General features: G+C 47.5%; 1 protein-coding gene across 1 annotated transcript; it reads right to left on the bottom strand.

Annotated features, from left to right (window-relative positions):
• Positions 1–3,327: 3,327 nt before the first annotated feature.
• Positions 3,328–6,176, bottom strand: LOC137433605 (ras-related protein Rap-1b-like). The gene has a single exon (XM_068125910.2). It carries the CDS (start codon positions 6,026–6,028, stop codon positions 5,357–5,359), a length of 672 nt encoding a protein of 223 aa, XP_067982011.1. The 5' UTR covers positions 6,029–6,176; the 3' UTR covers positions 3,328–5,356.
• Between the last annotated feature and the right edge of the window lie 138,003 nt (positions 6,177–144,179).

The raw sequence follows: 144,179 nt of genomic DNA, 5'->3' as shown, positions 1-144,179 counted from the left end.
ATTGGAATTACTCTTTCGAATTACCCATTAGAATTACCCTTTTTTAGAATTACCCATTGGCATTATCCTTTAGAACCCTTTAGAATTACCCTTTAGAATTACCCTTTAGAATTACCCTTTAGAATTACCCTTTAGAATTACCCTTTAGAATTACCCTTTAGAATTACCCTTTAGATTTACCCTTTAGAACCCATTAGAATTACCCTTTAGAACCCTTTAATATTACCCATTAGAACCCATTGGAATTACCCTTTATAATTACCCTTTAGAACACATTATAATTAAACATGGTGGTTTAGAAAGATTCTTCTTCATTTTGACGGATAGAAGAAAGGACTTAGTCAAATATTGAAGCAGCTTCACAAGTTAAAATATATATCCTTACCTATATGTCATGGACTGGTATGTTTTTTTTATTTGTTTGTCGCGCTATTCCTCCGACAGTTCTGGCCCGATTACATCCAGACTTGCTATGTGGGATGAGCATGGCCCCAATTAGTGTATGGGAGTGTTTTTATCTTCATAGGTGGTCTTGGAAGGGGGTGAGGGGATGGGGTGTGACGCAGATTCTTGATGTAAATGTGCATTCTGTGCACACTCCAGGTGGAAGAAGGTATTACAAGTCACCACCCTTTGCAGTATTCCTGTCTTCACGTTTTCTAGTATCTTGAGGTATTTTGAATTATGCAGTGTGAGTTCGTTTATGAGCGTTATTTTGAATTCCACATTTGAATAAAGATTGGAGTTGGGGAGGGATGCAAGTACTCCTATATGGGAAGTGGCAGGGAGGTACTTACTCCCATCTGGGGAGTGGGAGCAAGGCATGTACTCCTATTTGGGGAGTGGGAGCTAGGCATGTACTCCTATCTGGGGAGTGGGAAGAGGAACATGCTCCTATCTAGGGAGTTGGAGGGAGGCACGTACTCCTATCTGGGGAGTTGGAGGGAGGCACGTACTCCTATCTGGGGAGTGGGAGCTAGGCACGTACTCCTATCTGGGGAGTGGGAGCTGGGCACGTACTCCTATCTGGGGAGTGGGAGAGAGGCACATACTCCTATCTCGGGAGTTGGAGGGAGGCACATACTCCTGTCTGGGGAGTTGGAGGGAGGCACGTACTCCTATCTGGGCAGTGGGAGAGAGGCACATACTCCTATCTAGGGAGTGGGAGGGAGGTACATAGTCCTATCTAGGGAGTGGGAGGGAGGTACATACTCCTAACTCGGGAGTTGGAGGGAGGCACATACTCCTGTCTGGGGAGTGGGAGAGAGGCACATATGCCTATCTAGGGAGTGGGAGGGAGGTACTTACTCCCATCTGGGGAGTGGGAGCAAGGCATGTACTCCTATTTGGGGAGTGGGAGCTAGGCATGTACTCCTATCTGGGGAGTGGGAAGAGGCACATGCTCCTATCTAGGGAGTTTGACGGAGGCACGTACTCCTATCTGGGGAGTTGGAGGGAGGCACGTACTCCTATCTGGGGAGTGGGAGCTAGGCACGTACTCCTATCTGGGGAGTGGGAGCTGGGCACGTACTCCTATCTGGGGAGTGGGAGAGAGGCACATACTCCTATCTGGGGAGTTGGAGGGAGGTACATTCTCATATCTAGGGAGTTGGAGGGAGGCACATACTCCCATCTGGGGAGTGTAAGACAGGCACATACTCCTATCTGGGGAGTGGGAGGGAGGCACGTACTCCTGTCCTATTTGGGGAGTGGGAGCTAGGCATGTACTCCTATCTGGGGAGTGGGAAGAGGCACATGCTCCTATCTAGGGAGTTTGACGGAGGCACGTACTCCTATCTGGGGAGTTGGAGGGAGGCACGTACTCCTATCTGGGGAGTGGGAGCTAGGCACGTACTCCTATCTGGGGAGTGGGAGCTGGGCACGTACTCCTATCTGGGGAGTGGGAGAGAGGCACATACTCCTATCTGGGGAGTTGGAGGGAGGTACATTCTCATATCTAGGGAGTTGGAGGGAGGCACATACTCCCATCTGGGGAGTGTGAGAGAGGTACATTCTCCTATCTGGGGAGTGGGAGGGAGGCACGTACTCCTGTCCTATTTGGGGAGTGGGAGCTAGGCACGCACTATATTGGGATGGAAGGCACTTAATTGGACTCTTCGATAGAATTATAGAAGCATCTTGAACGTTGGAACAATGTGGCAAAAAAGCTTTTTTGAGCGGGAATTCTCAGGGGTTGGGGGGAGGGGTCCAGTCTATGTCTCGCTTTGTAAATGTGAATTATAAAACACTAGGGCATGCCCGTATGTGGGTGCCCGTTCCTTGCCAAAAAAAAAAAAAAACGCTACCCGTACGCTCTACCCCGCCCGTACGCCCGTACGCCCGTAAACAAAAAAAACAACGCTCTTCGCTTCCGCCCTTCGCTCTGACTGAATTGGGAGAAATAATGCGCATAAGAAATCGAGAAATTATTCTTTTCTCCGGAAGAAATCGAATTACGAACCGTAATGGCGCACGCGCTCGGCTCGGCTCGCTCTCACATCGGCCACGCCTACGCAACAAAGCGTTCTGTGATTGGCTGCCGGAAGTGAAGTCTTCACTGTCCGGAAGGTCGCAAATCGCAGTTACGATGAATCGCAAATTAGTTTTAATTAGTTTTAAAACATAGTTTAACGGCAACATAGTTTTCCAACGTGAAATAAATGAATACGCTCTCAAATGTGCCGTCCGAGGCAGAGTCTGTTCGCCACGTTCGGCACACGTGATAGCTCGCTGCTCTCTGATTGGTTGAATCGTTTTTTGGACATAGCTCGGTAACTACTTCTCCGATTAATATGAAACCTTGAAAAGGCACATCCTCGGGTCCCCAGCAATATACCTGGCAAGTTTAAAGTATATCGGACCGGTAGTTGTCGAGAAACAGCGGTCACAGACAAACATACATACATACATACATACAAACATACAAACATACAAACATACACACAGAGATTACTGGAATTATAGATAGATAACAACTTGTTAAAAACCCCATAAAACCTGCTCGTGTACTGTACTTTACTGCAAAATGAAAGATGAAGGAAAAGTTAGCATTTGTTCAACTCGTCTCAATAACTATTTGAACGCCACACCTGTTTGTTTTTTAAAGATCATTACGTGTGTTATGAAAATTTCCAACTTGTGGTTATACCTGCCTTCCCTGGGGCTACATTCTAAAAGTCAGAATTAAGTTTGAAATCAAAGGCAACTCCCTTTCTATAAATACTTTTGTTTACCTTTTACAGCAAAACTGTGATTGACATTTAAGGAGATTTTTCATATCACAAAAGATAAATAAATAAATAAATAAAAGAGAAAAATATTCAGACGAACAATGTGAATAATTTAATAAATTGTGGAACCAATTACAAAAAACATTGGAATAAATGACATCAATAATAAAGATGGCTGAGCATGATGGAACAAAGTGTGCACATTGTCACATCCTGACAACTTACAACATCGTACACGACTATCTCTACTGTGATATATATATGAAACGTACACGATCTAGAATTGCACACAAAGTAAGAAGTATGCCAGAAAAATAGCTGCAAACAGGTTGAACCACAAAGTGTTAATATTAATCCCGAAGTAAACTTTTGTAGGAAACTAATGATGTTCGACCAAGCGTAATGGTTGGACTCCAACACACTCCAACCATTAATGGCGTAATGGTTGGAGTGTCCGAGTCTGGCAGGTCGGTGGTTCAAATGGCAGCCGCATCGTATCAAACACCTTGATAATGGTACGTGTTGCTTCTTTGCTTGATGCTCACATTCAATGTAGATAGAGCACGGACAAACATTCAAAGGTTGGCAACCATTGCTTCAGGCTTGATGGTCCTAATGGGCTCCTCCTGCGTTGAAGTTAAAGGAACTTTTACTCAGGAGGAGGCCATTGGGACCATCATGCCTGTGCTACACCAACTCCAAGTTAAATAAATCTGTCAGGCGAGATATTTACTTTCACTGGGGAGGAAGATACGATGGAGGTGTTGTATATGCATATAATTAATTGATATATGTGGGAAAGTTACACGCCCAGACCAGGAATCGAACCCATCCCTCTGGTGAACCACACCAGGGCTCTGCCATTTTTTATATTTTCCCACATTTGTCAATTAATTATTTATAATTCTGTTCATTTATAAAATATGCATGTTGTATAATATTTAAACTGAAAGTTTTATTATTATTATTATTATTATTAATATTATTATTACAGCAATTTTTTTTCGGCCAAGAGAGGAGGGATGCGACAGAAGCAGTTATCTGTTGAGGAATACACAAACATAGCACACATTCACCTTTTGGTGAGACCTTCTCACAGACGTCACAATCACTACCCATGTATACTATCCGCCATCCATATGCAAGCTCGCTAACAGTCCAAACCAATATCGATGTACCCCTCTATCTGCATTGCTTCTCGGTGCCTGTCTAATTCTAATTTAATCTTTGTGGCTATTTTTGCTCCCATTATCTTTCCAGGGAGACCATTCCATCCATTAACTACCATCTTGGTGAAAGACCCTTACCTTACTACCATCTTAACTGTCCTCTTCCTTTACTCAAAGGCGATGGCTCCTGGTCCAGCCACTATTCATTCTTCTGTAAAACTTTTCTTTATTTTTTTGTTACTGTAGTCTTAATTATCTTGAACATCTTTATCAAATCCCCTTATAATTACCTTTCTAATTTAGGCCGATATAGTCCTGCCTTCTTGTGAGGGATCCAGGTCAGAGAAGCAAATTATCCCGGCAAGCCAAATATACTTTCTACAAATACACGAGCTGTGCAACATTATTGGTCCACATAGTCCAGACCAGAGAAGGTCAACATTATTGGTCCACATAGTCTAGACCAGAGAAGGTCAACATTATTGGTCCACATAGTCTAGACCAGAGAAGGTCAACATTATTGGTCCACTTAGACTAGACCAGAGAAGGTAAACATTATTGGTCCACATAGTCTAGACCAGAGAAGGTCAACATTATTGGTCCACTTAGACTAGACCAGAGAAGGTCAACATTATTGGTCCACATAGTCTAGACCAGAGAAGGTCAACATTATTGGTCCACATGGTCTAGACCATAGAAGGTCAACATTATTGGTCCATATAGTCTAGACAAGAGAAGGTCAACCTTATTGGTCCACATCGTCTGGACCAGAGCAGGTCATCCTTTTTGGTCCACATAGTCTGGACCAGAGAAGGTTAGTACTATTGGTCCATATGGTCAAGACCAGAGAAGGTCAACCCTATTGACCAGAGAGTTGAATTATTTTCCAGCATTTTTGCCCGTGTTTTCCGATGGTGGTGAAAGTCCAGATCATGGTGTGGATGGTGCAGCTCATGGTTATGAGATGTTGCAGCTGTTCTTCTTGTTGAAAGAATGGTGACCTGTGACTTGCAACTCTGGGACAGTTATCCGACGCCTGTTCGGCGTGGTTTCCATCTCCCGGCACGGCAGGTTGAACCATGTGAGCATCACCTGAAACGCCTTGAAAACATTATGGTTCTCCTTCGCCGAGGTCTCCAGCAGGTACGCTGACCAGCAGTCCTCCACCGTCTCAATGACTCTCTCTCTGCGGACCTTGCGATAATGAGGATCCAGGTCCAACTTGTTCCCGATCACAATCATCGGAGGCGCTGGCCCTTGTTTCACCTCAATAACCTCGTCTCGCAACCGCTGTAGCACCTCAAACGATGCCGGATCGTCAATTGAGTAAACGAGCGCAAACGCATCTGCTTGCTCGATGGACAGGCGACGCATCGCAGGGAACTCGAAGCTCCCACTCGTGTCCATGATTTCCAGCTGGACTAATCTCCCGTTTACTTCATATTCAACGGTCGAGGCCTCATCCAGTGTGTGGTTGTGTTTCGTGTCGAACGAACCGTTCACGAACCGCTGGATCAGGGACGTTTTCCCAACGTTTTGTGCTCCCAAAAATGTGAGACGCACCCGCCTTGAAATTCCAACTTGTGGTGCCATCGACACGCGTCGTGTCTCCTTTGTCGGCCACACCATGTCTCTTCTCCAAAGTGCCCGGATCTCATGTGTCGTCGGTGCAAAAGACAGATGCGTCGATCTACCTGCCTCGGAATCTCCTTCAGAGACTGAGCCTCAGACAGCTGCACCGGTAGATGTAAACGTCGCTCGTAATGCATTCACTGCAATTCTGCCCTTAAATACTCAACCTGCCGGATTTCTCTAATCTCTGCAATACCCCGAGGGTAAAAATCACAAACAGTATACATATATTTCCCTGATCACGTAATGGAAATGTGTTATGAGTCATCAAGGTTTGAAATATGCAGAAGATGTTTTTCTACTTCTTCAATTTATATTATCCTTCTTTTGTATTATCAATTTTACTCCAGGTAACTTTAGTTTGTTAAGCGGAAAAAAAAAAAATGTCTGCCTGTTACTTGCCAGAAAAGATTCCGGCAAGTATGTATGTTGGTTGGTTGGTTTGTCTGTCTGTTTGTGCGCAGTACTACGTCTTCATCGATGCACATAGCATCGCCGTACTTTACACACATTTGTCTTGCTCTGGAATAGACTGTGCCCAATTTTTAACTCTCTAGGCCCAAGGCCTCCATTATGACGTCATAATTCGATAATTCGACAAGTACAAAATTTCATCCAATCAAGATGCAATTTCTTGAGCGCCAAGTCGGCATAAAACGGTGGAGAAAAAAAAAATTAAGACGTAATTGGTCACGTGGTTCGGCCACCATCTTGGAAAAACCGAAAAACTTTGCACCTCTATATCTCCGAAAGTGCTGAATAGAAAAAATTGAGACATGGCTCATTGTAAAGAACTCTCCATGGGGAATAAAATATGTTGATGTTATTATCGGTGCCTCCATTATGACATCATAATTCGACAAGGATAAAACTTCATCCGATTAAGATGAAATTTCTTGAGCATAATCGAGGAATAAATTCGTTTAGAAAAGAAATAATTATGACGTCTTCAGTCACGTGGTTTGGCCGCCATTTTGGCCAAAATGGCCAATAAAAAAGTACATTCCGGCATGTCCTCGGTCTCTGACCGATTTTTCATCTGTTTGTTTGTCCGTTTGTGAACAGGATATCTCAAAACGTTGTGGGTGGATGCAGACTGAATTTGCTGCAGAAGTTGGGTATATAACAAGACGAAATTATTAGATTTTGGTGAAGATCCAGATCTGGAAACAGGAATTTTAAAGTGATTTTTCACCATTGAGTTAAAGGGCAAAAAACGATATTTAGCAGGATATCTCAAAAAGTTATGGATGGATTTGGACAAAATTTGATGAGCATGTTGGGTGTATGATAAGGACGAAATGATTAGATTTTAGTGAAGATCTGAATGTGAATACGATTGAAAAAAAAATTAAAATTGATTTTTCACCATTGAGTAAAATGCCATAAACTATAAAATGCCTCACCACATACAAGGCTCTCATCCGCAGCTCAATGGAATACTGTTCCCCCCTCGGTGCTCCTGCCTCACACCTAGCTCGGCTTCACGCTGTTGAAACCAAAGCTTTCAAAATCATTGGAATCTCCTGCGATGAAGCTAACTCAGAGGGACTTTTACTCACCGCAGGCAGGTTGGTGGTCTTTCTGTCTTCTACCGACTCCTCTCCGGCCTTGCTCCCCCAGCTCTCTCTGTGATCTGTCCCCTATATATTCCTACAGGTCGCACAAGATCTGCCAGCAAGCCTCTTATGGTTAAACTGCCAAAATCTAGGTTCTCTGCTCACCTTCACTCTTTCATTCCTCTTTTCTCCCGCCTCTGGAACAAACTCCATCACGCTCTTCAATCCCATTTCTCCCTCTAGATCTTTAAAACAGCTGTTCGCCACCATCTCTTATCTTTCCCCATCCAAAACCTTGATCTTTTCGACCCCCGCTAATTCACCCCAGATCCACTTTTTTTGAAATTCCAACTTCTTTCCTGGAAGTCCTTGCAGTGTCCATATGTTTTATACCTCTCCCACAGATCTCTCGATGTCCCTGCTCTCAAATGTTGTGTTTGTGTCGTTCCCCCTCTTTCCCCATCTTGTCTACCGCTCCCCTTATTATATGTTTTATGTGGCGGTTTTTGACTTTTTGTGTGATGAATGTCAGCCTTCACGAGCCTCGATCTTGTATACAAAAAATATATAATTAAAAAAAAACAAAACGATATATCACACTGTTGTCAAAAAGGTTGGACGAGTTATGACAAAACTTGGTGAAGGAGTTGTTTAGGTGACGAGAACAAGCCGATTCGATTTTGGTGCAGGTCCGAGTCCAGATCTGGCGCATTGGTGGGATACAAAACGTAAACTGTTCAGCCTGGCGGAGGTATGCTCTCTACCGATTGCTGTTCTTGTTTGTCCATGCTCTATCCTTTTTAAATGCTGATTGTCAAGGAAGGAAGCAGCGCGTACCCTTTTTAAAGTCTTAAGGTATGACTTCATGTTTGTACTTGCTTTCTGTTCTAAATTCATCCTTAGCATCATCTCCCTCAAAACCTATCTGTTTCACAAGTCTTTCAAAGTCTAAGTCCTGTTTTCCCTTTGGTTTGAGGTGGGGCAGAGATCGAGAGTATGTCTGTGTACATGTGCGGGAGAAGGAGAAGGAGAAGGAGGGGGGAGGAGGGGAGAGTACACATCTGTGGGTTTTGAATGGGGAGGGAGAGGAATGGGGCAAGAGTGAAGGTGTGTCTGTGTGTGTGTGTGTATGTTTGTGTATGTGTGTTCGGTGTGTGTGCGTTTGCATGATAATGTAAAGCGCCATGAGGGTCGTTAACTCTGCTAGACGGGGCTATATAAGACTCCTTTATTATTATTATTATTATTAGCTCGTCTTCACGCTGTTAAAACCAAAGCGTTCAGAATCATTGGAATCTCCCCGGATGAAGCTAACTCCAAGGGCCTTTCACTCACTCACCGCAGGCAGGTTGGTGGTCTTTCCGTCTTCTACCGACTCCTCTCTGGCCTTGCCCCCCCAGCTCTCTCTGGGCTCTGTCCCGCAAATATTCCTACAGGTCGCACAAGATCTGCCTGCAACCCTCTTATGTATGGTCCTCCATTGTTTTTGTTTGTGAAATAAATGTTAGCTCTTTCACGAGCCTCGATTCAGTATACAAAAAAAAAGAAGAAAAAAAAAAAGGTTAAACTGCCAAAATCAAGACTCTCTGCTCACCTTCACTCCTTCATTCCTCTTTTCTTCCGCCTCTGGAACAAACTCCCTCACTCTCTTCAATCCCAATCCACCCTCCAGGTCTTTAAAACAGCTGTTCACCACCATCTCTTATCTTCCCCCATCCAAAACCTTGATCTTTTCTACCCCCGCTAATTTCACCCCAATGCCACTTTTTTGAAATACCAACTTCTGTCCTGGAAGTCCTTGGTGTCCTTGTGTTTTATACTTCTCCCACCCCCCCCCCCTTCCCACACCTCCTCCCTCCGGGCCCTCTCCCTCCCACACATCTCCCTGCTCTCAAATGTTGTGTTTGTGTGCTTCCCCTTCTCTCCCCATCTTGTCATCCGCTCCTTCTTTTTATATGTTTTGTTTGTCTGGTTGATTTGTTTGTGAAGTATATGTTAGCTGGAGGATGCGCGATGTCGCATCTGTCATCGTCTGTGCATGCGCAAGATTGGAGGTCATGTCTCTTCAAAGTTGTCCATGCGCGCACGCTTTCGAAGTTAAGTAATTTTTCACAATTGTGTTTTTGTCGAAACTGTATTCTTCTTTCGGTGTATGCACCTATTGGTGTGTCTTTAATAGGATTCTCGGTGTTGGCTTTTCATACCTGTGTACAGAATCGTCGGTTAGTTCGTGTCGCATATTCTGAGGCCTAGTGTAGTACTAGTAGGCTACCGTGTCCGACCTTGGCTTGAGGCTTTGTTTTTGTCTCAGCGGTTCTTCGATCGCGCTGCAATTACTTTCGGTCTCTGTTTTTCCCGGTCTTTTCACCCCATACTTCCTTGTTTTAAAATCTCCTCAAAAAAAAAAGCCAAAAAAATATTTACTTCTCTGTTCTTATCCGTTTGTTCGTTCTTATTTGTTCGTTCGTTCTTCGACCACGTTGTTCGTGATCACGTGATCACGTTGTTAAAAAATGTTTAATCTGTCCCCTGAAAAACTGTATTCTGTCGTATTCTATAACACCTTTTTCTTCTTCTTCTATAAAAGGATGTTTTCGACTTGCTCACCAAATCTATTCATTCCAAAAAAAAATTCCATCTCTTATAGTGCATCTTTCATTCATTCCCTAAACTCTCCAGCACTCCACCCATCCTTCAGCGTCCTCAAACGTATTTTTGACTCGAATGTCTCAAGAAACTCATTTTGCAATAAATGTTCGTTTCCCATTAATCGTACACTTTTCAAAATCCAATCTCACCCCTCCCCTCCAAATCTTCCCCATCACCCCTTCCCTCCAAATCTTCCCCATCACCCCTCCCCTTCAAAACTTCCCCATCACCCCTCCACTCCAAATCTATCCCCTTGCCCCTCCCCTCCAAATCTTCCCCATCACTCATCTCTTTCAAATCTTCCCCCTTGCCTCCAAATCTTCCCCATCACCCATCCCTTTCAAATCTTTCCCATTGCCCCTCCCCTCCAAATCTTCCCCATCACCCCTTCCCTCCAAAACTTCCCCACCACCCCTCCCCTCCAAAACTTCCCCATCACCCCTCCCCTCCAAATCTTCCCCATCACCCCTCCCCTCTAAATCTACCCCCTTGCCCCTCTCCTCCAAAGCATCCCCATCACCCATCTCTTTCAAATCTTCCCCCTTGCCCCTCCCCTCCAAATCTTCCCCATCACCCATCCCTTTCAAATCTCACCCCTTTCCCCTTCCCTCCTAAACTCCCCCCACACCCCTCCCGTCCTAGACTCCCCTCTCACCCCTCCTCCTCAAAGCGTCCTCCCCACTTCTTCCCCCTTCCAACTTTCACCGTCATCTCCCTCAACCTTCTGCCTCACTCTTCCCCCTCCTCAAATAACACCTCACTGCGCCTCACCCAATCACCATCAAACCTTTTGTCCGCCCCATTCTTTCCTTTCTCCAAGCTATTCTGAAATCTCTGACACACCTTCAACAGCTCTCCCTACCTCTTCCTCCTCTTCCACATCTTACCCTACCGCTCCCCCCCCCCCTGTTCTGTATCCGATGCCCCCCCTTCCTCTTCTTTAACAGTATGGACCTCAAACATCCGGGGCCTTCGCTCAAACTTGACTGATCTCTCCATACAGGTTGCTCCTGACAAACCAGACGTGATCTGCTTAACAGAAACTTTCCTCCTTCATGATGTCTCTGATTCCTTGGTATCTCTCGCAGGTTACTCCCTCCTCCGGTATGATAGACCTGAGCCTCGTCCTGGAGGTGGGGTTGCTATCTTTATAAAAAACTCTCTTACTCACTCGCCCTGCACTGCCCTCTGTCCACCTCACCCCCAGGAATACCTTTGGCTACGGCTTCTCCTTCGCTCCCACCTTTTGTTCATATGTGTGTTGTACCGTCCAGCAAACAGTGATGACTCCATCTACATCTCGCTGTCTGATAATATGGACCAACTTCTATCCACCCATCCCAACTCTCTTTTCCTCATATGTGGTGATTTCAACTGTCACAATGCCAGTTGGCTGGGTGTGGGTACCTCTCTCACCAGCCATGGCTCTTCAGCAAAGGACTTCTGTGACTCACTGGGACTGACACAATCTGTCAATTTCCCGACCCGGATCTCAGTCAACGGAGCATCTTCTCTTCTGGACTTGGTTATGATGAACTTCCCTGAAAATGTCTGCTGCTCTTCTTCTGCTCCAATCGGCTCATCTGATCATGTGCTTGTTAAAGTGGAAATCTCTCTGACCATTCTCAGAGAGCCTCCTCAGCGTCGACGAGTCTGGCATTTCACTCAGGCCAACTGGTACGGTTTTCAAGCAGCCATCATTCATCTGGAATGGTCTCCCATCTCCACCGCCTCTGACATAAACTCATCCTGGGAATTCTTCCAAAGTAAATTGCTCTCTCTCATGCACAGATTTATCCCATCTCGACTTCAGTTGTCATACCCTTCCTCCTGTCCATGGTACACGGAATCTTGTGGTGAGGCTAATGCCCAGAAACAACTTGCTTTCGTCTCCTGGAAAGCAAATCCAACGGAAGGAAATCTCATTTCCTTTCACAAAGCCCGAAACAAGTGTGTGTTCATCCACCCTCAGGAGAGCCAGGAAACAATATCTCTCCGTTCTCAGGACCGAACTCTCTTATCTGTCTCCCTCTTCCAAATCCTGGTGGCGTCTGGTCAAATCTGTTTTTGGTGTTTGTTCCCCCTCCATCCCCTCCCTCACCTCAACTGGCCACACGGCTGACTCCGCACGTGAAAAACCTGAATGCCTCAACTCTGTGTTTGCCTCTAAATATTGTGTCCCAAACCCATCCCTCTCTGTACCCACCATACCCAGTCGTACCCAGCTGCTCCTGGACCCTGTTATCCTTTTCTCCTGACAAGGTGGGAAAGTTTCTGTCAACCCTCGACTCTGATTCTGCAACTGGACCTGACGGCATCAGCCCACGGGTCCTAAAATACTGTTCTTCCGCTCTTTCACTCCCTCTCTGTGTTCTCTTCACCCTCTCTTTTGCTCAAGGTCATCTTCCATCTGCTTGGAAATCTGCCAAGATCACCGCTTTGCATTAAAAAGGTGCAAAAACAGATCCCAGCAACTACAGACCAATCAGCCTTCTCCCAATTATCAGCAAAGTCATGGAATCCATCATTGCTTCAGATATGAAATCTCTCCTCTTCTCCAATGGCTTGATCTCTGATCATCAATTTGCTTTCAGACCTGGTCACTCTACTCTGACAATGCTGCTTCTGCTTTCTCAACAATGGATGGAGGTCCTCAATGCCAAACAGGAAATTAGAGCAGTCTCCCTTGACATATCACGTGCCTTCGATACGGTCTGGCACCCCGCTCTGCAGACCTGGACAAAATCACAGACTGGGCAAACAAGTGGAACATCTCTTTCAATCCTGACAAATCTCACACTCTTACGATGTCTCTCCGAAAAGACCGACTGGACAACCCTCCCATCCACTTTCTGAATAATCCTCTCCAAGAAGTTCTGTCACTCAAGCTTTTGGGTCTCACTATCTGCCATGTTCTTTCCTGGGAAAACCACATTTCAAATCTGGCCTCCAAAGCCAGTCGCCGACTGGGCATCCTCCGTCGTGCGAAGTCCTTCCTTGGCACACCTGAGCTCCTCACCACATACAAGGCTTTCTTCCGCAGCTCAATGGAATACTGCTCTCCCCTCTGGGCTGGTGCTCCTGCCTTACACCTAGCTCGTCTTCACGCTGTTGAAACCAAAGCATTCAGAATCATTGGAATCTCCCGCGATGAAGCTAACTCCAAGGTCCTCTCACTCACTCAACGCAGGCAGGTTGGTGTTCTTTCCGTCTTCCACCGACTCCTCTCTGGCCTTGCCCCCCCAGCTCTCTCTGGGCTCTGTCCCCCAAATATTCCTTCAGGTCGCACAAGATCTGCCTGCAACCCTCTTATGGTTAAACTGCCAAAATCAAGACTCTCTGCTCACCTTCACTCCTTCATTCCTCTTTTCTCCCGCCTCTGGAACAAACTCCCTCACTCTCTTCAATCCCACTCCACCCTCCAGGTCTTTAAAACAGCTGTTCACCACCATCTCTTATCTTCCCCCATCCAAAACCTTGATCTTTTCTACCCCCGCTAATTTCACCCCAATTCCACTTTTTTGAAATACCAACTTCTGTCCTGGAAGTCCTTGGTGTCCTTGTGTTTTATACTTCTCCCCCCCCCCCCCCCTTCCCACACCTCCTCCCCCCAAGCCCTCTCCCTTCCACACATCTCCCTGCTCTCAAATGTTCTGTTTGTGTGCTTCCCCTTCTCTCCCCATCTTGTCCTCCGCTTCCTCTTTTTATATATTTTGTTTGTCTGGTTGATTTGTTTGTGAAGTAAATGTTAGCTCTTTCACGAGCCTCGATTCAGTATACAAAAAAAAAAAAAATCCTCAGCTTTTATTTTGTCAAAGTAAAGGGTCATGCAAATACATTTAAACATGCAAATAAATTAAAAGATTTCACAAAATGACGTAAGCATCATCTTGCTTTGGTGGAAAATGCAGTGACATTGTACCTGGGGCATTTCATAAAACCAAATACGTGACTATTTGGGGTATTTTGTAAGGATAGAACCCAGGCCTCGCCTCAACCTCACACGTAGTTTGAGATTAGTTGATAGAAAAATTCCTCTGTTGCTAAGTTCAGTGATTTGCAAATTCCATTGAACAAATTTTTCCATTCAAAAATTCCATATAAATACCAATTATGGGTATTTACCAATTATAAATACCAATACCATATAAATACCAATTAGAAATACCATATAAAACCATATAAATACCATATATAAACCATATAAATACCATATAAATACCAATTATAAATACCAATCTGATTTGATTTGTAAATACGAACTGCCGTCAATACGCGACTTTCGGACATTCGAAATGACGTATGGATGCAAAATGAGTCTTTTGCGTATGGATGCGTATGGATGTCTTTTGCACATGCAGTGTGTGTGTGTGTGTGTGTGTGTGTGTGTGTGTGTGTGTGTGTGTGTGTGTGTGTGTGTGTGTGTGTGTGTGTGTGTGTGTGTGTGTGTGTGTGTGTTTCGTCACTTCTGTTGTGGTGGTTTGCATCCACTGTAAATATTTCTGATTCCCTGTACTATTATTGTGTTCAAAAGGTTTATTGTCCATGAACTGTTTTCAAAAGGTAAAAAAGGTTAATGTTACAAGAAATAGGAAACCGGATCGGGAACTGGAAGACGAAGACGAAGAGGAAGAAGAGGGGAAAAAGAGGCGGAGCGAGTGAAGTCGGAGAAGAAGCGAGTCGCTTCAAGGTCCGGGGCGAACGTTGTTGAACGAAAGTCGCTAGTGAACTTTCGGGGTTCCCATGAAAGGGATGCCTATGACAGCGTGGTTAGTGCTGTGACAGATTAACCTGCGTGTCAGGTTTTGCTATCAATTCAGGAGAGAATCATCGCCGTGCTGTTGTGCCACGAGACCGGGCCGTCGGCCATTTTGACTCGCGCAGGACTTGTGCTTCGCTCGCGGTTTCGTTTCTTTTCGACAATTCTCACCGCATTCAGACGTCGATCTGGGGCATGTGTGTGACGCGGATTTTTGAAGGCTAATTCGTCCATACCCGAGGGTGTGATCTCTCAGTCGCCTGTGCGGCGCCTTTGGATTTCCCAGTCGCCTTAAGGGCGCCTTTGTACAGCTTCGGCTGTGTGACTGCCCTTGCCCATCCGCACAGGATTCTGGTCTCGATTGCATATGGTTCCAGCGATCGCTGGAGCGAATCAACTTCGTCTTGAAGCTGGGAATAAGAGACATTGGGGAATGTTCTTGTAACACTCACTTGGAGCACAGTGAGTTATATATTACAAAACTGATGGTACCATCATAGGGTATATTGATTGTACTTTTGAATACTATTGTTGTTGTACTGTTATTCTTGTGTGATCTTAATAGAATATTTGCTTGTGAGTAACAATTGGGGTGGCTTCTCCATTGATCTTTGACACACAGAATAACACATTTTTCTGCCGTGACTCCTCTCGGGGCTCGGAGGTACACCGTGACCAGGGGGTCGGGGAGGAGCACGTAACAGAATTTGGGGGCTCGTCCAATTGACTTGGGGGCTCGAAATTGGGTCTTCGTCTGGGATAAAATTCCCTAATAACATTCGTCCGGGATATAATTCCCTAACATTCCCAGAATTCCCAATTTTCGAATTTTGCTAACATTCCCAAATTTTTCCAAAAAATTGGAAATTTTTGTGTGAAGTTTAACACGTGCTAACTAATAGTCACCATGGTGTTTGACGCAGAAATGTTTGCGGCATCCCCTAATGAGGCACAGTTCCAAGCGTTAAAAAGATCGGAACTCTTGAGATTGGCCAAACATTTTAACTTGGAGGTCCTAGCTCATATGAAGAAAGCAGAGATGCAGACATTGGTGGTAGAATCTCTGGTGGGACAGGAAACATGGACAGAGGTAGCCTTGGATTGCTTACCCGAGGAAAAAGAAGATGTGGAGCTCCGGAAAATGGAGATGCAACTGCAGGAAAGGTTAAAAGAGTTGGAATGGAAAGCCGAGGAGAGAGAGCAGCGGAAAGGAGAGCTGAAAGAGAACTCTTGGAAAGAAGAGTAGAACAGGAACGAGAACGCGAGGAAAAAAGGGTAGAATAGGAACAAGAAGCCGAGGAGAGAAGAGCAGAGGAAAGGAGAGCTGAAGAAGAAAGAAGAGCAGAGGAAAGGAGAGTTGAAAGGGAACTCGTGGAAAAAAGAGTAGAACAGGAACGAGATCTCGAGGAGAAACGAGCAGAGGAAAGAAGAGCCGAAAGGGAGTTAAAGGAATGTGACATGGAGTGTCAGAGGGAAATTAAACTCAAGGAACTGGAATTAATGAGAGAATGGGGAGAGTTAGCATCCATGCTGGCTGGTTCGACAACTAGTCAGAACACCTGGGATGTTGGTAAGCATGTGAGGCTGGTTCCACCCTTCAATGAAAAGGAGGTAGCCAAGTTTTTTTTACACTTTGAGAAAGTGGCTCAAATGCTAAAATGGCCTGTGGGGTCCTGGACTATGTTAGTGCAAAGTGTTTTGGTGGGTAAAGCTCAAGATATATTTCCGGCTTTACCGATTGACAAATGTGTAGATTATGAGAAAGTGAAGAAAGCCATTCTCAAAGCCTATGAATTGGTCCCTGAAGCTTACCAGCAAAAATGCCGGAATGCCAGGAAGAGGGAGAGTGAGACACATGTGGAGATTGCCAGAATGAAGGAAACCATGTTTGATCGGTGGTGTGATTCGAAGGGGGTTGGGAAAGACTTCAACCTGTTGCGACAATTGATCTTGGTGGAGGAATTCAAACAGTGTGTCCACGCAGACATTAAAGTACATCTGGAGGAAAAGAAAGTACCAGAGTTGTATGAGGCAGCAACCGTGGCAGATGACTATGCCTTGACACACAGGATGGAGTTCCACAAACCTAACTTCCCGCCTAGAGTTCGCCAGGGGAGTTATGGTACATCCGGTGCGGAGGACGAATATTCATGGGGGCGGCCTCGAGATGGCTATGAGGACAACTTTGACACCGTGACTTTTAGGAATCAGAAGACTACAGTTCCAAGACAGACTTATCTTCCGGGGGGCTTGAGGCAGACCACGAGTTTTTCCTCCAGGCCTACTTGCGCTTTTTGCAAGAAATCTGGACACTTGATGTCCCAATGTTATGCCCTGGAAAGGAAAAATCAGGAGCGGAGTCGGACTAGTACAACTCCGAATGCATTGGCAAATGCGAGAAATCGTCCTTGGAGGACTGTGCCTTGTGAAGGTTCCCATGCCAAAGTTACGGCATCACAGAACGACCTTGTTCAAGAGGGTTACAAACCTTTTATTTCAGAGGGGTTTGTGTCACTGGATGGAGACTTGACTAACCAGAGACCTGTTAGGGTATTGAGGGACACAAAAGCACATCAATCTTTGATGCTTGATGGCATTTTGCCATTGTCAGCGAAGACGGCAACTGGTGTTAGTGTTCTTTTACAGGGGGTTGGTGGCTGTGTTAAAGCCCCACTTCATGTCATCCATTTGAAGTCTGATTTGGTGTCAGGACCGGTCACCGTAGGGTTACAAGCCACTCTACCTGTAGAGGGAATATCTTTTGTTATCGGGAATGATTTGGCTGGTGGTCGAGTTTCTGGTAATCCAATGTTTGTTGAGAAGCCTAGTATGGAAAATAACGCTGCACCGTTAGAGCAGGAGATTCTGGGTATCTTTCCATCCTGTACCGCGACTCGTGCTATGGGTAGGAAGCGCTCTGAAGAGAAGAGGAAGGTACTGACGTCACGCTTTGCACAGACACTTCTTGTCAAGTCCCCTGAAACTAAGTGTCAGCACACACAAGTCAGGGATGGAGGCAATATTGGCAAGCTCTTTGTAGGTGGACTGAACATCAACACAAGGGAAGATGTTCTGGACTCTGTCTTCGGCAAATATGGACCACTCTTGGAAGTGCTGCTGGTAAAAGACAGGGAGACGCAAAAGTCAAGAGGGTTTGGCTTTGTCACGTTTGAAAACACAAAGGACGCCAAAGATGCAGAAAAGGATTTGAATGGCAAGGATTTGGATGGTCGGACCATAACAGTAGAGAAGGCAGGCCATGGGTATCGAGGGGGCTGCAGAGGAGGAAAACGTGGAGGTAGATTCAAGGGTGGCTATGGCTCCCGGGGTGGAAGTAGTAGTTTTGGTGGTGGCCACAGTCGAGATTACTATGGAGGCTCCCATAGTTACGGCAGCTCCCGAAGGGATGATTATCAGGGTAGTGGCCGAGAAGGAGACCGCTATTCCCGTGACTACAGCGACAAGCGCTCCAACCGTGATTATTATGAAAGTTAGGAAGAGTTTGAAGCACTGAATGCTGTGGAGCCGCCGAGCCAAGATTCCTACATGGATTAACCGTGAACTCCACGTTCATAAAGGCGTCCATCCATGTCTTGAATACTTCCAGGCCTCACCACCAACCACCATGAAACCTGGCTCTCAGCCCGGCCTCCATAAAAAGTGCTGTAGATTTGCTTGACTTTGGATTTTTGATCACAAACAACCCCTTAACCTTCATTCAAAAAATGAAAAATAAAAATCAGAGGTTGAGGAGATGGAGTTTGGCTTTGCAGGAGCTAAACTTGGAAATTGAGCATGTAAAGGGCAGGGACAATGTCGTTGCTGATGCTTTGTCCAGAGTGAACAAAGTATGGAAATCTCTGTAGGTGTAGGTTGTTTGAAGTTATTATTATTTTTTTTTGGGAAATATTGATTATCGTTGCTCACGGGAATTGATGATTTGGGTGTAGGTTTACTTTTGTTTGTGGGGAGAGTTTTGCCTACAAAGAAAGTTTTCACGATGTTCAAACTTTCTTGAGGGGGGGAATTGTTACGGATTCGTCACTTCTGTTGTGGTGGTTTGCATCCACTGTAAATATTTCTGATTCCATCTATATAATAATAGCGTAAGGACTCGACTTTGTTATCCCTTTTATGCCGCACCCAGTGACCCGATGCCCACAGCCCTAATGGATTTACGATCTACGAACCGCGCTCTTTGTTTATCACGTACAACCATACTCGAAAAATCTGAATTAGCTGACGTTGGGGCCCAAAAGCATCCGATTAACTGCCGATACGACGCCATCTTACGACGCCATCGTATTGGCGTCTGCTGGGCGAAGGCGAAGCAAGCCGTCCACTGATTGGACAGGCGAAGGCGAAAGCAAGCCGTCCACTGAGTGGACAATCCAGAGCATGCATTTGTGCCGGTGTCGACGATTGTTGTTCATATACGCACTCTTCGTTCTCATCTTTCTTCCTAACTCTTACTCGGACAAGCAAATCCCCTATGCCATCCATAATGGTACACTCTATCCATACACCACATCCTCCCTTCCGTGGATGTTCCACGGGTTTCGGCTAGTGTACTATTATTGTGTTCAAAAGGTTTATTGTCCATGAACTGTTTTCAAAAGGTAAAAAAAGTTAATGCTACAAGAAACAGGAAACCGGATCGGGAACCGGAAGACGAAGACGAAGAGGAAGAAGAGGGGAAAAAGAGGCGGAGCGAGTGAAGTCGGAAAAGAAGCGAGTCGCTTCAAGGTCCGGGGCGAATGTTGTTGAACGAAAGTCGCTAGTGAACTTTCGGGGTTCCCATGAAAGGGATTCCTATGACAACGTGGTTAGCGCTGTGACAGATTAACCTGCGTGCCAGGTTTTGCTATCGATTCAGGAGAGAATCATCGCCGTGCTGTTGCGCCACGAGCCAGGGCCGTCGGCCATTTTGACTCACGCAGGACTTGTGCTTCGCTCGCGGTTTCGTTTCTTTTCGAGAATTTTCACCGCATTCAGACGTCGATCTGGGCCGTGTGTGTGACGTGGATTTTTGAAGGCTAATTCGTCCATACCCGAGGGTGTGATCTCTGTCGCCTGTAGGGCGCCTTTGGGTTTCCCAGTCGCCTTGAGGGCGCCTTTGTACAGCTTCGGCTGTGTGACTGCCCTTGCCATCCGCACGGGATTCTTGTCTCAATTGGACATCGTTCTTGCGATCGCTGGAGCGGAACAACTTTGTCTTGAAGCCGGGAATAAGAGACATTGGGGAATGTTATTGTTACACTCACTTGCAGCACAGTGAGTTATATATTACAAAACTGATGGTACCATCACAGGGCATATTGATTGTACTTTTGAATACTATTGTTGTTGTATTGTTATTCTTGTGTAATCTTAATACAATATTGTTTTGTGAGTAACAATTGGAGTGGCTTCTCCATTGATCTTTGACACACAGAATAACACATTTTTCTGCCGTGACCCCTCTCGGGGCTTGGAGGTACACCGTGACCAGGGGGTCGGGGAGGAGCACGTAACCGAAATTGGGGGCTCGTCCAATTGACTCAGGGGCTCGAAATTGGGTCTTCGTCTGGGCCTAAATTCCCCAATAACATTCGTCCGGGATATAATTCCCCAACATTCCCAGAATTCCCAAATTTGGAATTTTGCCAACATTCCCAAATTTTTCAAAAAACAAACAAACATCCAACGGGAGATTCGGAAAAAAATAAAAAAAATAAAAACCCCATAAAAAACCATTTTTTCGGGGGAAATTATTAAGGAAGTGTACTAAGCTGTTTTACTTGCAATTTTCAAAGTGCCCTCCCTCATGATCGATGCACAATTGCAGCCGAGCAGGCACAGAGTGGCACACACGTTTGCAGAGTTCAATATCAATTTCCCCAAACTTTGCTGTGATTTGAGCCTTCAATTCCTGAATGGTACGAGCCTTTTCACGATAAACAATGTCTTTCATGAGCCCCCAAAGAAAGAAATCTGGAGGTGTAAGCGTTATATTATAATGTGTAAGCTTAAGCGTTATAAGGAGCATTATAAGTAAGCGTCTGGGAAGTGTAAGGTCTAAATGGCGAGATAAACATGTCATTCATTTATTTATTCCTTCTTGCACACTGTAATACAAATGTCAAACAAACAATCAACTGACAGAAACATATATATATATATATATATATATATATATATATATATATATATATATATATATATATATATATATATACAAACAGAAATCGGGCGCTACTTTTGACTAGCACTGTATATACAGTCACGTGAAAAAGTAAGTACACCCCATGAAAAACTTTGACTTTTTCAACATATTTCAACATACAGCTATTTGATCTTCATTTCAACAATATCGATAGATAGAGGTGATATAATATAACAAATATCATGAAACATTTACATTTTGTAGTCCATTGTATAATTTAAATAAACATAAATGCAAATTTCGCATGTGGAAAAAGTACGTACACCCCTACATTTGTCACTACTTCAAATACCTAAAATTAGAATCAGGTGCACCAGCTCAGGTGCAAATGATTAGATCATCATTAGGATCTTGGAGGAACCTGTCTTATTTAAACCTCAGACATTTAGTTTGGTTTGCTCTCTGTTGTTGAAGTGTGCGGCATCACCATGCCTAGATCAAAAGAGCTCTCTGAGGCCTTCAAAAAGAAGGTTATAGATGCCTACGAGTCTGGGAAGGGATTTAAAAAGATCTCCAAACAATTTGAAATCAATCATTCGACTGTCTGGAAGATCATCTACAAGTGGAGAAGATTCCAAACAACTGCCAAATTGTTCAGGCCAGGCCGCCCCAGCAAGTGCAGCCCGAGAGCAGACCGCAAGATGCTGAAAGAAGACTCTAAGAACCCCAGAATGTTATCACGGGACCTACAGGTAGCTCTTGCCACTGTTGATGTCAAAGTGCACGAGTCTACCATTAGAAAGAGGCTGCACAAATTTGATCTACATGGGAGGTGTGCCAGGAGGAAACCTTTGCTGCCCAGAAAGAACATCAGGGCAAAACTAAAGTTTGCCAATGAACACCTTGGCAAAGACAAGCACTTCTGGAACAATGTGCTCTGGACAGATGAGTCAAAGGTAGAGCTATTTGGCCACAGTACCAAAAGACATGTTTGGCGAAAACCAAAGACAGCATTTGACCACAAGAACCTGATACCAACTGTAAAGCATGGTGGTGGCAATATTATGGTTTGGGACAGCTTTTCTGCATCAGGGCCTGGTCAGCTCACCATCATAGAATCCACTATGAATTCTTCATTGTACCAGAGGGTGCTTGAGGATAATGTGAGGCCATCTGTCAGAAAGTTGAAGCTCAACCGAAGGTGGACCTTGCAACATGACAATGACCCTAAACATACCAGTAAATCCACCAAGGAATGGCTGAAAAGAAAGAAATGGAGGGTTCTGGAATGGCCAAGTCAAAGCCCGGATCGAAATCCCATCGAGATGTTGTGGAGGGATTTGAAACGAGCTGTGCATGCAAGAAACCCCTCAAACATTGCACAGCTGAAAGAATTCTGCATGGAGGAGTGGGCAAAAATTTCTCCCAGTCGATGTCAGAGACGTAGACAGTTATAAGAAACGCCTAATTCAGGTTGTTTCTGCCAAAGGGGGCAATACCACCTATTAGAGCGAAGGGTGTACTTACTTTTTCCACATGCGAAATTTTTTATTTATGTTTATTTACATTATACAATGGACTACAAAATGAAAATGTTTCATGATATTTGTTATATTATATCACCTTTATCTATCAATATTGTTGAAATGAAGATCAAATAGCTGTATGTTGAAATATGTTGAAAAAGTCAAAAATGTACATGGGGTGTACTTACCTTTTCACGTGACTGTGTATAATATATATATATATTGTTACGGTTTTCGCCGCCCTTCCTGCCCTTACCAAGGGGAGATTAAGCCCCTGTTCTTCTTGGGTCGGCGCCACCGAGAGACTTGAAACGCCCCTCCCGGGCAAACGCAAGGTAGGGTTTCCGGACAATTCTCGCACGTACCTAAATACCTGCGCCGCCGCGGAAGCAGGGAATCGAGCCTCACACGAGCCACGCGTAATTTGAGTACACAGAGCGGATTGCGTACCACGTGGTCCGTGCAGATCTCTGGTATTGGAACCCGATTAGAGCGGTTCTATTCGTACCACGCTTAGTCGATAGATGGAAGGGACGAGACGGTCGAATAAAGGAAGAACACAGGTTTAATTACTATTATGTACAATGATCGGTAGAAGCACAGAGACACAGAGCAGCCTTATACAGTCTTATGTTAACCCCAGACACGGGCCCGATCACACTCCAGGGGGAAATTAAGGTATGATGTTGTTCACTCCCTGCCTTGGTCGTCCAGGAATGGCCCTGCCCGGCGTGTCTCTCCCCGGTCACAGCACGTCCCGCGATGAAGGCAAGCAGGCGGTGGGAGGGATCCTTGCAGCGCGTCTCTCGAACAAAGGGCAGATCAGGCAGGCGGGAGGCAGATGTACGCGTCTCTCGCCAGGCTTGGCGGTTTTCCACAGCGCGTTTAATTACCGGCGCAATCTCACTCGCGTAACCCAATAGAGGCTCTGCCTCAAGCTCAACCGAGCGTCCAATTTGTAAGAGCGCTTATAGCTTGATTCATGCGCATCTTCTCTCAGAACTCGTAACTTGCTCACAAGCGCCTTTCCCACCAGAACTTGCAAGCTCACCACTCCACAGAACTCAACTCTCACAGAACCTAGACTTGTTCAAGTGCCTCTGCCCATAACTGGGGTGGGGGCTTCGCGCAACGGGTTATATTGCCAACCCCCTTAGCCCTCTCGAATGTTCTAACCACGCCTTGTGACACAGTGCCGCAGTCACTCCCTTCGAGCCCTGATTGGCGGCTCGCTCTTACCGTCTGCTTCTCCTCTGCCCTCCTTCGGCCTTGCCTCGATTTGCCAGGCCTGCCTCGTGTTAATTTGCGCCAAAAGTCAAAGGCGGCATAAGGCAATGAAGGGACCTAACTCTCATTATTCTACTCAACACAAGACTAACACAGGAAAAGGGCTATGCTTACATTTACTAAGAAATAACTGAACTATCGCGAGGCTACATGTTGTAGTGTGACTAACTATGAGGGGGAAAATTAACCTTTATTAGTACAAACTCAAAACCGCAACAATATATATATGGCGGTTTGTTGACTTAGGACTTGAGACTGAGAAAGGATCAACTGATATATTTATTGGATTCGTCAAACACAGACTGTGGAGAGAAATATGTCGAATGAAGCTCACAAATGACCAACTTTACAACAGAAGGCTCTAAAAAAGTTCGATCAGGGCTTCATTATATATAGGGGTTGGGTCTAGCATTCAGGAAGAGACAAAGGGTGGATTCATCTGCCCCACCAGTGGTCCTTTCCTGTTATTCAGTTAGTTAAAGGAAGTTCAGAAAAAGTACAGGAAGATAGGGAGAGGACGACCATAAATATGTCGACATAAAGGAAATTGGTAAGGTTGTGGGATGTGGGAGTCAGCTTGCAACCAAGGCCATGAAAAGGGGAACAGGTGGATTTCAACTGGGAAAGGGAATTATGTCATCACAAGGCATGAGCTTAATGCCTTAAAAGGATATAACAGGTTTCCAAAGGATATGAGGATATAGCAATCAAGCAAAATGAAACATATAATTGGTTATACTTGTTAGTTAATCAAACATCATTAAGACAAAGGGAGAGGGGGATCTCAAGTCCCCCCATACCGCCCTTTTGGATTCAAGATACAACGTTTTCTACGAGCCAATCAAAGGCCTTTATTCAGTCAAGGTAGGGAGACAGTAAATGGAAAGATACTACGCGAATGCTGTCCAAGTGAGCATTCCCCGCACCCAAAGCGCCCCGCATCGCACCCAGAAGGACGATTCGCGTGTGTATGCGAGTAGCCATGGAGACATGGAGATCCAGTGGCGTGTCCGATCCACAACGAAGACGTCTGGCTCGACCGGGGTCCACACCCGAGAGGCCTCCGACCCACCCTTGGACCACGAAGGTGCAGCCGGAATTCCCCCCTAGCAAAGGGCTCGCCCAAGCAATCTCAGGCACAATCCTTGCAGATCCTCGGCGCTAATCGATGTCTATGTCCATGAGGCCTCGTAGGTGCTGTTGTTCTGGGGAATACACAACAACATCAGTATCTGGTGGCATAGACTTTTGGCCAGGACGGCCAGCAGACAAAGCCTTACAATCCAAAAGAAAGAGAGAGACTTCCTTTAGGTAGTTGTTTACGGCTGAGTGCGTCAGGCGCCTCCTGGCAAGCGGGCCCGGCAATGCACTTGGGTCCGGTGTTGTCGAAATCCAGAGTTGGGTCAGTAATGGTTGAACTGCTGTGAGCTCGTGAGACATAAGTAACATAAGAATCACTAGGCGGTGTCCGCGAGGACCAAATCAAATCCACATCCGAATCCAAATCCAACTTTACAGTATAATCAAAATCATTATCTGTATATTCAATATTGGCAGTAAAATCAACAACAGAAGAACAATCTTCAGAAGCGGAGATCACATCATCACTGTCCCATGGCTCGTTCAGGTCGCTGTCCCCGGGTTCGTTGTCCGCAGTCAAGTCGACAGCCGGAGGCCCAGGTGGATCAATGGTCAGATTGCCGGTCAGCACCATGGTTTTCTCTGGTGTCTTCTGCATTGTCCATCCTGAAAACCACTTTCTCACACACGCAAGGACTAAAGCCTTGATTAGTACTCCACAAATCACAATTCTGAGGATTATTGCCAAGGCGGTCAATATCCACTTTACTATTGTACCCGTCCATCCCTTAAACCAGTCAGTGAGCCACTGGTGGGAGGCTTCTCGATCCATTCGATCCTCTGTCAATCTGTGTGCACTTTCCCTTAACCTTATAATAGCAGCACTGACCCCCTTAGGTGGGTCAGGAATGTACGTACAACACTTAACTTTAATTATCCCACATACCCCCCCTCGTTCTGCCAGTAACATATCTAAAGCAACCCTGTTTTGCATAACCATTGTGCGCAGGTGGACAACCGTGTCCAACATTTCGTCGTGTGCTGTAGCGGTGTCGTTGGCCACCCTTTCTAAGAGTAGCCCAATCTTGTCAATGCGTTAACTATTCATGACCGTTCCTGCCCATGGAAAGAAGAAGCTAACGCCTTTCTCCCAATCGGCGCCGTGTAAGGTGGTGGTGTCATCATCATTCCAATAGGTTCCCCTCCGTGCTCTTATGGGTGCCGTGGTACCATGCAAGTGTTGTCGCAATTCCATTTCTGGAAAGACTGATCCTAGGTAGCATGTCCCTTCCCAGTTATCAGGTAAATACGGGTAAGCTTTATCTCCGCACACAAACATGGTCCCGTGCGGTGCCACTAAATGGGTGGACATACAAGTGAGAAGGCCTGGGATGGTGTTTGTCCCGTTTTCCCCTCTCTATGCCAACTGGAGGTGTGTGAGGTTATGTAATGGCGAGCTTGTAATATTCACTAGCAGCCTGTGTTTCCCTTTCCCAGGGTCCGCAGGGAGGGTGTTCTTACACATGGATCTGCCCACCAGTACTTGGCCCTTTCCCTCTAAGCAGAGGGCCCCCTGCGCCGGTTTGACTCAAACCGGCGCAGGACGTTCCTCAACGTGCTGGGACTGGATGGGGGGGGGGGGGGGGGGTAGTACTGAAAGACTCGTTTGCACGCGGTCCCGTCAGAGCCTTGGCTTGTCAGGGTTGTACTGATGCATTTGGTGTCTAGTGGCTGCGAGCACAAATCATTGTGTGATAGGGGTAGCACTACCATTGGTCTTCCAGCAGTGCTGGTGCGGGGAAGGTGCATTCACATCCAACATCATGTCCTATTCTGTGCTATGGCCATGTGTCGTGCTACCTTCCAGTATGTGTTTTCCTCTGGCTCCTTCCTTACTTCCTGGGCAGGAGGGGGTTTAATGACGTATGCGGCGCAACTAGGCTGGAATTGGTGTTTGGTTCCTTTCTTCTTCTTACCCCTTTTGATCAGCGTGTGGGGGGGCCATATTCCACATTCCAGTATTATTGTTGTGTCTGGGCCAACGAGGACATGCGTCAGTAGGAGGGTAGTATTGTCGATGCCCGTGCCCCATTGATATCCTGCGACGGCGCGACTGTTCACGACCCCAGTATATGTTCCGTTTTCCACTTTCCTAATTTTAGTTAGGACAATGCGTGGTGTTGTCATACGTGCCTGTGGTGTCCTATTGTGTACCACTATGGCTTCCATCCATCTTACAGATAACCACTTAAAGTTTGTCTCCAATTCACAACAATTTACCGCTATCCCCTGTCCCCGGGGAGCCGTTATGTATTTGACCGGGTAAATGGGAAATATTGTGAAGTTGTCGGGTCCTGGGTATTTAGGGAGGTCCTTTCTCAGTGGTTTAAAGTTCAAAAGCCTATCTTTGGCAGGATTTATCAGGCAGCTACCCAGGATTCCCATCATCATGACCATCGTTGCCGCCCTAGGGAGACTGTAGTACCCTGAAAGGTGCATTGTCTTAGGCAGTGTGGGGTGGGGTGTGGTGTCTGGTGTGACCTGTGGTGCGGGAATGGACAACTTACAATGGGTGGCGTGGATCCACGAAGGTTTACCCTCGCAGAAGACTGCCGTTGGTGTGGTCAGGAGCACCTGGAATGGTCCCTTCCACCTTGGCTCCAAAGCGGCCTTTATCACCGAACATGCAGATGTGAGGAAACCTCTCATCTTCCAAATTGCTCCTTTGTCGTGGACTACCCCGTGTGCGTAGGCCGAATCTGTGTAAATGTTGACGGCAAGGCCTTCTGCCAAGCTGCATGCTCTGGTTAAGGCGCACAGCTCCGCCTGCTGGGCAGAAAATGTAGGTGGGAGACGCCCGCTTTCTACCGTCTCGTTATCTGTACATACCGCGTACCCGGATAGCAGAAAGCCATCCCATGCACGTCTAGCTGATCCATCGACATAATATATACAACCAGGGTTGTCCAGGGGAACGTCCTTCAAATCCGGCCACACCCGCACCGTGGAGACTAGCTGCACGACATCGGTGCACACATGGGGTTCACCCTCCTCTGGGGTGGGCATTAGTGAGGCTGGGTTGAGTGTCGTGCATCGTTCAATCGTGACGTTGGCCGCGGTGATGAGTGCGGCTTCGTATTGCATTAATCTGGTGGTAGACAAATGTTGTGTATTTCGCTGTAGTAACAGCGAAGTGAAGCGATGCGGCACCCGTAACGTCACCACGTGCCCCATTACAATTTCCGCTGTTCTTTCTATTGCGTACCTGGCCGCTGCCACGGCTTGCAGGCACACTGGAAATCCTTGTTCGACCGGGTCTAACTTTTTACTGAAGTAGGCCACCGGTCGCTCCTTTTCCCCATGAGTCTATGTCAATATGGACTGGGCGAAACCCCCCACTGCGTGAGTATAAAGGGTAAATGGTTTCGCGTAATCTGGGATTCCTAATGATGGTGCCGTGACCAATGCCTTTTTTAAACCCTCGAAACATCGCATCAAATTGTCCGTCCATTCCAAATTGTGCGGGGCACCTGATTTAGTAGCCTCGTACAGTGGTTTAGCCAGCAGCGCAAAATCAAATATCCAAGTGCGGCAGTAACCCGTCATACCTAGGAAGTGCCGCATTTGCCGTTGCGTGCGCAGGCGCGGTATCTCCATGATAGCGGTCACCTGTCCGGCATCCAATTCCCGTTTTCCATGCGAAATGGCGTGACCCAAGTAAGTTACGACCTTCCGCACGAATTGGAGCTTAGGCCTTCCTACTTTGTGACCCTTGACCGCCAAGGCCTTTAACAGGGTCATAGAGTCCTCTTCGCAGGCTTCCTTAGAAGGGGAACAAATCAACAAATCGTCAATGTATTGCAACAACACTGATCCTCCCTTCAGTTCCACATCCGCTAGGTCGCGGTGCAACGCCCGGGAGAACAGAGTTGGGCTGTCTGAAAATCCCTGGAGTAACACTGTCCAAGTATACTGCCGTCCTCTATGGGTGAAAGCGAACAAGTATTGTGATTCAGGCACAATGGGCACAGAGAAAAATGCAGAACAAAGGTCAATAACCGTGAAATGTGTTGCGTCTGGTGGAATTTACATCATGAGGGCCTCCGCATTTGGTACTACTGGGTGTATGCCTTGTATTACCTTGTTCACCTCCCTTAGATCCTGTACAAATCTCCATTTATTTTTCATTGGCTTCTTTACTGGCAGAATCGGTGTGTTGCATGGGCTGTTAGTTTCCACGATTTTCTACTGCTTCACCAGGGATTGGATCACTGGCGCTATGCCCACATCGGCCTCGGGTCGTAGCTTATATTGTTTCACGTTTAGCAAGCGCATCCCCGGTTGCACTGATATTACCAGAGGTTCGGCGGCTCGTATTCGCCCGACCTCGTCGTCCCATTGAGACCACAATTCGGCCGGCACCTCCGCCAGGAGGTCGTCAGATTCACCCGGGCTCGCAAGCACCGCTCGCATGACATAGTTGCCCTTAGGGGGCAGGTCTGCCTCCTCGAACACTCTGTCCCTCTGTTGTTTCTTTATTTCAATCAAGTACTCTTCGCCGCTGTCGAGATGTCTCACAGTCCAGTGGCCCTCCTTATACCAATAACCATGAAACGGAGTTTCTCATAACTGCCCCACCATCCAGCCTATACTTTCCGACGGCCACCCTTTGGCAGTAGTGAGGGTAACGTGGGCGGCCACTCCTGAGGGGTATTGGGTCAACGCATGCTGATCCGCGGATAGGGCTACCTCAATACCTATCCCCTCGCGGCCGATCCATATTCGTGACAAGTGCAGGGGCGTGCGTTTGCCCAGCGCGTCTTTAACCTTCTCTCGGTAGTCTTAGTCCTCGCCCTTTGCGTCATAATAAGCCGTGCAGTGGGGCGGATCGTCTTTAACTGCTCTATTGAAATTTGGTGCAGTTGTAGCCAATCCCGCACGCCTGGATTCTCTATGCACACGGTATCTATGACATGTGTCCAAGTAGCTAGAGCCCCTTCGTCCAAGCGCCACCAATACGCGGTGGGGCCTGGGCGAGACAATGCCGTCATTAACAAGTCGCGTTTGGATTCCGCGACATCTACAAAGACTCCCTGCTCTGTACATGAAATTTGACAGCCCAAACGGCAAAGTAAATCCCGTCCCAACAAATTCGTCGGGGCTGTAGTAGTCATTAAGAAAGCATGTTTGGCCTCTAGCGGGCCGCATACTACTCGCACCTCCTCTGAAATGGGAAGCGCTTGGGGTAAACCTGAAACGCCCATTATTTGAACGTTTTTCCTTGTGGGGCGCAAGGATGGCAATTGCCCCTCATTAATAGTACTGCGGGTCGCCCCTGTAACAATAAGGAAATCTAACTGTTGTCCGTCCATATCCAAAGTCAGGGTCTGTTCCTCTGTTGGCGTCATAGTCAAGAGGGGACACTCTTTGGGCGGCTCGCTGGCATCCCGTCAATAGGCCACTTGATTGCCCTGGGGCGGGAACCCCTTACGGACATTTGGGCAGTCGCGTTTCCAGTGTCCCATTTGTCCGCAAAGGAAGCACGACCCTTGCGGAATCGGCGGAGCGGAGGGTACAGGTCGTCCACCTGTGCCACGCCATCCACCCTGCCGTCGTTTTGGCGGCGTCCACTGTGGCTGGTTTACTTGTTCCCATTGTGTCTGGCCTGGGTCCCATTAGTTCCATTCTGTGTCCAGTAATTTGGAGGCCCATAGTTTTGGGAAGGGGGTTCTTGTGGATGCCAATTCTGGGGAGGGGGCCCTTGTACGGTCCAAATTTGGGGGTTTTGAGGAGGAGGGGGAGGAGGGGGTAGTGTCCATTGTTGTCTTATCTCGTCCATGACGACTCGTCCATGGTCCTGGTCGGTACATGCGTCACAGTCGTTGCCTTCACGGTGGACCCACTCTCCGTTGGGGGGCTGGCCCCTATATATGGGCCATTCGTCATAGGGATCCACCTCGGGTTTCTGGTACTGAGCGCATATGTGGCTCTGGTTCCGACTTCCCTTCTTATTTTGATTAAGTTGAGCCCGTTTTTCCTGGACGAACATTTGCAGTATTTCCTCCTTAATGTCCCTTTTCTCCTCCAAGGAGGAGCCCGGGCATTGTTCCAACTTGTCGCATAAATCGTTGGTTCCCATTCCCTTCCAGCCGAAAAGGACGGACTGTACCTGTTTCTTTAAGGCCGGCCGAAGCCCCTTTATCAGATATTGGTTTACCAATGGTTGGGGTAATTCTGCCAGCTGCATCGGGCCCAGTCCTCCCCAGCGCGTGATGGCCCTTTCCATTCTTTCCCGATAATCTCCAACTGATTCTCCTGCCTTTTGTTTTATGGCCCCGATCTTTCCCCAATCCGGACCTCCCGCCGGCACCAGCGCCAGCTCAATGGACTCTAGCAACCGGACCTTCAGATCCTCCCATGCGCCTGGTGCTATCTGGTTCGGTCCTATCGCCCTTGGATCTGCCATCGGCCACGCTGCTCTTTGCTTAGCCTTGTCCCATACCTTGGGTGGGAGCACAGATGCTCCCATGTGGGTTATGTCTCGATAGTCGCAATTGCCATGCGTGCAATTGATCCAATTTGTCATGGTTGGTACTATCTGTCGTGGGTCATCGATAAGCAAGGTTTGAATCCTTTCCCGCATTACCGTTAAAGCGGGTTCTTTCCATGGTACCCTTTCTCGGACCCCATTATCTTGAGCATCGACTCCGATAACTTGTAAGGGGCACAATTCCCCCCCCCCCCCCCCTGTTATTTCCTGATATTCCTTCAATGAGGGGTACAGACTCCACTGTGAACCTATCCGGGGCAGGAAACCCGCGATGTTGGTCCCGTCATCCGTCCCGTCAGCCCCTCGTTGTGCAAACGGATTGCCCGGGCTCAGATCGTTCTGAGGGGTGACAAATTTGGTGCCGTAATATGGCCCCTGAGGTAGCTGGGGTGCGAAGGGGACGGGGTTGCAGGAAGGGGGTGGCGGGGGCGCGGGAAGGGAAGGTGGTGCCTAGAACCCCGGGACAGGGCTCTGGTCTAGGGAGGGTAGGGGTTAGGTATCTACCTCCCCTACCGCTGGGCCTGGAATTTCAACGAGCGGCATCAGTCGCTCGTTGGCTTGCCTATCTATTTCCTTGATCGCCTTATCCTGCAATTTGTTTGCCTGCTTCCTCAGGCCTTTGAGCTTTGATACTTCGCCTGCCAGGCTAGCCTGTCTCGACCTTGCCTGTCGCTTCAACGCCTCCTCCTTCCACCAACCGAAGACTTTCCAATAGTCAGGCGGAAAATGTTTCTTTTCCTGTTCTAGCTTATGTAATGCCCGTACAGCACTTCCAATTTCTCCAGCGCGAAAGACCCTTCTTCAGGCCGTGGTTCACCTAGGTCCTTGGTTAGCTTGGCCCATCCTTTACCTGGCCTTACTGCGGCATACTGATGCCTTCTAAACATAAAATGTGCCGGGGTATTTCTGAGAGGCTCGCCCGCCTTCCCAGGTTTATTACCCATCCTTAGTTTTCTTTGGCCGACCTTGGAGAGTTCTTGGTTTACCGGCGTTGCCTTATTCCCGAGAGGCTCTCCCGCCTACACGGATTTATGGCCGCCCAGCCTCACTCCTCCCTTTGTGTGCTAACCGTACCTTACTTTCCAGGCGTCCAACGCCCCTTATAGCTCTTCTAACCTTACTCATGATTCCAATTTATTCCCTATCCTCGGGTGCCCTCAAGGGAAACTTCCCCGTCCCGTAACGTTACCCTGACGAATCTATAAACAGTCAGTTGCTCCGGTCCGTACTTGAACCCAAGACCCAAGCGGTCCGTACTTAAATTTGGTTCATGAATCAGCCTCGAGCAGGGAACGGAACAAACGGCACCCGAGCAAGAGAGCGGGTTCCAATTTGGACTGACCCCCAGTCTATAAAGGAAAAACAAAAGAAAACAAAGCTCACCTGACCCGGACCAATTGCCAGCTGGCCTCTCCACTCACTCGCCTGGAACCGCGTCCCGGACTGCCGGACTGATCCCACCGCTGCCACCAGTTGTCGGTTTGTTGACTTAGGACTTGAGACTGAGAAAGGATCAACTGATATATTTATTGGATTCGTCAAACACAGACTGTGTAGAGCAATATGTCGAATGAAGCTCACAAATGACCAACTTTACAACAGAAGGCTCTAAAAAAGTTTGATCAGGGCTTCATTATATATAGGGGTTGGGTCTAGCATTCAGGAAGAGACAAAGGGTGGATTCATTTGCCCCACCAGTGGTCCTTTCCTGTTATTCAGTTAGTTAAAGGAAGTTCAGAAAAAGTACAGGAAGATAGGGAGAGGACGACCATAAATATGTCGACATAAAGGAAATTGGCAAGGTTGTGGGAGTCAGCTTGCAACCAAGGCCATGAAAAGGGGAACAGGTGGATTTCAACTGGGAAAGGGAATTATGTCATCACAAGGCATGAGCTTAATGCCTTAAAAGGATATAACAGGTTTCCAAAGGATATGAGGATATAGCAATCAAGCAAAATGAAACATATAATATTGGTTATACTTGTTAGTTAATCAAACATCATTAAGACAAAGGGGGAGGGGGATCTCAAGTCCCCACATATATATATCTTTGTGTGTGTGTATTATATGTGTGTATGTGTATATGTGGGTGTATATGTGTGTGTGGGTATATATGTATATATTTATATATATATATATATATATATATATATATGTATATATATATATATAATATATGTATGTATGTATGTATGTATGTATATGTATGTATATATGTATATATATGTGTATATATGTATGTATATATGGATGTGTATATATGTATGTATATATGTATGTATATATATATGTGTATATATGTGTATATATATATATGTGTATATATATATATATGTGTATATATATATATGTGTATATATATATATATGTATATATGTATATATGTGTATATATATATATATATATATATATATATATATATATATATATATATATATATATATATATATATATATATATATATATATATATATACATCTTGAGCTAAAGAAGCACACTGACCCTATGACATGACGCTGATGTCATGCACATAAATTAACCAACACATCACCGACAAACTAGGAGACAATTTTCGTCTCATCAGAACACGGATTCTTTTACTTCATGTGCTTTTGTATAAACTCCAGGCATGCTGTCATGTGCCTTTTTCTCAGGAGTGGCTTCTGTCTGGCCACTCTCCCATAAAGCCGAGATTTGTGAAGTATTGCAGAGACTGTTGTTCTTCCGGCAGGTTCTCCCATCTCAACCATGGAACTCGAGTTCTGTCAGAGAAGTTATTGTGTTCTTGGTCACCTTCTTGCCCAGTTGCTCAGTTTGGTTGGACGGTCATCTATAGAAATTATCTGGGTAGTTCCATATTCTGTCCATTTTCAATTTATGGAGATCGCTGTGCTCTTGGGCACTTTCAACACTGGAAATTGTTTTATACCCTTCCCCAGATCTATGCCTCCTCACAATTCTATCTGCAGACATTTCCTTGGTCTTCATGGTGGAGTTTCTGCTCTGACAAGCACTGTCAACTGTCGGACCTTATTTAGAAAGGCAAGGGCAAGGGTGTGTGTGGCTGTGGCAAGGGTGCCCGGAGGGCGTGAATGGTGTTGGTGTCCTGTTTTCTGAGGAGTTTGTAGACAGTGTGGTGAGTGTGACTAGAGTGAGTGATAGGTTGATGATGGTGAAAATGATGATTGGAAAGATCTTGGTGAACGTCATCTCGGGATATGCTCCGCAGGTTGGTCGGAGCGATGAAGAGAAGGACAAGTTCTGGTGTGCGATAGAGAAGCTGATGGAAAACGTGAAAGATGAGGAAGTTGTTGTGGTAGGAGGAGACCTAAATGGACATGTGGGAAACACCCCCACTCCTCCTAGGAAGGAGTATGGATGGTTTTGAAGGGGTTCATGGGGGTTACGGATATGGTGTGAGAAATGGAGAAGGTGAAAGGATTTTGGAGTTTGCTGATGGAGCTGATTTGTTGATTTGTAATACTCAGTTCCAGAAAGAGGATAATAAGCTTGTTACATACACGTCAGGTGGGTCGACGACAACCGTTGACTACCTGCTGGTGCGTAGGCGAGATAGGGGGCACCTCCGGGACACAAAGGTGATCCCGGGGGAGGAGGCTGTTTCACAGCACCACTTGGTTGTCTGCGACATAAGGGTGAAAGGTGCGATGAGAGCTCGGCAGGTGAAGTACCAACCGAGAATGAAGGTGTGGAGGTTGAAAGAGGTGACAGTAAGGGAAGGGAGACATTAAAAGAGAGGCTGAGTAGGGTAGAGGATGATGTGGTTGAGCTTGAAAGTGGTTGGATGTCAATGAAAGCTAGTCTGTTGGGAGCCGTTGGTGAGGTATGTGGATGGACAAAAGGACCACCGAGGCCCTCGGAAACATAGTGGTGGGATGATGAAGTTGGAAAGAGGATTGACGAGAAGAGGAAGAAGTTCAAGGATTGGCAGAAGGCTAAGGGTACGGGAGCAGAAACAGCAGAGCATGAAAGTTATCAGGCAGCCAAGAAGGCTGCAAAGAAAGAGGTAGCAAAGGCGCAGGAGGCATGTAGGAAAATGTTCGGAGAACGCTTGGATTTGGAAGAGGGTCAGAGAGCAGTATTCAGGATTGCAAAGCAGATAGCGAAAGAGAGGTGTGATGTGATGGGGGTGAGTTGTTGAAGGATGAAGTGGGACAAATCGTTGTGGACCCAGATGGAATTAAAGGAAGATGGAAAAGATATATGGAAATGCTGTTGAATACAGAGAATGAATGGGATGGCAACATAGAGAGTAACCCAGTTTTAGGACCGGCAGAGAAGATAACTGAGAAGGAGGTTGAGGAAGCGATATAAGCAATGAAGAGTAGAAAAGCGGGAGGGCCGACAGGAGTTGTGGGAGATATGTTGAAGGCAGCAGGAAATTGGGGTGTGAAGAGAATGACAGAGATCTGTAATCTGGCGGTGAAAGAAGGCCGCATTCCAGTGGATTGGGAACTGAGTACCCTCGTCCCTCTATACAAGGGGAAAGGTCACCCTCCAGAGTGTGGCTCGTACCGAGTGATAAAGTTATTGGAGCATGGAATGAAGGTATTAGAAAGGGTGTTGGCGAGGAGGATAAGGAAGAAAGTGAAGATCGACGAAATGCAGTTTGGATTTATGCCAGGAAGAGGAACGAGAGAGAACGACGAAATGCCAGGAAGAGGAACGACAGACGCGCTTTTCATTGTGAGGCAGTTGCAGGAGAAGTACATGGAGAAGAGGAAGAAGTTGTTTCTTGGGTTTGTTGATCTGGAGAAAGCATTCGATAGGGTTCCACGCAAAGTATTGACATGGGCAATGAGGAAGTTAGGAGTGGAGGAATGGTTGATCAGAGTAGTGATGGCAATGTACAGCTGTGAGGACGAAGGACGGGAACAGTGGTGAGTTTGAGGTGAAGGTGGGAGTGCATCAGGGGTCGGTACTAAGTCCACTACTATTTGTAGCTGTGATGGAGGTGCTAGCTCAGAACGTAAAGGAGGGTTTACCGTGGGAGTTGTTGTATGAAGATGATCTGGTGTTGATTGCGGAAAGTATGGATGTACTGAAGGAAAGGATGAACAAGTGGAAGGAATGTATGGAGACAAAGGGTCTGAAGGTGAATATCGGAAAGACGAAGGTGATGGCAAGTGGTAAAGCATGTGGTGAGGTGGAAAGAACTGGGAAGTGGCCCTGTGCTGTGTGCAGGAAGGGTGTCGGAGTGAACTCCATTCAATGTACAATGTGCGCTGAGTGGGTTCATCAAAAATGTAGTGGTCTGAGAGGGTCAGTAACCACTAACCAGTGTGGCAGCTACATTCAAATGTAAGGTGTGCACAGAGGGAGCTGCAGATGGAGGAAATGTTGAGTTGGATCTTGGAGATGGCGTGAAGCTGGAAGGTGTGAAAACATTTTGCTACCTCGGAGACATGCTGAATGGAGAAGGTGGATCAGACTCGGCAAGGGTTGTTAGAGTGAGATGTGCATGGAAGAAGTTTCGCGAACTGAGTGGCGTGCTGATGAGGAGGGGTGCGTCGTTGAAGCTGAAGGGAAAGGTGTATGCTGCATGTGTGAGAAGTGTTATGATTTATGGGAGCGAGACATGGGTAATGAACGTAGAGCAGCAACGAAGGTTGGAAAGGGTGGAAATGCGAATGGTTCGATGGATGTGTGGAGTATCGTTGAGAGAGAGGAAGACAAATGATGAATTGCGAAAAATGATGGGAATAGAGCCTGTGATTGATGTTGTGAAGAGGAACAGGTTGAGATGGTTTGGTCATGCGTTGAGGAAGGATGAAAGTTACTGGTTGAGAAGAGTGATGGAAATGAATGTAGAAGGAAGTAGAGGACGGGGAAGACCGAGAAAGACTTGGCTAAAGATGGTGGAAGAAGAAATGCGGGCAAGGGGGTTAACAAGGAGAGATGCAGAAAATAGGGCAAGATGGAGAAGAATGTCATGGGGACCGCAAGGCTAACCCCCGCTCTAGCAGGGAAAATGGCCTTAAAATGCATGTTGTTTGTTGTTGTTGGACCTTATTTAGAAGGGTGTGTTTATTTCTAAATCATGTCCAATCAATTGAATTGGCCACAGGTGGACACCAATCAAGTTGTGGAGACCTCTCAAGGATAACAATGAAAAGAAATTGGATGTATCTGAGCTCAATTTGGAGTGTCGTCACAAAGGGGTTGAATACTTATTGACTCGAGACATTTCAGCTTTTCATTGTACACCGCTCCTTTCATATTCCATCTGCAGGTGCTGCATAACGTCATCATTGGGCACTGAAGGGGGCCGGCGATGACGCGTGCTGAAAGGGAGTACTCAGTTTTCATTCCTTTTCCTTTCTTGTTTTCTTTCTTCCTTATTTTATTTCGTGTTTGTTGAGTCATGTTGGGTGATATTTCAGCCATCCTTTGAGCTAGGAAGCTGAAATTTCGGCACAATAGTGAGCAAGTACTTTGGCAAAAATAGTATTTTTGATTAATCAATCAATTGATTAGTTACTTAATTATTATCGATTAATTAAGTACTTATTTATTTCATTTCTTGTCTGGGCAATATCTCGGGCACCTTTTGAGCTAGGAAGCTGATATTTGGACACGACAATGACCAAGTGATTTGGCTGTGAACGGTATTTTTGATTTATTGATTAATCAATTCATCGATTAATTATTTGATTAATTGATTATTTTTAAAGTTACAGATTCAAATGAAACGGTGGTGGTTTAGATATTCTATTAGCCAATTGATTAATGATTTAATTATTTTACGATTATTATTTATTTATTTTCGTTATTAATCACTTATTTATTTTGTTTCTCATCTGGGCAATATCTCAGGCACCTTTTAAGCTAGGAAGCTGATATTTGGACATGACAGTGACAAAGTGATGTGGCTATAAAGGACATTTTTGATTTATTGATAATCGATTAATGGATTAATTGTTTGTTGATTCATCAATTAATCAAACAATTTTTATTTTTTTTCAATTAATGACTTATTTAATTAATTTTCAAACAGTTACACCTTCAGATGAAACACTGGTGGTTGAGGTATGATATTAGCCAATTGATTAAGAAATTATTTTACGATTACTATTTATTGATTTTTATTATGCAATTAACCAATCAATTATTTATTGTACACCTTTCCTTACCAATACCGTCTCTATGTGCTGCATGGCAGTATCGCCGGGCGCCTAGGGCGCCCTGACAATGCCACGCTGGAGGATGTTATTTATTTATTTGGCATGGGGGCGTTGTACTTTGAATGTATCTGTACTTGTTTTTAATTACTTTGTAAAAAAACTCGAAAAATAATTCCACGTTGACATTATGGGGTATTATGTGTAGATCAGCGACAACACAATCAATATAACCTTAATCCATCTTAAATTCAGGCTGTAACACAACAAAATGTGAAACACAACAAAATGTCACACAACAAAAAAATGTGAAAAACGTAAAGGGGTGTGAATGCTTTCTGAAGGCACTGTATGTGCTCTCTACCGAGTGTCGTTCTAGTTATTTTTCTGTTTTACTTTCTTTCATCCTAAGGTTACAAGTGGCCTATTACAAAAATATATCGGAGGAAAATATAATTCCATTCAATAAAGGATAATTACTTATGTGCTTTCAAAACTCTATTTTTCTTTCTTATTATACTTCTTCATGTCACACGATTCAATTTTTTGATGTTGCGCATCTAATTTGCAAATTAATTATCCACAAAAAATACAGTAAATCAAATTTCCGAGTTTTCGTCATATCTTTGGAATGCATCATTCAAACTTGTTCAGATTTGGAGTATACGTCTACAGTATGTATTTAAAGGCCTATATATCATGAACCAACCAACATGTATGGAGATACCATATTTAAAAGGCCATTTCGGACCTACCTAATGACATGAAATTGCAAATGGAGTGAACCAAAACTACATTTCACCTCTTAGCTTTGACAGTTAATATGAGCATAAATGTTTTTATACGTTATCTGGTCATTTTGTTGTTCAAAATGAGAGTGCCATTGGTTTTCGAAAAGCTTATAATCTTAGGTAATCTAACATGACTTCGCTATTTTATCTACCGGGTGAGTCAGAAAAAAGTACAATGCCTTTTTAAAATATGTTCCCAAAATAAAAGCAAAACAATCTTCAAGAGTTGAATTTTCTTACAGTTCCAAAAGAATGCATATTGCTTCTTCAAAAGCACCATACTATTTGAATATTTAAGACAAAATCATTGGTTATGTCACTGTAGACTAAGAAAAAGGTTATACTTTTGACTCACCCGGTATGTATCCTTAAAATGAAGGTAAACACGCAGGTTCATGTTTCTGCAACTAAGAACAATTGAACCAGGTATTGTATCAGCTACGCCTAATCCAAAACGGAGCTAAAATATTCCTGCAAGAATATATTGACTAATGTAAAGGGGCAGTCTAAAAGTGGCCATGGAACATAACAAAATTAAAACTAATTTACCTCTTGTCCTAGTTATCAACATCATCCTCGTCAGATTCTTGGCCGTCTGTGAGTGACTGTGCATTCTGTAGAGCCATTGCAGGCTGGTGTACGGGTGGAGAACGGGTGGAGCTGCTCCGTCACCGGGGGAGGTCAACACCCATGAACGGACAGACAGACTCACCGAAGCAGAATCTAATAGATGTAATAAAAAGCAATTGTAAGTGAAAAAAATTGAGAGAGCTTGATTGAGTTGATTGAGTGCTCTGATTGAAAGCAAGTCTCTGGCTGCTTGGCAAAGGTGATACGAGGTGGTTTGCCATTGCCTTTCCAGTAATTAGACAGGGCAGGAATTTGTACTTGATTCAGGATGCCGCTGATAGTTCGCCTACTCTTGGTGAAGGACAACGCTGGATCTTTAACATTCACCAACTAATGATGGCATGCAGAACACCCGGCTTAACGTCCATCTGAGGGTTGGCACACCCACTGATGAATCATCCTGCCTGTGATGCACCAGAATAACAGCACCTATATCCCGTGTAGCCCGGCCAAGCCCTCTCTCTTCCACAGATTTCCTGATTTCCCTGTTCCCGACTGTTGTTGTGCTTTCCTCTCTCTCTCCCCCTCTTGTCTCCAACTCTCTTTATTATACACTACATGGCCAAACGTATGTGGACACCCGAACATCACACCCTTATGTGCTCGTCGAACATCTTATTTCAAAATCGTGAGCATTAATATGGAGTTCCCCCCCCCCCCCCCCCTCTCCCTTTGCTGCGATAACAGCCTCCACTCTTCTGGGAAGGTTTCCACTAGATGTTGGAACATTGCTGTGGGGATTTGCCTCCATTCAGTCACAAGAGCATTCGTGAGGTCGGGCACTGATGTTGGGCGATTAGGCCTGGCTCGCAGTTGGTGTTCCAATTCATCCAAAAGGTGTTCAATGGGGTTGAGGTCAGGGCTCTGTGCAGGCCAGTCAAGTTCTTTCACACCGATCTCGACAAACCATTTCTGTGTAGACTTCGCTTTGTGCACGGAAGTAATTGTCATGCTGAAACAGGAAATGGCCTTCCCCAAACTGTTGCCACAAAGTTGGAAGCACACAATCATCTAGAATGTCATTGTATGCTGTTGTGTAAATATTTCCCTTCACTGTGGAACTAAGGGGCCTAGCCCAACCATGAAAAACATCCCCAGACCATTATTCCTCCTCCACCAAACTTTACAGTTGGCACTATGCATTCGGGCAGGTAGCGATTTCCTGGCATCCGTCAAACCCAGATTCGTCCGTCGGACTGCTAGATGGTGCAGAGTGATTCATCACTCCAGAGAATGCATTTCCACTGCTCCAGAGTCCAATGGCAGCGAGCTTTACACCACTCCAGCCGACGCTTGGCATTGCACATGGTGATCTTCGGCTTGTGTGCGGCTGCTCGGCCATGGAAACCCATTTCATGAAGCTCCCGACCAACAGTTGTGCTGACGTTGCTTTCAGAGGCAGTTTGGAACTCGGCAGTGAGTGTTGCAACCGAGAACAGACAATTGTTACACGCTACATGCTTCAGCACTCGGTGGTCCCATTCTGTGAGCTTGTGTGGCCTACAACTTTGCGGCTGAGCTGGTTCTCCGAGACATTTCCACTTCACAATAACAGCACTTACAGTTGACTGGGGCAGCTCTGGCAGGGCAGAAATTTGATGAACTGACTTCTTGGAAAGGTGGCAACCTATGACGGTGCCACGATGAAAGTCACTGAGCTCTTCAGCACGGCCCATTCTACTGCCAATGTTTGTCTATGGAGATTGCATGGCTGTGTGATTGATTACATATGCCTGTCAGCAATGGGATTTGGCTGAAACAGCCGAATCCACTAATTAAAAGGGGTGTCCGCATACTTTTGGCCATGTAGTGTATGTTCTATGTGTTAGTTCTCACATGAGCCTTGACGTGGCATCCAAAAAAAACTTTCATTTGAATATGTAACTTTTTGAAAATTAAGTAATTCATCGAAAAATTATATAATTAATCAGTCAATTGTTTAATCAATAAATCAAAAATACCCTTTGCAGCCAAATCACGTGGTCATTGTCGTTTCCAAATATCAGCTTCCTACCTTAAAAGGTGTCTGAGATATTGCCCAGGTGAGAGAGAAAAAAAATACGTACTGAATAAATCTATAATAATGAAGTAATTCATCAATTAGTGATTAATAAAAAAATAAAAAAATACAGTTTTTGCCAAAGCACTTGTTCATTATTGTGCCTAAATTTCAGCTTTCTCGCTCAAAGGATGGCTGAGATATCGACCGGACAAAAAAAAAACAAACAAAAAAAAACAACAAACAAACAAACACCTTTAGAGGCCATTTTTCCCCGCAAAGCGGGGGTTGGCCTTTTTCGGGAACCGTGGTTGTTGTTTTTCGGTCCCCTATTTGAAGCAATGTTTTACGGCCGGATGCCCTTCCTGACGCCAACCCTTTTTGCCGCCTTTAACGACAAACAGGGAATTACCAGTGAACTGGTACTCAATTAGCCGACCTCGGAAGGATGACAGGCTGAGTCAACCCCCCTGGCGTTAATTCAGCGATCGACCGGGATTCGAACCCAGGATCCTTGGATCCTAAGCCGGCACCCTAGCCGCTAGCCCAACACCAGGGATTATATATAGATAGTCGAGATATCGACCGGACAAACAAGAGAATTTTGACATTTGACCTTGAACTTTGACCTGTGGAGTCAAAAACATTGACAGCCTCACTTTTGTCCTTTGGAATTCTCTGGTAAAGATAGACGAAGATAGCTGAAAGCGTTCATGAGTTCTCGTGCTCACACACAAACAAACGAGACAGACCGTCATATGACGAAAACGTTCAATTTTCGTCATATCAATCAGACAGACAGGGGTGAAAACACAATGTCCATCCACCTTCGGTGGCCCAGGTAATAATGTGGACTCATTTCCCAGGGCAGGACTGGCAGGATAGCCTCGCAATATGTGCATTCTCATCTGGGCTGTCTGGCCTGGGTTTTAATCCTGATCCAGCTGTGAACTGTCATCCTGGTGTTTTGTAGGCAGGGTGATTCATCAATGTATGTGCCATCTCTCGGATGGACGTTAGGCCGGGCGACCCACCTACTGGCATTAGTTGGTGCACGTTAAAGATCCCATGGTGTCCTCTGAAAAGTTGGTGAGTTATCAGCACCCTGGCCAAATTCAAACATCCTGCTCTAACCTACAGTGCTACAGATGCACTGCATCAGCGGCTCTTCAGTGTCACAATTTCGTCAGCGTTACATCATTAACATGTTTCGTTCTAAAAATGCTTCAGAAAAATAAATTAAAAAACCAATTATTTGCATGTAAATAAGCCATTTTGGCTACAAAAATCAAATGCAAAATTGAACAGGTGAACCATTGTGTTACAATGTGACATCATAGTGTGGCAAAAGTAGCAGATGTTTTTGACCTGTTGCCTTCATGACTGATCACACACACAGACTGTGAGCGCCATCATGTGGACGTGTTTAAAAATATTTTTTTTAAAAGAATGTCTACGTACCATATCGATCGACAACTTGAAAAACTGAGAACCTGTTGTGGCTAGGACCAAGCAAAGGTGGACCTGGGAAGTCAGAGGACACAAATGGAGATTTTGGGTACTTAACTAGGTTGTGCCCACCTGCCCAAATGTGGGAATATTTGTGATTTGGACGAAACTTGGTGGACAGGATGTGTGTGTGACTAGGAAGAATCGATTCAATTTTGGTGAAGATCTGGATCCGGATCCGGCTAGTATAATTTTTAAAGTGATTCTTCACCATTGGGAGATAGGGCCAAAAACGATACGTAGCAGGACATCTCAAAAAGATGTGGATGGATGATTTTGATTAAGTGCGATTCTGTATTGTGATTTTCTGGTCTACTCTAGGATACAAAACGTAAACTGTTCACCTGGCGGAGGTATGCTCTCTACTGAGTGCCATTCTAGTTTATTATTTACTTCTAAGTGGGGTGGATAGCCCAAGAGGATGGTGCAAATGTAGCACACTTAACTTTGAGCTGTTAATGGTGGAGTTTGATTCCAGGCCCCGACTATAAACTGGCAGATGCTTCGCATGCAGGGAATTATATCACCAGGTATGGAGTGTAATGTCCTTCTGATGGAATGTAGGCTAGGGACACGTCTCTTAGCACTGGGTGATGGACCGTAAACTAGGGGCACGTCTCCTAGCACTGGATGGTGGACTGCAGGCTAGGGACATGTCTCCTAGCACTGGATGATGGACCGTAAATATCCCACTGTAGCGGTTACCGGAAGCATGACACAATCACTTTGCACCGGCCGATGACGTAACCGGCGGGCGGTTACTTGCCCGGACTCGCCCGGACGTGTCCGGACTTGCCTTGCCCGGGCGGACTCTCGATTTGCATACCACGCCCCGTTGAGAGGCGTGGCTGACATCTGCATACCACGCCCTGCCTGAGAGGCGTGGCTTTTGTGTGGTGAACTTTTGATATAAATTGTCGCCCGTGTTAACGGGCTATTCAGTGCTTTTGAGTTCTTTCGAGTTGAGCTAGAATAAATAGCTCAGTGAAACTTCGTTCCTGGTGTCGTCCTTTTTGTCCGGCTTTATCGTGCGAGCATAGCTCCACAATTGGTGACCCCTTTTCGAGAACACGGCGATGGAGTCATCTGTAGCTTTGAAGCTCCCTGGCTTCTGGGAATCACACGCAGCCGTATGGTTCGCCCAGGCAGATTCTCTCTTCGCCCTGCGGAACATCACGGAGGACACGATGCGCTACCACCATGTGGTCTCCACGCTCAATGCCTCCACTGCTGCCCTGGTCCTGAGCTTCCTACAGAACCTGCCGAACACCGACAAATACGGCGCGCTCAAAGGCCTACTCCTCAGTGCGTTTGGACTCACGGAGACCGAACGCGCGCGACAACTGCTCGACCTCCCGGAGCTGGGTGAGGCCCGTCCATCCGAGCACCTGGACCACATGCTGGCTCTACTCGGCGACCACAGCCCGGATTTCCTCTTCCGTGAGCTGTTCCTCTGGCAGCTACCCGGGCAGGTACGGTTAGCTTTGGCTAACTCGCCCATCACGGACCCTCGCGCCCTGGCCAAGGAGGCCGATAAAGTTTTCTCGGCCAGGCGACACGTCGGAGCGGCCCCCTGGAACCCTGGGCCGACCGAGGCAACACCCGCGCCACGACTGGCGCAACCACCGGCCAAGTCAGCGCCACTGGCGGCAGCGGCCGCCGCGACGCCCCGTCGACCGAACCCGACGCGACTGCCGGAGCCTCCACCAGAGCGGACCATGTGCTACTACCACGCCAGGTTCGGGCAGAAGGCCAGAACGTGCTGCCCACCGTGCACTTTCGGCACGTCGGGAAACGACCAGGCCGGCGCTCGCTGCCTGCCATGAGCGTCGGCCATTCAGGCAGCCTTCTGTTTATCACGGACACAGCGCCCGGGCGGCGTTTTTTGTGCGACACCGGTGCTCAGCTGAGTGTGATACCCGCCTCGGTGCAGGACAAACAGGCCGCGCTTTGCGGCTCCGCCTTGGTCGCCGCAAACGGCTCCTCCATCCGCACCTTCGGTTCACGCAGCGTCGCACTCTGCTTCGGGGGCCAGTGCTTCAGGTGGGACTTCATCATGGCGAACGTGCCCACGGCCTTGCTGGGTGCAGATTTTCTGTGCGCGCATGGGCTTTTGGTGGACGTCAAACGGCGTCGGCTCATCAACGCGGAGACCTTCAGCTCGCTCGCTTGCTCATGAGCGGCTCCGCACCAACCAAGCTAGACTGCGCGCTCCCAGCCGTGGACGATTTCACCCGCCTGCTCGCCGAGTTTCCCGCCCTCACGCAGCCGACGTTTTCGGCCGTCGCCGTCAAACACGGCATCGAACACCACATCCTGACCACAGCTCCACCGGTCTACGCCAGGGCTCGTCGCCTCGACCCGACCAAACTCGACGTGGCGAAGGCGGAATTCGACGTGCTGGAGCGATTGGGCATTATGCGGCGCTCGAATAGCGCATGGGCCTCGCCCCTGCACATCGTGCCCAAACCGGGTGGCGGATGGCGACCATGCGGCGATTACCGCCGCCTCAACGACACCATCACCCCCGACCGGTACCCGATACCACACATACAGGACCTTTCCGCCCATTTGGCGGGGCGTGTGATCTTTTCCAAGGTCGACCTCATTCGGGGCTACCACCAGGTACCTGTCCGGCCGGCCGACGTGCCGAAGACGGCGGTAATTACACCTTTTGGCCTCTTCGAGTTCCTTCGCATGCCGTTCGGCCTTAAGAACGCGGCCCAGGCCTTCCAGTGGCTGATGCACAGCGTGCTGCGTGACCTCACCTTCCTTTTCGTCTACTTAGACGACATTCTCGTCGCCAGCACTTCCCGGGCGGAGCACCTCATCCACCTGCGCACGCTTTTTGAGTACCTCGGCCAGCACGGCCTCATCATCAATCGGGCGAAATGCCAGTTTGGCGTAACGGCCGTCGACTTCCTGGTGCACCACATCACGAAGCGCGGGGCCGTCCCGCTGCCTACCAAGTTGGAGGCAGTCACAAGTTTCCCGCGCCCCCGCTCCATCAAGGCCCTACAGGAATTTTTGGGGATGGTAAATTTCTACCACAGGTTCGTGCCTCGTGCCGCCCAACTCATGCGCCCCCTGTACGAAGCCCTCCGGGGCAAGCCAGCCAAGCACGACGTCGCCTGGACCAAAGAGATGGACGAGGCATTCACGGGCGCTAAGCTGGCCCTCGCCAATGCGACCATGCTGGCGCACCCGGTGCTCGACGCACCCATCGCCCTCACCACGGACGCTTTCGACTACGTGGTGGGCGCCGTGCATGAACAGTGGGTGAACGGAGCTTGGCAACCGCTGCTCTACTTCAGCCGGCAGCTTCGCCCTAACGATCGCAAGTATAGCGCTTTCGACCGCGAGCTCCTCAGCCTTTACCTGGCCGTTCGCCACTTCCGCCATCTTTTAGAGGGCCGCCGGTTCACGGCGTTTGTGGACCACAAACCCCTGGTCTTCGCCATGGCCAAGGTTGCAGAGCCGTGGTCGGCCCGCCAGCAGCGCCACCTCTCCGCCGTGTCCGAATTTACGACAGACATCCGGCACGACGCGGGCAAGGACAACACTGTGGCCGATTGCCTCTCCCGGTCCGGCGCGAACGCTGTCCGCCTCGGTGTGGACTTCGCCCGCATGACGGCCGACCAGACCGCCGACCCCACGGTGCTAGCCCTCCGGACAGTGGACACAGGCCTGCGGTTGGCCGACGTCCCCTTCGAGGACACAGGCACAGTTCTCCTGTGCGACGTTTCCCTGGGCCAACCTCGCCCCATCGTGCCCACCGGATGGCAGCGGCACATTTTTGACGCCCTCCACGGCCTTTCCCATCCGGGCCGGAAAGCGTCGCAGAAGCTCGTGGCAGCAAAGTTTGTCTGGCACGGGCTCCGTAAGGACGTCCGCGACTGGGCCAACCAACGCCTGTGTCACCTGCCAGTGCGTGAAGGTCCACCGGCACACCCAGGCCCCGTTGGCACCATTCGACGTGCCCACGCGGCACTTCGACCATGTCAATGTGGACCTGGTGGGACCCCTTCCCTCCTCGCGGGGCTTCACCCACCTCCTCACGATGGTGGACAGGACCACCAGGTGGCCGGAGGCCGTCCCGTTGGCATCAACAACATCCGCCGATGTGGGGCAGGCCTTCATTGGCACCTGGATTGTCCGTTTCGGCGCCCCCTCGGACATCTCCTCCGACAGAGGCCCGCAATTCACCTCCGAGCTTTGGGGCGCAGTCGCACAGGCCTTGGGGGTCAAGCTCCACCGCACCACGTCCTACCACCCCCAAGCCAACGGCTTGTGCGAGCGGTTCCACCGCTCGATGAAGGCCGCTCTCAGGGCCAGCCTCCAGGACGACGGTTGGGCCGACAGGCTCCCGTGGGTCCTATTGGGCCTCCGAACAGCCCCTAAAGAGGACCTCCAGGCTTCCACCGCCAAGCTGGTCTACGGCCAGCCACTGCGCGTGCCGGGCGAGTTCATCCCTGACGCCACTGGCCCCTGGTCCGCGGCTCGCCAATGCTCGGTCCTCCAGGAGGCCACCAGGAGATTTGCCCCCATGCCCACTAGGGTGGAGTGAAAATAGCCAAAAATTTATTTGTTTTGAATTTTAACTAGCTAGATATGCCAAAAGGTGCCATTACATCTATAGAGCACTGTGTTAAAATTGTATTAAAATTGAACAATATTTTGATCTCCCTCAGTAACTTTTTATTTTACTATACTATGCAACATAGTAAAACAGCTCATAGATGCATTCAAATCATAGGTCTATTATAGTTTGTCTCAGAATGTTACAGTCACACAGTTACAATGTGAAGTGTGTGAAGTCACGCTTCGATTCAAACGATAGCATCATCTGTCGCGAGGCGACACGGACACGGATGAAGCCGTCTCGCCTTTTCTTGCCACACACAGCTTGAGCGGCCTCGGTCACGAGTTTCACAGTCCTTTCCACAGCCTGTGTGTGGCAAGGGAATTTAGGGAAGAGGACAGTTGGGGTGACATCCATCGTGATAATTTCCTTCAGCTCAGGGTCTGACATGCCTCGGATCACAGGAGGCTCCGTGATCGTGAGATGGTGCACGCTCCCCAGTCAATTAGGTCGAAGTACTCCACTGCGTCAAAGTTAAGTTTAGCGGGGACCTTGAACCGTCGTATCTGTCCAGTAGGCTGTCTGTCTTTTGCTCTGGCTTTCATCACTCGCCGCAAGCCCCATTCTCGTATTTGAGGTCGATGGTCAGTTATGGCCAGGAGTATATTTTCCGGATGTGCAAAGTACGCGTTGTGGTGCATAACAGGGTCAACGATCTTCTTGTGTTTAGCGCTAAGGTATCGTGACTTGATGATCATCTGGTGGATGTGCCTGGCTCCATCTTTGCACGACGAGTGGACTTTGATGGAAAACCACATTGGAGCATACACTCGAATGATATATGTCACCATGGTTTTCAACTTCTCGGGTGGTGTCTTGACGCTGACGTACAGTCAGAGTATTCTATTAGCTGTTGTAAGCCACCGAGAGTGATTCAGGCATCCAGGGTTTCGTAGGGCCAGATTGATGCTGCATTCACCTTCGGTAATGCCATTGCACATTTCCAAGAGATATCGCTGGTCTGTATTCCAGTCTCTCGGGTCCACATTCGGCAATGCCTGACTCAGTTTCACTGGCGTAAACGATGTTACAGGCTGTTCATTACACGTTGATAGACGTTTTCCGATGGGTCCTGAGAATCCACGCGGGCCTGTAGTTGTGCCGTCGAGTTCCTCGAACAGATGCCGCAGCGGAGGTTCATTGGCATAAATAAGACATACCAGCCACTGCAGTGGAAGATTGAATGTTTCTTCCAGTTGTCGTATAACACCTCCTGTATGTCCCGTATTCACGTTAGTGCCGTCACACCCAACAACATTGATGTCCTCTGTCTTCACATTCTGTTCCTTCAGACTAGCGACTAAAGACTCTGCAATGCTTTTGCTGGATCCTGATGATGGAGTTGTGTGGCTGAAGTACGATGAACCGGGTTCTGCGATGATGCTGACGTGTTCTTCTTTGACTGTTGTTCCGTGATTCTTGTTGTCAGTGCCGTGAACCTGAGTCATGGTGTTATCCTTCCTGCCATCAAAATATAGTCCCTCTATGACGGTGCAGACATCACTTTGAAGTTCTTCTCGAGTTTTGCTACGTTCTCTGCGGATCTTGCTGCGATCAATTATTTTAGAACGGTCTTTTGGTGAAACTACGCCGAGATCGTGTAGAACTGATGTAGCTAATATAGCAGCTGATCTGTCAGAGACGCCAGTTCGGTCGCAGGCTTTAGCGAGTGAAGGTAGTGAGATCGTCATTTGTTGCTGTTGTCGAACCGGTTTTGGTGTGCTCTGGAGATTAACTGATTCAGAAATATACTCATCGTCAGTCGCGCTATCCGCGTAGTCTTCTTCGATTTCGTCATACGTAGAAGCAATCTGACTTTTGGCATCTTCGTAGTGAGTTTTCATTCGTTTGAGATTGGTCTCTTCTCTTTCCGCTTTCCTCTTCAATCTTGATGTCTCTTCTTGATCTATTCCGCCAATTACCATGTTCCTCGGTCCTCTCTGGTCTTGAAGGAACTCTCGCTCTTTTTGCGGCACTTTATGTTCTTTCAAGCAGTTACAGTTAGACACCATGTCAGAACATTTACATTTGCTAAGATCAAACAGATTGTTAGATTTGTCGAGAAAGTCTGTGAGTCGTTGTTTGTATGTGGCTTGATCCTTTCTTCCCTTGTAGACTTTTAGGATTGAATTGTACTTGTCATGGAAAGATCTGAGTTTTTCAATCGCTTGCGCGTGCGATACCGTTGGAAGAGAGGCCGTTTCCCATACCTCTTGAATTTCATAGCACAGTTTGTGGGATATGTCACCAAATGAAGGGTATTTGCCATTCTCCGTCCTAAGCTGTTGCCGAGATGGAAGGTATCCTTTCATGACATCAGCGTACGTTGGGAGAACGTTAGTTTGGATGTTTCGTGGAGCTCCAAATATCACGCATGTAACTTGATCTCTTGTGACCGCCATCATTCTGAAAACAAACAAAAACAACTTATTACAGGCTTAACTTAGGATTCCCCAGACAGACAGACAGCACAAACAACACTAACTCACACACGAATTGAAGGGGGGGTGGCAGGAGTGCAGCAATCGCCCAAGTGCAGCAAATCATCTCATCTGGCATAAATAGTCCCAGCCAGTGCTAATATAAACGGGGTGCGTATCACTACGCAGCTCACCAAACCACCCCCGTCGGTGACGCTCTTCAGCCCTGGTTGGCTGGCTGAGGGCTTTGTGGCCACGCCTTTGATGACGCGGGGGCGGGCCACACCCTGTTCTGGCGCCCCGCCCCCTTCTTCTCCAAGTCACCTCGTGGTCAATGGCGGATCAAAGCATGTATCACGAAATGCGATACATGTCGAAATGCGATAATATGCCAAAATTTCATTCAGATTGAGGGCGATGAAGGAGTGGTCAGAAATAATTATAATTTTGCAGGATTGTTTCTATGGTCATTTGGCACATTTCCCATATACTAGCTTATAAAAAATTTTAAAATGATATTTTTACTCCACCCTAATGCCCACGTCCCACCACGGCTGCCCCCAACCCCACATCCCCCCAGCACTTCGCACAGCGGAGTACGTTTTTATCCGGAACGACGCACACCGAGGACCGCTCCGGCCGCCATACGATGAACCTTTCCGGGTCCTGAAGAGGGACCACAAGTCGTTCATCATTGACATCGGCGGTAAACCAGACCGCATCTCCGTGGACCGCCTCAAGCCGGCCCATTTGGACCTCGACCAACCTCCACAGTTGGCCCTTCCTCCACGACGGGGCCGTCCCCCGTCAACCAAGCCCCCCGCCCGACCATCCACCGCCACGCCACCTACCACCCCCACACGAATCGCCAGGGGTCGTTTCGGCCGGGTCATCAAGACCCCCCTCAAACTGACTTTCCTGGTGCAAGTTAATTCTGGGGGGGCGCATGTAGCGGTTACCGGAAGCATGACACAATCACCTTGCACCGGCCGATGATGTAACCGGCGGGCGGTTACTTGCCCCGACTCGCCCGGACTTGCCTTGCCCAGGCGGACTCTCGATTTGCATACCACGCCCCGTTGAGAGGCGTGGCTGACTTATTTGCATACCACGCCCCGCCTGAGAGGCATGGCTTTTGTGTGGTGAACTTTTGATATAAATTGCCGCCCGTGTTAACGGGCTATTCAGTGCTTTTGAGTTCTTTCGAGTTGAGCTAGAATAAATAGCTCAGTGAAACTTCGTTCATGGTGTCGTCCTTTTTGTCCGGCTTTATCGTGCGAGCATAGCTCCACACCACTGTCTTTTTCTTGAATACAGAATCTAGGCTCATGGAAGAGCTCGAATAGATCAGGATGCAACAAAACAAAGGAATAGAGAGAGAGAGAGAGAGAGGGGAGAAACACCAACAGCAGGTTGAAGGATGAAATAGAGGGAGACTTGGACAAATAATGGGTGTGGTGAGGAGAGGAGGTCGAGGGGAGGATGCATGGAGTATACATGATAAATAGAGAAGCACACCTTCAGGAAGGAAGAACTAGAAATTTGAAAGGAGGTGAGCCTGGGGTGAGGAGTTGTGGGGGGTGGTTAACAGGGGTAGAAAAGATCATGTTTTTGGATGGGAGATGATCTGAGATGGTGGTGAACCATCATTAAGTGTGTGTCATCATCATCATTGTGTCATTGTGTCAGAGAGAGACACATCATTGTGTCATCATCATTAACCTGTCATTAAGACCTGGAGGGAAAAATGAGATTGAAGAGAATGTGGAAGTAGTTTCTACAGACAGGAAAAGAAGCAACAAATGAGTGGAGGTGGGCAGTGATTCTGGATTTTCAGAGTTTCACCAGAAGGGGGATGTTGGTGGACCGTGTGTGCCCTGCAGAAACCTGGGGAGGGGAGCATGAAAATTGCAGAGGGTGCAAGACCAGAAAGTAGGCGATAGAAGACACAGTGAGACCACCGAACTTTCTGCGAGAGGAAAATCATAAGCCCATAGACTCAGCTTCATCGTGGGAGGTTACAATGATCTTGAAGGCCTTGGTTTCCACGGTGTCAAGCTGAGCAAGATGTGAGGCAGGGGAACCAGCGGAGAGGGGAGAGCAGTACTCAATAAAGCTGCAGATGAAGGCATTGAAGGTGGATAAGAGTTCAAGTGTGCCAAGGAAGGACTTTGTATGACACAGGATGCCCAGTCGGCGACAGTCTTTGGAGACCAACTTAGAAATGTGGTTTGCCTAATAAAGATCATGGCTGATCATGAGACCCAAGAGTTTAAGTGATTTAATTTCTTCAAAAGGATTGTTAAGAAAGTACATGGGAGGGGTTGCCAAATGTTCCTTTTGGAGAGAGAGAGAATGAGAGAGTGAAATTTGGCACAGTTAAAAGATATATTCCAAGTGTTGGACTCGCTCCTGCTTCTCTCAAGGTGTGCAGAGAGGGAAGAGGCTTCTGCATTCCTATGAGAGACACACAGACACACACAGACAGACACACAGACACAGACAGACAGAGACACACAGACAGACACACAGACAGACACACACAGACAGACAGACACACACAGACAGACAGACACACAAAGAGAGACACACACAGAGAGAGACACACAGAGAGAGACGCACAGAGAGGGACACACAGAGAAGGACACACAGAGAGGGACACACAGAGAGGGACACACAGAGAGGGACACACAGAGAGGGACACACAGAGAGGGACACACAGAGAGAGGGACACACAGAGAGAGGGACACACAGAGAGAGGGACACACAGAGAGAGGGACACACAGAGAGAGACGCACAGAGAGAGACGCACAGAGAGGGACGCACAGAGAGGGACGCACAGAGAGGGACGCACAGAGAGGGACGCACAGAGAGGGACGCACAGAGAGGGACGCACAGAGAGGGACGCACAGAGAGGGACGCACAGAGAGGGACGCACAGAGAGGGACGCACAGAGAGGGACGCACAGAGAGGGACGCACAGAGAGGGACGCACAGAGAGGGACGCACAGAGAGGGACGCACAGAGAGGGACGCACAGAGAGGGACGCACAGAGAGGGACGCACAGAGAGGGACGCACAGAGAGGGACGCACAGAGAGGGACGCACAGAGAGGGACGCACAGAGAGGGACGCACAGAGAGGGACGCACAGAGAGGGACGCACAGAGAGGGACGCACAGAGAGGGACGCACAGAGAGAGACGCACAGAGAGAGACGCACAGAGAGAGACGCACAGAGAGAGACGCACAGAGAGAGACGCACAGAGAGAGACGCACAGAGAGAGACGCACAGAGAGAGACGCACAGAGAGAGACGCACAGAGAGAGACGCACAGAGAGAGACGCACAGAGAGAGACGCACAGAGAGGGACGCACAGAGAGGGACGCACAGAGAGGGACGCACAGAGAGGGACGCACAGAGAGGGACGCACAGAGAGGGACGCACAGAGAGGGACGCACAGAGAGGGACGCACAGAGAGGGACGCACAGAGAGGGACGCACAGAGAGGGACGCACAGAGAGGGACGCACAGAGAGGGACGCACAGAGAGGGACGCACAGAGAGGGACGCACAGAGAGGGACGCACAGAGAGGGACGCACAGAGAGGGACGCACAGAGAGGGACGCACAGAGAGGGACGCACAGAGAGGGACGCACAGAGAGGGACGCACAGAGAGGGACGCACAGAGAGGGACGCACAGAGAGGGACGCACAGAGAGGGACGCACAGAGAGAGACGCACAGAGAGAGACGCACAGAGAGAGACGCACAGAGAGAGACGCACAGAGAGAGACGCACAGAGAGAGACGCACAGAGAGAGACGCACAGAGAGAGACGCACAGAGAGAGACGCACAGAGAGAGACGCACAGAGAGAGACGCACAGAGAGAGACGCACAGAGAGAGACGCACAGAGAGAGACGCACAGAGAGAGACGCACAGAGAGAGACGCACAGAGAGAGACGCACAGAGAGAGACGCACAGAGAGAGACGCACAGAGAGAGACGCACAGAGAGAGACGCACAGAGAGAGACGCACAGAGAGAGACGCACAGAGAGAGACGCACAGAGAGAGACGCACAGAGAGAGACGCACAGAGAGAGACGCACAGAGAGAGACGCACAGAGAGAGACGCACAGAGAGAGAGACGCACAGAGAGAGACGCACAGAGAGAGAGACGCACAGAGAGAGAGAGACGCACAGAGAGAGAGAGACGCACAGAGAGAGAGAGAGACGCACAGAGAGAGAGAGACGCACAGAGAGAGAGAGACGCACAGAGAGAGAGAGACGCACAGAGAGAGAGAGACGCACAGAGAGAGAGAGACGCACAGAGAGAGAGAGACGCACAGAGAGAGAGAGACGCACAGAGAGAGAGAGACGCACAGAGAGAGAGACGCACAGAGAGAGAGACGCACAGAGAGAGAGACGCACAGAGAGAGAGACGCACAGAGAGAGAGAGACGCACAGAGAGAGAGAGACGCACAGAGAGAGACGCACAGAGAGAGACGCACAGAGAGAGACGCACAGAGAGAGACGCACAGAGAGAGACGCACAGAGAGAGACGCACAGAGAGAGACGCACAGAGAGAGACGCACAGAGAGAGACGCACAGAGAGAGACGCACAGAGAGAGACGCACAGAGAGAGACGCACAGAGAGAGACGCACAGAGAGAGACGCACAGAGAGAGACGCACAGAGAGAGACGCACAGAGAGAGACGCACAGAGAGAGACGCACAGAGAGAGACGCACAGAGAGAGACGCACAGAGAGAGACGCACAGAGAGAGACGCACAGAGAGAGACGCACAGAGAGAGACGCACAGAGAGAGACGCACAGAGAGAGACGCACAGAGAGAGACGCACAGAGAGAGACACACAGAGAGAGACACACAGAGACACACAACATATGGCTGAATCATCAGCAAAGAGATTGGCAGAATTTTGCAGATCATTGATGAAGATGAACAAGCATTCTGAGTATTGCGCTGCAATACATGTCCCCGACCGGCAGTCTGTTGTCCGGAAAACTGTTGGGGAAATTACCAAGGGTTATTTACCCACAGGTTCTGAATCGTTCGCAATCACTAATTACCTCAGGATGGGCTCACCTGTGATTTGCACTCGGGACTTCGATTTATACACCTTGCAGACAGGTCAGCAGAAGCACGAGAAAATAAGTTGTTGATAAAGAACCTTTCGAGTCGCTAAATATCAGTAATTTATTATATTTTCCGGTTCACGATCAATGATCGATGTGTGTATATATATATATATGTTGCTCGGCTTGGCTCCGCCCCTCCCGAAAGCATGCGCTGTGTCGCGCTGTTGATGTTCGCGAGACGAGACTGAGGACGCGCGGTGCGGATTGAGGAGAACTCCAGAATAAACAAGAAATATCCATTTTTTTATATTTTCGTTTAATTAACGATATCTGCCAAACCACGCGCCCTATCGCAAATTCCAAAAGGACATTTTAGTAGACTGACATGCTGAACAGATCTGTGAAGTTTCCCCTTGATTGGATTAAAAATGAGGGAGGAGCTCTGTTTTAAAGGTTCATGCTTAAAAACGTCATAACTCTGAAACCATGTGACGCATAACGTCATGCTCGCTGACTTTTTTTGTCCGTCATGGGTATGCGATTCTGCCTGCAAAGTTTGGCCTCGATCTGTTCAGCCATTGCAGAGAAAAAGGGGTTTTCGTGTTTTCACGAAAAACAATATGGCGGCCGAACCACGTGACCTGTGACGTCCTAATTACCATTAAAATATTCTACAGACCGAGTCCCTCCTATGGTGAAAATCTTATCTCAATTGGTCCTATTATTGCAGAGAAAATCTTTTTTTAAAGGAAATTAAAACTTAAAATGGCACTGAGTTAAGGATCATCAGAATTTTCAGAATTCCCAAAGTTCAAAGTGTCATAACTTTGTTAAAAATGATCGAAACGTCATGAAGTTCGAACTGGATCTGTAACTTATCATGAGGAAGCCATGTGCCAAGTTTGAAATCTTTAGCTTGAAGCGTTTAGAAAAAAAGTCCGGAAAACTGCTCTTTGCGTGACGGACTGACGGACTGACGGACGGAGGGACGGCGTGCAAACCTATAGTCCCCTCCGGTGTATACCGGTAGGGGACTAATAACAGGAGCCCAAGGCTCTAAAAAAGGAAGGAGGAAGCCCTTTTATTTGTTTTCAAAATGGGCGCTATGTACATGCCAAGCCATTTTAAACTCCTCAATAAAAAAAACACAAATCGTGTACCCGATACGCCAGTTTTTTTTTAACCTCCGCTCCCTAGCTCCTAGCTCCCCCCCAAAAATGACATTAGTCATGTTCCAGACATGTCCGTTTTCTACCCCCAAACAAATATCATGACGTGGGTCAAATACCCGACACGTCACTGACACAGTCACTCGGCCTATTAAAAATACAATCCTCAGTTCCAAACAAATATAAATGCATGGGAAAATACAAAAAACTACATTCGTTATGCAATTTACGAGATTTAAATCCAATCATATTTTGCATAATCTTAATCGGAAGCGTGCACAGAATTTTTGCTGCAGCGGCTGCTGGTATACTTGTATAGAGATCGCAGGACATGTGGAGAGATCAGTATTGCTCGCATATCATGCATACGATATGCCAGGACAGTGAACGGAAAGTGGCAGTACAGCTCTCTGCGCTGCGGGTCAGTAAAAGCTATTAAAAACTGAGTATCGACTTTGGGAAAATGATCGATTCAAAGAATAGGGCAAGAGGCATACCCGTTCAACCTTTCTTCTTCTTTCTCAGATCCGCTTTCACCTAACCTTCAAAAATAAACAAGACTGAAAGTATAACTGCGGCCTAGCCGGGCTTGAAAAATTATTTTAAGCCACAAACACGTAATGATTAGCTTTTTAAACAGTTGCTAATGCTGCTTATATGATTAAACAAAGAAATTTGGAGGAATCCCGACATCCGTGAGGTAAGTTTTACTTACAAAACTGAGGGAAGATCTACTGTAATCTACAGTGCATTCAGAAAGTATTCGGAACCCTTCACTTTTTTCACATTTTGTTAAGTTGCAGCCTTATGCTGAAATCGTTTAAATTCATTTTTCCCCTCATCAATCTACACTCAATACCCCATAATGACAAAGAGAAAACAGGATTTTAGAAAGTTTTGCAAATTTATTAAAAAGAAAAAATTGAAATATCACATTGACAAAAGTATTCATACCCTTTACTCAGCACTTAGTTGAAGCACCTTTGGCAGCGATTACAGCCTTGGGTCTTCTTGGGTATGACGCGATAAGCTTTGCACACCTGGATTTGGGGATTTTCTGCCATTCTTCTCTGCAGATCCTCTCAAGCTCTGTCGGGTTGGATGGGGACCGTTGGTGGACAGCCATTTTCAGGTCTCTCCAGAGATGTTCGATTGGGTTAAAGTCAGGGCTCTGGCTGGGCCACTCAAGGACCTTCACAGAGTTGTCCCGAAGCCACTCCTGCGTTGTCTTTGCTGTGTGCTTAGGGTCATTGTCCTGTTGGAAGGTGAACCTTCGGCCCAGTTGGAGGTCCTGAGCGCTCTCTTTCAGGTTTTCATTAAGGATATCTCTGTACTTTGCTACGTTCATTGTTCCCTCAACACTGACCAGTCCCCCAGTCCCTGCTACTGAAAAACACCCCCACAGCATGATGCTGCCACCACCATGCTTCACCGTTGGGATGGTATTGGGCAGGTGATTAGCGGTGCCTGGTTTCCTCCAGACATGACGCTTAGAATTGAGGCCAAACAGTTCAATCTTGGTTTCATCAGACCACAGAATCTTGTTTCACACGGTCTGAGAGTCCTTTAGGTGCTTTTTTTGCAAACTCCAAGCAGACTTTCATGTGTCTTTCACTGAGGAGAGGCTTCCGTCTGGCCACTCTGCCATAAAGCCCAGATCGGTGGAGTGTTGCAGTGATGGTTGTCCTTCTGGAAGTTTCTCCCATCTCCACACAGGATCTCTGGAGCTCAGCCAGAGTGGCCATCGGGTTCTTGGTCACCTCTCTTACCAAGGCCCTTCTCCCCTGATTGCTCAGTTTGGCCGGGCGGCCAGCTCTAGGAAGAGTCCTGGTTGTTCCAAACTTCTTCCATTTAAGAATTATGGAGGCCACTGTGCTTTTGGGAACCTTCAATGCAGCAGAATTTTTTTTGTAGGTTTCCCCAGATCTGTGCCTCGACACAATCTTGTCTTTGAGTTCTGCAGGCAGTTCCTTCGACCTCATGGCTTGGTTTTTGCTCTGATATGCATTGGCAGCTGTGAGACCTTATATAGACAGGTGTGTGCCTTTCCAAATCATGTCCAATCAAGTGAATTTACCACAGGTGGACTCCAACCAAGGTGTAGAAACATCTCAAAGATGATCAAGAGAAATGGGAGGCACTTGAGCTAAATTTCAAGTGTCATAGCAAAGGGTATGAATACATATGTCAATGTGATATTTCAGTTTTTTCTTTTCAATAAATTTGCAAAACTTTCTAAAATCCTATTTTCTCTTTGTCATTATGGGGTATTGAGTGTAGATTGATGAGGGAAAAAATGAATTTAAACGATTTCAGCATAAGAATGAATGAATGAATGAATGAATGAATGAATGCATAAGGCTGCAACATAACAAAATGTGAAAAAAGTGAAGGGGTCTGAATACTTTCTGAATGCACTTTATATACGCCACAATGGTTGGGTTAATAACATGCTATCAAAAAACCGAGGCGAATTCCTTACTTCCGTGGTTGTTAGTACCATACACAGCTTATCATTGATTCATGAACCATAAACCGTTTCAAACCATGAACTTTCTATTCATGACATTGGTATTAAAGTGTTATGGTCATATTTACTATATTATTTTTATTACTATTACGAAAACGATACTACTGAAACGATACTCAACTGTATTAAGAAACCTGGGCTTAATTTGTCCGAAGGTGAGGCATGAAGCCTAAGGCCTATACATACCATATTGTTGCAAGAGCCGTAACGCCGATGCTTTCGATATTTGATGGTCATTTTTACAATCCGTTTGTTTGTGTTTCACACTGAATGAAAAACGTAAAGGTAGAGCATGGCGATTGTAATAGATGACAGGTTCGATGATATGTTCGACCTGAACAAAATTGGAATCAAAATGCCGGAGTGTGGAGATTGGAGAGTCAGCCACCGTCCGTAATGACATCAGACGTAATCACATCACCCTGTCATGTGACCAGATCCTCGGCTCTGATTGGTATACGTTTGAGGGGACATATTGACGGACAAACACTGTTCTAGACGCCTTTGCCCTAAACAATATAATCAAAGAAAATGAAAAGGCTGCCTTTCCTTCTGTACTACCAAATTGCTTATACACCTTCCTTTCCTTCGCTCTGCTCTCCTGGCTTGTCAATCTATTCTTCTGCATTTCAGGAATTTCCCAGACAGTTCATGGTTTTGCTTTAAAATGTTTAAACTCCCCCTTGCTGCCATGTTGTATTCATTTGTATATTATAACTCGCTTTTTTCTTCCTGTTCAAAAGGCTGCAATCAATTTGCTCATTAAATCTTTCCATCACAAAAAACAATTCAATCTCGTACAGTTCTGAATGCACATAAAGAAAGTTGTTTCAGGGCAACTGCCTCACCACCAGATTCCATGTACCATGGACGGGAGGAAGGGTATGGCAACTGAAGACGGGATGGGATAAATCTGTGCATGAGAGAGATCAGTTTACTTTGGAAGAATTCCCAGGATGAGTTGATGTCAGAGGCAGTAGAGATGGGAGACCAGTCCAGATGATTTATGGCTGCTTGAAGACCGTGCCAGTTGGCCTGAGTGAAATGCCAGACTCGTCGACGCCGAGGAGGCTCTCTGAGAATGGCCAGGGAGATGTCCACTTTAACAAGCATATGGTCAGATGAACCGATTGGAGCAGAAGAAGAGCAGCAGACATTTGCAGGGAAGTTTGTCATAACCAAGTCTAGAAGAGAAGATGCTCCATTGACTGAGATCCGAGTCTGGAAATTGACAGATTTTGTCAGTTCCAATGAGTCACAGAGGTCCTTTGCTGAGATGCCATGGCTGGTGAGAGAGATACCCACACCCAGCCAGCTGGCATGATGACAGTTGAAATCACCACATATGAGGAAGAGAGAGTTGGGATGAGTTGATTGAAGTTGGTCCATGTTATCAGACAGCGAGATGTAGATGGAGTCATCACTATTTGCTGGACTGTTCAACATACAAATGAACAAAAGGTGGGAGCGAAGGGGAAGAGGTAGCCAGAGGTGCTCCTGGGGTGAGGTGGAGAGAGGGCAGTGCAGGGAGAATGAGGAAAAGAGTTTTTGATAAAGATAGCAACCCCACCTCCAAGACGAGGCTCAGGTCTATCATACTGGATGAGGGAGTAACCAGGGAGAGATATTAATGAATCAAGAGACATCCTGAAGGAGGAAATTTTCTGTTAAGCAGATTAAGTCTGGTTTGTCAGAAGTAACCTGCATGGAGAGATCAATCAGATTTGAGCGAAGGCCCTGGATGTTTGAGGTCCATACCGTTACGAAGAGGAAGGGGGAGCATCGGATACAGGACAGGTGAGTGGAGGGGTAGGGTAAGATGTGGAAGAGGAGGAGGAGGTCGGGAAAGCTGTTGATAGTGTGTCAGAGATTTCAGAAGACCTAGGAGAAAGGGAAGGAGGAGGAGGACAAAAGGTTTGATGGTGATTGGATGAGGCACAGTGAGGTGTTGTTTGAGGGGGGGAGCAGAGTAAGGAATAAGGTTGGAGGAGATGGAGGTAAGAGTTGGAAGGGAGAGGAAGCACGGAGGACGCTTTGTGGAGGAGGGGTGAGAGGGGAGAATTGGAGAAAAAAGGAGGGTGGGGAGATTTGAACGGGAGGGGGGAGTTTGGGAGGGGAGGTGCAATGGTGGAGTTTAGGAGGGGAACAGTGAGGGGGGAGTTTCAGAGGGAAGGGGCAAGGTGGGAGATTTGAAAGGGATGGGTAATAGGGGAGATTAGGAGGGGAGGGATGAGTTTAGATTTTAGAAAGTGTTGGCCGATCAATGGAAAAACGAACATTTATTGCAAAATGAGTTTCTTGTGATTTTCAAGTCAGAGATCCTTTTTAAAACGTTGGAGGAGAGGTGGAATGCAGGTGAGTTTAGGGAATGTAGGAAGGAAGAACTGAAAGAGATTGAATTTTTATTTGAAATGAAGAGATTTGGTGAGCAAATCGAAAACAATCTGGGGAAATTCTCTAAATAGGGCATGAAGGATTCCTAAGGGGGATAAACGATTCCAGCACATGTTCAGAAGCAGGAAAAGAAGAATAGGAGATTGACAGCCAGGAGAGCAGAGAACGAAGGAACAGGGAGGTGTATCAGCAAATGTGTTTTTACGGGAGGAGAGGCCTACTTTTAAAATTCTTAGTTCATATGTTTTTTTGAAAGTTAGGTGAAAGTGGATCATCGGAAGAAGGATAAAGTTGAAGAAGTATGGTTGATAACTGGAATTGGAAAGGTGTCGGCTGGAGAGGATTGAGTTTTGAAGGAAGGAGAGGAAAAAAAACGGGTGGCGCGAAACACGTGGTCGCAGAACGAATGAACACTGGGAGAGAAGGGAAAAAAATTTGGGGGGGTTTTTTGTAATTTTTTTTTTTTTTTGTATTAAGACTTTAAATAAAGGGTAAGATGTTCGGAGAAGTATGGGGTGAAAAAAAGATTGAAAAAACAGTGAGAGAACGAAAGTAAATGGACCGCAAACGACCGCCAAGAGGAGACAATAAAGCCTCGAGGCCTGGAAAAGCAGGTCTGAAAAACGCGGCGGGAACCAACCTCGATTATACACTGGTATGCACGATTCACACCGAGATATAACTAGAAACACACAGTAGGCACTCACTTCGTAAAATAAAAATACAGTTTTGACAAAAATACAAATGGGAAAATTTCTTAACTATCTTCTAACCTCGGTTGGGATAGGTACATTTCTGGTATTGCTAAGAGTGCTTCCAATTAAGTTGGTTGTCTTTATCGAGCACAGATGTATTTACCTCCTGAGGCCATTTTGTACCTGTATTAGGCAACTATACGTCCCCTCATGGAGTACTGTTATCACATTTGGGCTGAGCACTGGCCTGCCACTTATCTTTACTTGATAGACTCCAGAAACGCATAGTCAACCTGGTTGGTGTGGAGATGGGTTTAACTCTTCAACCACTCTCTCACCGTAGGTCGATTGCCACTCTTGGTTTGTTCTACAGATATTTTCATGGCAAATATTCTGTTGGACTTTCTAACTTTGTTCCTCCCATACGAGTGTTTGGACGCAAGACTCGGTTTGCCATCTCCGCTCACCCATACACTACAGCTGATCCAAAGTGCAGAACGAAAGGCTATGCAGATAGTTTTATCCCTCGTGCTGTCTCACTCTGGAATTCACTGCCTGTAACATGCTTCCCATTGTCCTTCGATTTACTCTGCTTTAAGAGGAATGTCAATTCATACTTCCTACATCTTTGAGGTTTAATCGCATTTTACCCGACCTCTGCTATTTTCAGTGTCTTGGATATTTTCTTGTTATTAGTCCTCTACCGGTGTACACCGGAGGGGACTATAGGTTTGCACTCCGTCCCTCCGTCTGTCAGTCTGTCCGTCTGTCAGTCCGTCATGCAAAGAACAGTTTTCCGGACTTTATTTTCTAAACTCTTAAGGCTAATGATTTCAAACTTGGGACATGGTTTCCTCATGATAAGTTACAGATCAATTTCGAACTTCACGACGTTTCGATCATTTTTGACAAAGTTATGGCACTTTGAACTTTGGTAATTTCCCCAACAGTTTTCCGGACTATAATTTGGAGTGCGGTAAGGCAAAGCTGTTTATATTCCTTGTGTACAATATGCTGTAATCGTGGACTGTTCTTTAAAATGCTTTCCTAGAATAAGCATCAAGTCAAAAACGTTTTCACTGAATTTTGTTTCCATTAACACAATTCTTCATATCAGGCAAGAATACATTGAATTCACATAGTTTACCAATAAATCAACAATACATCTAGGGAGGTTGGAGTGTCACTTTACCATAATGCTTCTGTGCATATAATCTGCGTGAATACTTCTTTAAATATGTATCTGATACTCTGCCCTCTTAGCAGTATATACAGTACGCGTCAGAAGTAACCTAGCTTCCACGGTCCACGGATAACCCGGTCAAGATAACCCGGTCTCACATCATCCTCGCCCACATTCAACCGTGCATAAATTTGCATATTTAATGAGGTTCCCAGTCACATAATATGTGTACACCGGAGGGGACTATATAGGTTTGCACTCCGTCCCTCTGTCTGTCAGTCTGTCAGTCTGTCAGTCCGTCACGCAAAGAACAGTTTTCCGGACTTTTTTTTCTAAACTCTTAATGCTAATGATTTCAAACTTGGTACATGGTTTCCTCATGATAAGTTACAGAAAAAAACGTTTTTTGAAAGAAACGGCAAGATTGGAGGTCACGTTTTTTCGAAGCTGCCCCGTGCGCTCACGTTTGCGAAGTTAAGTAATTTTTCACAATTGTGTTTTTGTCGAGACTGTATCTATCTTTCGGTGTGTGTGTGAAGAATCAGCTCTTCGTTTGCAAAAGAAGTCCACAATAGCCTGGAATGGCGCAGCTTTATTAAAGAACCAACTTATACAGATCCGGAGGAGGCCAAGACATCTATAGCAAGAGCCAGTCTCATGCCACGTCAAGCCTTCCTGAAAACGCATTGATTCTCATTCACTTATATACGAATACGATTTATCAGAAAATCTCCGAGAGAACGAAGCGACTGGCGAGAGTCCCTCCCACCGTTATCATTCGGGGGAGTCAGCCTTTCCTTATCATTTGGACCAATTGTTTCTCTGGGCTCCGAGAAAACAGAACTGTAACTCACAAAGAGAAGAGTGTATGCTTAGCCAAACAAACCCATATATTTTATGGGTTTGTGTACATGAGTAATCCAAAGCATGTTTATACAGAGTCATGCGTTGCTGAGATTAAAACAAAATATATATGGTTAACGATCATGTCATTCTACTAGCATTACGCAAAAACAAGCGCATGTGGGCGTGGTTTTACGACCAGCCTCGAAAAAAGCACACGTATACAATTTGTTCAGCATGACCTCAGCGAGCCTTTTCTCATCCAAAACTAAAACGAAGCAAAAACCCTTTATTAACTTTATGAAATAGCATTTTTAGACAACGTTTAAATCATAACACATTAGCACCCAACGTCTATAACTGAACTTTAGGCAATAACAAATCTACTACTTGACATTCCTTCCTCTTGTCTCGTCGAGACAAAGTATCTTAAGAGACAACGTGCCACATCGGGCTTTATTGAAAAATAATTGCGTAATGCGGGTATTAAAAAAATAATTGTGTAATGCGGGTATCTCCCAAGGGCATATCGTGCGCCCAAAGCGCCTCGCCCGTGCATTTGGCGAACGTGTCGTGTGGTGCGTGCTCGGAGCCTGAGGGCTCAGAACATGAAAGTCCATTAACGTTTCGGATCCACAACGAAGGTGTCTGGTCCAGATGAGGTTCTGCTCCGCCAGAGGGCCCATCACCTCCCCTGCGGAACTTGCTCCCCCCACCCTTTGCAGACCCAGTCCTTGCAGATCTTCGAGGTTAATCAACGATCATGCCCATGAGGTCCCTCACGTGCTGCTGTTCTGGGGAATACATAATATTGTCAGTATCTCGTGTCTCAATTTCCTGGTCAGGGTACAGAGCGTAAAAATCCGAATCCGAATCCGAATCACTTGAAGCAAAGAGATCCGAAACATGTGGGTCAAAGAGATCCGAAACATTTGGATCAAAGAGATCCGAAACATTTGAAGAAAAGAGAGGGACTTCCTTTATGTCAAAGTCTCCCATGGGCGCCTGGTCGGCTTGCGGGTCTAGGACATCCGCGTCGGGTCCCTCAACCGCCAGACCCAGTGTCGCAATCAGATCCATAGTTGGGTCGGAAGGGGGCGTGCAGCTGTCAGCTTGTAATACATAAGCAGCGTTAGCCAGTACACGCAAGGGGTTTATAGCACAAGTATCACAGTCATCACATACACCGTTACAGGCAGCAGCCAGTTCCCACATGGGATCCACACAAGTATCACAGTCGTCACAAAATTCAATACAATTTTCTGGAGCGCTGGTCGCAACTGCCTTGTTGAAGGACCCGTTCAGGTCGACGGCCTCTGTGGTCAGAACCATAGTCGTTGTCGGCGGCTTCTTCACTTTCCATCCTGTAAAGTACTTTCTCATACAGAGGAGGACTAGAGATTTCATTAGTGCCCCCCAAATTACTACCCCGATTATCACAGCCAGTGCGGTCAATAACCACTTCACTATGGTGCCCGTCCATCCCTGGAACCAGTCAGTGAGCCAGCTAAATGTATAAGAATTTTCGCGTGCGATCCGATCGATCGTCAGGGCGTGGCTAGTTTCCCTTAGTCTCACTTCTGCATCACCATTGTACGCATGTGAATTACCGTGTCCAATAGTATGTCATGAGCCGTAGCGGTGTCGTTTGCCACCTTTTCTAGGGCCAAAGCCAATTTGTCTATCCGGAAACTATCCATGACTGTGCCCGCTCCTGGGAAGAAGAAACCAAACACCTTTTCCCATAGACTCCCTTGTAGTTTAGTGGTTCCATCTTCGTTCATGACTGACCTCTTATAACGCCTGTCCAAGGACTTTGGGTCTAGCTCATCCAGTATCTCAATGTCAGGAAGGACTGAACCCAGATAACATGTGCCCCCCCAATTATTTGGTAAATAGGGGTAAGCCTTGTCGCCGCATATAAACATTGTCCCATGGGGTGGGACCAGGTGGGTGGATAAGCACTGGAGTCCCTTTACCACCCCATTAATCCTACTAACCCCCCTAGAGAATGTTATAGCCGTTATGTTGTGGTTGCGTTTATCTTGCAGTACTATTCGTAATGTAATCCCCGAGCTCCCTTGTCCCAGCTTCCCGGGGAGAGTGTAGGCGCATTCTGATTCTCCCATACGCAAGTGGCCGGAACCCTGGAGGCAGACCTTCCCTTTCTGTGGTTTGACCCAGACGGGGGCAGGCCTCTCGGCCACATGGGCAATCATTGACGGGCGATAATTAAATTGTCGATTGCAACTCTTGCCGTTGTCAACCCCTTCTCTTTCCAGCGTGGTGACTAAACATGGGGAATCGATAGGTTGTGAGCAGAGGTCATTGAGGGACAGAGGTAGCACTATCATGTGTATTCCTGTGGTGCCTGCTTGGGGAAAGCGCATGCACGACCAGCAGTGTGTCCTATTTTGAATTGTTGCCACTTCCCTGGCCACTTTCCAATATGTGTTTTCCCCCCTCTTTGGGGCCTTATCCTGGGGTTGTGGCGCGAGTATGTATTCGATGCATGGTATGTAGTTCCTTTCGCCACCGGCCGCGCCAGGGGTCCAGACGCTGCACCGGACCTGCATAGTCATGCCTTTCTCTAGGCGCGTGCGTGTTTGTAGCTTAAAATCAGGGGTTCCCCATTGGTATCCTGGTTGGGCCAAGGTCTTAATGCTAGCTTGCCCGTCTTCCCGGAACTCTCGTTGCTTTTGTAGTATCATGCCAACGCGTCCAGGCCCTGCCGACAGTGCTAGCCAATTTATGTTCACCCAATTTGTGTGCAGGGCTTTCTGTTCGAAACATGGTAGTGATACTCTTTGTCCCCATGTTACGGTGAGGTGTCGGGTTTCGTTTTCGCATCTATTGGAATCGGAGTTTCCCCTAGCTGCTGTCGCCATCAATAGTATTATACCTATGATTAGGCCCATCCTTACTGTGGTTTCTGTGGTGTAGTGTCTGGTGCTTGTATGGCCAACTTACAGTGCGTGGCGTGGATCCACGAAGTCTTGCCCTCGCAAAAGACTGCCGTTGGTGTAGTCAGCAACACCTGGACTGGTCCCTTCCACCTTGGTTCCAAGGCGTTCTTGCAGGTGAAGTGCTCCACGAACACCTGGTCTTTTTCCTCTGGTGGAACACCTGGTCCACAAGTCTCCTGGGAGCGCCTGGTCTACAGGTCTCCAATTCATAGATTCAATTCATTCAATTCATAGTTTCATAGAACACCTTTTCTCCAATTTCCTAATCCACTTTTTTTCAAGTGGATCCAATTTTATCCAATATTCAATTTTTAAATTCAATCCCATTTAATCCAGTCCAATTCAAATTAAATTCAATCCTTCTCTCAGCATCCCATTACCTGTTTCCAACATCAATAAAAATAAAATTATAAAATTAATAAAAAATCAATCATCTCAACTCTCAAATCGAATCAAAAAAATAAAAATAAACGAAAATTACTTCAGCGAGAGTTTCAACTAGAATTACCACAAACCAACCACCTTTAACCTCCATTAACACAAACAAACCACCATTAACCTCCATTAACACAAACAAACCACCATTAACCTCCATTAACCTCCCCCTATTATTTATTTATTTTCACGAATAAACAAATAATAGAAATAACCTGGTCTACTTCCAATTTCAATTCTGGTCAGTTCTGGTGTCTGGTCACACACAATGTTTTCCTCACCCACTGTGATTCGCTCAAAATAGATTCTCACTGTTATGTCTGAAATTCGTCTCATGAAAACCCATTCAAGAGTCCGGTGTGACAGACAGCCAAACACATAGACACGCCGAAGACCCCAGGGTACCCATCAAACTAGCTTGTCCCCAGATCAACAACACAGCGAAACATGTAATTTTACTAAAATAATCACTTACTCATAACTAGCTGGATAACTAGCATAACTAGCTCAACACCTGGAACTCATAACTAATACTCATACCACTAATTACTCATAATAACTCATAATTACTTCTGTAATTACTCATACCAATACTTACTTAAAATAATGTAATATCCCAATCTTCACCCTTTATGCAAATCGAAGCACCCCGGACGACCCACAACCAATATCAACCACTGTAGCCGCCTTCCCCTCCAGGCAGCCACACACAGCCACATACATCTCCATCCACGTCACACAAGACAACAGCCAACGAGTGTGTCCACCACACAGAAACCTTTGGCAATGCAACAACCGAACACCCAGACAACCAACAACAAAACCCAATCCATCTCCATGGCTCATCAAGCAGTTCCAACTTAATCCAGCTTCACATACCGATTTCCCCAACAACTCGTGAAACTTCACCCCCATTTTGGAAAAACCCTGGACTAAACCCTGACACCCTAAATAACTTCAGACCCATCTCCAATCTACCCTTTCTGTCAAAAGTTTGGAACGTGCTGTGGCCACTCAACTCAAACATCACCACTCTGCCAATAACCTGTATGAAACATCCCAATCCGGATTCTGCTCCAGCCACAGTACTGAAACTGTTCTCCTCAAAATCACCAGCGACCTTTTCTCTCCTCTGATGCCGGCAACCTCAACATTTTCATCCTCCTCACCTCAACGCCTCTTTTGACATCATCTATCACGCCATCCTCCTCACCCTGTTTAGACCAGCTTGTGCCTATTAAACCCAAATCAGTTCACTCCCAAGCCCCACAAGGACCACCTACAGCACTGCAAAGATGTCCTCTACTCCACCTACTACCCTCAAATTATCCACTCTGGCTCCGGAATCCCAAAAGCACTCTTTTCTACAATAAACAAACTAAATAAACAAACTTTACAACGTGAACAAACTCCTCAGCGCCCTGGATACCGCCACCTGTCATTCAGAGTAGACAACAGCATCTCCTTTCTGGCTTTCAGCATCTCCTTTCTCCTTTCTGGCATCCAAATAAAATTCTGGCTTCAAATCAACTTCCTCGAACTTAACTATGATAAATCTAAATTAATCTTCGTTTGCCCACAACCACTCATAACTTTGCCCCCCAAAAAACAAGTCACATTCTTTGTATATTGCCAACATTGTTCATCGTTTAAGTATCATCCAGAACTAAATTTTTATAAACCATCAACTTGTAGATGCATTTATTTATATCCCATTAACCCAAGAACTCTCAATTGCTTGGTTATATTTTAGTAATGTCATATATCCATATTTCTTTTCCACATTGTTCCTGATATACACATTAATCCCATCTGTCTTTGTTTCCAGATGAACTCAAATCAGGAAATCAACACAAATCCTTATTACCTCCAATCAATTCAAAATTAAATCAAACAATTCAAAACCAGATCGGATCAGCGATCAGAAATCACTTTTCCAATCAACACATTCCAAGCAACAATTCATTCAAAGACCAAGCTTAAAAACACAACTCTCATCTTACTGTGACAAATAAGCAACCAACCTACTTCACACTAAACAAATAACTTTTCATCACCCCTTTCTTCTCCACCGCCTCTTACACTTAAACAGATCATAATTACTCACTCATACACTGTTGCCCATCACCCAGTTGCCCCAGACCCAAACACAGGTTTGAAATCCCAGTAGGTTGTTCTTCAATCCCAACCATCATGTGATCCCAACATCTCTCCATTTATTTCGTTCCTCATGGGGTTGGTGTTTTATGGCCTTTACCTCTTACCCAATCACACTGCACATTATTCCCCGTCCTTGATGGATAATTTTACATCCAGATGGGCACAGCATCCCATTTTTGGCGACCCAGCCCTAAAACAAGCCCCTGGACTCCTTGCAGGCTGGACCAAAACCCCCGGACGAAGTTGCATCCCAGTACTGACTCTGCTGCCTTCTTGCAAACGACTTCAACTCCATGAATTTTACATGTTTCGTGAACGGAACAAAGCACTCTGTAATCGTCAGATTGAAACTGCCCCAAACCCGTCCATATAAACTCCATTGTTGTCCTGTCCATCTCTCTGTGTTACATTTACATTTTGTGACTCACAGCTCCTGCCTCCATGGAACAATGACGCCTGAGCACTCAATTAGCCCTCCCAGTACCAAAGACTTACAATCAGACCGACAGACAGACAAATAACAGAGGCATGTCGCCAGCCCCAGCACAGGACATCACCTTTCCGGGCAGGCACGATATAATCCACAGCATCGAAATGCCAATGCAACACCCTGTAGACTGACTCCGCCTGTCGTTCTTCCAAGGTTAGTGAATTACCTCTGACCTTTCCCTTGCATATCTCGAACAAAGGTCAACTAAACTTTAAAAGGTCAAACTTCGAATTGGGGTAACCAGCGCTTTATTTTTCCGCAAATAATACAAGTCCGGCGTCATTCCCTGCAAGAACCACATCCAGACAGACAAATGACCCTTATTGAGGCTCTACATCGCAAAATGCTAGCTCCTACGAATCCAACAACCGTCACAATCCGTCCAGGAACTTCCGTACGAGGCGTGCTTCACAATGCAGCACCTCTCTACCTGGTGCACCTTTCGCACATCCCTCCTCGTTCGCACAACGCTTCATCAACACACCTCCTCGCGCCCACACCTTGGCACAAGCCACACCACATACCGACAGTTGAAACCTCAACCGTCCTCCTTCCTCGGATCAGCGTTCTGTTGAAACGTGACATTTCTGCTCAAATTATTGAATTTCCAATTTTAATAACTTAATCCTTACCAGCATACTAAATCTGTGTCCGCATCGATCAACACAAATGCCTCGATGCATCTTCCAGCCGCCACTCCGCACTGTACCTTACTGTATGAACAAGACTTCCTGTTGGAACTTGGCTCCGGAAATTAATTACTCTGTCTTGAAATCGTTTATTTTAGCCATCTTAAATAAATCCATCCATCTATCCATCTTATAAATCCATCTTAAATAAAAATCCATCTTATAAGTAACGTATTCGTCCTGTGACATTGCCTGGCATATATGTCGCAGCCGGCCACTATTCCGACATGGCTCGTCTGACATGAACGTCCGACATCCAGCAAAGTCGAAATGACCCACAATGCATTTGGGCACACATCCTCCTCTGAGAGTGGGCGAGTTATCGCCAGCACTCTGAGCAGATAATTAAACGAACATTGCCAGGATTCTCGGATAGACGTTTAATTTCACAACACACATGACAAAAATCCGATTTAAATTCAGAGATCGCCGATCGACCTGGCACAACCATCTCAACGCGACGACGCCACGCCGCCCCCCGTCTTGGCGCGCACCCTCGTGCCTCCACACGAATCCCAACACTCCCTGCACGCCGCTCTATTCGCGTTCGCGGCGGGGTTTACCTCGCGTTGGGACATGCAGTCGGCTGTCATAACAAAGTGCTGTCATAACAAATCTACGACCTGACATGTAGTGAGCTGTCAGAACATTGAGCTGTCAGAACTCATCCCTAGCTCGTGAACATCGCAAAAAAACAGGATCTCCGACGCTCCACCTCTCTGACCCAAAATGCACTATATGACACCAATTCCAAAGGTGAGCTGCCTCAGCGATACATCCCACACATACAATCCACAATATCTGCCATTGAATGAACTCTTCAATTCAAGTAAAACACACATATTGATTCGAATTCTGCAACCATCTCCAAGAAACCGCTTCATATCAACAGTAGATCGACAAGGGCACTCCGGGTGCTTTCCTGACCCGATTTATATCAATTCGCTTCCCAAACAACTCCCAAACAGATGAAAATCCGGACTCAGTTCAGGACCTCGCCTGTTCTCTCGGATAGACGCTAAAATGGGCATTCCCGGCCTGAATTTCCCCCAAGTCGAGCAGATCACTTACAAAGCTTCACACCGAAACCCTCTGCTTTGCATATGTCATACAGACAAACACATTGGCCAGACACACACGTCAATTAACATCCCAATATACATTCATTCCTCATTCATATACGAGTGAGTCTCCCATTCTTCGCGCGAAACTCAGATCGACTCAAATCATGCCTTTCTCCAGCCACTCCCAAACAATCTTTGCTCATTCATGTTACGTCTCTCATTCAAGGAAAAGGATTTTTGGGACGGGTTTGGACGGGGGTTGGTTGAGGTGAAAGAAAAAAAAAGGGAAGGCAGGGCGGGGTGTTGGGGTGTTGCCTAGAGCCCTGGGACTGAGCTCAGGTCTTGGGGGGGGTGGGGGGTCTTGGTCTGGTATCTGGTCCAGCGGCATCACTCGCTGATTTACTTGTTTAACTACCTCCTTAATTGTTTTGTCCTGAACTTTGCTTCCTGAACTTGCTTCCTTTGGCTCTGAAGCTTCAAATTCCTACAATGCAGCTCCTGCTTCAATTTTCAATATTTCAAAACCTAACCTGTCCTTCTCACCCTGTGGCCACCTGGCCCATTTCCTGTGAGCTTATTTATTTTCTCTTGTCCACCAGATCCTGGCCTGCTTTATCTGGACCTCTTGTCTAGAACTTAGTCTAGAGCTTCCTGGCTTGACCTCGTAGTTGTCACTACCTTCTTGTCAAACCTACCTGGTACCTACGCATTTCACCCTTCCTGGCCATGTCCCTTTGGCCGTCTATGTTCCTATGGCTTTCTATCTAAGTTTAGCCACAGCCCTTCGTTCCCTGGCATGCAATGGCATACCCCATCTTGTCTCTGGGCTGTTCCTTCCTGGAAAAATCTTGGCCACCTGGTTTCAGCCTATATGGCTGTCCGACCTCATTTTCCCCTCCTGGTGCTAACTGTAACTTTAAGCTTACTGTTAAGTCCTTACTGGTTTATCCTTACTTGTTTATCCTGGCTTTAACAAAGCTACGTCATTCTGAGGCCTAAATGAGCCTTTACTTACAATTTCTGTTCGAGTGCAGACAGCGCGGAAGACAAGGAGACTGAACCCGCTCGAAGGAGGAAGGTACGAATTTGGAATAATAGCCCTCTGATATAAAACAACTCCCACCTTTAATCAAATCAACGTGCCGGCGCCGGCCTCAGGTCAGCCTTCCTCCTGTCCCTCGGGCTCCGTTTCCCGTCCTCCGCGTCTGTTGACACCCCACTCCTGGTACCATCTGTGAAGAATCAGCTCTTCGTTTGCAAAAGAAGTCCACAATAGCCTGGAATGGCGCAGCTTTATTAAAGAACCAACTTATACAGATCCGGAGGAGGCCAAGACATCTATAGCAAGAGCCAGTCTCATGCCACGTCAAGCCTTCCTGAAAACGCATTGATTCTCATTCACTTATATACGAATACGATTTATCAGAAAATCTCCGAGAGAACGAAGCGACTGGCGAGAGTCCCTCCCACCGTTATCATTCGGGGGAGTCAGCCTTTCCTTATCATTTGGACCAATTGTTTCTCTGGGCTCCGAGAAAACAGAACTGTAACTCACAAAGAGAAGAGTGTATGCTTAGCCAAACAAACCCATATATTTTATGGGTTTGTGTACATGAGTAATCCAAAGCATGTTTATACAGAGTCATGCGTTGCTGAGATTAAAACAAAATATATATGGTTAACGATCATGTCATTCTACTAGCATTACGCAAAAACAAGCGCATGTGGGCGTGGTTTTACGACCAGCCTCGAAAAAAGCACACGTATACAATTTGTTCAGCATGACCTCAGCGAGCCTTTTCTCATCCAAAACTAAAACGAAGCAAAAACCCTTTATTAACTTTATGAAATAGCATTTTTAGACAACGTTTAAATCATAACACATTAGCACCCAACGTCTATAACTGAACTTTAGGCAATAACAAATCTACTACTTGACATGTGTACCTATCTTTCGGTGTGTGCACCTATAGTGTGTCTTTAGGAAGATTTTCGGTGTTAATGTTTCATACATGTATACTAAATCGTCGGTTAATTCATGTTGCGTATTCTGAGGCCTAGTACTAGTACTAGTAGGCTTAGGCTACCGTCTCCGACCTTGTGGCTTTGTTTTCTCTCAGCGGTTCGTTGATTGCGCTGCAATTACTTTCATTCTCTGTTTTGTCCCAGTCGTTCACCCCATACTTCCTTGTTGAATATCTCAAAAAAACAACAAAAAAAAAAACCCCAAAAAATATTTCCTTCTCAGTTCTTATTCGTTTATTTGTTGTCCTTATTTGTTCGTTCGTTCTTCATTCACGTTGTTCGTGATCACGTGATCACGTTGTTAGATGTTTCAACTTTCCCCTGAACAACTGTTTTCTGTCATATATTATAACACCTTTTTCTTCTTCTCCTAAAAAAGGATGCTTTCGACTTGCTCACCAAATCAGTTCATTCCAAAAAAAAATACCATCTCTTACAGTTCCTTTTTTCTACATTCCCGAAACTCTCCAGCACTCCACCCCTCCATCAGCATCCTCAAACGTATTTTTGACTCGAAGGTCTCAAACTCATTTTGCAAGAAATGTTTGTTTCCCATTAATCGTACAGTTTTCAAAATCCAATCTCACCCCTCCCCTCCAAATCTTCCCCATCCCCCCTTCCCTCCAAAACTTCCCCATCTCCCCTCCCCTCCAAAACTTCCCCATCACCCCTCCCCTCCAAATCTTCCCAATCACCCATCTCTTTCAAATATTCCCCCTTGCCCCTCCCCTCCAAATCTTCCCCATCACCCATTTCTTTCAAATCTTCCTTCTTGCCCCTCCCCTCCAAATCTTCCCCATCACCCCTTCCCTCCAAAAGTTCCCCATCACCCCTTCCCTCCAAAACTTCCCCATCACTCCTCCCCTCCAAAACTTCCCCATCTCCCCTCCCCTCCAAATCTACCCCCTTACCCCTCCCCTCCAAATCTTCCCCATCACCCATCTCTTTCAAATCTTCCCCCTTGCCCCTCCCCACCAAATCTTCCCCATCGCCCATCCCTTTCAAATCTTCCCCCTTTCCCCTCCCCTCCAAATCTTTCCCATCACCCCTTCCCTCCAAATCTTCCCCATCCCCCCTCCCCTCCAAAACTTCCCCATCACCCCTCCCCTCCAAATCTACCCCCTTGCCCCTCCCCTCCAAATCTTCCCCATCACCCATCTATTTCAAATCTTCCCCCTTGCCCCTCCCCTCCAAATCTTCCCCAACACCCATTCCTTTAAAATCTCCCCCCTTGCCCCTTCCCTCCCCTCCATCCCAAACTCCACCCACACCCCTCCCCTCCAAGACTCTCCCTCGCTCCTCCCCTCCTAGACTCCCCTCTCACCCCGCCTCCCCAAAGCGTCCTCCCCGCTTCTTCCCCCTTCCAACTTTCACCTTCATCTCCCCCAACCTTCTGCCTCGCTCTTCCCCCTCCTCAAATAACACCTCACTGTGCATCACCCAATCTCCATCAAACCTTTTATCCACCCCATTCTTCCCTTTCTCCAAGCTATTCTGAAATCTCTGACACACCTTCAACAGCTCTCCCTACCTCTTCCTCCTCTTCCACATCTTACCCTACCCCTCCCCCCCCCCCCTGTTCTGTATCTGATGCTCCCCCTGCCTCTTCATTAACGGTATGGACCTCAAACATCCGGGGCCTTCGCTCAAACTTGACTGATCTCTCCATACAGGTTGCGTCTGACAAACCAGATGTGATCTGCTTAACAGAAACTTTCCTCCTTCATGATGTCTCTGATTCCTTGGTATCTCTCCCAGGTCACTCCCTCCTCCGGTATGATAGACCTGAGCCTCCTCCTGGAGGTGGGGTTGCTATCTTTATAAAAAACTCTCTTCCTCACTCGCCCTGCACTGCCCTCTCTCCACCTCACCCCCAGGAATACCTTTGGCCACGGCTTCCCCTTCGCTCCCACCTTTTGTTCATATGTGAGTTGTACTGTCCACCAAACAGTTATGACTCAATCTACATCTCGCTGTCTGATAATATGGACCAACTTCTTTCTACCCATCCCAACTCTCTCTTCCTCATATGTGGTGATTTCAATTGACACCATGCCAGTTGGCTGGGTGTGGGTACCTCTCTCACCAGCCATGGCTCTTCAGCAAAGGACTTCTGTGACTCACTGGGACTGACACAATCTGTCAATTTCCCGACCCGGATCTCAGTCAACGGAGCATCTTCTCTTCTGGACTTGGTTATGACTAACCTCCCTGAAAATGTCTGCTGCTCTTCTTCTGCTCCAATCGGCTCATCTGATCATGTGCTTGTTAAAGTGGACATCTCTCTGACCATTCTCAGAGAGCCTCCTCAGCGTCGACGAGGCTGGCATTTTACTCAGGCCAACTGGCACAGTCTTCAAGCAGCCATCAATCATCTGGACTGGTCTCCCATCTCTAACGCCTCTGACATCAACTCATCCTGGGAATTCTTCCAAAGTAAATTGCTCTCTCTCATGCACAGATTTATCCCATTTCGTCTTCAGTTGTCATACCCTTCCTCCCGTCCATGGTACACGGAATCTTGTGGTGAGGCTGTTGCCCAGAAACAACTTGCTTTCGTCTCCTGGAAAGCAAATCCAACGGAAGGAAATCTCATTTCCTTTCACAATGCCCAAAACAAGTGTGTGTCCACCCTCTGGAGAGCCAGGAAACTATATCTCTCCATTCTCAAGACCGAACTCTCTTATCTGTCTCCCTCTTCCAAATCCTGGTGGCGTCTGGTCAAATCTGTTTTTGGTGTTTGTTCCCCCTCCATCCCTCCCTCACCTCAAACGGCTACACGGCTGATTCCGCACGTGAAAAAGCTGAATGCCTCAACTCTGTGTTTGCCTCTAAATCTTGTGTCCAAAACCCATCCCTCTCTGTACCCACCGTACCCAGTCGTACCCAGCTGCTCCTGGACTCTGTGTCCTTTCCTCCTGACAAGGTGGAAAAGTTTGTTGTCAACCCTCGACTCTGATTCTGCAACTGGTCCTGACGGCATCAGCCCACGGGTCCTAAAATAATGTTCTTCCGCTATTTCACTCCCTCTCCCTGTTCTCTTCACCCTCTCTTTTGCTCAAGGTCATCTGCCATCTGCTTGGAAATCAGCCAACATCACCGCTTTGCACAAAAAAGGTGCAAAAACAGATCCTAGCAACTACAGACCAATCAGCCTTCCACCAATTAATCAGCAAAGTCATGGAATCCATCATTGCTTCAGATATGAAATCTTTCCTCTTCTTTAATGGCTTGATCTCTGACCATCAATTTGGTTTCAAACCTGGTCACTCTACTCTGGACATGCTGCTCCTGCTTTCTCAACAATGGATGGAGGACCTCAATGCCAAACAGGAAATTAGAGCTGTCTCCCTTGACATATCACGTGCCTTCGATACGGTCTGGCACCCCGCTCTGCTCACCAAACGCTCCTTATTTGGTATCCATGGAAATCTCCACGCATGGCTGGCGGACGTCCTCTCTAGTCGTAGTCAACGTGTGGCCCTGAATGGGTTTCTCTCATCTCCTCTTCCCGTTCAGGCTGGAGTTCCCCAAGGCAGTGTCCTGGGCGCTGTGCTTTTTCTGGCCTTCATCAATGATCTCTCTGACTCTTGAAAATCCTCTCTATCTCTTTGCTGACGACTCTACTCTCTGTCGCTCCATTCCTCATCCCTCAGATCGGCAGTCTGCAGCCTCCTCACTCTCTGCAGACCTGGTCAAAATCACAGACTGGGCAAACAAGTGGAACATGTCTTTCAATCCTGACAAATCTCACACTCTTACGATGTCTCTCCGAAAAGACCAACTGGAGAATCCTCCCATCCACTTTCTGAATAATCCTCTCCAAGAAGTTCTGTCACTCAAGCTTTTGGGTCTCACTATCTGCCATGATCTTTCCTGGGAAAACCACCTTTCAAATCTGACCTCCAAAGCCAGTCGCCGACTGGGCATCCTCCGTCGTGCGAAGTCCTTCCTTGGCACACCTGAGCTCCTCACCACATACAAGGCTTTCATCCGCAGCTCAATGGAATACTGCTCTCCCCTCTGGGCTGGTGCTCCTGCCTCACACCTAGCTCGTCTTCACGCTGTTGAAACCAAAGCGTTCAGAATCATTGGAATCTCCCGCGATGAAGCTAACTCCAAGGGCCTTTCACTCACTCACCGCAGGCAGGTTGGTGGTCTTTCCGTCTTCTACCGACTCCTCTCTGGCCTTGCCCCCCCCCCCCAGCTCTCTCTGGGCTCTGTCCCCCAAATATTCCTACAGGTCGCACAAGATCTGCCTGCAACCCTCTTATGGTTAAACTGCCAAAATCAAGAGTCTCTGCTCACCTTCACTCCTTCATTCCTCTTTTCTCCCACCTCTGGAACAAACTCCCTCACTCTCTTCAATCCCACTCCACCCTCCAGGTCTTTAAAACAGCTGTTCACCACCATCTCTTATCTTCCCCCATCCAAAACCTTGATCTTTTCTACCCCCGCTAATTTAACCCCAAAGCCTGCACTTTTTTGAAATACCAACTTCTGTCCTGGAAGTCCTTGGTCTCCTTGTGCTTTATATCTCTCCCCCCCCCCCCCACCCTTCCCACGCCTCCTCCCCCCAGGCCCTCTCCCTCCCGCGCTTCTCCCTGCTCTCAGGTGTTGTTTGTGTGCTTCCCCTCCTCTCCCTATCTTGTCTTCTGCTCCCTCTTTTTGTATGTTTTGTTTGTGAAATAAATGTTATAGTATAGGCTCTGGGGGGTTGCTTGTGTACATCTCTCTTCTACGGCAAAACTTTTGATTTTCCTGTTCTATATGTTGAGACCCTTGGAAAAAATCTGGGTAACACTCCCAGATCAAGTACGTTTTTTCTGCACACCCCAATACGTGATTATGACTTGAGGCCAATTAGCCGAAATAGCAAAATTCAGTTTTCATGGAATAATTCAAGAGTAGGCAGCTTTAGATTCAAATGTAACATTTATTTATCATGTTTAGACATAACTAACACATTTTTAGCATGGTTCAATACTATAAACTGTCTTTTTTTAGGAAAAAAACACGTCATTTAGCTTCTTTTTCTCCAAAAATCACTTTCAGTTTGAAAGGCGCTCAAAATCCGATCACCTCTCATACACCCAATTATGTAGATAAAGCAACCAAAATTTGTCAGAAGCTTCCTTATGAAGCCCTTTAATAATTCCATGCATCATATTTATGATTCATTATATTGTATAGTGACAGTGGGGTCAAATGTTAACAAAGGTTACCCCTACCCCAAAAAGCGGTATAAACCAAAATTGGTTAAATTGGTCTAACTTTAGAAGTAAGTGTGATATTCGGCTGATTTTGGTGTCTATGTATGGGTTTTTGATAGCAAGCTATTCATTGGAACCATAATCAACCCCTTTTGAATATACCTAATTTGCATAATTTCAAAATGGCCGCCAAACACCTCCTGGCAATGATGTTGACTAAATTTCGCTCAAAATTCAGCTTAAGCAAAACTATTACACTTACATAGCTTAAGGATTCATGAATTAAAATAATAACATGTCCACAAACCCAATATAACTGTCATAACAAGGAAGCGCGTGCTGTCAATTACCACCATTTACCACCCGTGCAACTTCAATACATGTACTCTTTATCAAGCGACAGGATTCTTGCAGGCATCAGGGGAAGCCTTTTTGCAATGACAAAAATTTACACATTTGACTATGGCGGTCCTACAGGGGCATGTTGACCTGGCACACTTAGTGCATGAACAGACAACTGTCCAATGTGATTCTAGAGTTTTCCACATTGTCTCAGGTATCAGCTGTTCCTTGTCATGCGTATAACCACAATCCTCTGGCTTAAGTGCGATCACATTTTCAGAATCTTGATGAAGCTCCAAAGCATGCATGATATTGTAGGCATTGAAAAAGCTACGCTTCATATGTGGCAGGAGACCTTGGCTGGTTGGTGGCAGGTTGTGATGAGAACTCCCTTTGACATGATGGAAGAACTCCGCACGCAAGTTCGAAAATTTCTTCGCATCGCTTTTTGGTTTCAGTACTTTGACCAAGTAGGATTCTGCATTCTTGATCAAAGGCTGAGAAAGGGTCGGCAACCCTCCAAAGTGCTTCAATAACTTTTCTGGCTCGGCATTCAAGGCGGCTTTCTTGGTCCCAACTTTGCTAGTGATATCACATCCTGTAAGACTGTGTACGGCAGGAAGAACAGCACAGAGTTGACATCCGATGCGCTCGAACAAGGTATGAAGGGGCACATACCGAGTGCTATCTCCAACTCCAGCTCGTACCCACAGCTCCTCTAGGTCATGTTGGAGAAAGACAGGCATGTGGTGGAGCAAGGCAACAACTACATCAGTATCATTGGAGATGACAACACATATTTTGTGTCCTTCTTTGAGCGCGTCCAAAACATGAAGGAGTATGCGAAGATCCGCCTCTTCAAATGTGGATTGAAGGTGTACCAGTGCGCTCTCATCTCCATTGTGCATTTTCATACATTTCCAATCCTCGTTCTCTCTGGTCACCTGTCCGAGTACAGTTGGGTACTGACCGGTATTTGCAATATTTGAACGAACATGGCTGTAGATCAGTTTTTCAAGGAGAAGTTTGTTGTTGTTGGAAGGCCAGAATGTGTTCATATCCTTAGGTAGTGGTGTTGATGGCTCTATTGAAGTATATTCGATGGGTAGAGTGTCACTTCGCCTTTTCCTCTCGCTGTCCTTCACTGATGGGTCATCAGAATACATGTCAAAGACATAGTCAGTCCGCCCAAACCGATGATATATGGCCGAAAATGACATGAAATTTGATAGAAGGTCATTGAATTTGGAGAGTTTCGTAACATTAACCTTTCGGATTGTGGCCATGATGTCAACTACAAATGATGCGTCTTTCCGATGACTATATGTAAATTCTTCCGGGTTTAGGTGCGTCTCCAACTCCTTCAGTAGCTGGCTCTTTGCTGGTTTAGTCATCATTCCTGCATCATCAAACAACACTGGGGAGGGAACAACATCGTACTTTAAGAGATCATCAGTGGTGAGGCCACGCTCCCGAGCTATTTCTATGTTTCTCTCAGCGATGTTCATCTCCTTCACTGTCGTCTTGGTAGTCTTCTGTGGCTTCTTTCGAAGAGTTTTCATCGTCTTCAAGTTTGTGCGGTGAATGGTACTGCTTATTCGTTCAGTCTTGGTGACAAACCTTTCCTTTCTGAATTTCAGGTACTTCTCTTTTCCTTTTGAAAAGGCATTGAGCATGTCAGTTTTTATATCATCGGACATAACCTCTTTTGTCACAAAGTTTTGTAGTGTTTTGGAAGCGTCTAGAGACAGAGGGGACCCCTTCTCTTCAATGAATCTCATCATCTCCTGAATATGTCCTTCTTTGCGGTTCGTTGTGGCTTGAGATGATTCGTGGTGGCTGTAAGTCTCATGTGTCCTGTCAATCACATCACTGTATTGCCGATGTAGGTTCTTCACTGCCATCATTTCATGGTATATTAGGTCCCACTGGGCGACATACTGTTTTTGCTTTGCATGTCCAATGACTCCATCGCTGCACTTAGATGAAAGGTTAATGCTTTGCTCTAATTTCTGGTCTCCTCCAACAGCGGTGAATCGGCCGGGTATCTCTCTGATTGAAAAATTGCCTTTGGCAAATTGTTCATGAACTGATGGTGCAGTCTCAGGTAGACGTCGCATGTCTTCAAGGTAGAGAGAACACCATCGCAAGTAGTTGGTCGAATCGAATGCCGCAAACAGGTTCAATGCACGCTGGACAGCGTCAAGATGCAGTTCCCAAATCCCTTCACGATCAGCTCTCAACAGATCATGGACAATATCCATCATTTGCAAGAACTGAGTCCAGAACTTGAAGTTTTCATTGGTATCAGACCGTGTTTGGATGAATCTGTTCAAATCTTCGACCAACGTTTTTGATGCATCAGCAAACTGAACCATATACTTCTGACTATCTGTGATGCATTTCTCCTTGACACTAGACTGGAGGTTCGTCAGGATGGCAAGCTCATGTGTATATTGGTCGATGCCTTTCTCGGAGAAGAATTCTTTGTACTGGAGGCGTTCAAAGGCTTCAGCAAGGAGCTGCATACCCTCAAGACAGCGGCTGTAGTGACCTCCATGTAGAACAGAATTCTCGATGACAGTTGGACCAAAAACACCAGCCTGCAACCATGTGATGTCCACGCCACTTCCATCCAGGAGTTTGCCAATACATTTCAAAACAGTTTTCACTAAGTGAAACGTTCCCAGGCATGGAACCAGGGTCCTGAATTCCTCTGGTCTCAGCAGTTGTATATCACGGACGATGCAAAAAACACCTTCATCACAATACATTGGTATCTCATTTTGAGTCAGCTGAGAACCAATGTCCATAAAGTTCTTCATAGCCGTATAAACTGTCGCGTACTCTGTAACTGGATGCGGCAGAACAGGCACAAATGCAAGATTCTTTAATGGGATGGCCTCCTCCGTCCAAACAGAGTTGCTAGCACTCCAAGATGGCATTGTTTGTGACTCGGGGTAGATGGACACTTCATCATGCATGACGTTCAAGCGTGCGAGGGACCAAGAAATATCCTTCAGTTTTGCTGCATCGGCTTCGGAGGAAGTGTAAGGCAGTTCGGCCACTTTGTAAGTTGCTGGGATGTCAGCACGGCGTGCAGGCTTGTGAAAGTCGGACAGTACCTGGCATTTTAATATTAAACTGAATGACTGTGGACCATGTGTGACCTGTGTGTCAGAAATCTTTGGTTTACTGGTCGACGACGGGGGTTTGTCTTGGTAGAGAACAGTCACAGTGTCATGTTCAGATACATTTGCCCCCTCATGGTCCCAGTTGTCAATTGCACCGGAGGTGAATTGCCCAGGATCAAAGTGTGACGGCAGTGAAACGCGATCGTTGTTGTGCTGTGCTGTAAACGTGGCAAGGTCATGTTGGTACCTACGCAGCTCCGGGTAGCTGATTGCTAGTCCTCCGTGGTTTAGAACTGTAGTTACAATTTTGCCACCACGCCCAAGACCATGAACTGATTCCGCATTCATAATATGCATTGGAGTTCTCTTTCTACCGCAGTGATGGATATAGTACATGACTTGGAAGACAGATTGTATCTTTCTGCAACGCTGTGTGGAGAGGCTGTTACCTGATGGCTTGCTACCGGTATCGTAGTAATCATCATCTTCTTCATCCTCATCAACTGGTTCATCACTTTCTGTCATGACAGCTTCGGCTGCTTTTGCATATGTGTCAGGATTGAAATTGTACAAATGACTGAAAAAACGTAGTACAGGTTCAGGGATATTCATCTCGCTCAAGGAATGCTTTAGATCATGCGCATCACAAAAGCTATCGTCAAGGCCAAAATCATACTCATCTAGAGCCTTCCTAATCACACCAGCGCATACCTGAACAGGATCAAGGGAACGAATGCGCTCAGCTAACACTTTCTTTGGAACACTGAATACCATCATTGATTTTTTGAACGAACTGGGATATGTAAAATCAATCTCATTACCAAAAGTGTTCAACAAGAAAACTTTTACATCTCTATTACGAAAGTTACATTTGTCATCAATATTGTTCAAAGAGTCTCTGATAGCACTAAGTTCATAACCCCTCCCTTCTTTTAGGCCTTGCTCTAACTCTTTAACAACCTGATTCCAAGCAAGCTGTTTCTCAGACACTTTTGGTATGGAAGCTTTATCACGAGAGTCATACTTATACAAGTATTTAGTCATGCAGTCCCTGTGGTAGTACAGATCTGCTCCAAACACAGAATGCGCATCTTGAAGGTCGCACGTTCGGGTGAACACATCATCTTGAAAGAAGTTTGTCGCAGCCAGAAAGGCTGAAGCACGGCCTGATTCACTAATGCGATATTTCGTGTACTGTTGTTTGTGTGATTTACTGTCACAGATAATACACTTCACTTGACGTAAGGCTGTTGTGGACGTCTGTATTCGGTGGATGTCGGACGGCCTTAGAACGAGTACTTCTATCTTCTTCCTGCTCAGAACGGGACAGGTCTTGGCATACAGCGAGACTCTTCCTTTTCCTATTGAGAACTGAAGTCATGGTGTATTTTTTGTAACAGTCATTGGTCACATGATAAACAAACCCATCTCCTTTAACCAGCTTAAGCCGTTTGGAAACTTGATCATTGTGGATGTAACTTGCTTCTCGTATCCTTTTGCAACCATTAGTTGTGCTCACAGTTTTATCCCCCGCGCTTTTCTGGCAGATGATGCAGTTAGTCGCATCAAACGAACTGTCTTCGGGCGGTCCTGAGAGAGTAACAGACTCCATCGTCAGCGGCCACGCCTGAAAAACAAAAAATGGATATTAGTTACGTTTGTACGGCTGTAAAAATCGGCAAGGTCGGACCATATGCTGAAAATATAAAATGTGAAAGACTGATAAGCCACAAAGAAACCCATGTTTATCCCTATTAAAGGGCTTCATAAGGAAGCTTCTGACAAATTTTGGTTGCTTTATCTACATAATTGGGTGTATGAGAGGTGATCGGATTTTGAGCGCCTTTCAAACTGAAAGTGATTTTTGGAGAAGAAAAAGCTAAATGACGGTTTTTTTTTTCTAAAAAAGACAGTTTATAGTATTGAACCATGCTAAAAATGTGTTAGTTATGTCTAAACATGATAAATAAATGTTACATTTGAATCTAAAGCTGCCTACTCTTGAATTATTCCATGAAAACTGAATTTTGCTATTTCGGCTAATTGGCCTCAAGTCATAATCACGTATTGGGGTGTGCAGAAAAAACGTACTTGATCTGGGAGTGTTACCCAGATTTTTTCCAAGGGTCTCAACATATAGAACAGGAAAATCAAAAGTTTGGCCGTAGAAGAGAGATGTACACAAGCAACCCCCCAGAGCCAGGAGTATTAGCTCTTTCACGAGCCTCGATTCAGTATTCGAAAAAAAAGAAAAAAAGAAAAAAAAAAGATCAGTTCGAACTTCACGACGTTTCGATCATTTTTGACAACGTTATGGCACTTTGAACTTTGGTAATTTCCCCAACAGTTTTCCGGACGACAGACTGCCGGTAGGGGGCATGTATTGCCCCCTATGGATATTAGTTACGTTTGTACGGCTTGTACAAACGTACTTGTACCCCCCTATGCCCCCTCCCTCTCTCTCTTGCCGCCTCCCTCTCTCTCTCCCTCCTCCCTCTCTCTCTTTCGCCCCTCCCCCCTCTCTCTCTCTCTCTCTTGCCCCTCCTTCTCTCTCTCTCTCTCTCTCTCTCTCTCTCGCCCCCTCCCTCTCTCTCTCTCTTGCCACCTCCCTCTCTCTCTCTCGCTCCTCCCTCTCTCTCTCTCTCGCCCATGCCTCTCTTTCTTTCCCCCTCCCTCTCTCTCTCCCTCTCGCCCCCTCCCTCTCTCTCTCTCGCCCCCCCCTCTCTCTCTCTCTCTCTCTCTCTTGCCCCTCCTTCTCTCTCTCTCTCTCTCGCCCCCTCCCTCTCTCTCTCTTGCCGCCTCCCTCTCTCTCTCTCTCTTGCCGCCTCCCTCTCTCTCTCGCCCCTCCCTCTCTCTCTCTTGCCGCCTCCCTCTCTCTCTCGCTCCTCCCTCTCTCTCTCTCGCCCCTCCCCCCTCTCTCTCTCCCCCTCCCTCTCTCTCGCCCCCCCCCCTGCTGGCCGTGGCAAGATGGCAGAGGTGCGAGCTGCTCCGACCTTAGATCTTTCTACCCCCTTTTTCTCGTTTCTCGTTGTTCCCTCTCTCTCTCTCGCCCATGCCTCTCTTTCTTTCCCTCTCGCCCATGCTTTTTTTTTATTTTTATATATATATTTTGTTTTGCTTTATCCTTCTATTTTTTCTAACTTTCTCTCTACCTAGAGTGGCTGTATGCCTTGTCTGGGGCGATATCCATTAAACCCCCCTCCCCGTAATACACCCCAAATCCACCTCTTTCAAACTCCGACTTCATTCCTGAAATTCCTGGTAGTGTCAATTTGTTTTATACCGGGTACCCCCCAACCCCCTTCTCCACAGCCATCACCCTTCCACAGATCTCCCGATGTCACTGTTCTCCACTGTTGTGCTACTGCGTGTCTACTGTCTGCGTGTCTCCTGCGTGTCTACTGTCTGCGTGTCTCCTGCGTGTCTACTGTGTCTACTGCGCTTCCCCCTCTCTCTATCTTGTCTCCCACTCCCCTTATTATATGTTTTATGTGTCCGTTTATGGTTTTTGTATTTAATCTGCTAGCTCTTACACGAGCCTCGATCTTGTATACAAAAAAAAAGTCGTACATGACGGATTTTTTTCGGGATGTTTGACAAAATATAAATTATAAAAAAGGAGGCGGCTTCAAAAAAGGAAGGCGGGGACGACCAATTGGTATTTTTTTTTTTGACCTTATGAGCCTTGCATAAATATACAATTTATCTACATTGACGTTTGGTTCATAATGCAGCCTGTACACTAATGCAGCCTATACATTTCTCTCCCAGTATAGTGTGACGATTCATCAATGCATGTGACGTCCCCTTCGATGGACGTTAAACTGGGCGTTCTGTCTTCCAGCCTTGTTTGGTCAACGTTAAAGATCCCACGCAGTCCTTCTTGAAGAGTAGGAGAGCTATCGCCAACACCCTGAACAAATTACAAATTTCTGCCCTAACCTACAGGGGGCACTCCATTCGTGGCACAACAACACCCTCAGCCAATTTTTTTTTTTTTTTTTTGTATACTGAATCGAGGCTCGTGAAAGAGCTAACATTTATTTCACAAACAAATCAACCAGACAAACAAAATATATAAAAAGAGGAAGCGGAAGACAAGATGGGGAGAGAAGGGGAAGCACACAAACATAACATTTGAGAGCAGGGAGATGTGTGGGAGGGAGAGGGCTTGGGGGGAGGAGGCGTGGGAAGGGGTGGGGGGGGGGGAGGTGGGACAAGTATAAAACACAAGGACACCAAGGACTTCCAGGACAGAAGTTGGTATTTCAAAAAAGTGGAATTGGGGTGAAATTAGCGGGGGTAGAAAAGATCAAGGTTTTGGATGGGGGAAGATAAGAGATGGTGGTGAACAGCTGTTTTAAAGACCTGGAGGGTGGAGTGGGATTGAAGAGTGTGAGGGAGTTTGTTCCAGAGGCGGGAGAAAAGAGGGATGAAGGAGTGAAGGAGAGCAGAGAGTCTTGCTTTTGGCAGTTTAACCATAAGAGGATTGCAGGCAGATCTTGTGCGACTTAAAGGAATATTTGGGGGACAGATTCCAGAGAGAGTTGGGGGGGCATGAATTATGGGGGGCTGGATTATGCTTCCCTGAAGCTTTTGGCTGCAAACGAAAGAAAAAGACAAAACTTGAGAATGATAGGGCAATTTATGGAACGTTAAAAAAGAAACAAATGTAAACATTGATCATAACTTTGATCATGAAGATCAGGGAGAACAGAAGGATATATCTGACTGTTGGATATAATTAATGGTTGGGAATCTAGAAAGAAATATTGAGATAAAATGGGTGGAGTGCGGGGTGGGTAATTGTTACTGTTTCATGAAACAAAGTGGGTGACGATAACATTCTTCTGTTGTCACAATGTTATCGTCACATTTTGCTTGACATGACTAATATTTTTGGTATTTGTGACAATAATTGTTTCCATTGCGTAGATGCTGATCATTTACCCTGGGGTTTGTCATGCTGAACATGTTATGAAGAAATGTCATCTGTAGTGATAATGCACATCAAGAAATGGAAACTCAGATTTTTGTGAATTGCAGCTTGTACTGATATCATACGACAAGTCCAAAATGGCAGCTATGTTATATATTGATATTCACCTATCTTCACGTATTAATCTGTCAATTCTGTTCACATTGTCATGTGTGGCAGCAGACTGGTCAGCTGTGCCATTTCATTGTACAAATTATTCCATTCATTTTCAAATGATCCATTTTTGGGATCCATTTCTGGTTTCCTGGTCATGGTTGCTTCTCTTTGTCTTCCACTTCTCTTATTTGTTCTACCCCCCTCCCAATATTTATACCATTAGTTTTGGTCTGTTTCATCCTGATCTGTTCAATGTTCTCGCTCCTCCATGAGCCTTGACCGAGTATGCAAAAAAAAGAGTTTTCAGGACAGCTGCTCACCACCATCTGAGTTGACACCCAATCCAAAACCATGATCTTATCAACCCCTACCAGGCTATCCTCCCTCCCCCTCCCATCCTCCCCCCCCCCCAAAGCCCACATATTTCGAAATTTCTAGTTTGTCCTTCCTGAGAGTTCGCTTCTGCATCCATCTTGTCCACCCCGTGTGTCGTCCCCTGACCATCATTCTTCCCCACATCCCTTATTTGTCCAAGTCCCCCTATATTTTTATCTTCAACCCTGGTGTTGGTGTTCCTCCTCCCACCATCACTCCTCTTTCTACTGTTCCTTTACTTCTGTTATTTATTGATCCATTCAATGTTCCTGCTCTTCCATGAGTCTTCACTTTGTCTCCAAAAAAATAAAGAAACTCTTCACTTGATTTTCAAGCCATGATAGCTGCTGCAGCTGGAGAAGGAGTGTTCCTGGGAGTAAAGCACTAAACCCACGTGGGGGGCAGCTGCGATAGACAAAGTAGGAACAGATTGTGCTTGATGAGCTTTTGCAACTGGCTCCAACTTCCAGACTGTGTGCGTTCTCAGAATGTTTCTGTAAATCAACATTTGAAAGTGGCCTAGAAAGTGGCCAGTTGCCAAACAATGGCTGGTTGCAGGGCTAGAAAATGGCAATGCAACTCGCCATTGTTTTCATCACCTACATTTCATGTTACCAATCTGTTGTTGTGATTTTCATTCCTCGAACATGTTTTCTTTTTCATGTGTTCACAACAAAGAGAAAACGACAAGAGTATGTTTATCTAAACGGATATATGTCGATTAATGACAAACTATTCTAACCTTTAGTATTTTTACTCAAATGTTTATGTTGTAGCATTGATGGAAACTGAAAACAATGCAATTGTTGTGTGCATGACACACCCGTGCCCCCCAGCGAATGATGCTATCCGCAGTCTGGCCCATTTACCTCAACTGGTTTTAGGTACGATAGTTCTTGGAGGTCTTGATAACAATCCGACGAAGTAATTAAGCAACCACAATACTTTAGCACAAGATATTTTAGCCTTTAGCCTCTATAAAGTCTACACCTCCTTTCAAATTTTTCATCTTTTGTTGCCTTATAGCCTGGAATTGCATTAAATCAGACTTTTCCCAACTTTATTTACATATTGTAACCCAAAACTTCCAAGTAAAAAACAAAATTCTACAAATTTCAGAAAATTAATTGTAAATACAAAACTGGATTATCTTGGTTGAATAAGTGTCCACCCCCTTATAATAGCAATTGTAAACTAGAACGGCACTCAGTGCAGAGCATACTTCCGCCTGGTTGGCCATATCACTCAATGGTGAAGAATCACTTTAAAAAATAAATAATTCACATATCCGAATCCATATTCAGATCTTCACCAAAATCGAATCGATTCTTCCTTGTCACACACACCACCTGTCCAACAAGTTTCGTCCAAATCCATCCATAACTTTTTGAGATATCCTGCTATGTATCGTTTTGGCCTGATCTCCCAATGGTGAAGAATCACTTTAAAAATTCTAGTTGCCGGAATCGAATCCGGATCTTCACCAAAATCTAACCATTTCGTCCTTGTCACATACGCTACATCTCCGCCAAATTTCGTCCGAATCCGTCCACAACTTTTTGAGATATTTTGTTCACAAACAAACAGACAAACAGACAGACAGACAAACAGACAGGGGTGAAAACATAACCTCCATCCACCTTTGGTGGCGGAGGTAATTAGCTCAGGTGTAACCAATCACCTTCAAAATAACACACACCAAGTTAATTGGCCTCCACTTGTGTTAAATTGTAGTGTGATTATTTCAAAATAAAATAAGCTTTTCCTGTAGGTCTCCTCTGTTGGGTAGTGCATTTCACACAAGGGAGCACCAAGGAACACCAAGGAGCTTTCAATAGACCTCCGGGATAAAGTTGTGGAAAGGCACAGATCAGGGGATGGGTATAAAAAATATTTCAAAGGCCTTGAATATCCCTTTGAGCAAAGTCAAGACAATCATTAAGAAGTTGAAGGCGTATGGTACCACCAAGACCCTGCCTAGATCAGGCCTTCCCTCAAAACTGGATGACCAAACAAGGAGGAGACTGATCGGAGAGGCCACCAAGAGGCCAATGGTAACGTTGAAAGAGCTACAGCCCTTTATGGCATAGACTGGTCACTGTGTGCACGTGACAACAATATCCCAAGCACCCCACATGTCTGGCCTGCATGGTCGGGTGGCAAGAAGGAAGCCATTATTCAAACTAGATGGTATTCGTTGAATACCTAACCTGCACAGTCAACTTGGTGCGAGCCAACTCTTCTGTTTTTGAAGGTTTTTTTTCTTTGATCCAATATGGCTGCCAGACCACGTGAGCGATGACATCATAAATTTATATTCTCAAAAATAAATGTTGTGCAGATCACGCTCAATAAATTTCAAGCTGATCAGACTAAGCATTGTCCGTGTCGAATTATGACATCATAAACGAAGTCACCAATGACATCATTAACATATCTTATTCCCCATAGGGCCATGGCCTGGTGTTGGCTTGGCGGTTAGGGTGCCGGCTTGGGATTCTAGGATCTTGGGCTCGAATCCCGGTCAATCACTGAATTAACGCCAGGGGGATTGACTCAGCCTGTCATCCTTCCGAGCTCGACAAATTGAGTACCAGCTCACTGGCAATTCCCTGTGTGTCGCAAGAGGCGATTAACAGGGTTGGCGGCAGGAAGGGAATCCGGCCATTAAACATTGCTTCAAAAAAGAGGATCATGGTGCCCGAAAAAGGCCAACCCCTGCTCTGTGGGGGAAAAATTGCCTCTAAAGGTGGTTGTTTTTAACTCAACTGGACTATGTCCAGCTGAGTTTTTGTCGACACCCAGTGTCTGTCGTCCGTCCATCTGTCTGTCTGTCTGTCGTCTGTAAACAATTCGACGTCTACGCTCTAAAAGTCACAAATATTGATTAAATTTGATGAAACTTGTTATGCAGCATCTTTAAGACATAAACTAGTTTGGGATTGCATTTGGGCATTATACGCCCAAAAATGGGCGCGGCAGGGCGGCCATATTGAAAAACCAATTTTTGTCATATATGTTTAGCACATATAAACTATATAGTTTGTGGTTCTATTATGCATATTCTAACCATATTGATATAGACCAGTTGAGTTCAGGTTCCCTGGAACCTCTCTAGTTATCATTGCCGTTGCTCCAATTATCCCTGGTACAATTTTGGTGCTCTTCAGCTTCCAATATCTTCATTTCATTTTTGAAGTCTTGGTATTTGGTAATTTTCTTGATTTCTGCGTGGTGTCGGCTAAACTCCCTGGGTGCAGAAACCTCAATTAGCGATGCTTTATTTTATTTTTTTGTTCTTACACTTAGGTACTATATCGGGTCGCAATGTTTTGTTTTTGTATGTCCATGCGTGATGGGATCATTAGGTCATATGTAAGCGTTATTTCCTTGTTTTCAGTGATTTATTTTCGCTCATGTTTCCATGAGTTTTCTGGAACTGGGATATTGAAAATTTTGCAGATGTGCCAGTGGATTACTCTACAAGCCTTGTTGTGCTTTTGTGTGTACAGCTGTTCTGGCATACGTCTTTTTATGGCGTAGGCCATAGGGCAATGCTATCTTGAACAGCGTTTGTTTGTCTGTATGTATGTATGTCCCTCACAAACGTCCATCAGTCAGAGCTGAGAATCTGGTCATATGACAGGGGAACAACGTTTAGTAACCATTACAGTTGCATATTTTACTAAAAGGAACTATAATAACCTTCTGTGGAACGTGCTGGGGTCCCATTGGGGGTCGTAAGGTAGGTAGGAGGTTTAAGAAATTCCTCAATACAATTATGATTTTGAAATGCGATCAACACAGACATTGCTCCCGAATCCGGAAGTGAACAGATGGTAACGTTTCACTGGTTTGATAATATCTCAATACAATCGTGAATTAACATTATATTTTGATATATTAATACCATACTATTAATTTGTGTTTGGAATGATGACTGATACTGTTTAGAATGAAAATATAGAGATATTGGGTTTAAAGCAGAATGAGGAAATGACGTAAGGGCTTCCCTCCGTGACATTCACGGATTCGCCATTTGCAGTTTCTCCATTTACTGGATATAGCAACAGGCAGACTAGGTACGTTTTTTGTGCAATTCCTTCACAAACCTGCTGTCACTGCCTGATGTTCGATTGAAGGTGGCACAGGAATGTGGAATTTATTGGTTCATTGTTTGCCATTCGCCGTTTTTTTTACCCAAGTCATTCACGAACCGGCTGTCCATGGCTGAAGTGATTAAAAAAAAAAAGTTAATCGTTATTTTTATAATTAAAGTTAACCCCCAAGAAGGTTAATCAACTCATACCTGTTTGATGGAGGTGGAAAACGCTGTCTCAGGCGTCGTTCCAGAATATCCCATAAATGCTTGAGTGGGTTCAGATGTGCTGACTGAGAAGGCCATGAGATATGGATAACATAAGTGTCATGCTCATCAATAAACTATGTGACCACATGTGCTCTGTGGATGGGGACATTTGGGGAGGGGGGTGGGGGGGAGTCTTCTCTTGCAGCCATAATTATTGGCAACCAAGCCTGTGCAGCATTTTTATACATGACCCTAAGTGTGCTGGGATGTTGTTTGCTTAAGCAACACATGGGTCACACCTGTGTGGAAGCTTTTGCATGGTGTTCCTCATTTATCCAGGTGTTTCCATTTGTTTGTCCACAACCTGTATTTTTTGGCCCTCTTCTACTCTGAGGTATTTGTATGATGCTTTGTTGTCTAGCTTCTGTATTGTATTGAGGTCGATTTTTACGTTTTCCGCTTTTGTTGGTCTACCTTGTAGGCTTTGCAGTTTCTCCATTTACTGGATTTACTGGATATAGCCATGACACTTGGCAAAGCTATCCAAGTCAAATTCCATTTGAAGGTCGGTAGAGTACGGTTTCACTAATTTGAGTTGTTCTGCCAATTTTTCTTCATTTGGTGCAAATAGTTTGAAATCATCTATGTGTAGTAGATGTGTCACCTTCCCTGTCTCGTTGGACAGTCTCTTATTAGATGTTAGGGTGTATCTGTGTCCTTGATCATTAATTAGTTTTCTCAGTGGAGGGAGGAGGTGGTAGGTCTTTTGTAGCTTGCAAAATTGAAGGTTGACAAATGTATTGGATCGTCTGGTCTGTTTTTCTGTTTGTATGTCAATCGCCTATAGGTCACGTTTTTACTCTAATCTTCATGAAGCTTCACCACCTGGTAGTGGTAGTGACAGGCTGGAAGCCTATTGTTTTTGAGATCAATAGGTTGAAATGTCAACGGTTAAGGTCACATAAATCATAAATTTTCATCCCGTTGACTTGATTTCTATATATACACACAAGTCAGAAAAAAACATTTTGTAACAAGAATGACCACACTGTAGTCGCAACCTGCAACAAAAACCTGTAGCAGGCCGATTGAGAAATGCACATTTAATGCGCTATTATAAAATCAACTTGATACCTCTTATCCATGTCACTTTCCCCACGGTTATATGAGAACGAGCTGATTCGTCACATAGTCATAGATTGCTGAACCCCAATATGGGGCTGTTCAAAATTACATAACACTATCTTTTTTCGTAATTTATGTAACACTAGCAGAAGTACCCGGCATTGCCGGGCGGGGGAGGGCAGGGCAGGGGAGGGGGAAGGGGAGGGGAGGGGAACGGGGGGGAGGGGAGGAGAGGGGGGGGAGGGGAGAAGAGGGGGGGGAAGAGGGGGGATGGGGAGGGGAGGAGAGGGTGGGAGGGGGGAGGGAGAGGGGGTGGGGGGGAGGGGGAGGGGGGAAGGGGTAGGGTGAGGGGGAGGGGGAAAAGGGAGGGGGAGGGGGAACAATGTTCTGGCGGCGGGAATGGAACATCACATGATCGCTCTGAGCGAATCAGCGCGCTGCTCTGCCACCACTCAGATTCCGTGTATAATATTCCTCGCTGAAATGCGCTGAGGTAAATATGAATAAAAAATATGGATCTCGTCAAATATTTTTAGGTCGGCCATGTCCTTCCCAGGCTCAATGGCCATGTCTGTGCCAAATATCAAGTACGTGAGCCTCTCCGTTTAGGAGTCTATCGGTAACATTACACACATACAAACTGTGTTTTATATATATAGATAGCACTTCATTACGTAATGCATCGCTTGATGAGCATCTGTTCTGACCCACCGTGCATTCTGATGGGCTTGATTAAACTTTACTATTATTCAACATATGATTAGATTTTTCGGGGTCCCTCATGGAGGTTTTGATAATAAACATCGAGGTTTTCAATGGTTTTGATAAAAAGGTTTCGATGTTCCATATTCATGGATGATAAAATGCATGCAATTGCAGAGGATCAACCCCCAAATAATCACTGTGAATAACACTCGACCAAACGAGGACAAATTTACCCATGCAAAGTGTTTTAATTTCAATGTTGCCGAGGTAAAAACAAAGGCAATTGTAATACCCTCTGCCACCACCTCCAGGTGGTGCTACACGGTCCACATTTACATAGATGATTTATGCAACCACCCCGCCCCCCACATCCCCTGCAAAAGATGTGGCCGTGCATAGAACACATACAAACAAAGAGAGAAAGAGAGAGATTTTTGCCTTTTATAGGTATATATTTCGGACATTTAGGTTTAGGAAGTAGGACATCTACTCCAGAATTAGTGTGTGGCGTAAAGTGCATGTCAATGGCACGATTAAGAAATTGTGATCACACTTTCGTTAAATTAAATGAAAAAATTTAACATCTGAACCAATATTGCATGCTATAAACCAAACTATTCGTTATTTTCTCTCCCATTCAAGCAAAAATTTTGACCAAGAAGTCCATTTCGTGCGAATGGAATTGAGGATTACGGTCAACATGTGTTATGGATGATATCTCAAAAAGATAACGACAGATTCAGGCTAAACCTAGTCGACAGGTTGGGTGTGTGACAAGGCCAAGTTGACTCGATTTTGGTGAAGATCCGGATCTGGCCGATCACTGGGTTACAAAACGTGGACTGTTCAGCTTGTCGGGCGTATGTGCTGATTGCGTGCCATTCAAGTTAACTCGTGTTATTACTGTTTATGAGGTAATCTTCTGTTTTCGAATCTTCACCACCATATCTTATTTTTACACATAGTCTGATTCATAAAATTAATTGCTTCACAGTCTTTGTGGTTAGTTGCTTTGTTATAGAATGTTGCTGATCGTGTTAAGACGCAATAATGATTGTGTTAAGAGGAATGAGGTTCGGCTTCATACTGAAGTAATTTGCTGGAAGCAAAACACAACACAAGTCACGAATAATTTATTATCACACAGATTTAATAACCAATGTATAAAATCTTCATTTATTTTTGCACTAATCTTACTATAATTCACCAAATGTCCGTCCGTCTGTCTGTCTGTCCGTCCATTCGAAGGTACTGCAAAAACGGCTGAACCGATCGCAACGATATTTTGGGTGGGTAATACTGGGATCTCCTGGAGTAAAATAGGGTATATTGTTTTTCCAATTTCAGCTTTGGCCTCCCGTATAACATTATTTTCCCCAGTGCCGCACAAATGGCTGCACCGATCGCTGCACAGCTGCACCGATCGAACTCGGTGACCTCGGACAAAGACCTTTTTTTAAGGACATGGGTTGAATCCCTGCATCAGAGAATGCCAACCCCCTCCCCGCCATCACGGTCGTCTCTCCAACTCATAATCCCACAAGATATCCGGAAAGGATGATCCAAAACCAATTATCTTCTTTTTGATTCGTATATAAACATCATTAAAAGTAAACAATGACCTCGGCCAAAGTTCAAACGAGGTGGGTTTAATCTCTACATGAGAGAATTGCACATAGCTATTTGGGTGGTGTATATGCCAACAGATCGCTGTCTCCATCGATCTTGCCAAGGCCGTAACACCTATCGGCTCAAAATCCTTTTAACTATTGACTTGGTAGGTTTTACAATGAAGGAAACATTAACAATGTTGTTAAAAGTTTGTTTTAATTTGTGATTGGGGCTATGTTGTTTGGAATGAAAAAAGAGATATCAAGTTCAAGTAAATGATGACATGCCGTGATGGTTTCGACATTCTAAACGTGAACTTCGTGGATCGCCATATGCAGATTCGCCACGGACCCACGATCAATGTTTCTACACGTGAACGTACCCGTTTGTTTGCGAACGGGTACGTTTTTCATGGAAGTCCTTCACGAACGTGCTGTCCATGTCTGATGTGCGACTGAAGGTGCTACAGGAATGTGGAATTTATTGGTTTCATGCTTTCGCATTCGCCATATCTACATTGCCTGTTTGCTTCTGGCCTCCGCACGGGTATCTCACTAGTTCCATTAAACCTAATTTTGTCTCTTTTATTGCAAGGAAGAGAGAGCCACTCGTGAAATGTCAGACTATTCTTCCAACATATATGTTCTGTTGCTTTGACATTTGGCTCAAAGACAGGTAACACTGCATGGACCTTTTAAAATATCATTATTGCACAAGAACAGCCTAATTATTGCACAAGGAAGTTTAATGAAATGTAAAAGCATGCTTTTTCATCTGTTATACAGTGGCCTGCAAAAATATTCACCCACAACCAATAATGCCACATTTATATGATTTATGAAGAAACATTTTTTCCAAATGAACTTGTTTTATTCATAACTGAGGAGATCAAACTGAACTTTGTTATAGTTGAAGGACGTTACATGTCAGGAATACGTGCAAAAATCATGTACAAATCAAAATTCACTGGTTGCAAAAGTTTTCAGCCCCTTAGGTCGGCACTTGGTGGAAGCACCTTTTTCAGCGAGTCTTTTTTGGGTAGGTCTCCACCAGCCAGTGGGTTTAAAAAAAAAAATTTGTATGCAAGATCGAGGCTCGTGTAAGAGCTAACATTCATCACACACAAAAAAAACGACACACAAAACATACAATAAAGGGAGCCTGAGCCGGAGACGAGATGGGGAGAGAGAGGGAAGCACACAAGTACAACAGCAGAGAACAGGGACATCGGGAGATCTGGGGGAGGGAGAGGGCTTGGGGGGGGGGGGAGGAGGCATGGGAAGGGCGGGGGGATTGGGAGAGGTATATAACACATGGAAACTGTTCTATAACTTCCAGGAAATAAGTTGGTATTTCAAAAAAGTGGATCTGGGGTGAATTAACGGGGGTAGAAAAAAATCAAGGTTTTGGATGGGGGAAGATAACAGATGGTGGTGAACAGCTGTTTTAAAGACATGAAGGGAGGAGTGGGATTGATGAGAGTGAGGGAGTTTGTTCCAGAGGTGGGAGTAAAGAGGAATGAAAGAGTGGAGGTGAGCAGAGTCTTGATTTTTGCAATTTCACCAGAAGAGGGTTGCTGGCAGATCTTGTGCGACCTGTAGAAATATTTGGTGGACAGGGCACAGATAGAGCTGGGGGAGCTAGGCTGGATAGGAGTCGGTAGAAGACAGAAAGATCACCTATCTGCCTGCAGTGAGTGAGTGAAAAGCCCTCACAATCGGCTTCATTGCGGGAGAATGCAATGATTCTGAAAGCTTTGGTTTCAACAGCGTGAAGCCGAGCTAGGTGTGAGGCAGGAGCACCAGACCAGAGGGGAGAGCTGTATTCCATTGAGCTGTGGATGAAAGCCTTGTATGTGGTGAGGAGCTCAGGTGTGCCAAGGAAGGACTTCGCACGACGGAGGATGCCCAGTCGGTGACTGGCTTTAGAGGCCAGCATGGAAATGTGGTTTTCCCAGGAAAGATCATGGCAGATAGTGAGACCCAAAAGCTTGAGACACAGAACTTCTTTGAGAGGATTGTTGAGAAAGTTGATGGGAGGGTTGTCCAGTCGGTCTTTTCGGAGAGACATAGTGAGAGTGTTAGTCAGGTTGCCAAAATGTTGACCCTGCATTGTTAACGACTGCGAACCTTTTTCACGGAAATTTGTTCTATATACTTAGAAGAGTCAAATTAGCTTGGTTGCTACTTGTGCAACGTTGAGCATTTCTCAGAATTCAAGATGGCGGCGTTATCTTGGATTTTGGCCAATTTTCAACTTTTGATCTCGATGACCTAGACTCCTAGAGGGTCGGGTAATACCTCTTTCTAGGGGTTTGAGTCCGGGGAGTCCATTTCTGGAGTTATTTTCTGGATACGGGGTCAATGTCAAGGTCAAAATGAAGGTCAAAGGTCAAACTAATAAACTTTAATGTGTTGTTATTGTTCATAAGACATGACGACGGAACCAGAGACATGTGACGCACAGTACCATGACCTCTATGGAGACGAGGTAACGTAGGTAGACTATTATAGACTTCACATTAATTATAGACATTCACATTATTCACATTATTATTCTATTATATTGTATTTATATTATATATATTATACTCTTATATTCGTCTTTCCCCAGGCCGCTGAAACTGCTGGAGTAAGGGTAGTTGGCATTTCATACTTCAGTGAGGTATTCCCAATACATAAAAAAATGACAGGCAAATATTTTATGAGGGTGACGATATTCAAAAACAGTGTTATAGTCAGGTTCACTATGTATTTTCGTTCAAAATTTTGGTAGATTAGCAAAACTATACATTTCTGGATTACTCAGAGCATGAGGAATCCAAAAATTAATGTTTGCATTTGCATAGACACCTTTGCGAAAATGACCCTCAGGACAGTGATGAAGATCTGTAAAAGCATATTCCTGAACGGTGTAGACCTAGTAGATCCTGTGTATAGGACTTATAGTTCAATCTGATACTAACAAGGCTGCTTTCTTGCTTTATAAACCCATACCTATAACTTCAAAGACTTGCAATATCATGTATTATGTAATTGTAGCGGTTGCCGCTGAACATACACAATCGCCTTACACCTGCCGAGGACGCAACCACGGAGCGATCGCTGTGCCGGGCTCGCCCAGACCGCTCGGAGACGCTCAGTCTCGCCTTTCCCGGGCATGCCCGGACTCGCCTTTCCCGGGCTCGCCCGGCCCGTCCGGCGACACCCAGTCTCGCCGTTCCCGGGCATGTCCAGGCACGCCCGGCCCGTCCGGCGACACCCAGTCTCGCCGTTCCCGGGCATGTCCAGACTCGCCCAGGTATCCCGGACACGCCCAGTCGCGCCTTTTAAGGGCAAACGCTCCGGCATGAGATATTCGAGTGCTTGTATATAATGCTGCCCGATAAACGGGCTTTAGAGTTTACCCGAGTTGATTTGATGCAATAAAGAAACTCGGACGAATTCCAGCTTTTTGTCGCGTCCATTCTTTCGATTCGAGTTGGAGCACAGCTCCTTCATTGGTGACCTACCGACATGGACACGACAGTTGCCCTCAAACTGCCTACCTTCTGGGAGGCTCACACGGTGGTTTGGTTCGCCCAGGCGGACTCCCAGTTCGCCCTGCGAGGCATCACCGCCGACGACACCCGCTTCCATCATGTGGTAGCAGCACTCGGCTCAGCCACCGCGGCCCGCGCCCTCAGCCTCCTCCAGCACCCGCGAGCCGCTGACGAGTACGGCGTGATCAAGAAGCTCCTCCTCGATGCTTTCGCCCTCTCATCGGCGGAACGCGCACGGCGCCTGCTCGACCTGCCCGAGCTCGGCGACACGCGCCCGTCCGAGCGAATGGATTACATGCTCTCGTTGCTCGGGGAGCACGCCCCGGATTTTCTTTTTCAAGAGCTGTTCCTCCGTCAGCTGCCTAGCCAGGTACGCCTCGCCCTGGCAAGCACGCAGATCACGGATCCCCACGCCCTCGCCAGGGAAGCCGACAAAATCTCCTCGGCAGGCCAACGCATCGGGGCAGCGACCTGGAGCCTGCCGCCGTCCGAAGCAACGCCCATGGCGCCCGAGCACCCGGCACGGTCGGCGGCCGAACTGCCGGTGCAATTGGCGGCCGCTACGCCGTGCCGACCGCCTCCAACACGACGACCGGGGCCTACACCTGACCAGGCGTGGTGTTACTACCATGCCAGGTTCGGACAAAAGGCCCGGACATGCCGACCCCCGTGCACTTTCGGCAAGTCGGGAAACGGCCGGGCCGGCGTTCATTACCAGCCATGAGCGCCGGCCACATGGGCAACTTACTTTTTATCAGGGACAGAGTGTCCGGACGGCGCTTCCTGTGTGACACCGGCGCCCAACTGAGCGTCATACCCGCCTCCGATCAGGACAGGCAGTCCGCGGTTTGCGGCCCCTCCTTGGTGGCGGCCAACGGATCGGTCATCCGCACCTTCGGCCCGCGCAACGTCACCCTCTGCTTCGGCAGCCAGCGCTTTCATTGGACTTTTGTGACCGCAAGCGTGCCCATGGCTCTGCGCACACTTCCTCTGCCACTTCCTCACTGCACACGGGCTGCTGGTTGACGTCAAACGGCATCGCCTCGTCAACGCCGAGACCTTCAGCTCCCTGGCATGCACGTTGAGCAGCTCCGCGCCGACCGAGCTAGCATGCGCCCTCCAGGCGGCGAACGAGTTTGCTCGCCTGCTCGCGGAGTTCCCGGCCCTCACGCGGCCGACCTTTTCGGCCGTCGCGGTACGACATGGTATCGAGCACCACATACCCACTACCGGCCCGCCGGTCGACTTCAGAGCCCACCGCCTCGACCCAGCCACGCTCGCCGTGGTGAAGCCGAGTTCGACGCTTTGGAACACCTCGGCATCGTGCGGCGCTCCGATAGCGCGTGGGCTTCGCCACTACAAATCGTACCGAAGCCGGGGGGTGGCTGGCACCCATGTGGCGACTACCGCCGCCTTAACGACGTTACCACCCCCGACAGGTATCCGATCCCGCACATTCAAGACTTCTCCGCCCGTTTGGCAGGATGGGTCATTTTTTCGAAGATCGATTTGATACGGGGATACCACCAGGTACCTGTCTGGCCGGCCAACGTCCCAAAAACGGCCATCATCACGCCGTTCGGCTTATTCGAATACCTTCGAATGCCATTTGGCCTCAAGAACGCGGCTCAGGCGTTCCAGCGCTTGATGGACGGTGTGCTGCGCGACCTGCCGTTCCTCTTCGTTTACCTGGACGACATCCTCGTCGCCAGCGCGTCCCGGGCCGAGCACCTCCTCCACCTCCGAACATTTTAGCTCTTTCACGAGCCTCGATTCAGTCTACAAAAAAAAACAAAAAAAAAAAACTGTTCGGGCGCCTCAGCGAGCACGGCCTAATCGTCAACCTGGCCAAATGCCACTTCGGCATGACGGCCGTTGATTTTTTGGGCCACCACATCACCAAGAACGGGGCCGTGCCGCTGCCTACCAAGGTCGAGGCCATCACCGTGTTTCCGCGTCACCGCTCCATCAAGGCCCTGCAGGAGTTCCTCGGAATGGTGAATTTCTATCACCGCTTCGTGCCCCGCGCTGCTCAGCTCATACGGCCCCTCTACGAAGCCCTCCGGGGCAGGCCGGCCAAACACGACGTCGTCTGGTCCGCAGCCATGGACGCGGCATTTACAAGGTCAAAGCGGGCCCTCACCGACGCAACACTGCTCGCTCACCCGGTGCTCAACGCTCCCATCGCCCTCACCACGGATGCCTCCGACTACGCGGTGGGCGCCGTACATGAGCAATGGGTTAACGGGGTTTGGCAGCCACTCGCTTTTTTCAGCCGGCAATTCCGGCCGAACGAGCTCAAATATAGCACGTTTGACCGCGAGCTCCTCGGTCTACACCTGGCCGTTCGCCATTTCCGCCACCTCCTGGAGGGCCGACCCGTCACGGCTTTCGTCGACCACAAGCCGTTGGTTTACGCAATGGCCAAAGTCACGGAGCCGTGGTCGGCCCGCCAGCAGCGCCACCTCTCCGCCGTGTCGGAGTTTACCACGGACATCCGGCACGTCGCCGGCAAAGACAACGCCGTGGCCGACTGTCTTTCTCGGGCCAGCGCGAACGCGGTCCACCTCGGCGTGGACTTCGCGCTTATGGCGGCTGACCAGACCACCGACACCATGGTGCAAGCCCTCCGGGCGGCAGACACGGGCCTCCGCCTGGCCGGCGTCCCCTTCGCGGACACTGTCCTGCTCTGCGACGTCTCCCAATGCCAGCCTCGCCCCATCGTGCCCGTTACCTGGCAACGCCGCATCTTCGCCTCCCTCCACGGCCTTTCCCACCCGGGCCGGAAAGCTTCCCAGAAGCTGGTGTCGGCGCGATTCGTCTGGCACGGCCTTCGACGGGATGTCCGCGATTGGACCAGCACCTGCACGGCCTGCCAACAGGCCAAGGTCCAACGACACACCCAGGCCCCGCTGGCACCTTTCACCGTGCCCGAACGGCGTTTCGACCACGTCAACGTGGACCTGGTGGGCCCCCTCCCCCCATCACGGGTTTTCACACACCTGCTCACCATGGTGGACAGGACCACCAGGTGGCCGGAGGCCGTTCCCCTTGTCTCCACCACCACCGCCGACGTGGCGCAGGCTTTCATCGCCACCTGGGTCGCCCGTTTCGGCGCACCGGCGGACATCTCTTTGGACCGCGGGCCGCAGTTCACCTCCGAGCTGTGGGGCGCGGTCGCCCGCAACCTGGGGGTCAGGCTCCACCGTACCACGGCCTACCACCCCCAAGCCAACGGGTTGTGCGAGCGGTTCCACCGTTCCATGAAGGCCGCGCTCATGGCCGGCCTTCAGGACGGCGGCTGGACCGACCGGCTACCATGGGTCCTTTTGGGCCTCCGCATGGCCCCCAAGGAGGACCTCCGGGCGTCCACCGCCGAGCTGGTCTACGGCCAGCCGCTACGCGTCCCGGGCGAATTCGTGCCCGACGCTACCAGTCCCTGGTCCACAGCTCGCCAGTGCTCGGACCTCCAGGAGACCGCCCGACGGTTTGCCCCCGTGCCAACGTCCCACCACGATGACCCCCAGGCCTACGTCCTCCCAGCGCTTCACACAGCGGAGTACGTTTTTGTGCGTCATGACGCACACCGGGGGCCACTCAGGCCGCTGTACGACGGACCCTTCCGGGTCCTGCGACGGGACGACAAGTCCTTCGTCATCGACGTCGGCGGCAGGTCGGACCGGATTTCGGTGGACCGCCTCAAGCCGGCGCACGTGGACATCGACCAACCACCTCGGTTGGCCCTTCCTCCGCGGTGAGGCCGCCCCCCGTCCACGGTGCCTCCCGCTCGACCACCCATCCCCACACTGGACCCCCCCACCCCACGACCCTCCAGGGGTCGCTTCGGCCGGGTCATCAGGACCCCCCTTAAATTGACCCTGCCGGTGCAAGTCGATTCTGGGGGGGGCGTGTGTAGCGGTTGCCACTGAACATACACAATCGCCTTACACCTGCCGAGGACGCAACCACGGAGCGATCGCTGTGCCGGGCTCGCCCAGACCGCCCGGAGACGCTCAGTCTCGCCTTTCCCGGAGACGCTCAGTCTTGCCTTTCCCGGGCATGCCCGGATCCGCCTTTCCCGGGCTCGCCCGGCCCGTCCGGCGACACCCAGTCTCGCCGTTCCCGGGCATGTCCAGACTCGCCCAGGTCTCCCGGACACGCTCAGTCGCGCCTTTTAAGGGCAAACGCTCCGGCATGAGATATTCGAGTGCTTGTATATAATGCTGCCCGATAAACGGGCTTTGGAGTTTACCCGAGTTGATTTGATGCAATAAAGAAACTCGGACGAATTCCAGCTTTTTGTCGCGTCCATTCTTTCGATTTGAGTTGGAGCACAGCTCCTTCATAATACAGTTATATCACAAATATAAAGACAATGGTTTTCAATTACCTTTGTTTGTTGCTTTTCTATAATCCTGAGCACTATTTTGAGGCCTTTATTGGATTCCTTAACCCAGAAAACATACGATTAGCATATTTAATTAAGTTTCTAGGTTGACTAGAAGCCGAGATAGCGCAAAATATGTATTTTATGGCGGCCATTTTGAAAATCCAAAATGGCGGCCATGCAGGTGTCTGTGCAAATGCCAACATTGATTTTCGGATTCTCCATGCTCTGATGATTCCAAAAATGTACAGATTTGCTAATCTCCCAAAATTTTGAACGAAATTATATTTGTTAACATAGTGAACCTGACTCTTCATCACTGTCCTGAGTGTCATTTTCGCAAAGGTGTCTATGCAAATGCAAACCTTAATTTTTGGATTCCTCATGCTCTGAGTATTCCAGAAATGTATAGTTTTGCTAATCTACCAAAATTTTGAACGAAATTATATTTGTTAACATAGTGAACCTGACTATTACCATTTTCCCGCTGTATAATAACCCTGGCAGTTGATTGGAGGATAAACTAAACCATTTTTTTGTTTCAGTGGAGCTGTGCTAGTCGCAGTTGTCTCGTACCTGATCTGCGCCAGAGTGTGAAGGTAAATCTTTGCACACACCATAATCACTCATTGCCAATTAGCATATAATTAATTAGCATGTAAATAAATACTATATTCAGAATTGATATACTACCCCCAGGCCTTCGCAGTCGTCATGCCTGCTGGCGAGGGGAAGTGCCTCTTTAGTCCATGTAACGCACAGGGAGCGTTACAGATATTCAAGACCGTGGCGTGCAGAAGATCGTTGCTACAAGCAAAGTGAAACGCGATGAACTGTACACAACTCTGTCAGAAAGTTATATTCTAGCTCACAAATCATGTTACTGTAGCTATACATCGACGAGTAGAAACAATCCACAGAGATAGAGAAAGGCTACACGGGCTGACATTGGTGGTTCCAAAAGGCTGTTGAAGTCCCAATGTAGTGACTTTGAGTTCAAGCGAGACTGACTGTTGTGTGGGAATGAGTGTAAGCCGAAAGACAGTAAGAACCCACACAGGTGGGTGGAGGTCAGACAATGTACAACTGTAAATAGGGATAGTGCTATCACGTTCAAGCAACAGTTGGAGAACCTCTGTGATGAGAGACAGGACCAGTGGGCTAACGAGGTAGCATCTAGACTCAGTGGGGTCATTGATCTGCATGCTGCTGATGCGCAGTACCATGTCCCTTGTTACAATCGTTTCCGTGTTGTTCCCTTGACCCGTCCCTCCATCATGGCGCCTGTGGAGGAGGCGCTGAGGTCCGTCGTCTCGATGATGGCTGAGAACGTGACAGAGACATGGATGACATCGGAGCTGTACTCCATGTACCTTGCTGCCTCGGGCACTGTGTCAAGAAGACAGTTTGTGTCCAGCGTCACGGCCCACTTCGGCGACAAGCTGCTCATGCTCCTCATCGAGGGTTGCGACAGCGTAGTTGGATTTAAAGCCAGCCTCGGAAAGCTCATCAAAATTGTCAAGAGCAAGAGCAAGGGCGACGACGACGATGTGGAGAAGCTGGTGAGGAAGATCCGGAGCGAGGTCATGGTGACACCTAGGCCTGTGGACAACAGCCTCGGTGACTATGCTCGTCACAAGGTCATCGAGAGCACCAGTGCGACTCTTCTTACACTAGTCTCTAGCCTCGTATCAGGGGGCGCCATCACCAAGCCGTCACTGACCTTGGCTCAGTGCATTCAGCAGCACATTGGCGGTGCTGACAGAAACCAGACCACACTCGGGCTGGCTGTGAAACGACACCACAAGCATGGCAGTTCAGAGCTCATAAATAATCTCAACGAGCACGGCATCACAAGCACCTACGACGAAGTGCTGCGCTTCCGCAAGTCAGTGGCCAAGTTCGTGTCGGTCAACCAGTCAGATTACCACAATAAACTCGGCTTGAGCATGGAGATCGGCCCGATCTTCAGCTGGGCTGACAACTACGACTTGTACATCGCAAGCCCCAATGGGACAAAGAGCACCCATGCCATGGTCATGGAGCTCACCCAGCATCCTGCCGGCATCATCGAGACAGGAAACATTGGCGTGATGCAGCTCAAGATCCCCCGACTCAAGAAACACGAGGCGTCCTCTCTGCCACTAACCCACCAGGCTATACAGCTGGAGCACTACATAGGGCCTTCCAAGCTGAACCCACCTCTGCTTCCGACGAAAGCTCTGTCCGCTGAGGAGTCGCAGCTTCAGTCCGCTGCAGTCAGGTTCAGTCAGCAGCGAGACGCGGCGTGGCTGTCGCAAGTCCACCAGAACGACAAGCTGGTCGAGTGGGCGGGCTTCAATGCTCAGCAAGACCTGGTGGCGGGCTCTGCCCAGAACCCCAAGACACCGGTGGTGTTCGGACCGATGATCGACTCACCGCCTGCTCACCCAGACACCGTTCTGTCTACGCTTGTGTATCTCGAAAGGACTCTCAATACTTTCGGGATGCAGTACACCCACCTCTCAGTCGACCTCCAACTGTACTGCTCAATGTCTCTATAGAGGTCATGGTACTGTGCATCACATGTCTCTGGTTCCGTCGTTATGTCTTATGAACAATAACAATACATTAAAGTTTCTTAGTTTGACCTATGACCTTCATTTTGACCTTGACATTGACCCCGTATCCAAAAAATAACTCCAGAAATGGACTCCCCGTACTCTATAACCCCGAGAAAGAGGTATTGCATGACCCTCGAGGTCATCAAGATCAAAAGTTGAAAATTGGCCAACATCCAAGATAGCGGCGGCCGCCATCTTGAATGCTGAGAAATGCTCAATGTTGCACAAGTAGCAACCAAGCTAATTTGACTCTCCTAACTATATAGAACACATTTCCGTGAAGAAAATTCGCAGTAGTTAACATTGCAGGGTCTCATAAAGGACATATAAGGCCGGCAACTAGACTATGTGAGATTTGGCAGTATTGAAAGACATGTTCCACTTGTTTGACCACTCTGTGATTTTGTCCAGGTCTGCAGAGAGTGAGGAGGCTGCAGATTGCCGATTTTAGGGATGAGGAATGGAGTGGCATAGACTAGAGTCAAAGGCAAAGAGATAGAGAGGATTTTCCAGTGAGTTGGAGAGCTCATTGATGAAGACCAGAAAAAGCACAGGGCCCAGACCACTGCCTTGGGGAACTCCAGCCTGAACAGGAAGGGGAGATGAGAGAAATCCATTCAGGGCCACACTTTGATTACGACCAGAGAGGAAGTCCTCAAGCCATGCATCGAGATGTCCATGGATACCATAGGAGGAGAGTTTGGTGAGCATTGTGGGGTGCCAGACCGTATCAAAGGCATGTGACATGTCAAGGGAGACAACTCTGATTTCCTGTTTGGCATTGAGGACCTCCATCCATTGTTGAGACAGCAGGAGCAGCATGTCCAGAGTAGAGTGACCTGGTCTGAAACCAAATTGATGATCAGAGATCAAGCCATTGGAGAAGAGGAAGGATTTCATATCCGAAGCAATTATGGAATCCATGACTTTGCTGATAATTGGGAGCAGGCTGATTGGTCTGTAGTTACAAGGATCTGTTTTTGCACCTTCTTTCGTGTAAAGCGGTATTATTGGCTGATTTCCAAACTAATGGCAGATGACCTTGAGCAAAAGAGAGTGTGAAGAGAATAGAGAGAGGGTGTGAAAGAGCGGCAGAGGAGGATTTTAGTACCGGTGGGCTGATGCTGTCTGGTGCAGTTGCAGAATCGGAGTCGAGGTTTGACAGAAACTTATCCACCTTGTCAGGAGAGAAGGGTACAGAGTCCAGGAGCAGCTGGTTTCGACTGGGTAAGGTGGGTACAGAGAAAGATGGGTTTGGGACACAAGATTTTGAGGCAAACACCGAGTTGAGACATTCGACTTTATCACGTGCGGTGTCAACTGTGTAGCCATTTCAAGTAAGGGAGGGGATGGAGGGGGAACAAGCACCAGAAACAGATTTGACCATATGCCACCAGGATTTGGAGGAAGGAGACAGGTTTGAGAGTTCAGTCTTGAGAGTGGAGAGATAGTGCTTCTTGGCTCTCCTGTGGGTAGACACACACTTGTTCCAAGCTTGGTGGAAGGAACTGAGATTGCCTTCGGTTGGATTAGCCTTCCAAGAGGCAAAGGCAAGTTGCTTCAGGGCAACTGCCTCACCACAAGATTTAGTGTACCATGGATGGGAGGAAGGGTATGACAGCTGAAGACGAGATGGGATAAAGCTGTGCATGAGAGAGAGCAGTTTTCTTTGGAAGAATTCCCCGGAAGAGTTGATGTCAGAGGCAGTCGAGATGAGAGACCAGTCCAGATGATTGATGGCTGCTTGAAGACCATGCCAGTCAGCCTGAGTGAAATGCCAGACTCATCGATGCTGAGGATGTTCTCTGAGAATGGCCAGAGAGATATCCACTTTAACAAGCACATGACCAGAAGAACCGATTGGAGCAGAAGAAGAGCCGCAGACATTTGCAGGGAAGTTTGTCATAACCAACTCTAGAAGAGAAGATGCTCCGTTGACTGAGAATTGGTCTGGAAATTGACAGATTGTCAGTCCCAATGAGTCACAGAAGTCCTTTGCTGAGATGCCATGGCTGGTGAGAGAGGTACCCACACCCAGACAGCTGGCCTAATTACAGGTTTTTTTTGTTTTTTTTTGTATACTGAATCGAGGCTCGTGAAAGAGCTAACATTTATTTCACAAACAAATCAACCAGACAAACAAAATATATAAAAAGAGGGAGCGGAAAACAAGATGGGGAGAGAAGGGGAAGCACACAAACACAACATTTGAGAGCAGGGAGATGTGTGGAAGGGAGAGGGCTTGGGGGGGTTGTTGAAGTTGTTGTTGTTGTTGTTGTTGTTGTTGTTGTTGAAGTTGAAGTCGAAGTCACCACATATGAGGAAGAGAGTGTTTGGATGAGTGGATAGAAGTTGGTCCATGTTGTCAGACAGCAAAATGTAAATGGAGTCATCACTGTTTGGAGGACTGTAAATGGTGAAATGTTTTCCCATTCTTCATGTGAAAATTGCTCTAGTTCTGCCAAGTTTGATGGGGATCGTCTCGGGACTGCAATATTCAAGTCTCACCTTGAAGGTTCAATTGGGTTCAATTCAGGACTTTGACTGGGTCACTGAAAACATTTATTTTCTTCTTATTCAACCACTCCATTGTGGCTTTAGCTTTGTGTTTCGGATCATTGTCCTACTGAAATGTGAATCTCCGACCCAGTTTCAGATTCATGGCTGATTGAAGCAGGTTTTCATCAATGATTCTCCTGTACTTTGCACCATACATTCTCCCTTTTATCCCGACAAACGTAGCAGTCACTGCTGGTGAAAAGCAGCCCCATTACATGATGCTGCCACCACCATGCTTGACAGTAGGGGTGGTGTTGACTATGTGATGTGCAGTGTTAGGCTTGCACCAGACGTAATGCTTTGAATTTAGACCAAAAAGGTCAATTTTGTTTGGTTTGACTCCAAAACATTTCTCCACATGCCGGCAGTATCATTACGATGCTTTTCCGCAAACTCCATGTGAGCTTTTCGATGCGTCTTTTTCAGTAATGGCTTTTTTGCCACCTGTCCATAGAGGCCAGCTTTCTGAAGGGAAAAGGATGTTGTTGATTGATGAACACTGACCCCAATCTCGGAAATGGGGCCTTGCAGATCTTGCCAAGACATTGTTGGATTTACAGTGACATCACAAACCAGTTTGCTGGTTGACCGGCTGCTAAGTTTGGATGGGCTACCTGACCTGTGTAGAGTCTGGGTAGTATGATACGACTGATACGTCCTCCACTTCTTAATGATGGATTTCATCGCATTCAAAGGGATGAGTGACTTTGGAAATATTCTTATTACCCTCTCCTGAAGTTGATTCTCCACCATTTTATGTCTGACTTCTTTGGAAATGTCTTCTTTGGAAATGTCTTTTGAAAATGATCTTCATGTTTGTGTAGTTGGGCGACCAAGTAGGTGTACCTTCAAAGATGAGTGGGTGAGATTAATTTTTAAGTTAAAACACAGATTACATACAGGTGAAACCTATTAGACTTATTTTGTATCGTTCAAACAAATAATTTGCTCCTTCAGTGATTTATGGTTAATTAGGCAAAGGGTTTGAATACTTATGCAACTGAGAATCATGTGATTTTCTCTGTTAATCAAACTTATTCATATTTTATCTGCAGTTTTAAGCTTTATCACTTTGGAGTAGTTGTGAAGACTACATATATTAAGGTTGATTTGAAAGCATCATGAAATAAGTGACCCTTCAGACTGCTGAAACCCCTTAGAGTCAAAGGCTTTGACCATTGAAGACCCTTTATACCAAGTTAACAAAACACACTTTTGAAGGAGCTGGGGCTCCCACGTCGATCGGAAGAATGGACGCGACAAAAAGCTGGAATTCATCCGAGTTGCTTTAATCAAACCAAACACTCAGGCACTCTGAAAAGCCCGTTTATCGGGCAGCAATATATATACATATTATCCCGGAGCGTTTGCCCAGGAAAGGCGAGAGGGGGCGTGGCCCAGCGTCCTGGCTGCGGCCTGGCAAGTTGAGGGCGAGCCTGCCCGGGCATGCCCGGGCATGCCCGGGCGTCCCGACCGAGGCCTGGCAAGTTGAGCGCGGGCCTGCCCGGGCGTCCTGGACGAGCCCGGCATGGTGATCGCTCCGCGTCCTTGATAGGTGCAAGGTGATTGTGAAAACCCAGCGGTAGCCGCTACACACGTCCCCCCAGAATCGACTTGCACCGGCAGGGTCAATTTGAGGGGGGGTCCTGATGACCCGGCCGAAGCGACCCCTGGCGGGTCGTGGGAGGGGGTCCGGTGTGGTGGTGGGCGGTCGAGTGGGGGGCACCGTGGACGGGGGGCGGCCTCGCCGCGGCGGAAGGGCCACCCGTGGTGGGTGGTCGACGTCCACGTGCGCCGGCTTGAGGCGGTCCACCGCAATCCGGTCCGACCTGCCGCCGATGTCGATGACGAACGACTTGTCGTCCCGTCGCAGCACCCGGAAGGGCCCGTCGTACAGCGGCCGGAGTGGCCCCCGATGTGCGTCGTGACGCACAAAAACATACTCCGCTGTGCGAAGTGCTGGGGGGACGTAGGACTGGGGGTCACCGTGGTGGGATGTTGGCACGGGGGCAAACCGTCGGGCGGCCTCCTGGAGGTCCGAGCGCTGGTGAGCTGCGGACCAGGGACTGGTAGCGTCGGGCACGAATTCGCCCGGGACGCGTAGCGCCTGGCCATAGACCAGCTCGGCGGTGGATGCCTGGAGGTCCTCCTTGGGGGCCGTGCGGAGGCCCAAAAGGACCCACGGCAGCCGGTCGGCCCAACCGCCGTCTTGAAGGCCGGCCATGAGCGCGGCCTTCATGGAGCGGTGGAATCGCTCGCACAACCCGTTTGCTTGGGGGTGGTAGGCCGTAGTACGGTGGAGCTTGACCCCCAGGTTGCGGGCGACCGCGCCCCACAGCTCGGAGGTGAACTGTGGTCCGCGGTCTGACGAGATGTCCGCCGGTGCGCCGAAGCGGGCGACCCAGGTGGCGATGAAAGCCTGCGCCACGTCGGCGGTGGTGGTGGAGACGAGGGGAACGGCCTCCGGCCACCTGGTGGTCCTGTCCACCATGGTGAGCAGGTGTGTGAACCCCCGTGACGGGGGGAGGGGGCCCACCAGATCCACGTTGACGTGGTCGAAACGTCGTTCGGGCACGGTGAAAGGTGCCAGCGGGGCCTGGGTGTGTCGGTGGACCTTGGCCCGTTGGTAGGCCGTGCAGGTGCTGGTCCAATCGCGGACGTCCCGACGAAGGCCGTGCCAGACGAATCGCGCCGACACCAGCTTCTGGGAAGCTTTCCGGCCCGGGTGGAAAAGGCCGTGGAGGGAGGCGAAGATGCGGCGTTGCCAGGTGACGGGCACGATGGGGCGAGGCTGGCCTTGGGAGACGTCGCAGAGCAGGACAGTGTCCGCGAAGGGGATGTCGGCCAGGCGGAGGCCCGTGTCCGCCGCCCGGAGGGCTTGCACCGTGGTGTCGGTGGTTTGGTCCGCCGCCATAAGCGCAAAGTCCACGCCCAGGTGGACCGCGTTTGCGCTGGCCCGGGAAAGACAGTCGGCCACGGCGTTGTTTTTGCCGGCGACGTGCCGGATGTCCGTGGTAAACTCCGACACGGTGGAGAGGTGGCGCTGTTGGCGGGCCGACCACGGCTCCGTGACCTTGGCCATGGCGTAAACCAACGGCTTGTGGTCGACGAACGCCGTGAAAGGTCGGCCCTCCAGGAGGTGGCGGAAATGGCGGACGGCCAGGTGTAGACCGAGGAGCTCCCGGTCAAACGTGCTGTATTTGAGCTCGTTCGGCCGGAGCTGCCGGCTGAAAAAAGCGAGTGGCTGCCAAACCCCGTTCACCCATTGCTCATGTACGGCGCCCACCGCGTAGTCGGAGGCATCCGTGGTGAGGGCGATGGGAGCGTTGAGCACCGGGTGAGCGAGCAGTGTTGCATCGGCGAGGACCCGCTTTGAGCTTTGGAAGGCCGCATCCATTGCTGCGGACCAGGCGATGTCGTGCTTGGCCGGCTTGCCCCGGAGGGCTTCGTAGAGGGGCCGCATGAGTTGAGCAGCGCGGGGCACGAAGCGGTGATAAAAATTCACCATTCCCAGGAATTCCTGCAGGGCCTTTATGGTGCGGGGACGCGGGAACGTGGTGATGGCCTCGACCTTGGTTGGCAGCGGCACGGCCCCGTTATTGGTGATGTGGTGGCCCAAAAAATCAACGGCCGTCGTGCCGAAGTGGCATTTGGCCGGGTTGACGATGAGGCCATGCTCGCTGAGGCGCCCGAACAGTGTTCGGAGGTGGAGGAGATGCTCGGCCCGGGACGTGCTGGCGACGAGGATGTCGTCCAGGTAAACGAAAAGGAACGGCAGGTCACGCAGCACGCCGTCCATCAAGCGCTGGAACGCCTGAGCCGCGTTCTTGAGACCAAACGGCATCCGCAAGAATTCGAATAAGCCGAACGGCGTGATGACTGCCGTTTTAGGGACGTCGGCCGCCCTGACAGGTACCTGGTGATATCCCCGTATGAGATCAATTTTCGAAAAAATGACCCGTCCCGCCAGACGGGCGGAGAAGTCTTGGATATGCGGGATCGGGTACCTGTCGGGGGTGGTAGCGTCATTGAGACGGCGGTAGTCGCCACACGGGCGCCATCCACCCCCCGGCTTTGGCACGATGTGCAGTGGCGAGGCCCACGCGCTATCGGAGCGCCGCACGATCCCGAGGTGCTCCAACGCGTCGAATTCGGCCTTCGCCATGGCGAGCTTGGCTGGGTCGAGGCGGCGGGCCCTGGCGTAGACCGGCGGGCCCGTGGTTGGTATGTGGTGCTCGATCCCATGCCGTACTGCGACGGCCGAAAACGTCGGCCGCGTGAGGGCCGGGAACTCCGTGAGCAGGCGAGCAAACTCGTTCGCCGCCGGGACGGTGCATGCCAGCTCGGTCGGCGCGGAGCTGCTCAATGTGCATACCAGGGAGCTGAAGGTTTCGGCGTTGATTAAACGACGCCGTTGGACGTCCACCAGCAGTCCGTGTGCGCAGAGGAAGTCGGCGCCTAGCAGAGCCATGGGCACGTTTGCGGTTACAAACGTCCAAGCAAAGCGTTGGCCGCCGAAGCAGAGGGTGACGTTGCGCGGGCCGAAGGTGCGGATGGTCGATCCGTTGGCCGCAACCAAGGAGGGGCCGCAAACCGCGGACTGCCTGTCCTGGTCAGAGGCGGGTATGACGCTCAGTTGGGCGCTGGTGTCGCACAGGAAGCGCCGTCCGGACGCTTTATCCATGATGAACAGTAAGTTGCCCGTGTGGCCGGCGCTCATGGCTGGTAATGAACGCCGGCCCGGCCGTTTCCCGGCCTGCCGAAGGTGCACGGGGGTCGGCATGTCCGGGCCTTCTGTCCGAACCTGGCATGATAGTAACACCACGCTTGGTCAGGTGGAGGCCCCGGTCGTCGTGCTGGAGGTGGTCGGCTCGGTGTAGCGGCCGCCAATTGCGTCGGCAGTTCGGTCGTCGACCGTGCCGGGTGCTCGGGCGCCATGGGTGTTGTGTCGGACGGCGGTGGGTCCCATGTCGCCGCTGCGATGCGCTGACCTGCGGCGGAGATCTTGTCGGCTTCTCTGGCAAGGGCCCGGGGATCTGTGATTGTCGTGCTTGCCAGGGCGAGGCGTACCGGGTTAGGCAGCTGACGGAGGAACAGCTCCCGGAACAGGAATGCCGGAGAGTGCTCGCCGAGCAGTGAAAGCATGTAGTCCATTCGCTCGGAAGGGCGCGTGTCGACGAGCTTGGGCAGGTCGAGCAGGCGCCGTGCGCGTTCCGCCGATGGGAGGGCGAAAGTGTCGAGGAGAAGCTTCTTAATCGCGATGTATTTGTCAGCGGCTGGCGGGCTCTCGAGGAGGCTCAGGGCGCGGGCCGCGGTGGCCGAACCGAGCGCTGCTACCACATGGTGGAAGCGGGTGTCGTCGGCCGTGATGCCTCGCAGGGCGAACAGGGAATCCGCCTGTGCGAACCAAACCGCCGCGTGAGCCTCCCAGAAGGTAGGCAGTTTAAGGGCGACTGCCGTGTCCATGTCGGTAGGTCACCAATGAAGGAGCTGGGGCTCCCACGTCGATCGGAAGAATGGACGCGACAAAAAGCTGGAATTCATCCGAGTTGCTTTAATCAAACCAAACACTCAGGCACTCTGAAAAGCCCGTTTATCGGGCAGCAATATATATACATATTGTTACAGATCGCGGATTAAGATGTTAGTTACCGAGCGGTTTGGTATTGCCGCGACCGTTACAGGATCCCTGACTCACCCGATTCACCCAGAACTTTGGCCGTATCGCACCACAGCTGCTCAATGAGGGAAAAGACAAAAACGACGCAATGCAAGAGGAAAAGGAATAAAACGAGAAGACGTACAGACGAGTAATGGGGTTTATTATTTACACACACAAGCAAAAAGGAGCAATCAAGTTTTATTTACAACACATAAGACGCAGGTGACACAGTGCAAATTTTAGCTTACCTACAGACTTAATTAAATACCCAGGGACAGAACAAACAAAACAAACTCACGTATACAAGAAGGATGGAATGGAATGAATGTTGGAAGGAGGAATGGGAAGGTTCAGCTGGGGCAGATGGTTCGGGCTTGATCCCGCACGGGACGTCGGCTGGACCTCGACGGCCACCGATGCCACCGCTATTTGGTCCCCGCGGGGTAACGGGTTGAAGCTGCCTGGTGGAGTCAACGCTGCCTCTCTGGCTCAGCTCAGGGCGCGTCTGCCGTCTCTGGCGCAACTGCTGGTAATGGCCCTTGGCACCTTCTCTCTCTTGGCCCTGGTGTCTCCTCACCATTGACAACTCAACGCAACCAACGCAACCACTGACCCCTCGACGCCACCACTTCTCACCACCGACTTCTTACCACCGCAACCAACGCAACCACTGACCCTCCTCTGGCAACCGACTCAGACCAACTCCTTGTGTCCAACTCAAAGTGCATCTCTTCTGGGAACACCCCCGCCGTGGGTTATATAGGCCCCGCCCCTCAACCTTTGCGAACCTCCCCCAAACGTTCTCTCCCCGCCCTCTCAAGCCAAACCCCTTGTTCATGGTTGGTCGAGTGGGGCTGGATCACTCCTCCCCTCTCTGACGAGGTGGGGACCCGCCTTCCTTCCCCCAACCCTGCCTCGTGGTCAATGGCGGATGAAGGGAAAACCGCCCAACATGCAGTTGGCAATGCGAATTGCAATTGACGGAAAGGGGGGAATGGAAGTGTTGGGAGTGGGAATGAAGGGAATCTATCTCTTTCACTGGTGCAATGGAGTATTTCAATTAATGGGAGACACAGCCTTTCACTAATACACATAATAAGGATATAACTGTCAACAAAGATATATCGTGTCCTGCATGTATGTTTTATGGACTAACTACGGGAACGCCCTTTGACCTTTATACAACCACAAACGGAGGGAGGAGGGGTGATATTTTACAACAACCTTTTACAACAACATTTTACCACAACAATAAATAAAAAATACATTCTCATATCCACAACACTGCACCCTCCTCCTCTTAGGCACCTCCCGGGCCTACAACTTTTATTTTTAGTGTGACACGTAGGTGTAGTTCCCTCTACTTTTAACCTGACCCTGAGTGCGACAGTTTTAAAACATAAATAAATGTGTCCCGCTGCTCCATTGCACCCTGCCTAACAGACTTACGCCCACAGTTAACCGAATTGCGGAATGGTCTTCAAACTATACACTGACGGTGGGGAGCATTATTTACAATTGACGCTACTTTTATTTACAAAACTAACCCAGGACCTGTGATTGTTCTTTCTGGGGGGGAGACAGTCTGCTCTGCATCGACGCACCATGAACGCACCCAAAAACGCACCAATACAAGCACCCAAGCACCAATCGGTGCAGTCACCATAGTTCATCAGTGTTCCATAAAAATAAAATCAACAACCCCTAACCCTGCAGGTGATCTCTTGCTCTTCGGCTCCCTCTGCTGGTTATTATTATCTCTTCCAGTTGTTGTCATTTTCTTTGCTTTTCTTACTGGCGGCCTATTTGCAATAAAGTGTGCCCCATGTGTCCTTTTTTATTTGATTTTATTTATGGCCCACAGGGCCGACTAGTGTGGTTCACCTGTGGGGCATCGGTGCCCTGTGGCCAAGGTCCGCCAGCAAGATTTCGGGCCCTCATGGCCGGTTCCAGCAGAGGGGCCATGCCCCAACCCATGGGGTCCATAAGTGGTGCTCGGCCACAGACATGTGGTCCATAATGTGGTGCATCGATGCAGACAGCTGGTTCTGGGAATTTCGGGCGCACAATGGCCGACCCACGCACGCTCCCCTCGGCACCCAGTGGCGCACAGGTCATGTGGGAGACAAAAGGGGAAAGACAATTGAGCGAGGGGTAAGGTCACAAGGGTACACATCAATAAGGCAATGCAAGGCGAAATGCGTACGGAGGGCGAAGTGAGAAAGCTCGTCCCTACCGTACGTCACCCCCCTGTCACCTACCCTACCCTTGCCCTTACCCCATATGTACAAAAATCTACACATTTACAAATTCGTCACTACTGTCACGTCTTCCCCATATTTCCCCTATACCAAATTCGTCTCCACAATCCCTCTACTTCAAAATTTGCCATCACCAAATTCATCATCAATCCTCATAAGGAGGCAGAGATGGAACATCAAAGCACAGTGTCACACCCACGTCATGATGCGTCTCACATTCCAAAACATTTGCATCAAAAATAATTAAACATGGCATGGTGCGGAGTACCTGTCACCTCAGGTGAGTGGATGCAGATGGTGCGAGGAGACTTCATCCTAACTATCCTCTAAATGATTTTAACACACTTTACACTACCCGGGGTCTTTCCCTGCCAATCCATTGGCCAACTTACACTATGGGTTCTAAAAACCAATTCCCATTGACCAAACTGTGGTGCTTCTCAATTTGGGGTCTCACTCCCCCGATTCATCTCCCGGTGCCTTCGCACAATTTCTGGGCTGCGACGTGTAGCTCTCCCAGCAGGTCTACCCACCTGCACACCTCCACCACTGCAGTTGCCTCCGAGCTTACCTGCTCCTTACCCTAACCTATCTACCTGGGGAAGGCCCTCTGGCGCTCTCCCCACTCGGTGCCCTCTCTGGCACTGGGCTACCCGGGTCCGTCCTCCGGATCCTCGGGCCCCATCCACAACTCTACCGGCTCCTAGAGCCCACCTGCGGCCTCACCTGGCCGACATCCTCACAGTGGTGGAGTGCCCAAACCAACTACACACACTAACAGGCTACACGCCCAGCCATTTCCACAACACTAATGCACCCATCCAAAGACCATTCTTTCACCCGCACCACAGATGCCAATATCCAAACACAATTTACCTGTACCCTCTACCTAACACTTCCACTACCCGCCCCGGGTATCCGTGATGGGGGTCCACTCTTCCCCCATTCACACCTTCGCACCATCCACTCCACTCCACAATTTCCACCATACTCACTCCACGACCATCCATTCCAATACTCCAGATATTCCACACTACCATTTATTCCACACAGCCACATACACCTGTTGTTGCACACCTGTGCCCTCACACCTGGTGCCACCTGCACCCTCCTTTCTTCCTGGACCATTTGGTCAACACAACACGCAATCACCACGACTCCCTCATACACTGCTCCACACATCTGTTCAGTTGCACACCTGTGCAATCACACCTGTTCAATCACACCTGTTCAATCACACCTGTTCAATCTTCAAACACACGGCATCATCTCAGCTAACTACTCCCCTCTGAAACTTGCGCTTCCCAGTCGTCCCTTTAAACTATTGCGCTCCCACGTCATTATCATCCACGCTAAACTACCTGCGTCCCCACTACAGGTATCAGTCACTAACTAACCTTAACGTCACCTAATGTCCTCTTCGCTAGATCCCTAACAATATAACCTAACCCACCCGGGCTAGTTTCCACTGCCATACACCCCATAAACTATAGCGCATTTGCCCCAACCCGTGAGGGATGACAGAGTTGCCATCCCACCACATCGGGGCATCTCTCACTATCAATTTTGTTCGTCCAAATTCAATAAACCAAAAATTTTCCATTTACTGCCAATTCTACCCACTTTTCTAAATTTCGTATCAAATCACTATCACTATCACTATCACCCGTCTACTTATTAGGTCCTCTCGGTGCGCCAATTCTCATCTACAGCCCGGCTTCGTACAGCCGAGCAATGAACGCGGGTTCTTTTGTGGCAGCGGCTGGATACGTCCCGCATTCGTGGCAGGGACGGGGGCTTACCCGGGCCGAGATCCCACGCACCACCTCGGCGTGGAGCCATCCAATGTCCCGATCTCGACCTGCCGGCACGTCTCAACAAAACGTGGTCGCCATGACGACCCTTCCTATCCAGCTGCCTGCTCCGCCTAGTGGAGCCCGGACGCGGCCGTTCCAAGCGAGGCACAGCGTGGATCGCGTACGGCGGTTCTTTCGAAACCGCCGTGGTTCGGATCCCCGCTGGTCCTCGCGGCACGCGAAGCTGCCCGACGCGCACCGAGGGCCCGATTCGGCTATAAGTCGTTCTAACCTTTAACCCGGTCACCGTCGATGCTTCACCTGGACGCTTACATGCATACGCTACCCCTTTCTTGCTCATACATGCAGCCGTTTCCATGCTCCTCGTCGTACCTCTTCTTACACACCTCGGTACACTCATTCCGCTCACCGACTTGGTCACACACCTGACCACCGAACACCTTGGCACACATTCGTCGCTCGCACACCTCACCAACACACCTCTTCGCGCCCCTTTCTCGGTCACCTGCTCTGTGACAATCACAGGTGTGCTCTCACTCGCACACCCAACCACGTGCCTCACTACCAATTCCAGCGTGCATTCCCACTCACGCTCTACCATTCCAGGTGTGCATCCTTCCATTCCAGGTGTACATCCTCGCTCACCTGTCACAACCAACTCACGCTCCTGGTCACTCTCACTACTTCCACCTCCATTCTTGACCGCGCACTCACCCTTACTCTCGACAGCGCACTCTTTCCTCATGCACCTGTCTGTTACACACCTTTCTCGCGCATCCTCTCGCGCACACTCTTTCGTTACATCCTCTGTAACTCTCACCACAGGCGTGCATTCTCCCTTACTCTTGACAGCATGCGCTTCCCCCATGCACCCTCGCACACGCGCTTCGACCAACTCACTCTTGACGGCACACTCACTCCTCGGCGTGCACTTTTTCCTCACACACCCCATGGTCGGACATTCTCGCACACCTCTTTTCGCACACCAGACCTGTCGCACACTTCACCAACGGCCTCTCATGAACACCCGGATCCAAACCAATCCCCAAGCCGACTGAAGCTTTCCTCACATCATATACATTGCCACTCACCTCCGTACCTCGTCTCCGCACCTCCTTTGCCACCTGCAAACTCTTTATTTGGTTAGTGAGCATCACATTATGAGTTGAGCACCGACCTTGTACCAATTCCATCACCTCCTCCTGGATTTCTCTTTTAGTTTCTGTCCGTCTCTTCTTAATTTCACTCACCTCTTCTTCCACTTCCTCTAATTTTTGTTTAACCTCTTTTATTTCTCGGTGCGTCTCCTCAAGTTCGTCCTCTAAGGCTACCGTGACCGTCTCTATGTGCATCCTCACCTGCCGGTCCTTTGTCTCCATTATCTCTGTCACCTCGTCCACCCTCATTGTCAGTTCCTCACGTACCATCTGACATTGCCTCTGTGTCGCTATCAAGTCATTTTTAATTTCTTTTTGTGTCGCCTTTAACCCCTCCGAGTACTGCAGTGTTCCTTTGAACCTGCTCCACTAACTTAGTTTGTCCCTCTGTCAGCTGTTCCACCTCCTCCGTCAGATCTTCTATTCCCCCTTGTAACTTTGCCGTATTATTTCTCACTTCTTTCTCCATACGCTTCTCACCTCGCTTTACCTCCTCGCGTAGCCCTGAAACCTCCTCACTCACACCTCGTCGTATCTCCTCCTTCATCTCCTCCCTTTCTTTTGTAGATGCCGCCCTCATCTGTCCCAATTCATCCCTCTGAGCATCCAGTTTGGTTTCTACCCCGATTTTTACCTCCTCTATCTGCTCTCCCATTTGTTTAATTTCTCGGGCGGATTGCTCCCCTATCTCTCGCAATTTGTCCTCCATCTTATTTTCTAACCCCATTAACCCATTTTTCACCTCTTTTATCCCGTTGTCTAACCCCTCAAAATTTTTGTCTAACTTCCCAAATTTCTTGTCTAACCCCTCACCAGTACCCCTCGCTTCGTCCCTCATTACCCCCATTTGCTCACCCTGAGCCTTAATGTGCTCACTCTGAGCCCTCATTTTTGCCATCATTTCAATCATAAAAAGGCCCCAATCCATCGGCGGTGCTGCCACGGTCACGGGCGTGGCAAAATTTGGTGCCGCTACACCCACGTGCGCGAGGCCGCCATTTTGCGCGCCTGATACTCCCTCAACCGCCTCCTCATTGCTCCCCTCCATTTGATCCTGGGTTACTCCTAACCCCTCCTCTAGCTCTCCCACCGGCATCCCGTCGCCTTGACCAGCCATGGCGCGATTTCAAAATTCGGGTTTTTCTTAAAAAAAAACAAATTTCGGCAGCTCGTAATTTTGACCAAATTTTTTTTTCCCTCTATTCGTTTTAAAAATTTGGTTCGGGCCTCGAATCCCACTCCCAGACACCAATTGTTACAGATCGCGGATTAAGATGTTAGTTACCGAGCGGTTTGGTATTGCCGCGACCGTTACAGGATCCCTGACTCACCCGATTCACCCAGAACTTTGGCCGTATCGCACCACAGCTGCTCAATGAGGGAAAAGACAAAAACGACGCAATGCAAGAGGAAAAGGAATAAAACGAGAAGACGTACAGACGAGTAATGGGGTTTATTATTTACACACACAAGCAAAAAGGAGCAATCAAGTTTTATTTACAACACATAAGACGCAGGTGACACAGTGCAAATTTTAGCTTACCTACAGACTTAATTAAATACCCACGGACAGAACAAACAAAACAAACTCACGTATACAAGAAGGATGGAATGGAATGAATGTTGGAAGGAGGAATGGGAAGGTTCAGCTGGGGCAGATGGTTCGGGCTTGATCCCGCACGGGACGTCGGCTGGACCTCGACGGCCACCGATGCCACCGCTATTTGGTCCCCGCGGGGTAACGGGTTGAAGCTGCCTGGTGGAGTCAACGCTGCCTCTCTGGCTCAGCTCAGGGCGCGTCTGCCGTCTCTGGCGCAACTGCTGGTAATGGCCCTTGGCACCTTCTCTCTCTTGGCCCTGGTGTCTCCTCACCATTGACAACTCAACGCAACCAACGCAACCACTGACCCCTCGACGCCACCACTTCTCACCACCGACTTCTTACCACCGCAACCAACGCAACCACTGACCCTCCTCTGGCAACCGACTCAGACCAACTCCTTGTGTCCAACTCAAAGTGCATCTCTTCTGGGAACACCCCCGCCGTGGGTTATATAGGCCCCGCCCCTCAACCTTTGCGAACCTCCCCCAAACGTTCTCTCCCCGCCCTCTCAAGCCAAACCCCTTGTTCATGGTTGGTCGAGTGGGGCTGGATCACTCCTCCCCTCTCTGACGAGGTGGGGACCCGCCTTCCTTCCCCCAACCCTGCCTCGTGGTCAATGGCGGATGAAGGGAAAACCGCCCAACATGCAGTTGGCAATGCGAATTGCAATTGACGGAAAGGGGGGAATGGAAGTGTTGGGAGTGGGAATGAAGGGAATCTATCTCTTTCACTGGTGCAATGGAGTATTTCAATTAATGGGAGACACAGCCTTACACTAATACACATAATAAGGATATAACTGTCAACAAAGATATATCGTGTCCTGCATGTATGTTTTATGGACTAACTACGGGAACGCCCTTTGACCTTTATACAACCACAAACGGAGGGAGGAGGGGTGATATTTTACAACAACCTTTTACAACAACATTTTACCACAACAATAAATAAAAAATACATTCTCATATCCACAACAATATTATCCCGGAGCGTTTGCCCAGGAAAGGCGAGAGGGGGCGTGGCCCAGCGTCCTGGCTGCGGCCTGGCAAGTTGAGGGCGAGCCTGCCCGGGCGTCCCGACCGAGGCCTGGCAAGTTGAGCGCGGGCCTGCCCGGGCGTCCTGGACGAGCCCGGCATGGTGATCGCTCCGCGTCCTTGATAGGTGCAAGGCGATTGTGAAAACCCAGCGGTAGCCGCTACACTTTCTCTTTTATTATATTTCATATGAACTTTTTGATCAACGATTGATATGATAACATATGTCTGATGTAGTATGGTAGATAGGTGCAGGAATTGTACCTTTGATGATACAAGCATGGCTTTTGGCACACAGAGTATGTCCTTAGAAAGATATTTGGCTGTAGGGCCATCGCAGATTTGTCCTTTTTTAAAAAATGGCCGCCATTGTTGTCACAGGACAAATCTGTGATGGCCCTATAGCCATATATGTTCCTTAGGGCATACTCTAACTGTGTGCCAACTCTCATGCTTGTATCATCAAAGGCACAATTCTCACCAAATATTTCATCTATCTGCCGTACTAAAAATTGGGCGCCATTTTTATTGGACACATCTGTGATGAGGATGACTCTAATAGTCAGAATATTTAACTGTGTACCAAATACCATGCTTGTATGATTCAAACAACAGTTTATACAAAATAATATACCATATTATACCATATACCATAATATGGTCAGGTTCACTATGTTTTTTCGTTCAAAATCATGGTAGATTAGCAAATCTATACATTTTTGGAAACGTTATTACATGGAAAATCTGAAAATCAATGTTTACATTTGCGGTGTTTACATTTGCGGATTTTCAAAATGGCCACCATAAAAATACATATTTTGCTCTATTTCTGCCTCTAATTACCCTAAAAACTTTTTAAAATATACTGAGCCTATGTTTTCAGGTACAAGGAATCCATTGGGGACATAATCAGACTTCTGACTGTAACAGTTCTTTCTTTTTTTAGGAAATATGCATCCAGGGAGAAGCCATTGATACAAAAAAAATTCCGTTAATATATTTATTTTACATTATTATTGTGACACATTTTGATGTTATTTTGAATTCCTCACACCTATTTTGAATTATTGTGACACATTTTGATGTTATTAACTGCCTGTACAAAATGATAACATGTATTTGATTATGCAACTTATCGCGAATATAAAGACAGTATTTTGCAATTCAAAACCTTTGATTCGTGTCTTACCATTCCCCATAGCACTAATTTGATACTTTCATTGGATTCCTTGTCCCTGAAAATATAGGTTTAGTATATTTTAAAAAGTTTTTAGGGTAATTAGAGGCAGAAATAGAGCAAAATATGTATTTTTATGGCGGCCATTTTGAAAATCCGCAAATGTAAACACCGCAAATGTAAACATTGATTTTCAGATTCCTTATGCTATAACCTTTCCAAAAATGTATAGGTTTGCTAATCTACCATGATTTTGAACGAAATATAATTTATTGACATAGTGAACCTGACTAATATACCATATAAATGACGGCCATTTTAAAAACATTGTTGTCACAGGACAAATATATGATAACCCTAGAGTTAGGGGTCTTTAATTATGTGCCAAATGTCAAGCTTGTAAGACCACAACAACAGTTCATACACAGTAATGTACCAAATATATGTAAAACTAGAATCCGGGCACTCGGTAGAGCGCATACCTTCGCCGCAGCTACTGTTCTGTACTTGGCATGGGAGTGTATGCGATGTGAAACTTTATGTGAAATGCGATCGATTTTTAAAAATCAGAATTTGAGCAAATCTGTTTCATTCGTCTGTTAATATGCCTCCCCGATTGACAAATCTGCAATTTGAATTTCATTTGAGGTTGAAATGATTGCGGGAGATCGCGTTATAGTGATGACGTCTTGGATGGACATCCTCTTCTTCAGTCGCTCATAACTTTGAGTGAAATACGATCGAGTTAAAAATAGTCAGAATTTGAGCAAATCTGTTTCATTCGTTTGTTAATATGCCTCATCTCTTGACAAATCTGCAATTATAATTTTTTTTGAGGTTGAAATGATCGCGGGAGATTGCGTTATAGTGATGACGTCCTGGATGGACATCTTCTTCTTCAGTCGCGCATAACTTTGAGTGAAATACGATCGAGTTAAAAATAGTCAGAATTTGAGCAAATCTGTTTCATTCGTTTGTTAATATGCCTCATCTATTGTCAAATCTGCAATTATAATTTTTTTTGAGGTTGAAATGATCGCGGGAGATCGCGTTATAGTGATGACGTCCTGGATGGACATCTTCTTCTTCAGTCGCTCATAACTTTGAGTGAAATACGATCGAGTTAAAAATAGTCAGAATTTGAGCAAATCTGTTTCCCAAAATCTAATCAAATGTGTCCCGTATAATAACCAATCATCCCACCAAATTTCATGCAATTCGGTTGAATACTTTTTGAGTTATGCGATTAACATACACACACACAGACATACAAATAAATACACAGCGATCAAAACATAACCTTCCGCTTTTGCGAAGGTAATAACAAGCAATGGAGGCCATTTTGAAAAATGGCCGCCATTGTTGTCACACGACAAATCTGCGATGGCCCTACAACCAAATATCTTCCTTAGGGCATACTCTAACTGTTTGCCAACCCTCGTGCTTGTGTCATCAAAGTCACAATTCTCCCAAATATTTCACCTATCTGCCGAACTAATGCAACTGAACAGGCATACACCACCCTGTGTAGTATTCCTTAGTTACCATGTAAAACTCAATCAAGTGTTCCTTTTAATTTCCACCTCTAATGGTTTTCTGGTATTGGCGAAAGTAGACAGGTAAATGTTAATAATAAACTTGCCTGTCCTGCAACACCTATCATCCATTTCCTTCGCAAACACACCTCAGCAAACACACTGTCGGTTGAGAATTTGCCTTGTGTAACTTACGTTTCCTTGATCCTCAACATGCAGGCATTTTCCAACTCTCATTGCACCATTAGATCATACCTACGCAAACTAAGCATGCAAATTAGGATCAGTTTCAAGTATTTCAAAATAATGTCAAATCAGAGTGTTTATGTTGGGATTATTCTTACCTACAACAAAGAGCTTATCTTCAATGATTCTGGTGACTATGCTAGTGTGTATAACTTAAAAATGCACATAAGAAATTGTTTTGACTTTAGAGCTGCATGAAATTATTTATTATAGCCGGCGAAGCCGGTGTTGTCAATGAACGCGAACGTATTATGTTGAAAAACCAGATTATGCCTTGGCTCGAGAATCCGAAGCGCAGTGGACCAGCCATCTTACGGATGCGGAAGTGTGCATAACAAATTTAAAACGTTCATTAGGAGTTTCTTTCACCCGTCATTGTTTGATTCACCATCTTATGCACCTCCAATGTATTATTAAAATACTTCAAGACCAACATCGGCCCGCACGGGCCTGGTTATCTTCAACGAAACGCGTCACCAAACACCGGACCCAATGAGATTCGAGCATTTGAAAAAATATTTCTAAAATGAAATCACTCACTGGATGGAATGCTGGAGACAGCCATCGACCGGATGCGGAAGTTTGCATAAAACAATTGCGAAAAAGTTCAATCGGAGTTTGTTTCACCCGTCTTTCTTTGATTCACAATCTAATGCACCACTAATTAGTAATTAAAATACGTTAAGACCAACCTCGTTATCTTCAACGAAAATCGTCATCAAACACCAGAACCAATGAGATTCGAGCATTTGAAAAATTATTTTTTAAAGCTTATTACGTGTTTCAGACGGTGAAAACGGCGTCAAATATTCTAACATTGACGAAGAATTATTTTTTAGAAATCTCGCGGCCGTCGGGGATAGTTTTTCACGGCCAGAAATACGGTATAAGCGGTTTACATATTTAGTTTAGAAATACGGATAGTTTTTCACGGACGGAAATATCCGAAGTTGAGACGGAATTCACCGAATTATTCACTGCAAGCTAACTTCTTCTGGTGGAGGAAGCCGCAGTGCCCGGAGAGTCAGAGAACCAGCCCTGGCGCCTGACAGCGACTGAAGTTAGAAGACTACACACATACTGTGAAAACGTATGTTAAGCCCAGTTAAAATTTCTTAAAATAGGCCTTAAGCTAGCACATCGTATAGTTACTTCCTAAAGCTTCTTGTGACATTTATTGTACTAGGACGTGCCCGTACGTGGGTGCCCGTTCCTTGCCAAAAAAAAAAAAAAAAAAAAATTTCCAAATTTAAATCAAGTTTACCTCCCTGTCTTTGCTAGCCATGACATTCGATGCCATTGACCATTGCCACTCCTACGCCACGGTGAGGCGACAGGGTAGGATTTGTAGGAGACCTGAAAGTGCAGTGTCAGTATGTATTCCATGTTCGAATTGTTTTAGTTTTAAAATAGTTAAAAAAAAAAAAGGTTTGCAAAGCATATCACCAAATTGAAACAGAATTGAAACAGAGCAGAATTCTTTATTATTATTATTACTACAAATTATTACAAATTATTACATTACAAATTTTATTCGTTAATGTTAATTCCCTGCCATCACCCTCTGCCATCACCCTCTGCCATCACCCTCCCATCACCCTGCCATCACCCTCCCATCACCCTGCCCCATCACCCTGCCCCATCACCCTGCCCCATCACCCTCCCATCTCCCTCCCATCACCCTGCCATCACCCTCCCATCACCCTCCCATCACCCTGCCATCTCCCTCCCACCACCCTCTGCCATCACCCTCTGCCATCACCCTCTGCCATCACCCTCTGCCATCACCCTCCCATCACCCTGCCATCACCCTCCCATCACCCTGCCATCACCCTCCCATCACCCTGCCCCATCACTCTCCCCCATCACCCTCCCATCTCCCTCCCATCACCCTGCCATCACCCTCCCATCACCCTGCCATCACCCTCCCTTAACTCATCTTACTTAACTTAACATCACCCTCCCTTAATATTACAGTAACAATTTTAATCATTACAAAATGTACAAATGTCATTACAAATAACAAATTACAAAAAATTATCACCAAATTGAAACAGAATTGAAACAGAGCAGAATTCTTTTCGAAACAATTTTTCTTCAATAAACAAAGAATAATAAAAATTGTCTACATGTACATTGTACACACCTTTATGTCGTTAGCACCTCTTCATAAACAACATTGCAGAGGAAACGGCGCTTCTTCTTTGTTTCCTCGTCCTGGGCAAGAATGCGGAGGCTGCTGGATCTGCCAACCCTACAGGCCGCCACGTAGAACTGACAATGGCTGAAGAAGTCTCTTGGGCAGAAGATCCCAACATGGTGTAGCGACTGCCAAAAGAAGTTGTGCACTTTTTTTGATGAATTCTTTTCGAAACAATTGTTCTTCAATCAATAAATAAATAATAAAAAGTGTCCACATGTACACACCTGTATCTCGTTAGCAGCTCTTCATAAACAACTGCTGAGGAAACGGCACTTCTCCAGGAGATCCTAACATGGTGTACGACTGCCAAAAAAAGTTGTGCACGTTTTTTTGAAGAATTATTTTCGAAACAATTATTCTTCAATAAGTAAATAATAATAAAAATTGTCTACATGTACATTGTACACACCTTTATGTCGTTAGCACCTCTTCATAAACAACATTGCTGAGGAAACGGCGCTTCTTCTTTGTTTCCTCGTCCAGGGCAAGAATGCGGAGGCTGCTGGATCTGCCAACCCTACTGGCCGCCACGTAGAACTGACCATGGCTGAAGAAGTCTCTTGTGCAGAAGATCCCAACATGGTGTAGCGACTGTCCTTGGGATTTATTCACAGTCATGGCAAAGCAGGGTCGTACCGGAAACTGCCGACGCCGCAGAGTGAACGGGAACATGTTGTCAGATGGACTCAAGGTTATGCGTGGAATGAGCAATGTGCGTCCAGAATTGACACCCATCACAGATTTCGCAACCAACAGATTTGGAAGGATCTGAAGTATGATGTACCTTGAGCCATTGCAGTGCCCGCTTTGCTGGTCGAAGTTTCGCAGCAGCATGATTACCATACCCACCTTGAGAGAGATTCGATGTGGAGGCATACCAGATGGACAGAGGGTGTTCAGGAACTCAGGCGGATACAAATGATCACCCTCAGATTCCGCTGTATCGACGCTACAGCAAACATGTTCCTCCCCTGGAAATATGGTCGTCATGTAGGCATTTACCTGATCGACTTCGGAATTGGTCGGACATAGTATAACACGCTCGCATAGCCACTTGGGGTTGCTAATGTTGTTATGCAAGTCTTCGTACACCCAAGTGACAATATCCTGAAGTTTTGCACCTGGAAGAATGAGCGGTTCCCTGAGCTCAATAGCAAATTCACCCTCTTCTGGATGGACAGGAATCTTCCCTTCACCCAGATCCAGCAGGAATTTAGCAAAATCAGATTCGTCCTGTTGTTCTCCAGCACCCTGCATGATCCTCATGTTTACTCTGAGACGAAGTATCTGCACTTTTCTCCACAGGTATGAGCTCTTGAAGCACCTTCCAACTATGTCAATACGGCTACCGTGTGGCACAACAGTAAGGATCTGCCTCCAGTCACCACTGAAAACCATTGTGATGCCGCCAAATGGTTCCTCTGAGCCCCGAAGCCACTGGAATGTTCGATCTGCTGCCTCCAAATGCGCGACGATCCATCATTGAAACCTCATCCACCACCATTAGATTAGTCATGCGTATGAGTGCTGCAGTGGTGTCATTTGCACTGATGTTGCAAGTGGACTCATCAGTGAGAATGAGAGGACACTTGGTCCTACTATGGAAGGTGGCCCCTTTAGGCAGCAGAGTAGCTGCAATACCACTTGCAGCAGTTGCAAGAGCCACTTTGCCCATTGCTCGCACTTTGTTGAGTATATGAGACAATGTGAATGTTTTCCCAGTCCCACCACTTGCATCAACTGCAAGCATGCAGCCATGTCCGTGTTCCACACTCCGCATCACTTTATCGACAACAACGCGCTGCTCGTCATTAAGAAGGCACTCTGTTTGAGCGATGTGAGCCTCAAGTTCTCCTATATTGTGCACTGTTTCGTGCTCGATGACGCGCGGAATGCGAGACTGGAAATGAACTGGTTCAGGCTCAGGAAGGCCAAAGGTCTTACTGAGCGAAAAGCCGTGGCACTCAACTTTGTTCCTCAGGTCTAGTAGCACTTCACTCACAATGCGTCCATTTGGTTCATTCACACCTACTGCACGCATGAAGTCCTCGCACAGCACATACTTGTGCCTTTCCCAGAACTGCACGTGGTTGCCTCTGAGAACTAATATGAGCATGTTGGCAAATACTTCGCGGACTGCAGGGCCAAATGCAATATTTGCAGCCTCTTCCATAACAGAATCCACCTCCTGGTCATTGTCAACGATGCCATATGCAATGCAGGCTGCCAGATAGGTCTCCATGACCCTACCACCAACACGACGGAGATCCTGAAAGCATGTGGGGCCAGGCACGCGGTACAGTAGCATGCGGAGATAGTACAACTCGGCAGTATGTGAGTTGACGGAAATAATGGGGAGCCGCCCAACCGTATCAGCCTTACGGTTATCCTGGAAACTCAGCCTTCTCTTCCGCAATTGAAACCTTTTCCTCAAGTAGGTGAAGTGTTGGAATACATCTGGATATAGAACATGACGCATGTGTGGATGGAGATTCATGGCTTCGAAAAAGGCGGTGAGGGTTGTTGCAGGGGGTCCTGACTCTGCCACGTTCTGTACGGCACCTTCGTCATTGAACGTGATCACCTGCTCATCCTGTAGATGGAGTGCCAGCATCTCGACTGGTGGGTACTTGCTTTGAATGGGGAAATCGTATATGCGCCAGTATCCCTCAGATGCGGTGATGTAACGCCCTAGTTCGTAGCGTGCCACTTCATCATGTCGTAATGCCTCTCGCATCCTCTCATGAGGCTCTAGTCTGACCAGGCACTGGTCCGGGCCCTTTTCAAGGTATTTGTACAGGTACTTGACACTGGTGACAGCACAGACGATCTCAAGGTTGATGTGAGCATCGTACCTGAGGACAATATATGGATTGTAAGGCACTACCCACGCATTGCTAACTAATACGTTAGCACCGCCTCGTATTGTCTTCATGATGGGATCACCAGGTGCTGCTTCTGCCCGTCTTCTGTACAGGGGATAGGAGTCATCAGAGAAGCTTGTCGTTTGTCGTAGGGTTTTGGGATGGTCCTTTGTGCACTTCCGGTCTGCCATGCAAGGGCTCAAGATGTTCCATTCCCCACATGGGCCGTGAATCATGTGTGATGTCACGATACGGTGTAGTTCCGGATTTGTGAGTCTGTCAGGAATCTCAGCAGAGACCACGCGATCGAGATCTGCTGGTGTTCTGGGCTTGTCGCGAGGTACCACGGTCAGGAGCATGTGTATATGGGGAAGGTGACGCTTTTGCGTTTCCTTCACCATCACGTAAGCGTCCACATGCCCCAAGATGTCATGCTTGAGGATGTCTGGGAGGAGTGCTTCCACCTTCATATGAAACACCCGGGCGATGATATCAGGTCTTGCATTGGGTGGCTGACCCTCAAAAACCGATTCTTTAATTTCTGGCCACTTTGGGTTGCAGGTGAATGTTAGGAAAAAGTCTGGTTTTCCCTTGACTCGGACTAAAGCCATTGCATCCTGAAACTCTTTGGCATACCAACGTGGCGACCCATAAATTGACGGTGGCAGAATGGTGAGGCGTCCAGGTAGCACCTCAGCATCACTGTTCAACGCATCAACGATGATCTTATACTTTTCTGCCTTAATTGACTTCTGGTTGCAGCGAATCCAATTGAGACGGTGTGACTCAATTTTTGCCATCATGTCGCATACGTACTGCTGTGTCAACTTTCCACCACGAAGCAGTAGATTGAAGTGATGAGTAGGATCACGTACTTGAAGATGGTAGCGGTAGAAAGTTGTTGGCGTTGTCCCTGCCAACTCAGTGTGGTACCCCTGAGAGCCGCAGGGTAGCAGAAGTATGTATGATAGTGGGTCATACGCTGGATGCATGGCGTCTATTGTCTGTAAACCTCCTCCTCTGAGGTGAACAGCGACTGCCAGCCTTCCAAACTGCTCTGTTGTCATTGCCCCTGGAGCAATGACAGCCACATCGCTGTCTGGTGAGGGAAGGTTGACGGTACCATGATGAAGGTCTCGGCGCCGCGTGCGACCTGTTAACACAATATTCAGTTCATTGGCGCTATCATTATGAACCACATACTCAATGGCTGATTTGAATTGCTGGACGTATGGGTTGCACTCATGAATGGCCTGTTGTGCTCTTAGCAAAAACTGCTCATTCAGGCCACTGTTCGAGGTGTGGGCACGACGATAATCCAGCTCATGGGCTGGATCGTGAAAGTAGATCTGAGCAAAGCGTGGGGTACAACCCAGATCGGCAAGAGGAGCACCAATGTAATGGTAAACCTTACCTTGTATGCGCACTCCAGGATTGAAGCCAGGCATACGTATCTCTCGGACACCGATACTTGCCATTGCCAGCGCGTTGTTGTACTGTTTCGCGTGCTTCACAAAGTCCTGGTTAAGGAAAAGGTTTTTAATAGCATCTGGAGGTTGTGATGGAATTGAACCGGGTTTTGGATTCGTAGGATCATGCATAAGATCGACCTTGCCGTGGTTGCAGCAAAATCCTCTTCTCTCCTCATTCCACACCAAAGCAGCACAATGCGAGCATTTAGTGCATTGAAATATTGAGGTCCTGCTCAACGCGTGCCTGTACTCACCATGAAGTACCTCTCGGAAGAAATCGGTATCATCGTATCGAGCAAGGTTGCGATTGTCATGGTGAGCCTGCTCTAGTCTCACACGGTGTACATCCTGATGGCGCAGGGCATCCCTTACTTGCCGGTCTTCTCGCTGGTGAGGGATTTCTTCTGCACGACGCCTTGCCTCGCGTTCAGTGTTGTCTGCGAAGCGAGCTGTCCGTTCCTCATCCGTTTCTTCTGCACGACGCCTTGTCATGCGTCCAGTGTTGTCTGCCAAGCGAGCAGTCCGTTCTTCATCCGTTTCTTCTGCACGACGCCTTGTCATGTGTCCAGTGTTGTCTGCCAAGCGAGCAGTCCGTTCTTCATCCGTTTCTTCTGCACGACGCCTTGTCACGCGTCCAGTGTTGTCTGCCAAGCGAGCAGTCCGTTCTTCATCCGTTTCAGCTGCACGACGCCTTGTCACGCGCGTAACGTCGCGTGTCAAGCGAGCAGCGCGTTCTTCATCCGTTTCTTCTGCACGACGCCTTGTCATGCGTCCAGTGTTGTCTGCCAAGCGAGCAGTCCGTTCTTCATCCGTTTCAGCTGCACGACGACTTGTCACGCGTCCAGTGTTGTCTGCCAAGCGAGCAGTCCGTTCTTCATCCGTTTCAGCTGCACGACGCCTTGTCACGCGCGTAACGTCGCGTGTCAAGCGAGCAGCGCGTTCTTCATCCGTTTCTTCTGCACGACGCCTTGTCATGCGTCCAGTGTTGTCTGCCAAGCGAGCAGTCCGTTCTTCATCCGTTTCAGCTGCACGACGACTTGTCACGTGTCCAGTGTTGTCTGCCAAGCGAGCAGTCCGTTCTTCATCCCTTTCAGCTGCACGACGCCTTGTCACGCGCGTAACGTCGCGTGTCAGGCGAGCAGCTCGTTCTTCATCCGTTTCTTCTGCACGACGCCTTGTCATGCGTCCAGTGTTGTCTGCCAAGCGAGCAGTCCGTTCTTCATCCGTTTCTTCTGCACGACGACTTGTCACGCGTCCAGTGTTGTCTGCCAAGCGAGCAGTCCGTTCTTCATCCCTTTCAGCTGCACGACGCCTTGTCACGCGCGTAACGTCGCGTGTCAGGCGAGCAGCTCGTTCTTCGTCAGATTCCATTGCGCGTGAACGACGTGCAGCTTCGTTCCTTCGTTCTCGTAAACGACGACTCGATTGGGGCATTGTCTTAATCTACAATCTATCTATAAGATAGACAGTAAGTATATAGACGGTAAGTATAATATAGATAAGATAGAATAGATAGATCTAACAATAAGACAGTGGTAAGATACAATCGAGACATTTAGTCGGCACTTTCGTAAGGCCGGAAGTGAAGTCTTCACTGTCCGGAAGTTCGCATATCGCAGTTACGATTATTCGCCATTTAGTGTTAATGCCCAATTATGCAATTAGCGCCAACGTATTTTGGCTTTTTGCAATTTCATCGCAAGGAAAAGTAGAAAGAGAAGAGAAAAAAAAATGAAAAGGAAAAACATTAATAGCCTACGCAACAACGTGTTCTCTGATTGGCTGGCGTACCCCGCAACCTGTTCTGTGATTAGTTTGGGAAATTATTCGCCATTTAGTGTTAATGCCCAATTATTCAATTAGCGCCAACGTATTTTGGCTTTTTGCAATTTCATCGCAAGGAAAAGTAGAAAGAGAAGAGAAAAAAAAATGAAAAGGAAAAACATTAATAGCCTACGCAACAACGTGTTCTCTGATTGGCTGGCGTACCCCGCAACCTGTTCTGTGATAAGTTTGGTAAATAAAGCGCCATAGCTCGGTAACTACTTCTCCGATTAATATGAAACCTTGAAAAGGCACATCCTCAGGTCCCCAGCAATATACCTGGCAAGTTTCAAGTATATCGGACCCGTGGTTGTCGAGAAACAGCGGTCACAGACAAACACACAGACATACACACAGACAAACACACAGACATACACACACACATACACACAGAGATTACTGGAATTATAGATAGATGCAGGTATTGGGGAGGACTGTCTGCTCTTCTCTTTTACCAAGTCTTACCAGGTACGGTACCTACTACACCTACCCACTACCAATTCCTACCTACCTACTACCAACTACCTAACCGACTGATGCCATGGTGATGGGTAAAATAGTGGTAAGAGGCTTTGGCTTCGCCGGCTCATTGCGGCTTTGCAGTCGGTACTAGTATTTCATATGAACTTTTCCATCAAAGATTGAAATGATAACATCCTTCATGATGCAACTGAACAGGTGCATACCACCTACTGCAGTATTCCTCAGTTACGACATGAAAACAAATTGTGCAATGTGCATGCCTGTAAAATTCCACCTCTAATCATTGATAATGCTGGTATTGGCAGAAGTTGATATGTAAACGTCGACAATAAACTTGCCTGTCCCAAGACACCAATCCATTTTCTCAGCAAACATACTTTTCTACCAACAAGTTGATACCAACTTCTTTGCTGCCTTTTCGGAATACATTATTTTATTTTCTTAGTATGGTAATCATATATTATACACTCCCCGACATCCCCGACATATTATATATTATATCATTTTATATCCCCGACATCTGACATTCGTGGGGGATACGTTTCTGGAAAATGCAAATGTTGAGTCATCGTTTCAATGTAAAAAGGGAGATAGGTTCCGAGCATGTCAAAATCTGCGAATGTCGAGGCAAAATCCGCAAATGTCTGAAAATCCACAAATGTTCCAATGGGGAGAAAAGGGGGGTAGGTTATAGGTTCCTGGTGGTTCCTGATTCATAGGGGAACATTTCAAACATTTCAAACGTTTTCGAGTGTGAATGCACATAATTGCAGTTTCAAAAAAAATACGTACCTACAAATAAAAAAATGACAACACTGTACATAAAAAACTATTTCTCATTCTCCGTGTACTGCTCTTACACCTAAACCCAATGAGCAACTCTGGTTATGGTTTCCCCCTCCACTCTCACCTTTTGTTTATATGTGTGTTGTAGCATTAGTCAGGTTCACAATGTTTTTTCGTTCAAAATCATGGTAGATTAGCAAACCTATACATTTTTGGAAACGTTATTACATGGAAAATCTGAAAATCAATGTTTACATTTGCCAATTCCGACCAATTCGATTCGACCAATTCGACCAATTCGACCAATCGACCAATTCCATTCGACCAATTCGACCATTCGACCATTCGACCAATCGCTTCGATCGACCATTCGACCATTCGACCAATTCGATCGATTCGATTCGATTCAATTCATCGAATTCGATTCGATCGACCATTCGACCAATTCGATTTGCCAATCAATTTGACCGACCTTTGCTTGTGTGGAACGGACTGTGAAAACGATGCGGACTATATTGTCGGATACGACACACAGGACAGTGATGACGAACTCTAAATGGCATATTCTGTAATCGTGTATGTTTGATGCCATTGACTGCCTGTGTATATTTTGTCATTGACTGCCTGTGTAGATGTGAAGTTATACTGACTGCATGTGTATATATGATTTTGCTGACTGCCTGTGTATGTTTGGTGATATGAATTATTGTGACACATTTTGATGTTATTAACTGCCTGTACAAAATGATAACATGTATTTGATTATGCAACTTATCGCGAATATAAAGACAGTATTTTGCAATTCAAAACCTTTGAATCGTGTCTTACCATTCCCCATAGCACTAATTTGATACTTTCATTGGATTCCTTGTCCCTGAAAATATAGATTTAGTATATTTTTTAAAGTTTTTAGGGTAATTAGAGGCAGAAATAGAACAAAATATGTATTTTACAGTGGCCATTTTGAAAATCCAAAGTGGCCGCCATACAGGTACCTCTCAAAATGTAAACATTGATTTTTAGTTTCCTTATGCTATAACCTTTCCAAAAATGTATAGGTTTGCTAATCTACCATGATTTTGAACGAAATATAAGTTATTGACATCGTGAACCTGACTACATCCACCAAACAGTGATGACTCCATTTACATCTCACTCTCTGACAACATGGACCAACTTCTATGCACTCATCCCAACTCTCTCTTCCTCATATATAGTGATTTAAATTGTCATCATGCCAGCTGGCTGGGTGTGTGTACCCATCACACCTGCCATGGAACCACAGCAAAGGACTTCTGCGACTCATTGGGACTGACCAATCTGTCAATTTCCCAACCCGGATCTCAGTCAACGATATATCATCTCTTCTACACTTGGTCATGACTAACTTCCCTGCAAATGTCTGCTGTTCTTCTTCTGCTCCAATTGGTTCATCTGATCATATACTTGTTAAAGTGGACATCTCTCTGGGCGTCCTCAGAGACCCACCTAAGTGCTGACGACTCTGGAATTTCACTCAGGGCAATTGGCATGGTAGTCAAGCAGCCATTAACTTTTAGACTGGTCTCCCATCTCCACTGCATCTGACATCAACTCATCCTTGGAATTATTCCAAAGTAAACTGCTCTCTCTTATGCACAGATTCATCCCATGTCGTCTTCAGTTGTAATACCCTTCCTGCCGCCCATGGTACACTGAAACTTGTGATGAGGCGGTTGCCCTGAAACGACTTGCCTTCGCCTCCTGGAAGGCAAATCCAACTAAAGGAAATGTCAGTTCCTTCCACAAAGCTCGGACCAGTTTGTCAACTGGTCCGTGTCGGTCAACCAGTCAGATTACCACAAGAAACTCGGCTTGAGCATGGAGATCGGCCCGATCTTCAGCTGGGCTGACAACTTCGACTTGTACATCGCAAGCCCCAATGGAACAAAGAGCACCCACGCCATGGTCATGGAGCTCACCCAGCATCCTGGCGGCATCATCGAGACAGGAAACATTGGCGTGATGCAGCTCAAGATCCCCCGACTCAAGAAACACGAGGCGTCCTCTCTGTGACTCACCCACCAGGCTACACAGCTGGAGCACTACATAGGGCCTTCCAAGCTGAACCCATCTCTGCTTCCGACGAAAGCTCTGTCCGCTGAAGAGTCACAGCTTCAGTCCGCTGCAGTCAGGTTCAGTCAGCAGCGAGACACGGCGTGGCTGTCGCAAGTCCACCAGAACGACAAGCCGGTCGAGTGGGCGGGCTTCAATGCTCAGTAAGACCTGGTGGCGGGCTCTGCCCAGCACCCCAAGACACCGGTGGTGTTCGGACAGATGATCGACTCGCCGCCTGCTCACCCCGACACCGTTCTGTCTACGCTTGTGTATCTCGAAAGGACTCTCAATACTTTCGGGATGCAGTACACCCACCTCTCAGTCGACCTCCAACTGTACTGCTCAATGTCTCTATAGAGGTCATGGTACTGTGCGTCACATGTCTCTGGTTCCGTCGTCATGTCTTATGAACAATAACAATACATTAAAGTTTCTTAGTTTGCCCTATGACCTTCATTTTGACCTTGACATTGACCCCGTATCCAAAAAATAACTCCAGAAATTGATCCCCCTACTCTATAACCCCTAGAATGAGGTATTACACGACCCTCGAGGTCATCAAGATCAAAAGTTGAAAATAGGCCAACATCCAAGATAGCGGCGGCCGCCATCTTGAATTCTGAGAAATGCTCAATGTTGCACAAGTAGCAACCAAGCTAATTTGACTCTCCTAGCTATATAGAACACATTTCCGTGAAGAAAATTCGCAGTAGTTAACATTGCAGGGTCTCATAAAGGATATATAAGGCTGGCAACTAGACTATGTGAGATTTGTCAGTATTGAAAGACATGTTCCACTTGTTTGACCAGTCTGTGATTTTGTCCAGGTCTGCAGAGAGTGAGGAGGCTGCAGATTGCCGATTTTAGGGATGAGGAATGGAGTGGCAGAGACTAGAGTCAAAGGCAAAGAGATAGAGAGGATTTTCCAGTGAGTCGGAGAGCTCATTGATGAAGACCAGAAAAAGCACAGGGCCCAGAACACTGCCTTGGGGAACTCCAGCCTGAACATGAAGGGGAGATGAGAGAAATCCATTCAGGGCCACACTTTGATTACGACCAGAGAGGAAGTCCTCAAGCCATGCATCGAGATGTCCATGGATACCATAGGAGGAGAGTTTGGTGAGCATTGTGGGGTGCCAGACCATATCAAAGGCACGTGACATGTCAAGGGAGACGACTCTGATTTCCTGTTTGGCATTGAGGACCTCCATCCATTGTTGAGACAGCAGGAGCAGCATGTCCAGAGTAGAGTGACCTGGTCTGAAACCAAATTGATGATCAGAGATCAAGCCATTGGAGAAGAGGAAGGATTTCATATCCGAAGCAATTATGGATTCCATGGCTTTGCTGATAATTGGGAGCAGGCTGATTGGTCTGTAGTTACAAGGATCTGTTTTTGCACCTTCTTTCGTGTAAAGCGGTATTATTGGCTGATTTCCAAATGAGTGGCAGATGACCTTGAGCAAAAGAGAGTATGAAGAGAATAGAGAGAGGGTGTGAAAGAGTGGCAGAGGAGGATTTTAGTACCGGTGGGCTGATGCTGTCTGGTGCAGTTGCAGAATCGGAGTCGAGGTTTGACAGGAACTTATCCACCTTGTCAGGAGAGAAGGGTACAGAGTCCAGGAGCAGCTGGGTTCGACTGGGTAAGGTGGGTACAGAGAAAGATGGGTTTGGGACACAAGATTTTGAGGCAAACACAGAGTTGAGGCATTCGACTTTATCACGTGCGGTGTCAACTGTGTAGCCATTTGAGGTAAGGGAGGGGATGGAGGGGGAACAAGCACCAGAAACAGATTTGACCATATGCCACCAGGATTTGGAGGAAGGAGACAGGTTTGAGAGTTCAGTCTTGAGAGTGGAGAGATAGTGCTTCTTGGCTCTCTTGAGGGTAGACACACACTTGTTCCGAGCTTGGTGGAAGGAACTGAGATTGCCTTCAGTTGGATTAGCCTTTCAAGAGGCAAAGGCAAGTTGCTTCAGGGCAACTGCCTCACCACAAGATTTAGTGTACCATGGACGGGAGGAAGGGTATGACAGCTGAAGACGAGATGGGATAAATCTGTGCATGAGAGAGAGCAGTTTTTTTTGGAAGAATTCCCTGGAAGAGTTGATGTCAGAGGCAGTCGAGATGAGAGACCAGTCCAGATGATTGATGGCTGCTTGAAGACCATGCCAGTCAGCCTGAGTGAAATGCCAGACTCATCTATGCTGAGGATGCTCTCTGAGAATGGCCAGAGAGATATCCACTTTAACAAGCACATGACCAGAAGAACCGATTGGAGCAGAAGAAGAGCAGCAGACATTTGCAGGGAAGTTTGTCATAACCACGTCTAGAAGAGAAGATGCTCCGTTGACTGAGAATTCGTCTGGAAATTGACAGATTGTGTCAGTCACAATGAGTCACAGAAGTCCTTTGCTGAGATGCCACGGCTGGTGAGAGAGGTGCCCACACCCAGACAGCTGGCCTGATTACTGTTGAAGTCGCCACGTATGAGGAAGAGAGTGTTGGGATGAGTGGATAGAAGTTGGTCCATGTTGTCAGACAGCGAAATGTAAATGGAGTCATCACTGTTTGGAGGACGGTAAATGGTGAAATCTTTTCCCATTCTTCATTTTAAAATTGCTCTAGTTCTGCCAAGTTTGATGGGGATCGTCTAGGGACTGCAATATTCAAGTCTCACCTTGAAGGTTCAATTGGGTTCAATTCAGGACTTTGACTGGGTCACTGAAAACATTTATTTTCTTCTTATTCAACCACTCCATTGTGGCTTTAGCTTTGTGTTTCGTATCATTGTCCTACTGAAATGTGAATCTCCGACCCAGTTTCAGATTCATGGCTGATTGAAGCAGGTTTTCATCAATGATTCTCCTGTACTTTGCACCATACATTCTCCCTTCTATCCCGACACTCTTAGCAGTCACTGCTGGTGAAAAGCAGCGCCATTACATGATGCTGCCACCACCATGCTTGACAGTAGGGGTGGTGTTGACGATGTGATGTGCAGTGTTAGGCTTGCACCAGACGTAATGCTTTGAATTTAGACCAAAAAGGTCAATTTTGTTTGGTTTGACTCCAAAACTTTTCTCCACATGCCGGCAGTATCATTGCCATGCTTTTCCACAAACTCCATGTGAGCTTTTAGATGCGTCTTTTTCAGTAATGGCTTTTTTGGCACCTGTCCATAGAGGCCAGCTTTCTGAAGGGAAAAGGATGTTGTTGATTGATGAACACTGACCCCAATCTCGGAAATGGGGCCTTGCAGATCTTACCAAGACATTGTTGGATTTACAGTGACGTCACAAACCAGTTTGCTGTTTGACCGGCTGCTAAGTTTGGATGGGCTACCTGACCTGTGTAGAGTCTGGGTAGTATGATACGACTGATACGTCCTCCACTTCTTAATGATGGATTTCATCACATTCAAAGGGATGAGTGCCTTTGGAAATATTCTAATTACCCTCTCCTGAAGTTGATTCTCCACCATTTTATGTCTGACTTCTTTGGAAATGTCTTCTTTGGAAATGTCTTTTGAAAATGATCTTCATGTTTGTGTAGTTGGGTGACCAAGTAGGTGTACCTTCAAAGATGAGTGGGTGAGATTAATTTTTAAGTTAAAACACAGATTACATACAGGTGAAACCTATTAGACTTATTTTGTATCGTTCAAATAAATAATTTGCTCCTTCAGTGATTTATGGTTAATTAGGCAAAGGGTTTGAATACTTATGCAACTGAGAATCACGTGATTTTCTCTGTTAATCAAACTTATTCACATTTTATCTGCAGTTTTAAGCTTTATCACTTTGGAGTAGTTGTGAAGACTACATATATTAAGGTTGATTTGAAAGCATCATGAAATAAGTGACCCTTCAGACTGCTGAAACCCCTTAGAGTCTAAGGCTTAGACCATTGAAGACCCTTTATACACCATTATAAATTTACATCCTTTAGACCCCTTGAGACCCCTTAGACCTTTGAAGACCCTTTATACCAAATTAACAAAACACACTTTCTCTTTTATTATATTTCATATGAACTTTTTGATCAACGATTGATATGATAACATATGTCTGATGTAGTATGGCAGATAGGTGCAGGAATTGTGCCTTTGATGATACAAGCATGGCATTTGGCACACAGTCAGAGTATGTCCTTAGAAAGATATTTGGCTATAGGGCCATCGCAGATTTGTCCTTTAAAAAAAGATGGCCGCCATTGTTGTCACAGGACAAATCTGTGATGGCCCTATAGCCAAATATGTTCCTTAGGGCATACTCGAACTGTGTGCCAACTCTCGTGCTTGCATCATCAAAGGCACAATTCTCACCAAATATTTCACCTTTCTGCCATACTAAAAATTGGGCGCCATTTTTATTGGACACATCTGTGATGACTCTGATAGTCAGAATATTTAACTGTGTACCAAATACCATGCTTGTATGATTCAAACAACAGTTTATACAAATTAATATACCATATACCATATACCATATACCATAATATACCATACAAATGACGGCCATTTAAAAAACATTGTTGTCACAGGACAAATATATGATAATGTGGCGGACACGAAAGCCCACCTGCGTGGTGACATCATTCCGCGCACCAAGGGGGCGGCGGCCACGCCCAAGGGGTAGGCGTGGCCTCAGGATATACACCGGGTGCGCAGCCCGGAACGCGCCAGTGCTACAGTGACCTCTTGTCAATAAAGACGCTTTTGTTTTAACCGCGTTGTCCGCTTCCTCCTTGGTAGCAAGTCGCGCGCGTAGCACTGCGCTTCATTGGTGACCTCCGACGTTCTTGTCAGCCATCACTGACCACCCGAACCCGCCACAGCCATGGCAACCAACGCGGTAGCGATAAAGCTCCCCGAGTTCTGGGAAGCTCAGGCGGAGATCTGGTTCCTGCAGGCCGAAGCCCAGTTCAGGCTTCGACGCATCACGACGGACGAGACACGCTACTGCCATGTGGTCGCCTCCCTCGGGGCCGGCGCGGCCGCCCGCGTCGTGTCGGTCCTGAGGAACCCACCGGCCGACGACAGGTACGAGGCGATCAAGCGTCTCCTCCTCGCCACGTTCGGCCTCACGGTGGACGCACGGGCCGATCGCCTCTTGGACCTCCCCGAGCTCGGTGACACGCGACCGTCGGTCCGAATGGACCATATGCTGTCGCTCATGGGTGACGAAACCCTGAACGCTCTATTCCGGGCGTTATTTCGACGCCAGCTGCCGGCACGAGTACGCCTCGCGTTGGCCGGTTCCGCGACAACGGAACCCCGCGCGCTCGTGGCCGAGGCCGACAAGTTCTACGCGGCTTTGGACACGCAGGCGAGTTTCGGTGCAGCCGTAGCGGCTCCCGAGCCCGAAACTGCTGCGGGTGCCCACCCCTACTACGCGACGCACCGCGTAGCCGCTGAACCTCCTGCGGGTGCCCACCCCTGCTCCGAGGGGCGCCTCGTGGCGGCCGCCATGCCCCGCGCACCACCACCGCGGAAACCACGGCCTCCGGCTTCGCCGCAAACCTGGTGCCATTTTCACGCTAGGTTCGGCCACGAGGCTCGGCAATGTCGCCCGCCGTGCTCATTCGGCAGGTCGGGAAACGCCCGGGCCGGCCCTCGGTAGTGGCACTGAGCGCCGGCCGATTAAACAGCCTCCTGTACATAACGGGCACCTTATCCGGGCGCCGTTACCTGTGCGACACGGGAGCGCAGGTGAGTGTCGTTCCCGCCGGTACGTCCGACAAGCAGTCCGCGGGCCGGGGCCCCAAGCTGCTTGCTGCCAACGGTACGCCCATTCGCACGTACGGAAAACGCTGCCTTTCTCTGCGGTTCGGAGGGCAGGTTTTCCGATGGTCGTTCGTGACTGCCGACGTGCCTATGGCACTGCTCGGCGCGGACTTCCTCTGTGCCAATGGCCTGTTGGTCGATGTCAAGCACAGACGGCTTGTCCAGGCTGAGACGTTCAGCTCGCTCGCTTGCGCGCTGCCCGCCTCGTTGAGCAGCTCACGGAGCGGCTCATCGAGCGGCTCGCTGAGCGGCTTGCTGAGCGGTTCGGTTCCGGCCAGGTTCATCTGCACGCTTCCGGCAGCGGACGAATTCACCCGCCTCCTCGCCCATTTCCCGGCCCTCACGAGGCCCACCTTCTTGGCGGGGACCGTCAAGCACGGGGTGGAACATCACATCCCCACCGCCGGGCCACCGGTCTACGCCCGGGCACGCCGCCTCGAGCTGACGAAGCTCGCGGTAGCTAAAGCGGAGTTTGCTACGCTGGAGCGGCTCGGTATCATGCAGCGCTCCGAGAGCGCTTGGGCGTCGCCGCTCCACATCGTGCCCAAGCCCGGCGGGGGATGGCGACCGTGCGGGGACTAACGCCGTCTCAACGACGCCACCACCCCCGACCGCTACCCCGTCCCCCATATTCAGGACTTTTCCGCCCGCTTGGCGAATATGTCCTTCCTCTCGAAGGTGGACCTCATAAGCGGTTACCACCAGGTCCCCGTCAGGC

Source organism: Myxine glutinosa, chromosome 10 (assembly GCF_964187855.1).
Source record: "Myxine glutinosa chromosome 10, kmMyxGlut1.1, whole genome shotgun sequence".
NCBI lineage: Eukaryota > Metazoa > Chordata > Myxini > Myxiniformes > Myxinidae > Myxine > Myxine glutinosa.
The sequence above is the reverse complement of the archived record's forward strand: the minus strand, read 5'-3'. Positions and strand labels throughout refer to the sequence as shown.

Excerpts from the sequence above, each read along its gene's own strand:
- LOC137433605 (XM_068125910.2), bottom strand. The coding sequence starts at position 6,028 with ATGGTGTGGCCGACAAAGGAGACACGACGCGTGTCGATGGCACCACAA.